We start from the raw sequence: 106,517 nt of genomic DNA, 5'->3' as shown, positions 1-106,517 counted from the left end.
TTTACCTGATGGCTTTCAGTCCACCACATCTACTTGCAGCTCCTGCAAACTCACACTTAGCTTTCCATTTCTTCTTTTCAGTGACCTGGCCATGTTTTATTCTGCTCCCTGCCTCCTGCTTTCCTCTCCCGTGGGTGATGCACATGGCAGCCCACATCTTTGAAGACAGTGAAGCAGAAAGACACAGAATCACAGAATGGTTGGGAACCTCTGGAGGTCATTTAGTCCAGCCCCCCTGCTAATACAGCTTCACCTAGAGTAGGTTGCACAAGGTCGTGTCCAGGTTGTTTTTGAATATTTCCAGAAAAATAGACTTTCAGAGTAGTTCTGCCTGCTCCTCTCTGCATGCATTCTCTGATTCTTGGGAGAGCAGAGTGTCAGTCACTCCAGACCTAGTGTCCCCATCTAGCTAAAGGCAAATTTGCCAAATGGAACCTTCCCTAGATTGACCTTTGGGGAACATCCCTGGGGCTCATGTGCAGGGTGAGATGAGATCTAAGATTCCCAGAAGACACTGACCAGGCAGCTGGTATTCTCAAAATCACTGCAGAGACAAGGACCACAGTTTAGTTCTTCGTGACAGGAGTTCACCTGCCCAGGTGAGGCCATCCCCAGACCTCAGGCCGGGTCTGCAGGGAGCCTTGGAGACAAAAGTCACTATATTAATGAAAAATACTATTGTTACTCGCTCTGGTGCGTAAGCAGAGAAAACACTTGGGGCTGTGGTTGTGAACACTACCACAAATGGTTGCAAAATAAAGTTTCCTCATCTCCTTCCCCAGCTGTGTTTACTCCAGATGGACACTGTTTGTGGAAGCTGGCAGCAGGGGATTAGCTATGCAGAGCTCTGCTTGTGGGGATGGGGAAGGCTGGGTGCTCCTCCAGCCCTGTGCTGTCACAGCCAGGTGACAACGAGCAGCCCTGAAAGCAGGGGCTGCAAGCTGGTGCTGGCACTGCTTAGTGAGTGCAGGACATGCTACAGGCTCAGTGCTCCACAGGGAAATGTCACCAGCCTCCCTTGTCACTCCTCCCCAGCTTTGCCATGAGAGCAGTGATGGAATTTCTGCCCCAAAGCCAAGTAGGCATTGAGAAAACAGAAGTTTTTCAGCTCAAATCCCAAGGTTATTTGGGTATGTGCACTGCAGTGGAGCCTGTGGGAATAGCCCAGGGCTTGGCTGATGTGGAAGGTTCATCACCATGTTCTCTTTTATTACACAGCACCTTTCAGTGATGCCCTGACTGCATCCATGCTGTACAGACAAAGCACATTAGTCACACCTAACAGGCAAAAATATTCTTTACAAAATAGTGACTGGCAGGGGAAAGTAATCACTGGCTGCCAAGTGTGGGGCCAGCACCACTCAGGCTTCCAGGAGGCTGCGGGATGGAGCAGCACTGACCAGGCTTATGGAAAATGAGCAGGAATACACGGGATATGTTTTAAAATAATTTCAAGCTCCCACAGCTTTGAAAGAGCTGAATTTGGAAAACACACCCCTCCCCTCTCTGGGTGTGCATAGATGGTCTGGGCACAAACCAAATGGTCCAGGCAGGGTACAAATTAGCTACTCAGTGTGAAACTGCCTCTGGGCAAGGAGAGCTCTGGCTCACATGGACCATTTCACCTGCATATCATGGGCTTTTTTTATCAGCCACCTGAAAAACATCTATTTTGCCTAGATAATGACTCACAGCATCACATATTTGACGTCTGACTTCTGGTTCAAAGCAATTACAATAATAAATAAATACAATAAATGGCAATCTATTGTATTTAATTACAACAATAAATAAACAATGATGGGAATAGACAGTGCTTTACAAGTATCTTTTGTGGGCAAAGCCCTGCTTGGTGTGTCATATACACTGGGAGGACAGAGGTCAATTAGAGCATTTATTTGAGATTAGAGGAAATTACAAGGTAAAAAAATAGCCTGTTTTTTTTTTTCTGCTGGGAGGAGAGTTGATGGCAAAGGTCAGAAAAGGGCAAATGGAGCTGAATTGGCCCCAACCACTGGGAATGGTGCAGTAAGGGGGTTTTGAAGGGTTTTTCCCTGCTTAGCAAATACACGTGTGCTGCAGACTCAGCTCTTTCCAGGAGTGTCAGCACAGTGCATTCATTGGACACAAGTGTGTTGCAGAGCCTTAGAAACACAGCTTGGGCTGACTTTAATTGACCTGACCCTGATCCACTTTATCCATCTTTACCACTGGCTTAATTGGGTGGTTGCAATAGCTGCTGGGCTGTTGGTATTAAATCTGTGTTTCCTTATGAGAACACCACATCTCTCTGCAGCCAGAAGGCTCAAGAAAAACAAATCTGTCTTTTAATGGCGAATTCCCACTTTGGAAACCAGAGAGGCACAAACAGGGCCCTGTCTGGGCAAGCACAAGGATGCTCTGGGGCCATCCTGGAGGAAAACATCTGCTCCTCTGTACATGTGTCTGGTCCCTGAGGTTAACTGTTTATCTTTTGTATTTTTAGGAAAAATTTCAGGCACCAAAGTAGGGGTAAAACTGATCTTGGAAGTTATTCCAATGCTTATTTCCCAGGAGCTATATTTAAACCTGTTCCCTTTCTCTTGCCCCCAGAAGTTAATACCAGCTGTGTGTCAGGGCTGCTGACACCTGCAAACAGCTATCCAAAAACAATAAAAAGTATGTTTATGCTGGGCTTAGATCTTAAAAAAGGCACTTTTCTATTTTGGTTTGGGTTTTTTTGTTAGTTTGTTGTGTGGGTTTTTTTGGTGGGTTTTTTTTTTTTTGTTGTTGTTGTTTTGGGTTTTTTTGTGTGTTTTGGGTTTTTTTTTGTTTTTTGGGTTTTTTTGGTTGTTTTTGTTTGTTTGTTTATTTTGGTTTGGTTTGGTTTTTTTTACCAGATACCAGTAATCTCACTACAGCAAATTCTAAGTGGCCAATGGAGGAAAATGTGTTTAGACTCATTAATTCTATCAGTATAAATGCCACTGTCTTGTATAAATATGACATATTGCTCTATTGGTCAGCTTTGCCAGATAAGACATTCTCAGCCCAAACATCCATTGCTTCTGCAAAATTTTTGTTTTTGAAACAAAGCCTTAACTTATCTCAGCAATTCCCATTTAATTTCTGCAGCTTCCCTGCAGGGCAGGGAGAACCTCTGTCCCAGGGTGAGCCATCACTGGAGTCACTGGTGGGAACTCAGCTGTGTTCCATTTGGCTCCTGCTGGGGATCATGGGACTCTGTGGTCAATGAGAAGGGCAAAAACCCTTCTGAGGATCCACCCTGCTCCCCAAAGGGATTTCATTTCCCCTCTGCTCTCAAAGGAGCTGGAAGCAGACACAACACTGGCCTCCAAAAGCAGAAGCAGATCCTGCACTACCCCCTGGTTTTGGGCAGATTTTCTCCCAGCTCCCATCAGCAGGGAGTGGGTGCTGGGTTTTTCCTAAGGATTTTCATACAACTGCAGGGCCAAGAGTGTCAGAGAAAACAGAGAGGGCCACCAAGCAGCTCCTTGGAGGGCTGATGACTCCTCAGAGGCACCACTGGGCAGACCCCTCTCTGGGGCTGCTGTCTGGCACTGCTCACAAGGAAACCACAACCCTCACACCCCTAAAACAACAGCAGCCTGAAAACAGTGACAACTTCCACAGTAGAAACACCCTAAGATGCACCCCAGGGAACAGATGGGGCTACCCTGTAAACAGGTTGCATTTTCCCATTTTGGGGCATTTTTGAGCAGCACAGAAATTCACACCCAGCTGATGACATGCCCAGCATGGGCACAGCCCAGGATGCAGCAAGTGGCAGAGCCACGTGGGCTGCTGCAAGCCTGCTGCACTGATCCCCTAACCAGATTAGGGCTGGAGCACAGAGGGCAAATTTGCATCCAGCATCGTGTATTTCAACCTATTCTGAGCATCTCCTGGACAATAAGGCTACCTGAAATGAGCTAGGGGGGAGTTGGACTTCTCCAGATCCCACTGGACAAGTATGCACCCCCCAGGGCTGGTATATAGCACAGCTCTGGAAGTGATCAAGCAGGGAGAAGGCAGAGAAACACAGTCAATGCTTTGGGCTGTGGGAAAGAGCAGTGGTCTAAGTCTGGCAGTGTTTCAGATTTGGAAATGCCTCCAAGGCCCACCCTGGAAGCTGTGGGATGTCTAAAGATAAAGGCAGCCGCACTCTCACACACCTGTTTGGGTGCCAGGTTAGAGGAGCACAGTCCCTGCACTGCAGAGCAGCCTCACCTCAGCAGGGGCACCACCCTGCCCTCTGCTCTACCTGCTTTGTCAGCCTTTGTCACTCCTAAAATCCAGTGTTCAAGTTCAAGAACAAGGCCTTTATTATCACAAATAGAAGCAGGGTTCACCTTGACAGATACTCAGCTCCACCTGGGCTCTTGGGCTCTGGCTGCCCTTGGATTTCTCTTGTGGGTAAAGATAAGGAGCCCTCTCCACCCTGTGGGTAAAGATAAGGAGCCAACTCCACCCTATGGAAAGATGTGGCCCAGTTCCTCTTGTGCCAGCGCTGTCAAGAGGAGCTGAGAGAAACCTGAACCAGCCACAGCAGCTAAGACGAAAACCTCACCAGGATGTGATCTCTGCCAAGGACAGACCAACACCATTTTCTGCCAAGACCAAGGAGATAAGGGGGTGGGTGGCTACAAGGCTTCCCTGGCCAAGTGCACCCACCACCTTCACCACAATAGATGATGCCTCAGGTTCTGCCTCTTTGTTGCTGGGATTTACTGAACCTGCTGCTGCTTGCAAGATTGGAGCCACCTTATTTACGGTGGGATGGTAAGAGGTTCTCCCTCCTGCCTTGGTCAGTGCCCAGAGACCCCATCATGCAGAACAGGGGACCCTTCTGATGCCTGCACACCATGGGACTCCAGCCAAGGTACACACCAGTCCCTCCCTGTCCTGAGCCCAGTTTTCACAAAGAGAAGCCCAGAGATGGAGCAGCACATGAGCCAGGCATGTTCCAGCATATCCCAGTGGGCTCCCACACCACGCTGGGCAGGTCTCAGTGCAGCTTAGTCTGATTTCCATCAATCAGGATGTGGGGACATGTTCCTCTTTTGTTTTCCTTAAAAGAATGAACACATCCTGATCACAGCTGGATGTAGCAGAGCCGTGACTCGGCAACGCAGCTCTGCCACCCTGTTTGCTGAGATTGCCGCCCTCCTTGTATACACCACACACCAACAGAGACAAGATCTGCACCCAGATTCACCCCAGTCTGGCACAACAACCTCCTCCTAAGGGTTTTTAGCATCATCTCAAAAGATTCAGCTCACCTGCAGATCAAAACCTCCACAGGAACAGCACTGCTGTGTCCAAGCTGTGGTTGGAACGTGACTCCAGTGCCCCACTCTGACCTTCCTGCCCACTTCCACAGAGCTGGAAGAGCCCTTCTGGGCCTGGCCCTGAGCACCCTGAGCCCACAGCACAGCCTGTTGCTCTGGGACCTGTTGGGGAGGGGTGGAGGGAAGCGTTCCAGGCCCCATCCAGAACACATTCCCCCCCACACCCCTTCCTGCAGCACTTCTCTCCAGGGAATTCCACCGGGAGCAGGACACCCTGCTCCAGCAAAGGGTCACTGAGCAGGGCAATACAGATGCAGCTCCCAGGCTGAGCACAAGCCCAGCTGTGGCCAGGGAACACATATCTCTATTCAAGTCCACTTTTTGAATGAGGACCAAGAGCCATACGGGCTGACACCTCTGATTTTATCTCTGCAGGGCAGGCCCAGGGCAGCCAAGGCTTTTGCAGTTTTTTACGTATGCAAAGCTCCACAGCCACAAACCCACAGTTCCCCCGAGCTCTTCCCCCCATTATCCAGAGCTGAACGAGGAGCAGGTCTCCATCCTCACAGGCAACTCACAGCTACATCCAGCGAAGGAGCTAGGTCAGATGTCACATCATGTTCCATGGCCGAGTGCTGCCTGGAAGTCGTGGAGTCACGGGCAGAGTGACAGGAATCCCAAAGGAAACCTCTGGCCAGGGTGCTGTCTGCACACCCAGCAGCTGTGACCAGCAGGACAAGCTTCTCTGTCCCCAGAAGAGACTCTGATGCCAGGGGTTTAACAGCACATGTCACACTGTGGAGGGCTGAGCTGTTCTGCAGCCCTCAGGGTAAGCAGGTAATTAGATTATCAGCACATGGCCAGACGCTGCCACCCGGGCCACTGAAGGACAGAGAGGAGCTGAGGACAGCGTTTCTCAGGACTGTGGAGCCACAGGTCAGCACCATGTGTTCCATCCTTACTGGGATGGCATAAAGAAAAAGAAAGGGAAAATGCTTTTGCCAAATCTGACCTTCTTAGAGATAGTTGGGATGGAGCACCAGGAAACAGAAATGATCAGCATAATATTGCCCCCCTCAGACTCTTTCTAATATCACAGCCTCAGCCCAGGCTGCTGCCACAGCAGGAACCCCCAAATCTCCCCAGCTAACAGCCCAGCATATCCCCTGCCCAGGGGAATTTGGGAGCTTCCAGTTGAACCAAATGCCACTTCTCACCTCCCCACAGGGTGCCCAGACACCACCTTCTGGAGTCTGGTTTGTTGGGTTGTGGATTCCCACACACCCCAGGGATCCACAGGATCAGCTTTGTGCTTCCTCATGGATTTCAGCTGAGCTCTCAGCCCTTCATCACACACTCATTTTGGGTGGGACTAGGGGAAGAGGGGTGGGAGCAGGGCTGGTCAGCTGCTGCCAGGATGCAGGAGACACAGCTCACACGTGGGAGGTGCTCTCTGTGGAGTCCCTCAGTACTGGGGAAAGGAGGGCATCTCATCCACACCAGGGATTTAATGCTGGGTTATTCCACAGATACAGGCTCTGACCAAGCCAACCTGCTCAGGCTGTAACACAGCTGTGCCAGAGCTGAAGGGGGTCCCTGATCTTCTCAGCAGCACTCACACACCAGGCCTAAAGAGTCCATCATTGCCCCAGAGCTTCATCTCCAGCCCAGGCCAGGCCAGATCTTTGTGGCTGTACCCAAACCCAGATGTTGGGCCAGAAAAGGGAGCAGCATGGACCCAGAGGTGGCAGCCAGGTCCAACCAAGAGCACAGATAATGAGGCAACATCACAGTGATGGGGCAGGTCCTAGGCCAAGCCAGGAAGTCAGTCTGACCCTCAGGGCTAGGATCAGGTCCAGGAGCAGCAGCAGGTCCAGAACAATGGTGCAGGGATGACACTGAGCCAGGAAAACAGTCAACAGGTGGAAGTCAGGACAAAAAGACCCAAGGCCAAGCACCACTGTGGCTGTACTGGAGCCCAGCATTGCCCCAGCACAGCCAGGAAGAGTCTGAAGCTCTCTTTAAGCTGAGCTTAAATACAGCTCCTGAGCCCATGGGCATGGGACAGGTGAGGCTGGCCAGGGCTACAAGGCCTGTGAGTGTTTTCAGAGCTCTGACATTTGCAGGTCACATCCTGCAAAACAAAGCAAAGCTGTGGGGATTGTCCCCACTCTTCTATCACCCTGACCCTGTAGAGCCCTTCAACTCGGCAGACAGCAGGGTTTGGTTCTGGCATTGGTCCATCCCTGGTACTGCTCCACCCTATCTGTAGGTGGTTTTGGTACAGGAGCTGTTCTGCCCAGATTTAGGATATGAAGAGCAGAAATGTAACTTAAATTGTCCTCCCTGATGCCAACTCAAAGATGCCATCCCAGGATGTCCAGATCACTCATCCTGAAATGCCATTGAGGGTCTGGCTGATCCCAAACTGAGGATCCCAAACTGAGCACTGATATGAGTTGTTGACTCCTCAAACGGGGCTTGCTGAGCACCAGCACAAACATCAACACCAGGAGCTACTGCAGGTAGAGAAAGGCAGGCGAGGGGGAGAAGAAGCAGAGGGAGAAAGGGAATAACCAGTTGTTCCCACATATCTCCCCAGTGCTGGCTCCTGGCAGCACTGGTACTACTGGGCTGTACTGGAGCTCTGCCTGGCACCTGTCATGGCAAAGGTGGCTGCAAGCCCCAGGGCAAACTGGTCACAGCCTCTGCTTCAGCAAGAAATGTTTGAAGATAAACCAGTTTTCACAGTTTTGAGCTGGAATTTTCATGAGCATGAGATATTTCAATTCATATAATCCAGGTCCCTGACCCAATTAATATTCTATAGGATCCCTTGGAGTTCTTGTTTTGTTCAGTTCTTGGCTTCAAGGGCAGGAGAATTGAAAACAGATTATTGGGAATCAAAGAGCTTCAACTTTTAGGCTGCTGACTCTAGTGAGGTTGGCTTTGTTTCCAACCAGGTGTGATGCAAGACTGCCTAGGAAGAGTTTTTCCCCCAGTGGCAGCAGAAAGGATTTGCTTAAAAGCAAGAGGTGAATATCCAGGAGCTCTTCTGGCCCCGCTCACACCTCCAGCACCGCCGGCTCCAGCTGGGTTGAGCCCGTGTGTGTTCCCGGCGACAGGCACGGGGAGCCCGGGACAAGGCGAGAATTCCCGCAGCTCCCGGCGAGCCCAGAACAGCGGCCACGAGAGGGAGGCAGAGCCCGTGCGCTGCGGAAACCGGGGACAGGGGACCGGGGACAGGGGACCGGGGACAGGGGACCGGGGACAGGGGACCGGGGACAAGGGACGGGGAACAAGGGACCGGGGACAAGGGACGGGGAACAAGGGACGGGGAACAAGGGACCGGGGACAAGATACTGGGGATAAGAGACTGGGGACAAGGGACTGGGGACAAGGGACCAGGGACAAGATACTGGGGCTAAGAGACTGGGGATAAGAGACTGGGGACAAGGGACCAGCGACAAGGGACCAGGGACAAGGGACTGGGGATAAGAGACTGGGGACAAGGGACTGGGGACAAGGGACTGGGGACAAGAGACTGGGGACAAGGGACCGGGGACAAGGGACTGGGGACAAGGGACCGGGGACAAGAGACTGGGGACAAGAGACTGGGGATAAGAGACTGGGGACAAGGGACTCGGGATAAGAGACTGGGGACAAGGGACTGGGGGGACAAGGGACCGGGGACAAGAGACTGGGGATAAGGGACTGGGGATAAAGGACTGGGGACAAGGGACCGAGGATAAGGGACCAGGGATAAGGGACCAGGGATATGTGACCAGGAACAAGGGACCGGGGATATGGGACAGGGGATAAGGGACTGGGGATAAGGGGCTGGGGATAAGAGATTGGGGCTGAGGAACTGGGGATGCAGGACTGGGGCTGGGGGGCCTGCACCGCCCGCCCCACCACAGACAGAGCACAGGCCCAGTCCCCTGCCCTCTGCCCTGGGAACCCTCAGTTTGTCTGCTCGACCTGGCCAGGTGAAGAAGCCAAGAACCTGAACACAAAGGTTATGGCTAAATCCTTCCTAAAGGCTGTTTTCTCCTCCTTGGATGCCAAGGCTTTGTGTCATTCCCAGCTCACACGGAAGGTGTGGGGGTAGGTGGGACATATTTCAGGCCAGCATCAGGACCAGGCAGAGTGTGGTAGAGATCCCACCTGTAAATGCAGGGCAATCACCGCACTGTGCATTACAGAGGGACTGTCAGACAGATGCATTAAGCAGGGCAGGAGCTCATGGGGTGGGCTGTCCATCCACCCTGTGCCAATAGCTCTGGCTCAGCCCCTGTTAACACCATGACAGATTGCACCAGGTGGGGTCAGAATCCCAGTCCTACCACAGGCTTGGGGCTCAAATGGGCCCCAAAAGCACAGTCAGGAAACCCCATTGAAGGCCATCATTGTCACACTCTGTGGATGAATGGTCTCTTTGGATACTGCTGACACAACACTGCTGAAAACATGAACACTTGCTGCCAGCAGAGACTGGGCACCGGCAGCTTCAGACATGCCTGGTCAGGAAGGGGCAGCTGAAAAGCTGCAAAAGTGTGTGGACTACCAGGGGCCAGAAATATGCCAGGGCCAGGAAAGCAGCTAGTGGAGGGGAGGGAAACATGGGGAAGCTTCTGGATGTTTTTAAAATCACATCATACCCAGTTCAAGCATAGACTTGACAGTGACATACAAGAGACCTGGCTCCTTGACACAAAAGTGGCCCAGCCAGTGACTCACAATAGTCCAGTGACATTTTAAACACCTGATTTCCAGCTAACTAAGAACAACCCGAGGTCAACCCTGTAAGCTGCCACGTTGTGAAAAAAACATTCCTTGCAAAGGCAGCCTTTGGAGGGATGTTGCACAAGGGGTGGCACCTGGACATAGTGGAGCCGGTCCTCTGGCACTGTCAGTCTGCTCCTGTGGCCAGGACAGTGCCAGCAGCACTCCGGGCCAGTGCTTGGCTGCCTCATGGATTTCCAAGGCAGACCAAAAGCCCAAGGCTGCCCACCCTCCCCATTCACCAGCTCAAGAAAGAAACTGGGGATGGCAGAGGAATGTAAGCCAGGCCAGAGGATTCATTCATCCTCCTGCTCCCGGCTTCGGTGCATTCCAGGCAGTCTTACTACAACGCAGCATTTTGTGTGCTGCAATCCATCCCTACACACGCCCGCCTCTCATCCTCTGCCAGGGCTTACTCTCCCGAGGCACCTCGAGCTGAGTCTGTAATAAATCAGGCAGCAGCCTCCATCCAAGACATGCATTCCCTGGGTCGCTCTGCTGAAAAATGAGTGCTGAGCTTTCCATCTGAACACCTGCAGCCACAAGGCAGCCATGCTGACCTGGGTGCGGTACCACCTCCCAAATTAAAGGCACGTTGCTGTTCAGACACTGTGCAACTGTGGCCAGTTTGCTGTGATCAGGACAGGGATTTGGCTCCCACACCTGATCCTCCAAGTTCTAGGAATCCTGGACTGGCTCAAAGCTGAATTTGAATCCATCTGCCTCTGAATTCAGTGATGACCATTGGTCTGTAATGAGTTGGTGAGAGATTGGCAGCAAAATCCTCCCACTTGAAGGTGGGAATGGGTACATGCAGTGCATGCTGGAGGGATGTGCCACAGGCATCTGGAGAAATATCTCCAGCAGAAGAGGTGGGAGCAGGGAGATTCTGCCCAGGGCTTCTGTGGTAGCACCCTGGCAGATCCAGCCTGGGGCAGGAGCACAGCTCTGTCAGCCATGGGAGGAAGAGCAGCAGCACTGCTCAGAGCCCACTGATCCACTTGAGAATGTTAGGAGAGTGACCAGGGCCAGGGCACAAGGTGCAGCAGGTGGCCACACTGCCCGTGGGAGTGGCCAGTTCTGCAGCAGCGGGGTCAGTGCTGGTCCCACCGCGGCCGGGCAGAGCCTGCAGGGCCAGTGGCTGGAGCTGGGGAGGGCACAGCCTGAGGCTCCCCGCGCTCCACAGAGGAGCATGGCCCCAGCTGGGGAAGATGGAGCCAAGGCCAAACTCATCTGGCTTTGCTTTGCACACTGCTGAGATCTTTCTTGGGTTTATTTTCATGCAGATCCCAAGAATGCAGAGACAGGCAGGAAAGTGAGAGCTGAAAGCAAACAGGAAAAAGGCAGGTTCTCTTCATTTCTATTTTTAGCACTGCAAACAACATTAGTGTCATTATATTTAGGAAAAAAAATATTCAGAGCGTTTCCTGCCTCCATTTTCAATACCTTCAGCTATTTCCTTGCAGATGTTTCCAGGGGACAGGATTCAGAGGCAGGAGGAGCAAGGCTGGGCTCTCACTCTGCAGACAAGTCCAGGGACATGAAATTTGGCTCAAAGCAGGTGCGTGTGGTCCTGCATGGGGACAAGGAGGACAATCAGGCCGTGGAGGATGTGTCCAGGTCCAAGCAGAAGCTGTGTGACAATGCAGGACCTTCGAGCTGCCTCTCTGTGGGCTGTAGCACTTGGGTGTAATGCAGGAGAAGGCACAGCAGCTCTGTAAGGTCTGGGTTACAGAGAGGGGCTGCAGCAGCCACGGCTGGAAGCACAACTCTACTTCACTGCAGGGACCCTGGGCTGAGCAGGGCATCCCTGCACCAAGCTGCTGGTGAAGGGACTGCTCTGCAGGAGAAGTTGCACCATGAGTCTGTGGTGAACTGTGGTGACGGGGTCTGCTTTGCTTGGAATGGCCCCGAGACTGTAAAAGTCCTGGTTCCCCAGCCCACGCAGCCAAAGAAGAGGTCTGGAATGCGTGAAGTCAAGTTTTCAAGGTTTTGTGTTTTTTTTTTTTTTTTCTTATCTAGAACATTCTCTCTCTGACCTGCCAAGGTCCGTCCAGTACAGAAGCCACAGCAGTCTGCCTCAAGCCTCGGGTGGCTCCCACATTATATACTCAAAACTACATGTAGTAGGTTTACAATTTCCTGCCAATATCCATCATTTATGTCAGACAGTGTTTCTCTACCTTAAAACAATAGAAAAGTGTCACCATCACACCAAGACATGGAGGACAAGAAGAAGGAGAAGAAGGCTAGGACACACCCAGATTCCTCCATCTTGTACCCCCGAATCACATTCTAAAAACCCCAAAATTCTACTTTTCTACGCTGTGTCAATTCACCTATTACACTACTCAAACCCTTTTGGATTGTAATTCCTCATGTAGAGTTGGCAGCCTCTCCCACGGGCTAAAATCAAAGCCACAGGTGTTTTTGACTTCTTGCCAAGGTCTCCCAGCCCCCTGCCAGGGTCTCGAGACAGCCAGGGCAGCCAGAGGGATGTCCTGGACTCCGACACGGAGGCAGCAGCAAAGCGAGATCTCAAAGCTGGGGTTGCTGGTGTTGAGCCCCTGCACTTGTCCCTTGTCCACTTGTCCAGGCTGGCTTGGCCTCTCCTGCACGGCTCGGAGGATCTTCCTTTGCTCCGACAGCCCTCGGCCCATTGCCGCGCCCTCGAGGACTGTGGCTTGCCAAGTGTTTGTGTTTGATCCTCCCACAGATGATGCAGAGCAGGATTTCTGGCTGGCAGGCCAGCAGGATGGCTTTGCCTGCGCGGGTGGCAGACCACAGCTCAGCAGGACCACGGAATGTGAGGAAAACCGGGATTTGAATGTGGTCAGCTTCTGGCAGTGGAGAGAAAGGGCAGCCAAATGCCGGGGAAAGGGCTCTCCTCACCCCAACCACGCTGTGCTAAATGTGGTTTGCAGCAAAATCACAGACCAGCATTTCTCCATGTACCCTAGGGAGCTCTCTGCCCCAGGAAGAATATGGAGATAACGTTGGAAAAGCATCATGGACAGCATACACAGCAGGGAAATCACCTCAAAACATTCTCTGCAGCCTGGGCCAGTAGGGAGGGCAGAGGAGCAGCCTGGCTGCCCCCCACACACACTGCTGTCCACATTCCAATTGCTACCTGGTGACAAAGGTTCCAGGCTACATTTTCCTTCCTGGAGCTTGGCTCATGAGAGGAGCTGCCTTGTAAGATGCTCCTCTGGGGCTCTGGCTGACTCCAAACTGGCTGGGAGCAGCTCCTGAGACAAGCCCAGCCATCGCCAGGCTGCCATCGCCAGCCTTGGATAACCAGGTGCAGACAGCCACAGAAGTCAAACACTCTCTTCTCTATTTCTCTCCCCAAAACCCTGCAGCTGGTGGAAACCCACCCCAAAGGGTCTTGATTTGAAAGTACAGGAAGAATGCCTTGCAATTCCCAGTCCAGCCCAGCCCCATCTTCCTGGGGAACAGCAGGACAAAAATTAGATTGTAACAACCATTCTTCCCTTTCCCCCCCATGTCAGAGAAACCACCAGTTCATGGGAGACCCCCATGCCCCAGGGCACCTTTCCCCCAGCCTCAGCTTGCTTTCACAGGGGGATATTCCTACCACCTTCATATGGGCACTGCATCATTGATGGAGACCTGCTGCAGGGCATCTTTGAATCACAGGATGGCTTGAGATGAAAGGGATCTTAAAGACCATCTAGTTCCCAATCACCTGCCATGGCCAGGGACATCTTTCACCAGTCAAAGTTTCTCAAAGCCCCATCTAACCTGGCCATGATGTCCAGGGGTGTTCCAGGCTCCTCCTCCTGATCTGCTCGTGTGGGTGCAGCTCCCTGAGGCACAGCCCTGCCCCTGAGCAGGAAGCACCTCTCCTGTGCAGATTGACAGCAAACCTGGCACAGCTCGGGCTCAGGCAGTAGGAGGTCTGAGAACATTGTCCTCTCCAGCTGTGTCCCCATGGTCCTGCAGGTCTCCACTGCCTCCTCAGTGCCCCCACAGAGCCCCTGCCTGGGCTGTGCTGGGTGCCAGCCCACCAGAACCTCCCCGCACTGTGGGGGAACCATAAGCCTGTAAAAGGCCAATCTCGGCTATTGCTTTGTGGTCAGAGCACAGAAGAAGCCCAGACAAGTAGACTGGTTGCTTTTATTTGGACTCAGGGCCTGGACAAGGCAGTCCCCTCCCTGTTCATTTTTGGGGGATTCTCATTTGAGGGGATTCTCATTTGGGGGCCACCAGTTTGCAATTAGCAAATCACTGCTCTCCCACCTCCCACAGCACCAGGTCACCCTGCCTTGGACAGCCCAAGAGCCAGGGAGAGAACACCCAGCCAAACACCTTTTACAAATCATTCTGCATAGTTCACATTCTCGGCTGGTTTATGAGCATTTTAGCTCCTCATATTGATCAGGGCTGGAGCCGAAGTAATTACATTAATCAGAAATCATTTCCCATGATTTTGAGTCATATTTGAGCTGGTGCCCAGCTCCTCTGCTCTCCCCTCTGCTCTCTGCTCCCTGGTACATACTTTCCAGGCGACATCGCTGCTTCCACAGCCATGGTGAGACCCAGAGATTTGTTTTTCTCGGCTGGATCCCACACACGCCCGGAAGGTTTCAGTCGTGTCTTTGTTGATTTGGCAGGGGAAGGGGACAAGAGGAGGTGGATTATGTGAAGTTCATGCTTGGGAAATGTCCCCAGATGTCTCTGGCATCAGGAGGGGGCATAGGGAAGGGCTGGGGGCCTGGGACTCCTTGGCACATGGAGGCATCACTTGCTTCAGCTTTTCCAGTCTTGCTCAGAAGATGGAGAGCAAGCCCAGCCATTGCTTTGTTCCCTGGGGTGGAATTTGGAAGTGGGACTTACCTGCAAATCCTTTGGCATGGGTCCTGGGGAGAAGCAGCAGGTCCCCTTGCCAGCTGGCTTGGGTGGTGACGAGTCTTTCGGGGTTTTTTAAGTGCTGGGTGTGAAGGGTGAACTGGCAGCTCATCATTCCCTCCCAGCCCAGCTTCCCAAAGTGCCCAAGGTCTGTGCTGAAAGCTCCTGCAGGAGCCAGGCTCCTTCCAATCTCCAGGGACACTGAGGAATGCCCTCCTCACTGCCTTTGGGGAGGTCCCAGCCACGACCAGGGGTTTGCAGAGCATCCACTGGAGATGTGCCAGCTGAAGAGGGCTGCCTTTGCCCAGGTCACTGTCCCCTCCCCAGCACTGCCCTGACCCAGCAGCCTGGATTCACCAGCACCCTGAGAGCTGCTCCTGTTGCTGGTGGCCCAAGAGCAGCACTGGGGATGTGAAGGGCTGTGACATTTGGGAGCAGACACAGCCTGTGTCACCCAAAGCTCCTCCAGCACCACACACTTCCCAGGCACAACAGCAGCTGCCTCATGTGTGCAGCACTTGCACCCTCGAAAGCCTTAGCAGAGTCACAGAAAGCAGGGCTGGGAGGGAGCACAGCATCCCCAAACCCCTCCTAAAGCAGAGCTGGCACAATTACAAGGTGTGTTTGGAGACACCTACAAGCATCACTGCCTGCACGTCGATGGGTGCCTCCATTTGCAGCCTCTTTGATGCTGCAGGGGACATGGCAGCTGTGTGAGAACATGCAGCACCCTCAAGCAAGACAAGAACTGAAGGAAAAACAATGTCTATTTTAGCCTGAAACCATGAGAAAAACAGAGATAGCCAAAAAGAATGAGCAATTAGATCAGGAAACATGAGTGAGCCATCCAGCTCCATGGAAAATACAAAGGGTCTGTCAGTAACCATACAAGGTCAGGATCTGGGGATTATATCTTGTCTGAAAGATAAAACTTATAGTGATATTTTTTAAAAGAAGTTTATGTTTGATGATGTTTGATTCTCAATAAAAAATTAACTCCCAGAGGATCACAATATTGAATATGTGATGATTTCTGACACTGTTTTCCAGATAACAATGGAAAACCTCATCTGGCTGAAGTTTCCAAGCTTTGTTTTACAAAAGTCTTATTCTTTGAGTTATCTGAATGTTTAACTTAGTGGGACAATTATGAATTGCTCTTGTCTGGACTGCAGAAAAAAAAATCTTACAGAAGTATTGCCCAGGGTTTGATCTTTTTCTGTTGTCCCTTCACAACAGCTGGTACAAGGCTGTCCTGTGCTAATGAGAAGCCCCTCAGTCTGAAGGATGGGCTCTCACTATAGTTTTGGCTGAACCAAGCCTTTTATTGGTTGTGATAGTCCATTTGCTCCTCATGTAATCACTCAGCTCCTTCCTCTTGGCAATGTCAGACTTTGAGAGCAGAACCAGCCCCAAGCCCCATTTATCAGTGCTTCTTTTTAGTGAAACCTACCTAAAAATGTCTGGGAAGTGGTGAAGGATGCAGTGCTCCCACCACCAGGCATGGCTCCTGTCTCTCCTTTGGCGGGGGCGATGCCTGGCTGCTGCCTTGCTGGCCTTGCCACCGTGGCTGGGAGCTTGGAGGGGTCAGCTGGTCCCAGATGTAGCCAAGGTTCCTGATGCAGTTGCCTGACCATCAGAAACTGGACGGCAGCCCTGAATTCTTTTCTCACAAGTCACTTGGCCAGGCACCAGATGGTAAATACTTTCAGTCCCTGCATCCCGGGCCTGGGGTGGAAGCAGTGACCTCAAGGTAAAAGACTGCCTGGCCCATCCCTTGTCCCTCAGGGTGGCCGGTCCTCTCAGCCTGGCTCTGCTGTCCAGTTAAGGTGGGAGAACCAGAGGGAATAAAAATGCCCAGACAGGGGTGGAAATAGCCATCACCACCTCTCTCGGCTCTTGCTGTTTGAAACTGGAGCCAGATTCATTCTGGGTAGGAAACAATTCTCCCATGTTGCCAAAAGCAGAGATATTTCAAAATTTCCCAAAGCCATGGTGTTTTCCAGAAGTCTCATGAAAAACATCCAGCAGCCACCCCAAAGTGTCCAAGAGCTGAAGGAGACCTGAGGCATCTCCATTTCAGCTCAGGGCTCTTGGTTTTTCCAAGCTGGATGTATGTCCAGCTTTCCACCAGTGCTGTCCACCCTCCATGGGCAGTTCTGCTCCTCTGCAGTGGGGATTTGAGCCAGGAGTGCCCAGGAGCAAAAGGAGTGTTCTCCCCACTAAGCCATGGAGCTGGGCTCACCCACATTTCCACAGCCAGGACCCAGGACAGCCTCACTGCTCCCTGCCAGAGATGGACATCCAGACCCTGCTCTGACTGCCCCCAGCTCTGGGGAGGGTGCTTAACACATGATGGAGAGTAAAGAAGGGGAGCCTCCAGCAAAGGAAAGGCATGAAGGGAGAATATGCTCAATATCCATCCCAGATGGATGCAATTTCAGCTGAGCAGGGTGTGCAAATGAGAGCTTTTCTGTGTTATTCACGATGGCACGTTAGAACTGCAAACACATGAAAAACTCAGCTCTCTAAAATGTAAATTCACTGGGGCAGTTCCTTCATTTCTATAGAAACAGCAAAGCTTGCCAGCGGCTAACTCAAAGGAGATGTATTCAGATCCCTGTATCAAGTATTTTCTTGCACAACTGACCACAAAAAAAATATTATAACCCCCCAAAAAACCTGACAATAATACCATGGAAACTGTGGAGTGAGACATATGGACTTAATTACTAGCTCTGAAATCACACGTATGGTACAGAACACTTACAGGTTACGTGCTCCAGAGGGGAAGGGCTATAACAGTATTTATAAAATGAACTGCTAATGGGCTGTTCTGGTGCAGCTTTGTACATCAAAACAGTTGCAGGGGCTGAATTCCTGTGCCAGGCTCTGCCTGCAGCCCCTGCAGCGCCAGCACAGTGACCTGGGTGAGGACGTGGGACCCAGAGCTGGGAGAGGGGAAGCTAAAGCCCGTGTCACCCATGGAGAATCCTCTCTGGGAAGGCAGATCATGGGAGACTTTGTGGGTACCCCTCCAGGCAGCTCCACTGGGCACCTCCAAAACCCAGCCAGGTGCCAGTGAGGATTGCCAATGCCATCAGAAGTGTGGGCAGCTTGCCAGGCGTGGGATGCTGGGTTTGGCCCCATCTGACTGCTTGACTTGGGAGTATTGACTTGACTCAGGCTTGACTCGGGCTCTCTGTCACTGCCTGAGCTCTGACAGTTTCCTGGTGATGTCAAACCATCACAGTGCTGTCACCTCACTATATCTAAATCTCAGTGACATCAGGTGTGGGGGGAAGCAAGGTCCCCTCTTGTTCAGAGCTGAGGAAAGAGTAGAGAAAGGAGCTGACCCTGCAGCCAGGACACATCAGGTGACAGGGGTTTAATGTCCAGTTGGCTCCCCTGGGCAGCCCTGAGGCTCAGCCTTTCCCAGGGGTGCCCTGCTGCCCCCTGAGACCTCACACACGGGTCTGTCGGCTGCTCCAAGGGTGCTTCACTGTGGGAAATGAGAGGTTTTTATTTCTGTTACCAGCACTGTCACCCGATTTCTACCTGGGAAATGAACTCATGGCCACTAATCAGGAATCCCGAATAAACACAAGGCTGGAATAATTAATTGAGCTGTCCCCATGTGGCAAGGCTGGATCAGTACTTTGGCTCTCCCAAGCCACTCCCAGGATGTTTGGCTGAGCTGTAGCCAGTGGGAGGGCACTGCCACCAGAGCAGAAAGTGGAACATGAGAGGTGTCTCCAGCCTTAGATGTCAAACCCTCAGGTTTGTGAGCACCCATCAGTCCTGAACCAACCCCCTGCTGGTGAGTTCAAAGCGATGTGCCCTCCTCATGCCTGCCTTGCCACAGGCAGGGCTGCCAGAGCAGATCCCTGCACCTCCAGGCATGGCCTGGGTGATGCACAGAGCTGGGGGCTCCAACATGCAGAGCGGAGGCTCCGGCACTTGCATAAGTGACAGCAGCCTTTGGAAAGTGTCCTGCTATTCCCACAAGCTGCCGTGGCCTCGTTAACAGCCTGACTGCAGCTGATGAAGCACAGCCAAAGCAGAGATTTGGGGTGGTAATGTGAGAGTTCAGTCTGCACGCCTCCCTGCTGGGCTGTGCCCACCCTGCTCCATGCCCTGGCTTCCAGGCTCTGCAAAGCATGGAGCTGAGGTCAGGATTGCTGCTCAGGTGACTGAGAACCTGTTTCACAAAAGCAAAACAGAGGGAAAATAGGCCAGAGGGACAGATGGGGCATCACTCTTTGTTATGTGGTTTTGGTGTTCTGCTTATAGCAGCCAGCACCTCCTGTGTGTTGGCCATCACAGACCTGATATCTAGCAGCAGTTCTCATCATGCCTGAATGATACAGGCAGTTCTGTGCACAGCCACCAGGATCCATCCCTTGGCTAGCACAGGAGCAGTAGTCCTGGCCCCAGAACACATCCTGCAGGCAAGGGGCAGGGGTGCAGGAGAGGAGCCAGGGAGAGCTGCAGGAAATCCTGCATCCTTATGCTCAGGCCTCTCCTTTGAGCTCTGGGCTCACAAATTGTCCTCTCATATCTTGTGATAAGACCTGGGGAATGGGAATATGGGGAAGTGGCTCTGTCTAGTGTAGGTCTTGAAGTGCTTAGGTTTGTCTTTCCTAAGAGCCAGCCTCAGATCCTCAGTCACACGGGACAAGAGAAAAGCTTGCAGAGGGCAGACTTAGAAAGCATTGGGAGGCAATGGCTGAGCACTTGCTTTTCATCACCAAACTTGGATTGATAATTCTCACAATTTATTAAGATGACCATAATACTTCAGGGGCTGAACTTGTGTTTACAGGGCTTGAAATCAGCAGGGTCAGGCTGCAGCCTTCTCTGCATCAGGTACCCAAGACAATGCAACACAATGTGCATCCAACCACCCCATCCCAGCAGCCTACCCAGGTGGCCACGGTCTCTCTCAGGATGGGGATGATGTGGCAGCACCACCACCACAGCAAATCCATTTCCAGCTTCTTTGGGTGACCCCTTTTGCACAGCCTGCCATGCATTGGGTGCAGCATTAAATATAGGGGTGGATGCCCTGTTGCTGCCTGGTCACGGCATTGTCCCACGGCAGCAGCAGGGACAGTCCTGCCAATCCCTTCAAATCCCAGGAGGAAGATACCAGCTCTGCCTGGGCAGACTTTGATCAGTAGGATAGGGCATGAAGCTTCTCTCCCAGGCTAGGAGAAAGGAGCTGGATCACCCCACCAGCCTGGTTCCCCAGCCTCTCTTCCCTGCTTGCCAGGGACAGCACAGCATCCCTTCCCTTCACTCCTTGTCCTGGTGGACAGCATATTCTCACCTTGAGAAGAGTGGAAATGGCAGCTGGAATGTGGGCTGGAAAAAAAAAAAAAAAGAAAGGAAAAAAAAGAAAATCTTGAGGTTTGTCCAAACCTACTCATGTTTATATTGGAGCCTGTGAGTGACATCAGAGCAGGGAGAGTATAAACACCAGCAGGACCTACTCTGGGCTTTAAAACCTGCGAACACTGCCTCCAAACTGCCTGGGGGGTGATGTGCTGAAGTGGCACAGGGGAGAGCAGCATGAGGCTCCAGCTGGAGAAGCAGCTTCTCTTCCTCTCCCTCCTCTGCATTCTCTCCAAGGTAAGGGAGATGGGGCACTGGGGCAGCTTTAGCCGTGCAGCACCCGCTTCTGGCAAAGTGGGGTGCAGGAGGGACTGGGGTGTCACCACGAGCCCGGTGGCTCTCGCCGGCCGGCAGCCAGGCTGTGTTGATGCAGGGGGCAGAGCTGTGCTCGGAGAGGTGTTTGAGATGAAGCGGCAGGGTCCGAGCGTTCCTGGGCCCAAGGCTCGCTGTACGAGCCCCGGGAGCGCACAGGAATGCCAGCAATGCGCCGCTCGCCCGCCCTCCCTGCCGCTCTCCGCGCTGGGCTGCGTTCGGTCCCCGCGAGCCAGCGAGCAGCAGCTGGGCGGTAGCGGCTCCTCCAGGCTCCTCCATCCCCGCCCAGGCTCCCGAGGCAGGGGCCAAGCCACGAGCACCAGCCCTGGCATTCATTACTCAGCTCTCCCCGCTTCTCGGAATGCTCACGCCAAGCCAGTGCCTCCAATTTGGGATTTGGGTTGTTGTAGAGATTTTTTTTTTTTTCTCTTGGACTCTGTGTGAAAATATTTGCCTGTGCAGAGAACAGGAATGTTGAAAAATTTGGGGCATCTCAGCTCCAAGTTCTAATTGTTGCTTGAATCCCCAAGCAGGGATGTCGTGGCAACATCGTGCCTATTTGACTCTTTTCCCAGAGAGTTCAGACCTCTGACAGAAGCCACATTGTCACATAAAGACAAATAAATTACAAGGAGCAGGAGAAATGGATTTATGGCTTGGCTAATCTTTCTAAAACATTGATTTCTAATAACAATCTCCTGAAAGATGAAAAATGCCCTTGGCTGCCTGGGTAAGCTGTAACAGCAATGATTCTTGCCCCAGGTGCTCACGAGTGCCTGGAGAATCACCAAGGACCATCGTGCTGCCAGCCCAAACCTGGCCACCACAGCCAGTCCCTCGGTCACTGCCACATTAATAATGCTGCTCACTGGCAGAACTAGAACAAGATTCAGATTACCAAATCCCATTCCATATTTCAACTCCAGTTATTGGCACTGACACTCCTACAGCCCCATGAAAAGCATCTGAACTGCTGCAAATGGGGAACAGATAGAGCACCAGGAGCTACCCTCTCTGTCTGAGTCATCATGTCAGTCCTGATGCCGCTGGGAGAAACTGAAAGAGAAAGAAAAATGGTATCTAAAACCTACATGGTCTGGCTGAGCCCATCGCTCTCCTGGCAGACTCAGCAGTCACACCAGTACCTGGACCAGGGCAGGGATGAATGTTTTGGTTGCATGTTTGCTGTGCTGCACACGCTGGCCCTGCATCCAGCAGCATGTGCATGGAGCCGAGCAGCAGGGCTGCCAGGGGGCTCACATCACTGTCAGGCCAGCACTGCAAAGGGTTCACTTCCAAACTGCAGAGCCAACTCTCATGGCTTCAGGCTCTATGTGCAATAGTTCTGTCACATGTGACATGATGGGAGCTCAAGGGCTGCCTAAAAGAGCTGTTGGTGCCACAGTGGTTGTGCAAGCAGGATGAGGCAAGGGTATAAACACCCACCTGCCCAGGTGAACTCCCGTGGGCACCTCCCTGGCAGACAATTGGCTGAGCAGGCAAAGGACTGCAATGCACAGCCCTGCCAAAGTGATTACTCAGTCTAGCCACGAGAGAAAACAGCTCCCAGTCCTTGAAAACGTGCCTATCTCCGAGCTCCTTGCCCAGTGGGCCAGGCCAGGTGAGGATGCTGCAGCCAGGGACAAGCAGAGAATGCAGCTGGACCAGTGAGGAATGCACTGAGGTCTGCCTGGCTTCAGACCCCACTGCTGATGCAATGTCCTGTTCCTTGGCATGAATGAGAGCTCTTAAGACTGTAAGGAGTGAGGTGCTGTGCACTCACCACGTGAATTTAGTCCCTGCTGGGCACAGCCTGCTGCCTTGGGGGCAGGCATGGGGGTGGGGTGCTTTACCTCCCTCCCTTCCTCTCTCCCACTGGGCTGACCTCATTAAATAACCACCACTGCCTGGCATGTTCACCTTGTAGCTCCATCCTCCTGTATGTTCAGAGCAGTGGCACATTGAAGTCCCCATCTTTCAGAGTGCTGAGCCTCAGAGCATGCTTGATTCTCCATGGTTTTCCATAGGTGCCCTTCAAAAGGGACAGTAGTTTTCCACAATGCTTTGAGATATTCCCATGGATTTGGAGCCTCCCTCCACCAAAAATCTGTCCCCATGGTTGAGACAAAGTTACCTGGCTGTCCCAGTGGCAAAGCAGCTGTTAGCCAAAAAACACCTGTATGGATTCAGCTTTACCTCCACAGGTTTGTGCCCAGCTGTGCCGGAGACCATGCTACTGCCCCTGGGTGCCACCGCGCTGCCCCCGCGGGTCCCCCCTGGTCCTGGATGGGTGTGGCTGCTGCAAGATCTGTGCTCGGCGCCTGGGAGAGCCCTGCGACTTCCTGCACGTGTGTGACCAGAGCCAGGGCCTCGTCTGTGACTACAGCTCAGCATCTGCAGGGACAGGAGGCATCTGCAACTGTAAGCACAGGGGGGCCCACCTTCCCTGGAGATACCTCCACACTCCAGTCCAGCACACAGCCCAGCTCCAGCCATGACCTCACATGGCTACAGGCATCCCACAGCACCACCAGGGGAGTGGCTCAGGCTAGGAAAGCAGCTTTCCTGAGGATGATGCCTGTAGCTTGGCCGTGGGGCTGTGCCCCATCTCCTGCCAGCTCTTGTGCTGCTTTCTGACTGACAGTTCAGGGTGGTTTCAGTGAGAATGAACAGGGGGGTCCCAGGGATGCTGCAGTCACCCAGCCAAGGCTGGAGCCTGGGGGTCCTGCAGAGAAATCTCAAAGAAACTTTTCCTAGCCTGGAAATCCTGAAGGCAGGGTCAGAGCCACAGGGCAGGGAGGTTCTCACAGCTTGTGAGCTGTTGCTTTGAGAAAACAGAGAGATGAGGAGAGAAGACAGGGAAGGGGAGGAGACTGAGTGATGAACACGCTGCTGCACACCCATGTCTGCCTTGCTCACCACTCGGTCAATTCTGTGTTCCCCCCACTTCAATCCCTTTGTTCGGCCCCGCAGTTACCCCCAGCACTGCCCCCTGCCATCCCGGTCTCTCTGTCCCTCCGTCCCTAACGGGCTCCCTGGCTGTCACTTGCAGTTGAAGATGATGAGGAAGGCTGCGAGGTGAACGGCCGTGTCTATCGAGACGGGGAGGTTTTCCAGCCCAGCTGCAAAATCCAGTGCCATTGCTTGGACGGGGGCTTCAACTGCATCCCGCTCTGCCAGGAGAATGTGCGGCTGCCCACCCCGGACTGCCCCTACCCCCGCCGCGTGGAGATCCCAGGGAAGTGCTGCCCGGAGTGGATCTGTGAAGCCCAGGACCAGCACCTTCCCCGGGATGCCAGGGCAGGTAAGATGCAGGGCAGCTCCAGGGAGGGGCCCACGCAAATCTCTGGGGATGGCCCCTTCACCCCAGGCTGTGAAACATCAGCAGGAGACACCTCACACGTTTCTCTGCCAGGCAGGGCTTTGCCTGCAGCACCACAGGGCAACTGCACAGCACCTGCCTCCAACCACCCCTTCCCCCTCTCCTTCCTTGCAGCCCCCGGGGCAGTGTCCCCACCGCTGCGGTACCCCTGCCCGGAGTGGGGCACGGAGTGGAGCGCCTGCTCGGCCACCTGCGGGCTGGGCTTTGCCACCCGCGTGTCCAACCAGAACCGCTACTGCCGGCTGGAGACCCAGAGGCGGCTCTGCATGGCCAGACCCTGCCCGGCCCTGCCCGCAGCGTTCCCGGCGGTGAGTGAGGGCTGGGTGGAGCTGCTGCCTCTGGGCACACGTTTGACTGACAAAGGGAAGTGCCAGCAACACTTACCTGTGGGCCCCCCATCAGCTCTCCTGAGCCATGAGCTGGCCGTGTCTCAGGGACACATCAACCATCTCCTGAGACTTTGCTTGGAAAACAGCCGATGGCAGGTGCAGACCAGAATTCTGGGGTCTCTGGATGTCTGAATCCAGGAACACTGTGGATCCCACATAGGTGAGCTCAGCCTGCCCCTATGGCCAGAGATGGATTTGCAGCTCCTGCCTGGCTCCCTGGGCACACCCGGGAGGGGCTTCTGCCACTCCTTTATTAGCCTGGCACAACCCTGGTGGGGACACAGTGCTAATCTGCCTTTCTGGTGTGCAGGTGGCACTTTCTGCCCCCTGCACTGCCATGTGACATGCCCCTGCTGCCCAGCTGCAGGGCACACAGCACCACCCCTATCCATCTCCCCACTGATCTCATTCTGCCTTTCCAGAGGGGAAGAGGAGGTCGTTTGTAGCTGTGCCCACCCCGGATTCACCCTGGAGCCAACGCCTCATCCCGGCAAAGAGTCTGGCACAAACCCATGGCCCTGTGGTTACGGTGAAGATGGAGGGTGTTTCCACTGGGAAAACAGAGAAGAAATTATGGACTTTGGCTGCAAAGGAGGCTGGAAACAGAGACCAAGATCCCCGTGTCACCCATCACCTGCCTCCTCTGTACACCCCGCTGCCCCAGACAGGGTTACTGGGCAGCATTCCAAGTTCCTTAGGCTGAATGAAATGGGAAATGGGGAAATCCTGCTCCAAGCATAAACCCACCCAAGAAACCAGGAATTGGTCCTTTCCTGGACCAGTGGGCCTTCTGAAGAGGTGATGCTGCTTCTCCACCACATCACGCAGCTCTGCTTTGCAGGGACTTCAAGAGAGACCATCTCCAGCACCTGGAAGCCAAAATCCCCGGAGGGAACCCTCATGCCCTGGTCCCCCAGGGAGGGAGCAGGTCATCAAGCTGCACCCCACAAGTCACTGCCACACCAGGCTGAGCTGCTCGACCATGCAGGAGCTCAGCCAGCCCATGGTACTCACCCTGCCTTCCCGGGCATGGGCAGGGTCCTCCTGATGGCAGCTCTAACTCACCTTCCCCTCATCCCTCCAGAAGAAACACGAGCCTTCCCGCTCTGCCTGGCCTCCTTCCCTCCAAAGCGCTGGTGGTTTGGCAGGGCTTCGGCAAGCGAGGAGCTCAGACACCGGAGACTCCGCTCGCAGCACCAGACATACCGCCTGCCATCCAAGCACACTCCCCGCGAGCCAGGGCCAAGGGAAAAGCAGCAAAAAGGGAAAACAAATCGCAAAGATGAGTCGGAGCCGTCTCCCGACGGGCTGAAGCTGCTCCAGCCATGCGGGAGTCGGCGCAGGAGAGCTGCTCGGCTGCTCTGGCTGTGCTTTCTCCCAGTAAAAAGTCCTTCTGGGTGATGGAAAATGAAACCCAAATGCCCTCTAACGGCCTCGCACAAATGTGCAGAGGGAACGCGCGTTCCACCGCGGGAAGGCAGCTGGAAGGAGCAGCGGTTTGGGTGACGTGTCCACGTGAGAGATGAACTTTTTAGATGCATATTTCTGGAACTAAAAATAAAGATGTGCTCATCCAGGTGTAGAGTTTGTCTGTGCAGGGCGAGCCCAGCCCTGCTGCTCAGGGCCAGCTCGGTGGGTGCAGGAAAGTCCTGGCACAGGGTGGGGCACCTTGGAGGCACTTCAGTTCAGGCTGCTTAGAGTCAGAGAAGGAAAAAGAAAAAGAATGTGAAACAAAGCACTGAACACATTATTACAATTTATTAATCCTGGGTTAAATCCTTCACTCTTACCCAGCCATAAGCTCTGCTGATGGCACCAGCCCTGGCCATAGCAGCGCCCAGGTCTCCAGTGTTGGGAGGTGCAGGAGAGCAGGGCAGGGCATGGCACTGCCTGCACTGCTGCTGCATCTGCAGCCACATCTGCAGCCTCTTCTCAGCTCCCAAAAATCAATGCCCAAACTCCCCTGTAGCTCATCCCTCCTACTGCCAGCTCACACTTCCTCCAGTTCCCGCGGGCTGGGACTTCCCCAGCATGGTGCAACCACCATCACCAGCTGCGCTCCTGACCAGGGCAGGTCTGGGGGTGAAGGGGCTGCATGGCAGGGAGAGCTCCTCTCTCCAGCCCAAGGAAAAGCCTCCCCTGCAGCAGGGCCAAGGCAACTCACTCATTCCCTCGGGCCCTGCAAGAACTGAAAAGAAAATGAAAGTCAAGCATGCAATTCAGCCACCTCTTGGGGGTAAAAAAAAAAAAAAAAAAAAGAGAGAGAAAGAAAAAAAGAAACCTCACTGCTCTTGCAGTGAAACATTGCCTACAAAGAGAATTATTTACTGCAATCATCTGGTGCTCAGCCTGAATACAAATCATTAATTCTGTTTGATAGGGGGCACATGGTGAATCTCCAGCAGGCAGCAAATCACAGAACAAACATCTTGGGTTGACTTTTTTAGTTCTCTGGTGGCCATGCCAAACAAGTGGTGACCTAAAGCTCATGTAGACTTCAAAACTACCACATTCCTCGACTGACATGGATAAAACACATTATGGGTACTGAAAATCCTGGTTTTAAGCCAGTTCTTGTTCAAGCATGTTGGGACTCAGCCACCAAGGCTGGGTGAGCTGCCAGGGCTGTCACACACTCCCAGATCCTGCCTAGCCACCTCTGGGTGATGGTAAAAATCAGAAGGTCACTTTTTAGGCAGCAACCTGCAATTCTCATCTCAAACAAATGACTCAACACACCTCTGCTATAATTATCTCTTTTTTTCCCCTGCAGAATGTCTCCCTGATTCACTAAGCATCTAAATAATGAATTAATGATTCCAAATAAATCAGAGTTATTTTTCCCTATGAATACAGGGAAATCAACTCTTGCAGTTTGATTGCTAGTCTCACAATATTTCCCTCTAAAGCCCTGCTACCCTGGAAACGTGGTTATTTGAGGCTCTGACGCAGGGTCCTGGCTTTGCCTGCTCATGTGGGGCAACAGAGGAATATTCCACCCCATCCACAGGTAACGTGCAAAGATAAAAATCCCCAGACTGAAAGAAAATTCACTCCTGTCCTCAAGGCACAAGGCTACATCTGCACACAGCCTGGGATCTGCCAACCACACTCCTGAGCCAGTGATGAGCAGCACATCACGGCTCATTTCTGTGCAAGCACACGCAGCTGCTGAAGGAAAACTGTCCTACTGGATGAGTAAACAACATGCATCAGAATTTCTTTTTCAAGCCATTCTCATGATTGATGATTTTTAAATGCAAAGAGTTGGGTGAGAGAGGGCTGGATGAGCCCCTTGTTAAAGTGAAACATTTTCAGAAATGGAGCACAGGAATGCAGTGCTCAACCGAAAAAAAATCAAGTAGATTAAATGGGTTTTTAATTTCTCCTGGAAACATATGTTCAGGTTATGTGTTTGCAGGAGCTGTCTTGGCCCTTGGTTCTCATCCTGACATCAGCACTGCTGTTGCCTGCCAGAGCCAGAAGCCAGAGGGGAGCATCCTCATGCAGGATGTTTGGGCAGAGCTGGCAGTAGCACCTGTACTGTGAGTGAAACCAGGGTCAAAACACACAGGAGTCAGGCACAAGAGAAAAGCTCTGTGATTGTGCCTCCAAGGGGTCCAGGGAACAGGAGATGTGGAGGGCATGGGGCTCCAGCCATTCATGGGCAGTGCTCCCCATGCCCTGCCCTGCTCCTCTCTTCCCATGGCAGGAGGCACCAGCTCCAAGCTTTCATTCTCGGGACAGAGAAAGCTTTGCCTTCATTGCTGAGAGCAGCTCATGATCCTTCCCATGATCACAGAAGCCCTCCCAACCAGCTGCTGTCTCTGCCTCAGTTTCCCCAACGGTTGATACTCTGGGACAAAGGGAACTGCTCCCAGTTTGTTCCTCTCCTCTCGCTGTCTTTCCACACCTCTGTAAAGTTGCTCTGCAAGTACCACCCCAAGCCCAGGCTGCAGGAACAGCTGAAGTGCACAGAGGCAAAGGGGGCAGGAGCAGGGCAGGATGGGGTCACTTCCCTGAGGGGTGCACCCCCATGGACCCCCTCTGCTGCTGTAACTCCAGGGGCACAGACCCACCAGAGCCTCTGCAAACCGCAGAAAAGCCATATCTTCACTACAAGGAAACAGCTTCCACTCTTCATCTTTTCGGCGGCACACCCATAGTGGTGAGATTCTATTACAGAGGCAGGAAATAACGCACAACGTTTCCCACCTCTTATCTGCTCCAGCAACTGCTTTCTGAAGTCAACAAACACACTGGCACTCTCAGCACGCAGCTAACCCCCACCCCAACTGCGTCTTGGGCTTCCCCACCGTGTCCCCGAGCTGCCGTGCCCGAGCGCGGTCCAGCGATGTTCAGCTGCTCCCGAGGAGGGATGGCTGGGCAGGACTCACCCTCCCTCCTCCTCCTCCCCACTGGCTAATGAGATACCAGCCTCCTCCCATTCCCTGCCCGGATTCAATTCCCGGAAAGCAAGCGGACATGGTCTTTCCAGAGCCTAGCCTTTCACCCAAGGTAGTTTTCCTTTGGGAAATGGCTTAACAGGGTAAATCTCTCTCCCTGCTGATTGCTTCTCCGTTAACTTCCGCGCCTGCAAATCCGAGTGACTTCTGGCCCCGTTTATGCGGCAGCAGCTGCTCAGCAATGCAATCGGGCTGCCCTTCCTCGGGGTCTGCTTTGGGGTCGCTGGTTTTGCCTCTTGCCCCAGTATCTGGGTGTTTTAGCTCTTGCCCCAGTATCTGGGTGTTTTAGCTCTTGCCCCAGTATCTGGGTGTTTTAGCTCTTGCCCCAGTATCTGGGTGTTTTAGCTCTTGCCCCGGTATCTGGGTGTCTCCTGCCTCACGGTCGCTGTGACAGGAAAGGAAGGGCACAGCCCATCTCACGTTTTCCCTGCACGGCTCTGCACCGCTCGAAGGAGGAACGGGGAAAGGGTTTCTGTGCTTGGGGAGGGAGATAGAAGTAGGCAGCAGGAGCAGCTGTAGGGAGGGGGCAGCTCTTGAGCAGGGCTCACTCTGCCTGTGCTGGGGGCAGACAGCCTGGAACATCTCTGCCTGCGGGCACTGCCTGCGGCACCGGCGATGGCAGCATGAGCCCCACGGAACCCTGCCAGTGTCCTCCGTACCTCTGCTCCCGGTCTTTCTGAGCGTTGCAGCCAGGGAAAAGGCTGTCAGGAATGGCAGTGAGGGTGGCTCATGGGGTGCAGGCTTCCAGCCCCCGGTGTGGAAAACCGAGAGGTTTCTCCTGACCGCGAGTGGGACAGAAAAGAAACGGGCTGAAAGCTTTGGCTCCCCTCTTCAGGCATCTCTCTGCCGCCACCGTGCCTCCTGCTCCCTCCAGGCACTCCCAGCACCCAAAATAGCCAGGGGGCTGCGTGACCCTGGCACCCGGCTCCGAGTGGGCTGGGGGGAGGCGCCGGGGGAGTGGCGGAAGCCGCTCCGCTGAGGCTGCTGTCGGCACATCCTCCCCGTGTCCCGGGTAAAGCCCGGCACCCCGAAGTCCCGGGCCGGGCTCAGCAGGAGAGGAGAGGTGAGGGGAGCCGCTGCCTGTGCCAGAGGACACGCTGCTGCCGCGGGCACCGGTGCCTCCGAGCTCTGCCACCAGCTGCCACCCTGGCAGGGCTGCCGCAGCGCCCCATGGCTGCGGACGCTCTCTCCACGTGGCCCGGCAATGGCACTCGGGCTCCTTGCCCCGTGGATTCCGCCTTCGCCCAGCGCTTCCTGCCCGCCGTGTACCTGACCGTGATCCCCCTGGGGCTGCTGGGGAACGGGCTGGGGCTGTGGCACCTCTGCACAGGGCCCCGCGAGGGTGCCCGCCAGCCCCTCAGCCTGCTGGTGGGCAACCTGGGGCTGGCTGACCTGCTCTACGTCAGCACACTGCCCTTCCTCGTCAGCTACTACCTTCAAGGCAGGGTGTGGATCTTCGGGCAGCCCTGGTGCCGCCTCACCCGCAGCCTCTTCCACCTCAACCTCTACGCCAGCATCGGCTTCCTCACCTGCATCAGCATCCACCGCTACCTGGGCATCGTGCACCCGCTGCAGGCGCGGGGCAGGTGCCGGGGTGCGGCCTCTTCCGCGTGGCTCAGCGCGACCGTCTGGGTGTGGGTCATTGCGCAGATCGCTCCTGACCTTGCCTTCAGCAAGGCAGATGACAAGAGGACGCAGTGCCATGACACGACAGGACAGGAGCACCTGGATGTTTACTTGCCCTACACCTTTGCTGTCACCGTGACTGGGTTTGTCATCCCGTTCCTCATCATCATCGGGTGCTACTGCCGCGTGGTGTTCGTGCTCTGCAGGAATGACAGCGTGGAGCCCAGCCTCAGGAGGAGAAGCATCGGACTGGTGATCCTCGTCATGGTTCTCTTTTCCATCTGCTTCCTCCCCTACCACATCTTCAGAAACCTCAACTTGTTTTTTCGCTGGCGGCCACAAGAGTACTGCACACAGGCTTCAAAGGACATCTACATTTCCTACCAGGTGACTCGGGGCCTGGCCAGCCTCAACAGTGCCCTCAACCCCCTGCTCTATGTGATTACCAGCAAAGACTGGAGGTCACGAGTGAGGACCATCCGCCAAAGCGCCAGACAGTGTCTGAGGCCACCCTTCTGCAGCAAAACCTCTTGCCAGGCAGCTGAGAAGAGGAGGAATGACATTATTTGTAAGGAAGAGGCTTCTAATGAGCTCTGAGGTACCTGACACCCCTGCTTCTGCCACATCAGCTTGTGCTTGGCCCCTCCATGGGCAGCCCCGCACCCTGACACCTGCTTTGCAGAGATGGTGACAGCAGCATCACGGGCTCTGTGCTCACAAGGGACAGGCAGGACTGTCAGCATCAGAGAAAAAACTGGGACCAGATTTCAAAACCAAAACTACTCAACCCAACCATTTTGCCTACAGCACGCCTGGAGATGGAAGGAGATGATCGCGTTTGCTCCAGTCCAAAGTATTTCCCTCCAGCCTCTCGTGCAGCAGTCTGAGCTGGTGAACATCCCCTTGCTTCCCAGCTCCTCTGTGACTGAGGGATGGGAGGGAATGACACCTTGTCCCTCCACTGCATCCACTCTACTGCACTGTGGGTTTGAGACAGCATTCCCTCTTTTACCTAAAGAGAGGTCCTGCATTGCAGAGCAGCTGAGAGAGCAAATTTTTGCAGTGGAGGAAGAGCTTTGGAAATGGAAATATTAATTTAAAAATCAGCTTTTAAGTACATTACTAAGCTGTGCCAGTTCCTGGTTGACTGAGCTGTTTCAGGATCTGTGGGATCCTCTACTGCCCACCTCCTTTGCAGAAGAAAAAGACATTTTTGGCATTACTCCCTCTCTTTTGGAAGAGCACATATCAGAACTAACAAATGGGCATTTTAAAGTTTTTGGAGGCTATTGGTTGGGGTTTTATTTTAGAAGGTGAATGACTGCAGTAGTCTGAACTCTTGCTTTCAGCAGGAAAATGCCAAGAGAGTTTGTAAATCTTCAGGTGGGTGCTTGCATCTTGCATCCAGCCTTGAGAGGCCATTAGATATGACTTGTAAAATTTAGAAATGCAAATAAAAAGAGAAGCAGCACTGGCATGAAGGCTTGTGAAGGCAGGATGTGATGGCAAGATCTGTAATCACCAGGGCTGACAGATCTCTGCTTTTAAGATGAGCAGAGGCTCCCAAGGGTATTTTCGTTTTTGATCTCAGTGTTACCCACTACAAACAGCTCGAACATTTCGATTCAATAATGTGATTTGCAGCAACAGCAGCTTTTGGAGCCCAGCTGAAGGAAGTGGACTGTGAGTTAAAATCAGCCCTTTCTGGGAAAGCACTGGCCCACAGACGGACGTTGTGCTCTTTTCCTGACATTTATCGCTGTCAGCTGTTCCTCACACAGACCCACCTTAGCTGGGCAGCGGAGGGTGCATGGCTGGCTTTCAGCACAGTTAATATGTCTGCAGTGCAAATAAACACCTCATGCTTTCACTTGTGAAATGTCTGGCTTCTTTTAAAGCTTTATGGGAACCTGGGAGCCAGGTGGCCTGCGGGTTGGAGCAGGGGCCTGCCTGCTCAGGGAGTGGTGATGATCTTCCCAGCACTCTGCAGACAGGGAACTGCTAGGAGACTGCAGGAAGCCAGTGGAGAGTGATCTGTGACAGGCACACACTGAGGAGTCTGCTCAGCACCAGTCAGGGGTCCAGCAGAGCCTGAAATCTCTAGCTCCCACCTCATCCAGAGGAAAATTAAAGCATAAATTCACCAATGAGATCTTCTGTCTTTGTAGTAGGAAGATTGAGACATTAGGATCAGACCTGGTCCCTGCTCCTTGCACACATGCTCCAGATCTGGGCTTCTCCAGAGCTGTAAACTCTTCTCCTTTCCTCAAAAAACACCCACGCCTCTGAAAGCTGTCCAGCTCTTCCATCTTCACACATGGATCCTGTCTAAGATGCTACAGCTCCCCAGAGAACCAGCCTTGGCTCCCACTCTGTGACACCCTGTCACTCACTGCCCGCCTTTGGGCAGGATTGGTTGAAGTAAAGCATCACCACATCTGGGGAGGGAGCACTGCAAACTCTGCAACTCTGCTCTCACCCCCTGCATCCTTGTGCCCAGATGTGTCTGCTTGTCTTCTCCAGTGCCCCCTCCCTTCACTTTTAATAATGATTTAAAGATCTGTGTCTTAAGAAGCATCTCTGAGCCCCAAGGACGGTTGCAGGCATAAATCTGCATGTTTTTCTGTGTTCTGTATCTGTCAAAGCAGCAAAAGCCTGTAAGGATCTGTGTGTTGGGCTGATGTCTGAGATATTTGGGGTGGGATTTTTAAATACTTTTCAGTCTAGAACTTCACAGTCCCCTTGATTCTCTGACAGTGCTGCTTCCCATGTGAACTGGGGGGAATGAGCTCTTTCCCTTTATTAGGTGTGTGTCTAATTAAGGCTCAACCCCTGGCACAAGAGCCTCTTCAGAGCTGGTGATGGGGCAACAAAACCACCCTCCTTCCTCCAGTCTTCCCTCCTCCTTCCCTCCTTCCTGTCCTCACTGCCAGGGAGGTTCCTTCCCTCCCAGAAGCAGCTGCTGCTCTCTGTGGGACATGGAGGTGTGTGGTCACTGCAGGGACCCTGCTCAAAGCGTGTGGGCACAGCTCCCCGCTCAAAACCTCCCTGGGCTCTTTATCCCCTGGAACCAGAGGGTGGGATTGTGCCTGGAGCAACCAGCATGGGCAGCACCCAGCCTGTCCCAGGTCCCACCTGTGGCATGGGAAGAACTTTTGGGAGTGGGTAAACGGGCAGGGAAGGCAGGGAGCTATCATAACGGTTCTTCCCCTTCTCCCAACACTCTGCCAGACATTGGCAGGGCCACACACAAGCATTTGCTGCTGGCAGGAAGGGGCCGGTGTCACTGGAGAAGCTGTGCCATGGTTACCTCCTGAATCATCACCCCTTTTGGGCTCCTGCCTTATGATGAGCTGAACATTCCTCTTTCCTTTCCTTAGCTCTCTGAAGATGTCTAAAAGCAAGTGAGAGGAATCCCACCTGCACTCCCTGCTATTCCCACAGCCTCTCTGGTGCAGCAGCATGGAGCAATGGTCTCGTCTGCAAAATCAAGCTGAAAGCAGATTTTTAACTCCTTTATCAAGATTAGACCCAACCAATAAATCAAACATTGTGGGAATTCTCCTCCTGACACTAATGGGACCAGGATCAAGCCTGGAAATTTGGCAGCATTTCTTGCTTCATTAAATAAACCGCTCTTGGTTGAGGATATGTGGCAAACGCAGTCAAGGTTTGTTATGTTACACAGAACTTTTGAGCTGACAGCCCAGGGAAGCCAGTCAGGCAGAAAAAACAGGCACACGTACAGATGCACAGATGTACAACCACTTTTTTCCTAGAAAATGCAGAACTGGGTTTTTTTTTTTTTGGCATGCAAAACACTCTACAAGAAGAAAATATTGCTATCAGCAGCTTCTAACTGCAAAGAACTCAACTCTGATTAATTCTTTTTTTCATTTTGCACACATTAGATAAAATCTGGCTCTGACTCAGTTCAGGGGTGCTGGTATGGCCAGTGGAGCCCTGATTGCTAAACAAGTGTGGTTTGGCTGCCCTGTGCTGAGAACGTGGGCTCATGCCCTTGTGTCAGAGACTCCCACAGCCCGGGAGAGCAGGAGCTGCTGCACACAGGGGCTGGGGGTGCTGGGGACATCACTGGGGCACTGAGGTGGTGCACGTGTGCCTGTTGGACAAGCAGGCCATGGCCATAACATGAGAACCCCCAGGCCCAGGCGAGGTGTGAAGAGCCTGTGTGAAGCTGGAGGAGAAGCAGCCAGAGCAGGAGGCTCCCGCAGGACTTGGCTCCCCATTACTCCAGGCACCCAGCAGTGGGACTTTGGTGGAGCGTCTTTTACAGCATGGTGGGAGGCTGCAGTGTGCACACAAAAAGGGATGAGTCACTCAGGTCACTAATGAAAGGTCACAGCATCCTCAGATTCTATGAGAGCCATTTATTTCTTCAGCAAAACAATTTCATTGCTAAAGTACCTTTGGCTGCAGTGACAACAGACCTGACAGGTTATCTTATTTACCAAGGATATCGATCAGACTGGGAAGGAATAGTAGATGCAATTATCCAGGTGAACTGGGGAAAATGGTAAATATACCTGCCACTGCGGTGCTGTTGGGGAATATTTTAATAAAAGAGAAGAAGCTGAGTCTTTGTCTCTACTACGTGGAGTGCTTTGGCATCCGAGGGACCAACAGCTTGTGCAGAAGAGAGCAGATCACAGAAATAGAACAACACTTAGCGTGCCTGGGTGAAGCCATCAGTCCAATACTGCTCCTGCAGTGCACGCAGTTATAAATAGGTGATGCCGTGCTGCGCGGGACCTGGGGAGCGTGAGAGCGAGGAGCGCACGGGCAGCTCCGGCCGCGGCGCTGCGCCGCTCCCAGCCCCAGCGCGCATTTGTATGTGCGCTACAGAGCGACTGCGGCTGCACCCTGCGGGCACCGATTTGTCCTGGAGGACTCGCTGAGACCAGGTTTAAAAGAGCTGTGACATTTTTTACGCTGTTCCTTTAAATGTCCCCCCGCAGCAAGAGCTCCTTGCCCCGGATCGCTGCTCGGGGCAGGCGCCAGCACAGGAGCGGGGCAGTGAGAAACCCCCGGGAGATGCTCAGTGCACCACGACCTGTGCTGCCTCCTCAGCATCCTGAGAGGAAGCTATCATTTGAATTTTGCCCAACACCTCCGCTCTGTCATGAACAGGAGACACTCAGATCCAATCTGGCTCCCTGAAGAGCCTTTCATGCCAACGCACAGCCCAGCCAGCGTGAAATTCTTCTGCTTGTTTGGGTTTATGGGCAAAAAGTTTACCCTAAGGAGCATCAGAGAGCTCCCAGGCTTGCCAAAGGCACCACAGCTCCTCCTTGGAGAGGCTGCTTCCGTGCTGTGCTCAGGACATCCAAGGACAGGAGACAGGTTAACTCTGTCCTGTCTGCCTTTGCTCACATGTGGAGGTGCAGAGGTGCACCTCTGTGCTCAGCAGAGGTGGGGAGAACCACCCACCACGGCTTCCAGTCTGCTCTTTACCAGCACAGCCCACCCTGCAGAACCTCCGTGTCTCCAGTCCAGGCAGACAGTCCCATGGCAATGGGAAGCTGCTGGTGCAGAGGAGAGCTCAGCGACAGGTTCACTGGTGGGGGTGCCAAGAGCCAGGCATTCTCACTGAATGACGTGTTACTTGGTTTGGAGGCAAAAACCTCCCTTTGAAAGTGTGTAGTGCTGGCCACACAGTGCCATGATGAGAGTCCAGAGGAGATGGGGACGCAGTTCCTTTGGGATGCAGCTCATCCATGAGCCTGGGGCTATCCAAGACCCCAGCAGGTCTGCACTACCCATCATGAGATGCTGCAGCTTCCTCGGGGCTGTTGGAGGAAAGAAACCTTCTGTGTGCAAAGCTGAAACAACAGGGCCACTATCCCATTGCACTGAGCTGGGATGTGGGAAAAGCTCTGGCAGAGTGCCCCAGGGCAGACAGCAGCAGCACAGGGGGCACAGTGAGGCAGAGGGGCTTCACGAGCTGAAACTTTATTTCCCTTTCCAGTGGGGCAGGTAGAAGCAGAGGGTGGCTCATGGACAAAGCAGCAGACTCAGCCTGGGAGTACAGGACGCATCCTCTCCCAAAGGCGAGGCACAGGGATGAGGGCTGGACTTGCAGCCACACCTGCCAATCCCAGCCTGGGGGAGGTTCCCATTGCCTCCATAAAGCGGGCTGTGGGGGTCCAAGGCTGGACCAGGGGACAAGCAGCTGAGCCAAGAGAACTCAGGGACGTTTTTGCATTTGCAATTCAGAGAGGATCTGTCTTATCTCCCCAGTTAGTCCTTCCAGAGAAAAGTCTGGAGAGAAACAGCTGGAAACATTTGTATATAAACAAGACTTAGTAAAATCTGCGGTTTTAAGGTGGAGGAAGAAACAAGTCCCTAACATGGTGCTTACACTGCAAGAGAAAACAAATATTTCATTTTGTTCTGTTCATTCCCCGCTGGGAACCTGCTGTGCTCTCAGGCATGGGCAGCAGGAGCACTTTCACAGGGCATTTACAGCTCCCTCGGCTGGGAAATCGCTTGTGGCCCCAAACCCAGAGCTGTTCTGGCCAGTGGAGTGTGGGACCAGCCATGGAGCATCGCTAGCAGAGAAAGAAAAATGAATCTTGTAGGAATCAAACCCTGCATTGAAATAAGTCGGTGCCTGGCTGGGAAGCTCAATCAACCTCTCAGCATCGGTTCTTCAGAGAAAAACAGGAAAGGACATCTTGAGTTTTGCTAATAAATGCACTTCTCTCCGGTTGAAGTCATGGGGCAGATTTGTTTTCTAGCGGGTTATTTTTAGCATCGAAAGGAGCCATTTGCTGTAAACTGTCTGCCCGGGAAGCGGAGCTCCGGGGGCCGCAGCCGGGACTGCGGCAGCGCCCGCGCCGCCGGCTCAGCGCCCCGGCTGCCGCCCGGAGCGGGGCTCAGCTGCCCCGCGGGACGGACCCACCTCCGTCCCTGCCTGAAGCACACCCAGGCAGGCACAGGCGCTGCCTCCTGCCCCACCAGCCCGCGGTGGGGAAGGGCGCTGCCATGGGGTGCGGGGGACCCGCTTAGCGCACCCAGCATGCGGGCAGACACCTCTGCGCTGAGGCCACCCAGCGCTCGCCGCACGGCACCCAGCACGGCAGAGCCCATCTCTCCCCCTGGCGTGTCCCACAGCATCCCTGCAGCTGTTCAGGACCTTTCCAATCCCTGCAGAGCCGTGCTACCATGGCGTGGGCTGCCTCCTAGCACAGGGGCAACGCTGTCGCCGGGGAACCCTCCAAAAGAGTCTCACGTATTTGTAGTTCCTTCCCAGATCCTTTGTCCCCCCTCACCCCTGACCTTCCTGGCAGTGCCACAGGCTGTGATGCAGGGAAGTCATTTCTAGCGCCGTGCTGCTGCCGCCCGTGGCGGGGCAGAGGCACGCCCGGGCCCAGGCCCCGCTCTCCCTGTGGCCGTGGCCCTACGCTGACTCTGTGCTGGTGGCCATGGCAGCTCAGTTCCAGACTCACCTCGCCCAGGAGCAGGATCCTTCTCCAGACACACTCCCAAAGCCTCTCTCCTTCATCACAGGGATCCAGGATCTCCTGGCAGTACTGGTCCACTCTGGCACTGGCAGCATCACCACAGAGCCTCCCCGCCCCAAAACCCCATCCAGACTGGTGGACAGCTTTGATTTAACAGATTCTCAGCCAATATTTCCACAGATTTTTAAATAGAGGCATTATGATTTTATCTTATTATTTTATAATTAAAGCTAAGATCCTCAAACAAAATAAATGAACCGACTAAAGCATCCAAGATCAAGAACTTGCTAAAGCAGAGCAGCACCTTTCCCATTTGGTTGTGGTCCAGGTGCTTTATGGCAGGTACTTTGTGCCTGGCCAATGTTCAACTGACAGCCTTCCAAGCATATAAAAAACTTATTAGGCTGAAAATAGAGTTTGTGACCATAAACTCTCAAGAGTACTGTCAGCATTTCCAGCCCAGGTCTGCCTTGTGTACAACCAATGGCAGATCAGGCTGCTGGGGGGAGTGGGGTGGGAGGATGGGGCTGTGTGTCCCCTCATAGAACCCATTTTGGGTGAGAAGGGTAGTTGGGAAAGGATTTCCAATGAGTTCTGGGGTATTAGGAGGTGGCATGATGAGCTGGTACTGGGTAAGGTGGTTGAGGACAGTCACACGTGGAACTGTGTCCACCTGCTCTGGGGTTGGAAACCTGGAAGTCACATCCGTGGGAGACCGTGTGGAGAAAATCTGCATTTCCAACCAGTTTATATCCAATGCTTCATTAGATCCCTTGCTGAACTTCCACATCACAATGCAGAGCAAACTGCCTGCAGCCATCTGAGCTACAAAGAACCCAGGAGGGAGGCAGCAGGAATTCTCAGAGCCCAGGGAAAGCCGTGAGGTTCCTGAGCCTGTGGTAACTCTGAGCATGGCCAAAGGACAGATCCAAGGCAGCTCCAGCATGCAGGAGGAAGTTTTACAAGATAATTTGTGCAGTCATGGGACAGAAGCAAACGCTACATCCAGCCTGATCCAATCAGGGGTGCTGTGTCTGCAGAGGAAGGCGCTGCCATCCTGCAGGCAGAGAGGAGGGATCGCTCCCTGTGCCCAGCTCATGGTGATGCCTGGCTGGGGGCAGCCCAGCAGAGCCTGGAGTCTGCTGTGGCTTAGGGACATCGTCTGGGCAGCTGCAGACGGTTGTTATTCATACCCTGACACCTAATACTTTTTGGAAATTAACTAATCCATTGCTTTAGAAATACCCTGTGGCTTTGCCAGGCTAGCTATACTCTAAGTATTAATGGCATTAAAGCTAGAATAGCTGATGCTTTTACTAAAGCAAACAAAAGCATCAATTTGGTGTTTAAAAATAACCAAAATAAGCAGAGTACATCAGGATGGTCCCCAGGCCCTCAAAGAGATGGAGCACCTTGCAGCTGAAACCAGGGAAGGGGCTGACACCTGGTGGGATTTGGGATTGACTCAAGCAGACCCACACAACTGTTCCCTGTTCAGTACTTTTCGTCTGAGACTGCTAAGCAGCTTTGCTTATTTCAATCCATTAGAACTAGAAAAGCTTTTTAATAAACTCCCTGCCAGCCTGGAATTAGTAGATGTGGGCCAATTAGACACATTAATTAGGCACTGGTTTAAACACAGATGAGGTTTGACTTTGTTTACCAGCCTCAGAGGAAACAGCTTCTCAAAGTTCACCTCCAAAGGATTGGAAAAAAGGCTCGCTCCCAGTCACAAGCACCTCCCCACACAAACACAGCACTTGGACTTGGGCTTTATTTTCAGAGCTTCTGCTTTTTCTTTGCCTCCCCATGCAATAAAAATGAGACATTTAATCTCATAATGCAACTTCTCACTGAAAATCAATGATAAAGTACATTATCTTGCCTGCCCTGAACCCACGGCTCCAGCTTGACCTTCCTCAAGCAGAGTGAAGTCCAGGGAAACACAAAGGTTGAACTCATGGTTTCCCAGCAGGAAAGTGTGAAACTCTCCTGTGTCTCAGGAGAACAGGACAGGATGGCCCTCCACAAAAGCCATCTGACACAGTTTGGTGTCACTCATCCCTGTGATCACTGCAGGCAGGAAAAAGCAGTGTGTGAGCAGTGAGAGGCAGAGCAGGCTGAATCCAGCCTGAATTTTGAAGCCTCCAGTCCCACTCCAAACACAGTCCTGGCTTGTTACTGGAGGGTTCTCATTAGAAGATGGATCCTGCTACCCTTTTTCCTGCTGAGCATTTATTCTACAGGGGCCTCTGACCTGCAAGAGGTCAAAGCAAGCCCCAGAAGTAGAAATCTGTGACATCCCAATCTCTACAACTCCCAGGGCAGCAGGGAATGGCCATGCTGAGGGAAAACCCGTGTCCCAAGACACTGCAAGGTAAAGATTTCCTCTGGGGTCAGGAGGAGACCTTGAAGCTAGCCAAAGTCAGCCCAACCACAAGCCACAAAGAGGACAGGGTTAGCAGAAGAGAGCACTGAGAGGTGCTCATACTGTGGCAGCAGAGATGCTCCTCCTGTCCCCAGTGTCCCCAGGGCCACAGAGGGGGAAATGCCACCCACAGACCCCTCCCTGTGTAGGCAGCACCTTGGGAAAGCCATGCAGTACCATTCTACCTGAGCACTGCTGGCTCTCATCACAAACACAGGTTTGGAAACCGTGCAGGATTTAGTTCATGATCAGCTGAGATTGATGCTGCTCCTAAAGAAACTGGGCAAGCACCTTGTGCCTGTTGTCACCCAGCGGTGGAGAGCATCTCCCAGGGTTTTCCATGCTGCAACCTACAATAGCATGTTGGCCCAACATCTGCACAGAGCAGCTGGCTTTCAATAACAGGATACAGCATCAGCTTAACCCTCCAAATATCACCCAGGGTCCCCAGAATTTGATCTGCAAGGCACTGGAGGCCCCAGAACCCCTCCTAAAAGATGTGTGACAGGCACCCAGAGATGCAATCGTAAGATCTCCTTCCTCTGTAATGGAAACAACAGAATCTCAGTTAGCAGCTCTGGCTCCTGTCTCCAAGGTGGGAAGTCATTGCTGACCAGTGGAAAAAATTACCAGCACCAGGTGAAGTGCATCTTCGTGAGCAGGAGGCCCCCACACATGTCTGAGGCTGGAGGTTTGTCAGCATCCCAGGCCCCGTTAGCAGGGCTGCAAACACACCACGGAGAACACAAACCAGACACATTCCTCCAGCAGAGGCTCTGCCTCATGATTTAGGAGGCTGCAAGCCCTGCGATGTCGAGCAGCACGCCGACAGCTTGTGCTGCTCCTGATGGATGCCGGAGTCTATTTTTTCTCCAATAACAACTTTCACTAATGGTGCTGGCACAGAGGCTCAGCAAGGAGGAGGGAAGTGGCAAGTGGCCAGGGTGAAAAAGAGTTCACAATTACAGTAGGAAAGGCCACTGTGTCCCTTGCACTGGCCATGGGAATGCTGAGGACATGGATGGAAGGGGTTCTAGGAGAGCACTGAGTCACCCCCTCCTTCAGGAGAGCACCCATTGCACCCAGAGCATTTTCAGCAGGCACCCAGACATCTGCTTATCTTATTTTTAAACTCCTCAAGTGACAGGTGCCACAATCTCCCCCAGCAGTCTGTTCCAGTGTTTCACTGTCCTCATGGTTAGAAAGTTTTTCTTATGTCCAGTTCAAACCTTCATTGGTGCAACTAAATCCCAAAGCATCTCCTCCTCTCCAGAGAGAGAAGCAAGATGGATGAACAGGGATGTAAGCCTCGTCGTTTATTTCACTTGGGTGTTTTATTCCCAGCCAAAAGAAGAAGAGTTTACTTTCCTGAAAGAGATGCTATCGCCTGCAACACACAACTCAGAAGTATCTTTCTATTTTTAAAAGTGAAGTATAGGAGTTACATAAAAGCTATGGTAACCAGGAATGAGAAACAGGGTCTTCAATTTGTGGGCTCTGCCTCCTACCACAGCTAATTTCCTGGCTCCTTGGGGCTGACCTGGGCTGTCCACAGCACAGCAGTGCAGAGAGGCTGAGCTCACTGCCCCCCACACCAGCACAGGGTGGACAGGCCCCACATCCCCTGTGCCTGCAGCCTCTCACCAGTGTGCCAAAGAAAGCAGCAGAAACACTGAATCTCTTTTTCTTCCTTTCTGCCCTCTTAAAACAGCACTGGACACAACAGGCCAGACTGTGCCCTGGTAACCAGCTGGGAAAAGGATGACACAGATAATGCAGACAGATAACACAGCTGACACAGATAAACAATACAGGTAACACAGATAACACAGATAGATGACACTGGGGACATAGATAACACAGATAGATAACATATACAACACAGATAACACAGTTAACACAGATAGATAACACAGCACAGATAGATAACACAGATAGATCACACAGATAGATAACACAGATAGATAACACAGGTAACACCGGGAGCAGCGTTCCTCAGTGCCATGGGTGTGAAGCGGCCCAGAGCTGGGCAGAGCAGCAAGAGCCAGGGCTGCCCGTGCAGGGATGATACCACAGGGATGATACCACAGGGATGATACCACAGGGTACTTCGGGACAGCCACACAGCCCCAGAGGGCCCTGCTTTCAGGAGGGAGGACAAGCAAAGAGGGTGTAGGCACGAGAAAGTCCTCCAGCCTGGGACCATCCAGGGGCAACTTCGGGGAACGGGCATGATGTTACTACTGTCAGTGGCACGAGAATGAACCGCGGCCTCGCTAGGGCTCACCTGCAGCCGGGTGCTGCCCAGAGCTGCCAGTCTGGGAGGGCTCGGGGCACACTGGAGCCAGCCTAGGTGTGCGTGCGAGCCGGAGCCCGCAGGAGCCGGTGCCCGGGGCAGGCAGGAGCCGGTGCCCGGAGCCCGCAGGAGCCGGTGCCCGGGGCAGGCAGGAGCCGGTGCCCGGAGCCCGCAGGAGCCGGTGCCCGGAGCCCGCAGGAGCCGGTGCCCGGGGCAGGCAGGAGCCGGTGCCCGGAGCCCGCAGGAGGCGCTGCGCGGTGCCCGGGCTCGGTGCGCGGTGCGCGCTGCGGGGTGAGCCGTGCGCGGAGCGCGGAGCGCGGGCGGTGCGCGGGGGGCGGTGCGCGGTCGCGGGGGTGCGCGGGGGGCGGCGGCGGCGGCGGGGCCATGCGGAGCCCGGGCTGAGCGCGGCGGCCGCCCCTCGCCATGAAGCGGCAGAACCTGCGCACGGCCGCGCTCATCCTCTGCATCTTCTCCTACCTGCTGGTGGGCGCCGCGGTCTTCGATGCGCTGGAGTCGGAGGCGGAGAGCGGCCGCAAGCGGCTGCTGGAGCAGAAGCGCGGGGAGCTGCGGAGGAAGTACCGCTTCTCCGCCGACGATTACCGAGAGCTGGAGCGGCTGGTGCTGCAGGCCGAGCCGCACCGCGCCGGTCGCCAGTGGAAGTTCGCCGGCTCCTTCTACTTCGCCATCACGGTCATCACCACCATCGGTGAGTGCGGGCAGCCCGGCCGGCGCGCCCGGCATCCCTCCATCGCTGCACCTCTGCACCCCGTGTCCCTCCATCCAACCTCCCTACACCCCGTGTTCCTCCATCGCTGGCTCCCATGTCCCTCCATCCCCATGCCCCTGCATCCCATGTCCCTCCATGTCCCTGCGCCACATCCTTCTCCAGCCCCACACCTCCAGTAGCCCTGGGAGCTCCAGGGCAGTCTGGGGGGTGCCCGCGCGGCAGAGGCAGGTGTCACCCTTGCAAGGTTGGGACATCTCTTCACGCTACCCCCGAGTTGACCCTGTGGGACCCCACTGCCCAGTGGTGGGCGAGGCAACCCACGGGCAGGCTGGGGCCACCCTGTGCTGGGGGTGCTGCTGTGGCTGGGGCGGCAAGACACGACATCGTCTCAGGGAGGCAGCAGCTTGCAGAGCTCCTGCGGGAACCTTTGGAGCAGGCAGCTGCCAAAGTTGGCAGCGGTGTGGGAGGGCAGAGGTAGGGGCCGAGTCTGTCCCCTGTGCTGGCTTTAGCCAGTGAGCTGGGTGAAGAGCTGGGCAAGAATTGTTGGCTTCTTTGCTGGCTCAAAACTCCGGGTGTTTGGCTGTGTGAGACCAGCTTCACGGAGTCAAGAGAGCCACAAGCCACTGCCCGCTGCTCTGCCTGCACAGAAACCTGCAGAGACATGGGTGTCAGCTTGGAGGGGAGTGATTGAAATAAACTCCCCTGTAGACCCACTTTTATCCATACTAGAGCCCAGTGCCTTGGTTTGTCCACTTCAATTTTGCAAGAGAATGAAACTAAATTGAATGAGGGTTGCCTTAATTTAGGTGAGATTAGCCACGTGGGAGTTGAGCATTGTTTAATGAATCCACTTTGATTAATTTATGCACCCTTGGCATCCCGTGGGGATAGACAGGGATCCTGTGCTTGTGTCACTGCTTGTGCTGGAATTTCAGTCAGCAGATGTGTTTTGGAGGCAGGAATCCTGAGGCCAAATCCTGCCCTGGCACAGCCAGCAGCCGCCTTCTGTTCTTCAGGACAGGACTTCAGCCTTACCAAAGGGCTTGGGATGGTTGAAATACCTCTGGTAGCTGAAAGCATCATCCCTCAGGACAAGGGTTGGTGGGATCAACTGCACTGTGTTACCAGAGGACAAGAGGTGGAAGAGGGACAGGTATCTTGCAGGCCTTGCCTGGGGTCTCCATGTGCTCCCATGGGATGTGGTGTGGGGTTTGTGCAGCTGGGAACACACAAGTCAGCAAACCACGGTGAGCTCAGGGCATGGTTCAGGTCAGACCCCAGCAGGAGGGAAAGATGAATGGCTTCAGCAAAAATCCCCATCATCACCTGACAGGTTATAGCTTCATTTACATGATTTTCCTGTTGGCTGTGACAAACAATGGCTGTGCTTATCACACAGCCGTGTGATAAATAATTTCAGCCCAGGTGCTGTATTTCTCAAACACTGACATGTTAGATCTCTTTATATTAGGCTGTGCTCCAAATCTCAGTTTTAATGTTATTGTAGCTGTGTTTACTCTTTCTAATTCCCTTTGCCATTTTGAAACCATCAGCTAAACACTCCTTCAACAGTCTCTCAGGGTATAACAATTGTTTTTCCACTTACTGCTCTTGTGTATCATTATCTTTACATCCTCATTGCTGTCATTGTATTATCTTGTAGCCTGGGACCTGCTGATTGCGCTCAATTATTAAGCTTGGATCTGACTGGGAGGTTTTGCCACTGCAGTCTCCTGTCTGCTCTCTATCTCATGAAATGTGGCATACAGGCATTAAATTCATCATTTTTTGTTGTGTGAATCTGTGAACAGAGAGAGCAATTAGAAGCTGGTCCCTTGCTGCCTGCTGGCAGTTCTGAGCACAGCATGGAGAACGATAATGCTGTCCTCAGCCCTATCCCATGCAGGAGTTTCCTGGAGCAAGAGGTGTGCTGAGGAGCCCAGGATAACCATGGTCCTCTGGTCCTTCCATCAGTGGGTGCAGCACCTTCCCCAAGTATTCTGGAAATCCACGGGCAGCAAGGACTGAGGTGAAGCCAAGTCACCACTTAGGACTGTGGGGTAATAAGAGGGGGTTTTCCTCCATGTTCTCCATGCAAAAGTCACGCAAATGACTTCAGAAAGTGAGAATGCAAATAGCTGTTTGTGAAAGGCCTGGCAGCAGCACAGGAAGGAGCTGGCACTGTTCTGTAGGCTCTTTCAGAAGGGAAGGTTCAGGCCCTGGTAGTTTCTTGTAGAAGCAACTTAAAAGAAAGGCTCAGATGCCTTTGGATGCCTTTGGATGCCATTACTCCCCATGCCACGTGACTCCCTTGCACTGATTTTGTTACTCATCCTCTGAGGTCAGGGGCCACCAATTTCTGCTAAGCTGCTGTAATTGAGGTGGGCAAGGAATCGCTGGAGTCCAGAAGATTGCAGTGAATACCTCACCATGCCTCGCAGTGTAATTGTGTGTGTGTCCTCAAGTCACAGCTCTGAAACTTGGGCCAAGGTGGAGAAATTAAATCTCAGAAGGCATTCAAGGAAAACCTTGTAGTCCTGGAGCTCCCTGTCCCCAGGAAAAGGGCTGACAGGGCTGTGGTGGCATAAATGCTCCTTCACCCTGCATCTAAACCAGCACAGCCCCTTCTCCCCAACAGGCCAGTTGTGCTTTAGGTCTGAGACTTAGTGACATTGGAGTAAATCTGGAGTGGGTCTGCAGAAGTCATTCTAGACATAGCTGCTCCTGTGGGGACTGTCCCTATAGCACAGGGTCACTCTGGCTCCTGTCCAACAGCTCATACAGCTGAGACTCAAATGTGCATGTGACACTGAATGGCTTGGGAGGAGGATGAGGTGACAGAGGAGGTGGCAATACCCCTGCAAGGGCAGTTGTGGATGGTCCTGGCTGTGTGTGCTTCCTTCCCACAGGGTGATCTGATGCTGTTGGTCTCAGCATCTTGCAGAGCCTCTGCGCCCCTTCGCTGTGGGGTTCAGGTTACCCTGCACAGTTGGCACTGGCACAACATCCTGGCCTCTGAATTATGCGTGACCTGCAGGAGGCTTGCAGACCCCAGTCCAGCTCTAGGCCTCCTCTTGGCCTCTGTGACACTGGGGGCTATCAGGAGGGTACCTTCTCTCTTTAGAGGTCAAATGAGGTTCTGCCTACATGAATGTGCCATCACCCGAAAGGATGGGCATCACCCCATTAGCATTGCCTACAGATCTGTTATTGAGTTCCATTCTTCCCCCCATTTTTCTACTGCTCCTCTTGGTCATAGGGCAGCCTTGCTGGAAACCCCAGTGAGGACTTGACACCTCCTTTCCTCTTTCCTGTGTCTTTCACAGGTTATGGGCACGCTGCTCCAGGCACAGACGCTGGCAAAGTCTTCTGCATGTTCTACGCCATCCTGGGCATCCCTCTGACGCTGGTCATGTTCCAGAGCCTGGGGGAGCGCATGAACACCGTCGTGCGGCTGCTGCTCAAGAAGATCAAGAAGTGTCTGGGCATGAGGACAACCCACGTCTCCATGGAGAACATGGTCCTGGTGGGTTTTCTGTCCTGCATGGGCACCCTGTGCATTGGCGCCGCAGCCTTCTCTTATTTCGAGGGCTGGACTTTCTTCCATGCCTATTACTACTGCTTCATAACCTTGACCACTATCGGCTTTGGAGACTTTGTGGCTCTGCAGAAGAACGAGGCTTTGCAGAAGAAGCCCCCGTACGTGGCTTTCAGCTTCATGTACATCCTGGTGGGCCTGACCGTCATCGGCGCCTTCCTCAACCTGGTGGTGCTGCGCTTCCTGACCATGAACTCGGAGGACGAGCGGCGCGACGCCGAAGAGCGAGCCTCGCTGAGGAGAGCCCGCAACAACATCCACCTCAAGCCAAAAGAGGACAGCCGCAGCAGCAATGCCATTTTTCTCCCTGTGGAGGACAGGACAAGCCAGATGAACCTGATCCCGCTGGTCCAGGAGGACGCAGAGAGGCAGCGGCGCCAGTCGGCGATTTCGGCGGCCGAGGTGCCGTCCTTCTGCACGTGCCTGTGCTACAGACCCCAGGTGTGTGGCAGCCCGGCGCCCTCCCACCCCGAGACCCTGAGCTGCCACACCAACCCTGTCTATTACAACTCCATTTCCTACAAAATCGACGAGGTGTCCCTGAGCACACGGGGTCAGACCGGCTCTTCCCCGGGGAGCACTTTGTCTTCCAACAGCCCTCGCTGCCGGCAGCACCCCCGGCTGCGGAGGAAATCCATCTAGGAGCGCGTGCCGAGCTGCACTCAGCGCTCCAGTCTTACTATGATGATAAATTAAGAACAGAGATGTCAGGTTCTTCTTACTCACTTCTTCTGTTCCTCTCCCTCCCCCCAGCAGGAGCCTCTAAATCCTGTTGGGAAATAATGATTCCTTTTTTGCAGGCACTGAATGACACCATTTGTTTTTCTTTGCTTTTTCCTCCCAAGTTCAAACATTTGGGACTGGCAAGAGCCCCTTCTCCCACCCCGATGTGAAGCCCAGTGAGCTGTAGGTTTGCTCTCCCACCTCCCTGCTCCCCAGAGGCTGCATTGCTGCCCTCCCACCCTGCTGAGCTTTGGCTGTGGCTGCTGCCAGCACACGACTCTTGCTCCATGGGCTGGGTTGCGTTTGCTGAGAGTGTCAAAAGCAAAGTGTGTGTGAGCAAGCCTTGCAAGGCTGGGGACTACTGAGTTGTCCTCTGGCACCAGGTGCAGGTAAGTCAGTGCCACACAGTAGGTTTGCAGCTGGTGGGTGGGCAGGGAGAGGTGGGCAGGAGGGAATGGGCTGCAGTCCTAAAGCTCAGCACATGGGGACAGCTTCACGGAGGAACTTTATCTCCTGTGAGCAGCCCTCTGGGTCTGAGCTCAAGCTTGTGGCTGGCTTAGTGCTTTTGGAAGCTGGAGGCTCATGCACTCACCCACTTGCCCACCAGCACACCTTGCCTCTTATACCTCCCCACCACGGGTAGGTCCTCCTGGCTGAAATGGCCCCATTCCCAGGGGAAGCTGAACTCCTCCAGTCCAGCCCAGCCCAGCACAGCCCCAGCTCTCCTCTGTGCTGAGCCCAGACTGTACTAAGGGGAGCCCCAGGGAGAGCCTCCTGAACTACAGTCACCTGCAAATGGCTTGGTCCTAAGCAGATTTATTTTTTTTCTTAGCTAAAATCACCCCTTCCTTCCCCACCTTTCCTCCACCTGGTAGCCCAGCAGCTGTGCTGGCTCCTCGCCTCCTCCCCGTCCCTGTGAGCCCATGGGTTTGTGCATGTTTGCTGCTAGGGTTATCTGAGGTGGGGGTGGTCCCAACTCCACGTTCATCCCCATGTGGGATGTGGTACCTGCACAGCCACACCTGGGCAGCTCTTTCCAGCTGGTGACCCCAGCGTGGCCTTTGCCCATCCTGTTTCATTTGCATGAAAGCAGGGTTCTGGCAGAGGTAGGAGCCCTATTGATTTTTTTTCCTCCAATAATGGACATTTTAACCCTCAGTTCTATTTAAAATACCCTCTGAGGGGGGTTTTGTGGAGAAATAGCCCCTTTTCCTGGTGGGGAAGGCATGCAGAGTTGCCAGCATTGCAAAGGTCTCAGGGCAGGCTTTGCTCTCTCCTCCTTTTGTTCTGGATGGCAGCTTAATAAAAGGTGAATCCATCAGGTGGTGGTTGATTATTTGTCAAAGGGATGTGTCCAAGCCCCAAACCCCAGGCTGGCTCCCTGTGGGCACTCAGGCAGAGAGGAGGATGCAGGTGCTGCTGGGCTGCCAGCAGGGGCTGGTTTGTGGCACCTTCCCCTGGGTGCTCCCCAGGCCCTTTGGGGTGTGTGTGACATTCCAGGGCCTGGGAGCTCCAGCAACTGCCTCCTCTGCACCAGCTGGGTGAGCCTTGGTTTAAAGGGAAAGGGGGAGGAGGGGGACAAAGCAAGCTGTGAGTGTGGAAAACAGGCTTAAAAATGAGGATTTCATTGGTTTCTCAGCTCCTCAGCGTGTCACTTCACGCTGATCCCACCAGCTCAGCCCTTTTGTTGCCATGTCCCATCTCCCCCACCCTCCCCAGGGATTTCAGCCCAAGGTTTGGCCGCTGCTGTGCTGCCCTTTGCCATAAGAGCTGAGCAGATGGAAATCCCTCCCTCTTTCCACGTTGAGCCTTTGACATCCTCCCAGTGGCCAAGATGGAGCTGCACCTCTCACCCTCATCCACCACTGTGGAAAGAAGCCGGCCCTTGATTCCTGCTCAAGTCAGACCTGCATGGTATTGCCCTGGTGAAATCCACCTCTGCTGGAGCTGGAAGCAGGAGAAAACCTGAACCCAGAGGCTGAGCCAGCCTTGCACTCTCCCTCTGGATTGAGCACGGCACTGCCCAAGCTCAGTGGCTCCGTGGCTGTGCCACAGAGCCCATGATGCAGCCATGAAAGGCACAGCCCAGCAGAGGCAGCAGGGCTGGCGGTGTGACCTCCACACCCTGGAGGGCAGCGCTGGGCATGAGGTGAGAGCAGCTGCTGCTTCCCTGTGTCCTGAGCTTCCAGGCAGCACTGCTTGGCTGCTCAGTGACAGCCTGAGCCCCACCCTGCTTGGGAAGCTGGTGGTGGCCTGAGGGTGGGAGATGCTGGACTGCCCCCCAACACTCTAGAGAAACCCCCCTCCTCTTCCTTCCATTACTGCTCCCCCAGGGGCTGTAGCTGGGGCAGGTGGGAAGCTGCCCCTTGCTCTCACCCTGATGACCTGCAGAGGGATTTGGAGTAATGACAAACACCTTTTAAGAAATTCTTAGTGAACTATGACTTTGTGATCCCTCATTCCCACAGGAAAAGGACTTGCAGTAGCTCCCCAGAGAACGGTGCCTATTCTCAGCACCACCACCTCCTCCCACAGACCCCTCCAGCAGGATCCCCCAGACATTTCCCACCCAAGGGCTCACAGCTCCAGGTCATCCAGGCAGCAGCTGCACACCCAGTAACACCTGAGGGTCCCCAGGCTCCCCTGCACCCACACTGGATGTTCCCAACAGCCTAGGCCAGGGGTGGTTTTTTTCTGCCAGCGGAGTCTTCACCTCCAGGGTCTCAAAATCACCCTTAAATAGCCAGGGCAGACCATGAAGGGTCATGGAAAGAAAACAGCAGGAGCTTTAGACTGGGGTGGTGAGCAGAGCACAAGTGGGAGCAAGCTTAGCTCTGTGCCTTGAGATGCCCACAGCCCAGAAGTGGCTCAGGGAAATGCAGGTTTGAAGCTGGGGCTGACTGAGGGAGCTGGAGTGACAGCCCTTCCCTGGAGCACTGGACACACCAGGCTGAGCTGCTCTCATTCCCTCTACGCACAAGGACAAGGAAGGGTCCAGCTGAAATCCCAGGTTGAAGATAATGGTGGTGACAACAGAGAGAGCAGAGACACTCATAGAAAACCTCCAACACACCGTAGGAAAAAAAAAAGGTTTTATTATCACCATTATCAACGTTTTCATTAGCTTAACACTGAATTGTAAATCACTTATTCATTACATATTGTCTGAATAAAACCTACAGACAGGAAAAAAGTATAGCAGAATCCTCTCCTGACTACAGACGAGTGGCCAGTGTCCCACCTTCCACCCAAGGCAGCCCAGGCACCTCGCAAGCCACTCGCCACCTGGGCAAGCAGGCTGCCCAGCTCCATTGCCTGTGTTCCCTCTGGCTCCGCAGAGATTACATCTCACCAAATGATGTTAAAAACCTCCAGAAAGTTTTGGAGAGGGTTACAGAGGCCAAAAAGAGCAGATCTCAGCTGCCCCCACTCCTAGGGAAAAGCAAGAGGAGTGTTGTAGTGCGCCAGCAAAGTTACTGTGTGTTGTGGAGCAATTAATGAAGTAAAAAGGTTTAACCTGTGAAAGCAGATTTCCCTACAGTGGCCAGGCCCTGGCAGTGGGGAACAAGGCAGAGCTCCAGCACGGTGGCAGAGTGGGGTAGGGGCAGGGATGGGCTGGGGGTGGCCCCATCCCCGAGCAGAGGCCAGCTCTGCCGCAGCGCCCGGGGCTCCCAGCGGGCAGCGGGGGATGGATGCGTCAGTGCAGAGAGATGCCGTGGGCAGCCTCAGTCCCCTCGGGCTGGAATAAGGCCTCGTGTCCAGAGGGAAGTGGGGACCCATGTAGGGAGCAGAGGGCGCTGGGGGAAGCAAAGGGAAGGTGGAGGAAAGCTCGCTGGGAGCTGCTCTTCTCCCAGCCCAGAGGCAGCTCCGAGTCTTCTCCTGGCTGTCAGGGATGGCACATCCCGCCTGCCTGGGCTGCCCAGCCCCTGCAGAAGACCCCTGGCTCCTTCCAAGGATGGCAAAGGAAGCAGTTTGAACGTGGGACTGCTATGAAACGTTGGCAGGACATGGGCATCCCTGGTGGGTGGCAGGCCATGGCAGTGCTGCGTGAGGGGGTCTCAGGGGAGGCACTGCATCCCCAGGATGCCCTTTCACCGTGCAGGGAGCGGGAGGAAGACAATCCCAGTGTGGTGAGGTTAGGGGAACATGCCTGAAGACTCACCCTCCAAACCTCAATTTCCCTAGCTCCAGAGCCAAAACCAGCTCCAGGTCAAGAAGAAGGAATCACCAAAGAAGAGACCAGTGTGCAGCACTGGGTCAGAAGCAACAGCCCCAAAGAAAAAAACTGCTGAAGGATTTGAAGCTCCAGGCTGGCATTTAGTGGGACCTGGAGTCCCTGTGGGCAGATATCCTAACATTTGGTGCCCAAGCAACCACAAAAACCAGCTCATGAAAAGCTTGTGGGATGGCTTCAGCAAGGTGTGCCTCAATCATTCTCTTGGTTGGTTGGTTCTGCTCCCACCATGGCTCAGTGACTGCAGCTCACAGCTGCCTGGGCACAGTGTGTGCCCACATGGCCTCTCTGCCAGACACAGCCCTTCCCTGCCCCTGCACAGGGCGCTCAGCCCATGTAACATGCCCAGAGGAAATGCCAAGGCTGTCCACGGACCTGGCCAAGCTGGACTGCTTTGGCTGCCATTTTAGCTACTGGAAAGTCACAAAGGGAAAGTCCTTCGGTCATCGCCTCTGTTTGCTGGTGTCCTGGAAAGGGCTGGTGCAAGGTCCTTCCGTTTCAGCCACTAAAGTGCAAAGAACCAAATGCTACAAAGAAACTCTCCCCGGTTCCTCTCCTCCACCAGGATAAAAGCAGCTACCACAGGGAAGGGAGGGCAGAGGTTGCCTATGCTGTGGGAAGAGCTGGAGGTTGCCCAGGGACGAGTGTGATGCTGCTGTCGTGGGTGAGCAGCTGGGGATGGACGTGAGGCTGCCTGGTGACTGGGACGTGGCCACTGAGCAGAGGAGTCTGGCAGTGAGAGCTGAAACCACATTTTGAGAACACCTAATCACTTGCAAACTCCCTGTGGAATTGGCGTGTTCACAAACACACACCTTGGCTGGTGTGCACTGGGGTAAACACAAAAAGCCTTTCACTGATCATCCTCTTTTCTAAATGCTTGGCTCAAATCCGGCAGCTGCAATTTCATTTTAGATGCTCCCTCCAGGTCACAATAGGCCCTGGACTCCTCTACTGAGGGCACTTCGCATTCACACCTCTCTCTGTCTTTTCAAAGCATTTCACAAAAAACAGGAATTCTTCCAGCATTCCTTGGGGCTCCCAGCATCACTGGGACCTGCTGCCTGCACAGCCAGCAGCCTGGCAATCTTGAGAAGAACATGGACACTTGTCCTGTGGGAAATGCTGGGAGGAATCCACAGGCAATGGACTGGGATGCTGTTTTGAAGCTCTTTTATTCTATGCACTGCATCAATGATGGAGCTGACTTAAAATCCAGTATCCTGATCCTGCCACTTTGGAAAAATCAGAGAGCCCAGCACTAGCAAATTTCTGAAGAAAGGCACAGAAAAGCCTGTGCCTGTGTTATACCTTGGTCCCCTGTGAGCCCCTGCAAAGGTGCAACCTCTCTGCCTTGGGTGGAATTTTTTAACAAAATGGACAAATACCATCTATGAAATGGACAAAATAACCCACAGAGCCTTTAAAGAAGAGCAGCCCAATCTGCTGCTCTGAAAAAAACCCCTCCCTTTAGCCTGCCCCAGGTGTCTTGAGGAAAATAGGCAGCTGTCAGGCAGAGCTCAAGTGGCCCCAGAGTGCAAAGGCTTTTTTGCTTTATCAGGGCTACAATGGCAGTGGGAACCATTCTCGTCAAGTTACAAATACTAGATAGCCTAAGAAAAACAGGAGATTGAAACAGTCATGAAGTTTATACTGAAACTATTTTTTACCTCTGTTGTATGAAGTCACCTACAGCTGTTTCTTTGTTCACCTAAGAGAGATCTGATGGTGATGGGCACAGACACTCACAGAGAAGTCTATAGAATGAATATATCTCACAAGGCAACAGCCCAGTCTTTGTTTTTTACAATCAAAGTTAATATGGACCTTTTTCAAAAGTGATGTTGTTCAGATTAAAGACAATTATAAACTGTATCAACAATATGTACTACAGCCTGCAAGTCACAATCTGTGCACACCCAATGGAATATATTATTGCTTGGTAGCCTATTAGACTTTGTTTATAAAAAGATTTTTTTACAGAGTACAGGATTATGACAAAACTAGCTAAGTAGTTCTCATCTTGAAAATACAACATCTATTCTTTCAACAAAGTAGCTGAGAGTTAATGAACAATAACAAATATTTACTAATAATTTTATGGCCAGTTTGAACAGAATTTCTTATAGGACTCTTTTCTGGTGTTTATTTACATATGCCTCTTTTCTTTTGGAAAAAAGTTGATAAAATATAACAAGGAACATAGAAATCAACAGAATGAGTAAACTTCATACCAAGAACATCAAACATTTTTGAAAACACTAAATTATGTTACCTGTTAAAAAACATACATATCATTTTGTCTTTAAAGAAAAATATTTTTCCTGTTTTAAAATATTACCAACAGCATGTAATAAACTAACTTAAAATGAGTTTCATAAAAAAGTTGTCTTGCTGTCTAAACATTACTAAACATGCTTAGGTTGAGATTGTGTTAACTGCCTCAACATCTTAAAAACAGTTCCTTTCCAGGAACTTGTGATATTCATACTCCAGAAGACCTGCAAATTTAGAACAGTACAATGATAAAGGATCTGGTAGCTAGGAACGATAAATATATACTTTCACTCAAAGCAAATAATTCTGCAATGTCCTTTGAAACAATCCATGGCCAAGAAATGCTGGCCCTTACCCTGCCCACAGTGCCTGCAGAGCAAAGGGATGCTCCAGCAGCTCCGGCTGCAGGATGAGGACCCATGGATTGAATTGCAGAGTGAGGCCCTTGGCCATCCCAGCTGTGTCAGGGCGAAGGGAAAGAAACACCAGGAGACTGGGAAAATACCACATTTTTTTTCCTGAACAAATCAGGACCATGGTCATGGCTGCTTTTTGCTCAGAGCACAAAGAGGACAAAGCCACATGCGAGGCTGTTCTCCCTGTGTGCAGGGGTTTCCCACTGGGGAGAGATCATTCTGCTCTCAGTATTAGGATTTCTTTTCCATGATGCAGGTAACATTTAGGGATTGGCTCTCCACGGGTTTTTTTGGCCAGCAATGTCCCCATTACCTTTACAATGTAGCAGTTCATGCACAAGGAACAGAGAATCAACCCTGAGTTGGGCAGGTATTTATCTCTCCTCAGTCTCATCCCTCATATTCATTCATCAACCAAAAATACAGTGACACCTTTTTTTTTCTTTTATTTAAGTCTCCTGCTCTTCCTCTCTCCCTCCCTAACCAACAGCAAGACTCAGGCACAGGAAAAGACTCAGCCAGGAATTGCAAAGGGGACAAAAGTTCAGTTTTCAGCTGCTCATCACTATGGCAAAATGCTGCTTTATACACGACCACACTGGTAATCCCAACTCTCATATCACATCACCTTAGACAGAAACTGGCCAGCCAAACTTGGGGAAAAGTGGGTTAGGCTTTATAAAAATATTCCAAGCCTGAGACTTGTCTTGGATGCTACACTGGGAGTCTTAAATCAATGGACAACTAGCAGAGTTCTTTTTTGACTACAATACACCATGGCCAGTGCAGGAATCATGCATATGAGTGAAGTAAGAATTTAAACTGTAGGGCATCATGCAACTCCCCCGGCCTCACTCCATGGCCCGTGGGCACTTGCAGAAGGGCTCCTGTGAGTCTGCTTTGTGAAGGAAGGTCACCTGCACTTGCCAGTCCATGTGACTGTGCTGTGCTTGGCAGCCAGGGATTGCAGTGATCACTTACTGGGGAGAAACAGGACTTGGAGTGAGTAAAACAAAAGCGAGAAGCACTGGACCACAATCAACCACGTAAAAAATGCAGAAGAAAATCGGACGGAGCAGACTGTGAAACTGCCTCCAAATTACAGAATTGGAGATGTTAACAAAAACAACACAACTAGAACCATAACTTCTTTATTTACCCTGACAGTGACCCTTCCGCATGATTAAAACCAGACGGAAGACAGTCCTTGGTGTTAAGGAGTCCTGTGGTAACTAAATCCATCATCACAGCCTGCAGAGCTTTCAGAGGGGCAGGAAACAGAGACAAGTTGCATCTGCCAGGCACACAGGAACTGAACTTTTCGACAGACAGTTGTTAAACAAAGTTTTCTGGGGAAATATTTTTGGCATATATAGTCTCCTACTCCCCATTAAAAACTGCAAAAATGCTGCATTCATCTTACTGGACACAGGAAACTCAGGATTAGCTTAGCTCCTCCTGGTAGATAATGTCCAAACTAAGTACCAATGCAAAGGTTTCGGCATAACTTAGGACAGAAGCCCTGTTGCCAGGTCTGGCGTGTACCTGGAGCTCTCCATAGTCTTTTTAAAGTCATAGTTATTAAAAGATCCAGTGCTACAAACCACTAAATCTACCTAATCTATTCTAGTTCATACACATATTGTACAATATTGCCTAGTACTCACTACATACCAAGAGGAAAAGATGCCGACTTGAATTACAGTAAATGTGCTTCTTTTTTAAAAATAAAAATAAAAGAGAGAGCGCCACAACATAGTTTGACCAGCATGCAACAAACTTTCTTCAGCTAATATACAGAAATTGTCTAATACATTAGAAAAAATAATTAGTGAGAGGCCAGAGACACATTTGATCAAGGAAATTAAGAGATTTATCTGAAATGTTGAGGCTTTTGCCACTGAAGACTCAAAAAATTAGTCATTCTATGTCCCTTGTCCTCCTTCCCTCTCCTTTATATTATATAATTTTTTACAGATTATTGTAAGGCCTATATAATTTTTGCATCTATCCTGTAATTTATTTCAAAATAATTTAAAATGCCATAGACAAGCTAGGACCAAAAGCAACTGCTTTTACCATCCACTCAACACTCATGCTTTTACTCTAAAAAAGCTGAGGTCCACATGCAGAAATAAATGCTCAGTATTTCTCTATGACAGGCCAAGAATCTGCTCATTCCTACATGGGACATGGGACCTTCACGTTTAAACCACAAACTAAAACATCCCTAAAAGTTTATTCTGGGACAGCAGTCATCAAATCCTCATTTAGGAACTAAGACAAAACCTAGCCAAAACAGAGCTATCAACAGAAAATCTTTGGAGATTCTCTGTGATTCTGGACAATTTAATTGTCTGAAGGATCCAGAGCACTTCCTCCAGCACATGGCTCTGCTGGCAGCAGCTGCCACAGCTCAGCAAATGTGCTTTACTCATTTAATGAACAGAACACACGTGCTGTGACCACTGTATCATCACATTCCTCACTCACTACCTCTCTGTACTTTGGGGATCACATCTCCTCTTGCAGGACACTTGACAATGCCTGTGTAGTACCAAGACTGCCTAAGGCTCCCCTCTCTCCACAGAGGGAAGGTTATGGGCTCTCCAGCACCTTCTTCTCAGATGGCAAACAGGTTTCTTTCTTCTGCACCCCCAGAACCCCTCATTTCCTCTCCCATGGCAGAATAAAACAGTCCTGTTTCAGGTCTGGGAAGGAAGGGCAACATCTCCAGCAGATATGTACCAGTACCAAGGAGATGAAGGAAAAAAGCAGGAGATAGAAGACATCATGACTGAAGGATGCACAGCAACAAGTAAGGGAGTCAGCAAATTGCAGAATGTCTTATCTGACAATACAAAACACCCCAAGCTGCAAGTGTGATGTTCAGCTCCCACTTTCAGTGTTTTGGGGTTTTTTTCTGAGCAAAATTGTGGTTAATTAGCCTGCTAAACTCGAACTCTGTTTAAACTGTCTGCTCTAAGTAGGCGCTACTTGCTCTCCCACCAAGCACGCTTCATCAGCAGTGTTAGACACGTAATGCAGTAAAGACACTTGCTGGTAATTTGGCACAGTTTGAAAACACAGCAACGACAGTGTTACAGCTAACATGACTCAGTGACAGGGAACTGATTCTAAAGAAAGAGTTGCAGGTTTCTTTCTTCTTCTTCCTCTCAGAAAGGAAGACATAAAAAGACCTAATGCTTCCTCTTAAACTTTCCGTTCCTGCTCTTTTTAGGCCAGACGATGACCTTTATGTTTTTCAGGTACTTTCCTGTGAAAGAATTCATATTAGAAATTTCTAACACGCACAGCTAAGAGAAATTAATTCCTTACTCCCCCCAAATTCTTTCAAATGCTGCAACTTTCCAGGGTTAATATTGATCTGAAACAAGGGTCCAAGAATGACAGTGAGAGAAGTGAAACAAGAGGTGTATGTCTAATTTGACAACTAGGACTCATGCCCCATGGCACCTCCTCCTCGGACGGAGAGGGCACAGTGCCCTCCCCCTCGTCTTCTGTCTAAGGTCACTGGGTTATCCTCCTCTTCCAGCTCCACAAGAACTGATTGAACATGCATTGCGCTTGAGGTCAGAGTTCCAGCAAACAAAACCTTGACAGCATGTTTAAAAAACAAAAGCAGTTCCCCCTTCCTTACTCACTAAGACCTGTCACAGCAGGGTCCCACTGTGCTCTCCAGGGAAAGCTGTGAGGACTGACGCAGGAGCGGGCCTGTAGTGGGATCTACCATCGAGGAAGTTGGGAAGAGCTTGTACCAGCCGATTGCTAAAGTTGACAAATCCAGTTCTTCCAGGAGAACCCTGGCGACTCCCATGAAGTGCTTGCGCTCCATGCGTCCATAGTTTCCCCAGACTATCACCTTAGGGACAAGAAGGGGCAGCACAGTTAATCCTCCAACTTTCACACTTCCTTGGGAAGCACAAGTCTGACCAATCCTTCTACTCATCCAACTTTCTGGAGCTTTGCTACAGCCTGAGAAGACCAGAAATATTTACTCTACCAACAGGTGACATGAAGCTCTGCCTGATGATATTACTATTTTATTTTAAGCACACGTTTACAAATCCTAATGTTATCGGATTTTTTCTTCCCCCATGGAACAGAGTGAATGTGCACGTGGCTAAGACCCCATTCTGCTGGGCAGGGGCAGCCCCTGCACAAAGTATCCTCAGGGCTACAGTCCAGGTAAAATCTGGTCCTGGCATATAACAGGCCTTGGACACCAAAAGGTGGCCTGGGGGGGAAGGGCAGGAGGAGCGCCTGATCTGGAAAAATAAACCAACAAAAAAAAAAAGTGGGCAACAACTTGAGCCAAAAGCCAACGGTTTGAGAAGAAGAGCGTGTTTTAACTTCTGCACACGGAGCTCATGCCATGGGGCAGACGGAGATGAGGCATGGCCACTCACCTGGAGGAAGGGCCGGAGCCAGGGACACGACACGAGGGGCACACGTGAGTGACATGCAGGGCAAGCAGCACAGACGGCCGAGAATGGCTCACAGAGGAAGGGCCAATGGGAGAGCTGGCAGAGGAGCAGGGAAAGCTGAGTCACACTTACGACACGATGGAGACCAGTGGGTGGAAGAACAAATGCAGTGAGGATCATGGACTTAGGCATGCTGGAGGTCTGCACGTGGCCAGGTGGCCCTGCGTGGCTCAAGACAAAGGTGACGACTGGCTGCAGAGTGAGCCCGTGCTCTGAAGAGGAGAGGATCAGTAGGATGGGTTATGATAACAATTAGTGATCTCTGGCTAATCCTGACAGCTTCTTTCCCATGGCTCCTAACAACCACAACACTACAGTTTTCTGTAAAATGAGGTAGGAGAGACAATGAATGTCAATCAAAAAACAAAAATTCAAACTCTGGGCCAGCAGGAGATGGAGCAAGCCACTGCACAAAGTGGGTTTGGTGACATGTCCATTAGCAAAAAAGCCAAACTCCTCAATTTATTCTTGGAATAAGTGCCTTTCCTGGCAGCAAGACTGCAGGTAAGGAAACCCATGCAAGGCAAGAGCAGACCAAGCCAGGCCCCATTCCATTTCAGTAATAAATGTGCACTTTTGTTGCATCAGGGGAAAATGCTTCTAATCAAGGTAAATGAGGTAGAAGTCACTGAAGAAAAGGGTCCAGCAGGTTAGCTGGCAATTTAGACACCAGTGGAGGTAAAGAATAGAAACTCATGGATTAATTACATTAGTATTACAAATAGATTTTAGCCAGGCTTTATTGGATGGAAATTATTTTTATATGATTTAACAATGCAAATCACTCTTTACTCTGGAAACATAGGTACAGAGTTGAAAATATGAGTATGGCAGAAAACATATGGCAGTAACAGAAAAGAGGTGGGAAAAGGTAGGATATGCAATTGGATGATGGCAAAGCAGAGTGCCATGAATGTCTATAAACACGGAAGGCAACCCATACTGCAAGATCATTTTAGCACATATAGATACCACCCATCTCCTAACTGGGTGGGAAAAAAAGAATTTTAAAAATGTAAAAATCAATCCTCTCCTGGTAGGCACTCATGGTACCTGGCAGGGTGTCAAATAATCATCAGCTTGGGTACAAAGGAAAAAGGATTCCTTTGTCTTTGTTAAGCTCATATCGAGTGCATTTGGTTCGATGCAAACATTGGCTGTTTCTCATCTGTTATTTAACCAGCATGGCAGGACTTAGTATCTTCCATGAGAGATGGAAGAGAGAGAGGGGCACACCTGAGTCTTGCTCATCTTACCTGTAATACTTTGCCCTGGGGACTCTCAGCAAACAGTAACACCTGATTGTACAAAGGGTCTAATGACTTGCGAGCCACTTTTGTCTTCTTCTTCGCAATGCACACGCCATTCTCTAGCAGGTAAGCTTTGATGTAAGCAGCTGGAAAAAAGAACATGGTCAAATATGAAGAAAATCTTCATGCTCACTTTAGAAAAGACAGTGTGCCATGTCTCAGGTGTTTCTACAGAAGGCAGTCACAGAAGGGAAAAGATTTGCCCAAGCAGCCTTGTTTTCAGTAGCATGCACAGGCTGCTTAGTCCTGCCAAGCAAAAACTCAAATTTTCCCTGTTCACAAGCATTGTGGGAGGCTGGGGCTCAGGGAAGTACTTGAGGAGATCAAAGCATCCTACCTGGCAGTGTTTTGGAGCCGGGTTTTGGTGTCAGTCCTCGAGCCTGAATGATATCCACTTCAAGCTGCCCATTTCGCTCTTGCAAGCCGATTTCCACATCCCCTAAACCAAAATGTCAAAATATATAGAAGATTTTCAAAATAATACATCCTTGGGTTACAAAAATCTTTTAAAAACAATCTTCATGTCCCTCCTGCACAAGCTGTAACAAACTGCATGTACCCAATTTCCTCCTGTATTACTCTGGAGCAGCTCCACAGTGATTCCAGGCCACATTTTCAAAAGCAAACTTGACTGGGAGCCCTCTAAAATGGCTTTGGTGGCTCAGTCTCCTACTCTTTGTGGCAGCAAGCTTCTCATCTCTCTCAAATGGAAGAACCTAGGACTGCAGGCTGCTTTGGAAAATGCAATTATGGTGAACCATAATGATATTCTTACAGAGCCTGACAGGCCTTAGAGAAAGAAAAACCCCACAAGATGCATTTTCAGGATTCTAGCTGCATTTTACTTAGTCTGTGCCTTTCAGAGCTGAGGGAGAAAAGCATAAAGCTGCTGCTCTCCTCCTAATACCACATTTGCTGCAGTCAGCAAAACCTTTCAGCCAAGCTCACTCGATTTAACAGGGAAATGGAGCAGGACAGTGTTTGATCAGCAGATGCTGGACACATTATTAGGTGGCTTGTAGGAGCTGTCTGTTCAAGACTCAGTTAAAGCCACCCAACTCCTTTGTGTTCCTTACCCATCGAGGTGGTGGCCAAGGTCTGACGGCCAACAAACTGTGCAGGGCCCATGCTCCCCAGGAAGTCACTAAACTGCCCAGCAGATGCCAGATGGACTCCACTGAAATTCAAGCTGCAAAAGAAAATTATTTTGGCTAGTGGTTAATCTGCATTTTAAAGCAACTCAGTAACTAAAGAACCAGATATATCTTCTAAATGAATGACACCTACAGAAGCCTGTTTTTGAGCAAAACCCGACGGTTTCCACACAGTTTAGTTAGATGGAATCCATTTAGAATCTCTTTCCTCATCCAAAAAACCCCAGTAATGGCTGCAGTCATCAGCCGATCAATATTTGTTTAGCTATAACTAATTGTCTCTAAGGAAAATCTCTGCTATCTCAGGCTCATATGTGGCCTGTCATCTCTTCAGGTAACAGATTCCTAGAACAGCTTATAGGATTGTTTCTTGGTAGCCATCCCTTCCCAATCCTCATTTATGTGGAGGAAATAATTCCTCTAGAGCAGTAGCTAAAAGTGAGATGAGCAGGGCAAGCATCAATCCCCTTGGGACTCAATTCCTTATTTATTTAACCCACACACTGAACAATACATCTCCTTTTTGATTATAGGGTCCCATTTCCTCCTGCTTGACACCAGAAGCATCCACCCTGTCCACACCCTGTGGTTTTCATATCTGCTTCCATGACTGTAGCCACAAAGAGGATCTGAATATGGGTGGCAAGGCTAATAGGACAACATCCTCAAACACCAGCAGTGTCTCTGCCACAGTCACCACAGCAAAACAAAAGCTGTTGGGAGGACAGAGCCTCCAAATCTCATCACCAGGCACTAAGGCTGGCCCATGGCAAGCTACAGGTGCCGGTCACTGCACTGGGACCTGTGTGTAGCAACACAAAAGAGTCAAACTCTGTGGTACACTGATACAATTCAAGATTTACCCAGTTGTACCCTGATTTACGCAGCTGTTTTGGACGTTGTAGAAGAACTTGCTGCAAATGGTAAGGAGGAGGCTTGAGGCCAGCATTTGACACCTACATTTGTCCCACAGGCATCTGCCAAGCCATGACACAGCTGCTGAGACACGTCAGGAGCTCTGTGCCGGGATACCCACGCTGCCGCGCCGGGTGCTGCTCTCTGCCTGCTGCGTGCCAGAGTCAGGCACAATTACAAACCTCCTCCACTTCTCCAAACTTCCTTGAAGGGGGGCAATTACCCACGGAATGATACAGCCCCCGTTCCCCAAATCCGTTTCTCACAAAGGAGGCTGTGAGGAGGCTGCACGCTGGGTACAGGCAGAGAGGAGCCCTGCCTGCGGGGTGGGCTGGCTCTCACGCAGCTGAGTCAGCCACAAAGACTTGGTGATGCCCCCCTGCTAGCCAGTCACATTTAAAAGACATTAAAAAGAAAAGAAATTCTTTTCCAACCCCATTCAACCAGCAGCGTGTTAATGTCAGGTTGGGATTTCAGCTCTCATTAGCTATTTGCAGACCTGCTCTCAGCCCCATGGGAATATTTATTTATTCTGACAGGGAAGGAGGATGCCAGCACACACACCTCAGCAGCTCACCACACATGGGGACTGAAGAGGACACGTCACTAGCATGGGTTCATAGGGTGGCTTAGCTCCCTGTGACAGGGGCACTGAATTAAATGGCTCAACTTTTCCACAGAATTCTGCACCTCCCCTCTACACTGACCTGGCTCTTTGAGAAATCTGCCTATTGCTGCTGCACAGGGAGAGCTGCTGAGCCATCAGCATGGAAAAACCTGCCCTTGAGCTCTTTACTAATGCCACCTTTGTGAAAAGGGATGAGGGAGTCTCGGCATCCTGGGTGACAGGCTTGGGAGGGGCTCTGTTTGGGTGCATTTTCCTCAGTCCAGTGTTTTTTTCACCCTGCATCCACTGTTTGCATCAACACTCCAGGTGATATTTTGAGAAACAACAGAAACAGCAGCAGTTATTTGGCATTTGCTGCAGAGAAGGTTCAGCATTTTTCTCGGTTTCCTGTGTCACCAACTCCTTAGCAGCACAAGGTACATCCCCAATGTCCAGGGCCACGCTCTGCTCCCTGTGGGCACACAATTCCTGCCCCACCATCCACCCAGCATCTGTCAGCCCCACCGTGGCAGCCATCCCTGGGACCAGGGCAGAGTTGCTGGCCTGGCTCCCCAGGATAAAATGTGCACACAAAGAGAGAGAGCCCCAGGGCTGGAAAATCTGCAGGGATGTGGGATAGGGGAAGCAGAGAAAAGGGAGCCCAGAGCCAGACAGGCTTTATCAGGCTCGTGATTTGCCCATACAAGGAGGGAAGAAGTGAATCCTGATGCACATGAGGACCAGCGAGACTCTGTGACCCTGCTGGCTCAGGCATTTTGGGCTGCACACAGAGAGTCAAAAAAGGATGAAAACTAGTGCCTAGAGAACTCAAAACAGTGCAGGAAAAAGGAGATCTGACAAAGACGTAAGATTCAGCAGGAGATGAATGGACCATCAGCCAGAAGGTAAATGTTTTCTTCATTCTCTTCAACTCATGGAAGACAAATGGGCCAAGCTCGGGTCTCGCTCCTGCCCTGGGGAGTGTGTGACCTGAACCAGCACGTAAATAACAATCTGGCAAGACAACTCACAGCCCTTCAGGGAAATGTTCACTGCTGTGCTCAGAACAGATGCTTGGGCTAATTAGCAAGATGCTGAGGACCAGAACAGAGGAGGGGAAGCCCAGGATTGAGTGAAGCTGAGGGCTATGAGAGTTCACAGCACACCCAGAAGCAGGTCTTGGAGCAATTTCTCTCTAGGAGGAAGTCCAGCTGTGTTACTGCAGAGGACACACAAAGGTGGGAGAAGACCACCTACAGAAACCCTGCAGGACAGCAAAGGAGAGAAACCCCTCTGAATATTCAAAACAATTCAGTAAACCATTTCCTCTTACCTGCCAGGAAGAGAATCACATCAAAGGCTGATGCCAAGTATTCCTCTGCACTACACCTGTGTGGAGAGAAGGCACCTGTGCTCTCACACCAGCCTACCCCTCCTCTGGACTAGCAGGAGGTGTCCCTGCCCATGGCAGCAGGGTTGGAACCAGATGGTATTTAAGCTCTCTTCCAAGCTGTTATGTGATGCTATCTATGAATGCTGATAGCAAAGGCTCTGCCCAGCAGCTGGGGCAGCTCAGGAGAAAGTAAAAGCATCTGCAACAGAGCAGCTGATGCTGCAGCCTGCATCGATGACACAGAGGAAAAAAACAGGAGAGTATGAAGGACAGTGTTAAAAAGCACAAGAACAAGGACTGTTGGGGTAAAGGTGAACCAATGGCAACTGGAAGTGCTTACAGCAAAGGCTGCTGTTATCCTCCATAAATTCAGAAGTCAGAGAGCTCTGGATGACCTTGAAACAATGAATGCTCTGCAGTGCAAACTACAGTGAGAGGGCAGGACACTGCTGCAGGGACACCCAGGCTGGGCCACCAGCACAGACCCTTGCAAGGAGGGCAGTGGAGCTGCTGCTTAAATGAAGCTGCTGATCCCAAGGGGAATGGCAAAGCTCACTTTAAAACACAGGCCAAGGTCAAGACTCCATCAGTCTGGATAACAGCCCTAGTTAATGGGTTTACTAGCACTATAAGAAACTCAGTATTAAATTAGACAGTTAATGTTCCCCACTGTTGTTATATCTGACTGGGAAGGGAAGACATAGGAATTACTTCTATAATAGATTATGCCATTAGCTGGTAGAACTGGCTGCTACATTGCACAGAGGCTGACCTTTTGCAGTCCTGCTTTATTAGACACTAGAAGCAGCAGCTCTGAATCTTGGCTTTGACCAATTCCTGGACATATATTTGGGTATTGCCAATAACCCTGGAATGGAAACAATTTCTGTCTGGAAAAATCATAAGCTATCTCCAAGAAAGCTACTGCTTCTCCCTTGAGGGAAGAGGGAAGGGGAAAATAAACTGGCAGAAATTTAGTATGAATGTGAATTAAAAACAGCAGGAACCATTTAGCAGAATAGACTAAATTTCAGATGCTCAAATTCAGCTTGGTGAGCTGTCTGTCAAACACTCTGAGAGAAGCTGGGATAGTGAGGTGAGGGGGACATGTACAGTGAGATTTTTGGGACAGGCTCTCCCCTTGTTTTTCCTAGTTAAAGCAGGGAGGAAAGGAACTCCACCGTGACTTCTTTTAGCCCTTTAAATGCAGCCTTGATGCTCCAAAGAGCCCTTCCCTGCCACTCTGAAACATGCTGCAGGCTCAGCAGATTTTTCTGCCTGCCCTGTGCAAATATTGAGCTGTTCTGACCTGCCCTTGATCCAGAAACCAGCTCTCCAGCTGAACCACCACACACTGGATGTGCTGGAGACAGGTTCCTGAAGGGATCTGCTGCAGGTGACAGTGGTGTCTCCACCCTGGGTGACAGCCAGCAGGTATTTCACACACTCTGGAGCGATCCTGGAAAGCCCTTCCCCTCCCATTGCCCAACATGTCTGATCTTTAAGGGGAACAATCACTACAACCTGGTTATCACTGATATGAGATGTCTTTTTTTATTGCATCTAAAGAGAAATGCTAAAAATAGCCAGAGGAATAGAGGGAGCGGTTTGCAGCTGACTTGCAAACAGCAGCTGCCAGAGCCAGCAGGGCCCTGTGAAAGGACCATCTCACGCTGCAAAGAGCTGCACACAGGGAAGATTAACAGGTGACACTTGTCAGCCTTTTGTCTAAAGGGCACAAATCCTCCACTGAGCAAAGTCAGTGCAGCCTTTGAACAGCAAAGCGAAATTAATTATCTCTTCTCTGGCCCTTTGCTTTCACTAATCATGATTTACGGGCTCTGCTTTGCCACAGCCAAATGGGAACAATTTTAATGGAGTTAAAGATTATGGGTTTGCTGTGGAATTGCTCCTAAGTTGAATGCAATGCTGTTATTGGCTAGAAGGCAGAGGGAGAGCACAGGGAGGTCAGCGATGCCTCCAGCGTGTCAAGGACAAATGAAGGACATTTTGCTGGAGGAAGCTCAGACCACAGTCTTTAGCTGTAGGCAAGGAGGCAGAGCAGGGACAGCAGAAAGATGACACTGGATGCTATTGATCCCGGGATCTCTGAGCCCACCAACGCAGCAGAAACCTGCACGAACGCTAACCTGGCTGCACAGGCACCAGCTCCCGCCGAGGCTCAGCACAGGCTGCAAACGCCATTCCAGCAGCAAACAGCCATCGCTGTGCCCGCACTGTGCCCGGCCCGGGCGGCAGCGGGGACACACCTAGCGACAGCCAGCGGGGAGCCGGGGACAGCCGCGAGAGGGAGACAGCAGCCCGTGCAGAGCCGGCACCAACACCAGCCCGGCTCTATGGCACAGACGACCGAGCCCACAAACCGCTTCTGTCTTTTTGTGACACGTTTATATGCAGAGTAAGATTGGTGCTGTGTACGGACTGGGGAACGAGAGGCTGGAGAGCAGCGCTGAGGAAAGGGACCTGGGGGTCCTGGCTAATGGCAAGTTGGATATGATCAGCAGTGCCCTGTCAGCCAGGAGGGCCAATCCTGTCCTGGGGGCATCAGACACAGCAATGCCAACAAGGGAGGGGATTGTCCTGCCCTGCTCTGCACTGGTGCAGCCTCACCTCAAATCCTCGGGGCAGTTTTGCCACAATATAAAAAAGACTACAAAAAATTGAGCTATTAGAGTTCAAAGGAGGCCATGAGGATGGTGATGGGACTGGAGGGGAAACCTTATGGGAAACACTGGAGATTACATGGTTTGTTCATTCTGGAGGAGACCGAGAGGAGACTTCATTGGGGTCTTCAGCATCCTCATGAGAGGAAGCAGAGGGGCAGGTACTGATCTCTTCCCTCTCATGACCAGTGACAGGTCCTGAGGAAATGGTATAAAGCTGAGCCAGGGGAGGGTTAGGCTGGATATTAGAAAAGGATTTTCACCCAGAGGTGCTAGGGCACTGGAACAGGCTCCCCAGGGCAGTGGTCACAGCTCTGAGCCTCTCTGAGTTCTAGGAGTGTTTGGCCACCGCTCTCAGGCACAGGGTGGGACTGCTGGGGTGTCCTGTGCAGGGCCAGGAGCTGGACTTGAGGATCCACGTGGGTCCCTTCCAACCCAGCATATTCTACATTCTATGGATCTTAGAAGCTGTGTGCTCAAACTGGTGCTGAAACTGCCCAGACCTTCTTCTTTTAAACACCACATTCCTACTCCTGATTATTTAGGAAATCTGTGCAGCCTCTGAAGACTGTGTTCTTGTGCTGCATGCTGTAGGTCAGGCTGTATGAAAGCTGTCCTCTGTGGAGTAATTTAAGAGTGGCTTAAAGGCTCCTTGCCAGCTGCTTGCTTCTCTGCTCTTTCAGGGTAGCAGCATTTCCTGACCTACTCCTTGCAAAAATCCGTGTCCTTCCCCTCTGTGTGCAAATCATGCAGTCTCTTCCTTCATGGCACAGCAGCTGCTCCTTATACGTGACTGGATGGAGAATCAGCTTTTCAGAGTTTGATTGTAAACTGATCAGGATTTGAATGCTTAGATGGACAAGACTGATTTCAATGCGAAGTGCTATGAAGAAAATGCAGAGCAGCTGTGCTGATCCCTCTCACACAGCGTATGTGGCTCTGCTCAGTCCCTTCCGCACTCCCGCCCGCTGGTGGCTACAGATTAGCATGCAGAATGTGCAAAGGCAGACACATTTAGGGAAAATGTATCATTAATTTCTTTTCCTGTCCGTGCAGAGTTCATCCGACCTCTTTTCTAAATCTATTTTTAAATTGCTTCTGGGACTCTGTATGCCAGGTATCCCATTATGCTGCTGAGAGCGTTTGCAGAATCAGCTTGTCAAAATCTTGTAATACTCACAGGAAATATGGTCAGAATGCATCTCCACAGGCCAGCCAGTCCACACCCAGGTCCCAAGACCAGAGCAGCCTTATTTACACCATCCAGGACAGCTGCTTTTCTAACCTGTTCTTAAAATCCTTCCCTGAGAGTTTATTCCTGTGCATTGTTTTACTTTTTCCTTCCAAATCTTTTTCCAGTTCTTCCTCCTTACACATCAGTCCCAAACATCCTTTGTGAATTATCAAGTTTGAAAAACGGACCACCTCTTCAGTTTCTTTTCCTCTTGATACCATGCTTTTTTGTAAGTCTTGTAAGACTTTGAGATTGCCACACACTTGCTGCTGTGCCAGTGTAGAAGAAATACAGAGCAAGGCATTAATCTCCCTTCACAGCTGGGTGTAACACCCTTTTGTCTAGGAGCTCTCTCAGGAGAAGAGAATTTTGTGACCTCCCCCTTGGACCAAATCCCCATTCCTGTCTCTCTGTTTCACAAGTTGCACACCTTGACTCCCACGAACTCCACTGCTCCACTGCTGTGGGTTCAGTGAGGTTGTGAGGCCAGACAAATTCAACACAGCCACCCCTAGCACACCCAGACAACAGCTATTTTCAGAAGATAACATTTTGTTTTGTTCTTTTCATGGATTCATTCACCATCCACACAAACACCTTTCTGCCATCATCTCAAGTCTCCAGAGGTGATACATTCTTGAAGAGCTGCTCCACTGTGTCTGGTATGTGCATGGGATGTGTCTGGGTCCAGGGTTCAGAAATTATTGTTCTGTTCTTGTAAATAAAAAAGCCTCTTTTTTTTTTATCCTCTCATGGCACAAACTTGCAATTAATAAGCAAGTTGCCTAAACACAGCCATGCAACTCAGTGGTTTGACTTGCACAGCTGAACTAACAGATACACCACACATCTACATCTAACACGCAGATAAATTCTCCAGTTCTATCTTTATAAAACAGGGACAGCAACAGATTCCTTCAGCCAGAAGAAATGGGGAGAGGGAAGTCTCCTCTGAGACTGATAACATATTTGACAGTTATTTTATTTGAGCATTAAAAAAAACCCATCAGAACTCCAACTTCAGGGAGCAGTAATGTTCTGTGTAACAATCACACTCATCCATATTGCATGTTAACGTCTTTTAAATCGCATCTCCCAGGCAGGAGCCAAGCAGAATCTATCAGCTAAGGAGGAAGGCAGAACTTGCCAATGTCCATTACCCCATCTTTCAAATATTTATGGTGTGCACGAGGAATATGCATCCAGCTACACTGTCCAGGGACTGGGCACACAGCCCCTTAACCTGTCAAAGTCCATGTGAATGCTGCAGGAGCCTTCAGGGAAGTCTTTCCGTGAGAATCTATCCCTGCAGGACCCAAACCCACCCTAACCCCACCAACTGCACAGCTCTCCTCTGCCAGGCAAGATCTCCAACTCTGCCTCTCAACAAGCTCTGTTTCTCTCCGGGCCACTCCACTTTCTGTAGCATTTTTAGCACTGTGACGTGCTGTCTTATGTGCTGTAACACATTGTACTCCGCTCGCGTATCCCTTTCCTTCTGCTGTATGAATTCTGCCACTGAAACAGTGCTATAAAAACTATGCACTGAATTCTGTACAAAGACCTCCCCCACTCCCTTCCCCACCTTGCCAGGCTAGCTCCATTTTTAGCTATCACTAGTCATCTCAGATGCACTGAATAAAAAGACAGCTACCTGTCTTCAGTGAGCAATTCTGTCTGTTCCCAAGAGGTTGCTGAAGGTGGGATTCACTGTATTTCCTGCTGGAACTACAGCTCTCAAGGTCACATCCTTTCTGAGCTGTGCTGGTCAAGCTTTGCCTGCACAAAAGGATGTGCTATTGCTGAACAGGCTAAGGAATTTCTTGATATATTACAGAAATAATCTCCATGCCTTTCCTGGTTTCCATCTTAAAAGAGACAGATTTCTTACAGCCTGAACTGATATTAACATGTTTCATTACATTTTTTAAAGGACTCAGATAAAAAGAGGCCTGAAGATAATCTGTTATAAAAGAGTCTAGAAGTCTCCTGGCTTTGGAAGTCAAACAAGAAACATTCAGGGAATAGCTGCAATGTGAATCTCCTGAATGGAGCATTCATTTTGATAATTCTTGAATGTTGATGGATAATTTCTGGTGAAGGGAAGTGAATTTTCACGTGGCCATGTGGTCACAACCCAGGCCAGTATTTTCTCCTGCTTCCTGTTAATTATTGCTCCACAGTGAAGCAGAGAAGGGCAGGCAGCTCCCCCAGCCTAGAGTCCCAGGGTTGGCTCACACCAGCCCAGTGGGAGAGCTGGTACCAGAGACAGAAGGAAGCCAAGAGGCGCGAGCTGCCTGTGCTGGTGGCACTTGTGCCAGGCTGTGTCCTGCTCCTGCCCAGGGCACAGCTCAGGCAGCACTGCCCTCACCAAGGAGAAGAGAGGCTAACAACAAGATGCTTCCTTGCTGGACCTGCACACTCATCTCAGATAATACGAGAACAATCCTCCAAGTCTTTGTTAGTCACCACCTGCTGTGCTTCTCTAAGGTAAAAATCACCTGATCTCTCCAGAACTTAATCATCCCAGCAGTAGCCAGCAAGAACAAAAACACTATGAGTACCACTCACTAGGCACTATGGCAGCCAGCAGGCTTTTGTTCCAGGTCCATTTTTATCTTTCTGCTCCATTTTCAGGAAGAAAAGCGTTTGGCAGGAAGAAGTTACATGCAAGTCCAGAATCTACTGCTTTTTGAATGCTGTACATGGTCTCGTGCAGCTGCAGCAAAACCCAGCCAAAACAAGATGTAGATCGTGCAAGAGCCAGGATGGAGCTGAGATTCTGCTGAATCTCACAGGGCTGTTTGTGAGTTATTCCTATATTCGGAATTGTATCCTTGCAGCAATCCTGGTGTCCTGAGACTACCCCACAGACACTTACTACAGTGGGCAACTGTTTTCCCAAGCAAATCTTTAAGTATAGACATAGAAGAAAATATTCACTGCTGTAGGATTTGTAACCAGTGCTAAGATTGTTCAGGATGAATTATGAATGGAAACATCTGTGTATGTGAAAGCACAACCAACCTGGCTGCAGCAGATCTGTTCTCCAATGACAGGGGAAGAACAGACAACAAGGTTAGAGAGCACGTCACTTCCATACCCTGTTTGAGGGCAGACTGTAGCCATAAAGATCCCCCAAAAAAGTGAAAAAAAGGTGGCAGTGCTACTTGAGATCTGCAGGGACAAAAAAGAGAAAGACCCTGAGGTGAAAGATCACTCAAAAATAGCAGGTAAGTCCTAGAAAGTGTAAGAAAACACAGTCTAAGAGCCAGTCTGTTGTGAAGAACAACTCAGCAGACACAGTGAGGGCTTGACAGATGGTGTCCCATGTCCCCCCTGCAGCACACAACCCAGCCTGGCTCCAGCACCTGGATTCATGAGGCTTGGTGCCCACATGGGGTGGTGAGAGTGTGAGGGAATGAAACCTGGACACGGGAATGCCTAAGAACAGTTTTGCTCAGAGTAAATACCTACTTCTCCTTCTACAATGTCTCACATTGAGTTTTATTACATTAATTTCCTATAGTAGTGCACAACCACTGTCGAATAGAAAATCTGGATAAGAAGGTTGGAGGACTTCTTGTCTGGCAAAAATGTACATGAAGAAGTGTGTTAACAATGTCAGCATCTCCTGGCATGCTGTATGAGCTTTAATTCCAGGAGATGCATCATTTAGCCCAGCTAGTCTCCAGTACACTTCATCTTCAGGTAAAGGGAGTATTCAAAAGAAGGTCTAGCATAACTCAGAGGTATACCCCTGCATAATAAGCCTCTCCAGGAAAAAAAATCTGGATTTTATGCACTCTGGTGTTCACATGAAAGCAGCATTACTCAAAACCATGCACTTCAGAACATTCTTTAACTGTGATACCTTGCACTAGCACAGAGCAGCTGTGGCAGCTGCCACCAGCTCCCTGCAACAAACATGAAAAAGCAGTCAGTGAGCAACACTTTCTAAAAACAGTTTGTATGGCTGAGGGCAGGTATTTAGGCCTCCTGCAGCAAAGTTTCACCAAATCTTTGATCACTTCAGCATGCCACTTTGGAAGTTGTCCTGTTAGTCCTTAAATTGATAAGGATTACAAGAACACATGGAAGTTGAGAGGTTTTGAATCCATCTTTTTCCAGGTGTGGACACCAAAGGGATGCATGGGTGGAAAGAACTGGAACAGCCATTGCCTTGCTGCAGACCAGGGGTTTGACAGTCACTGCTGAAAACTCTCTGACCTGGGAGAATCTGCAGCAGTCACAAACCCAGCTTTTATTAGAAAGAAAATCAACTTGCCACAGCTAACAGAGACGTATGAATCTTCATTCTGCCTCCCTGGGAAGACAGCTACAGCAAACGAGAGAGGTCAAGAGAAATCTGATTTAGGAGAACACATTTCTGTTCCTCAAAGCTATTCCCCAAACAATTCCATTCTTTGCTGCAGGAAAAGAAAGCAGAGAAACTCCCCTCCCACCATGTTTCAAGAGAATTGAGCCCTCTTAGCTCTTTGTACTCTCAGCCCTGTTTGCTTATCACTTGTGGCTCAGACAGATAGCTGCAATTCCCACCGGGTTCCCAGAAGAGATTAATTATCCCACCCAGGAACAAAGCATCCAGGAACCACTTAATCACACTTTTCAGAGAAGAGAAGAAACTACCCCATCCCTGGCTGAGGTGCTGGCAAGGATGATCTGGCAGCATTCAAAGCTGGAATACCAAACGTTAGGCTTGCTCTAATAAAGACAACGGGATTGCAAGACAGGCTTTTCCTTTTTCTGTTGAGCTCATAGCTGCATGTCACCTGCCTTCAGGGTGAGACAGCACTTGTAGGGGTGCAGTGTTTTGTTGGCAGAAATACTCCCCCCTCCACGAAAGCCCAACGAAGCAGCTGATGAACGAAGAAGCAGTGAGAGGACACAGACCATTCAGGGAACTACATCCCTTCCCAGGAGGATAAGCTATGTAAATATAAAAAAGAAAGAATTTTGCTCTGCATGAAAGCAGATTCTTGCTCCTCATTGCCCAGGGAATGAACTTAATCACTAATCCTCTGCATCTAGTAGTGGAGGCAGAACTCCAAGCCACAAGACTGTGCTGGTGTAGCAGGAATATTTCCCTGGAGACAGCAGCTCACAGAAGAGATAAGGTACATCACAGCTTTGGAGTGACAAGATTGCTATCACAGTCTGTGCCTCATTACTATTTTGAACCTTCAGCATAGATCTATGATGCCTTTCCAGGATTAGCCTACTTCTAAAGCTAAAGAAAGTCTCTCTTAATTTACAGCCTGTTACTTATTTAACACGAGAATCACATTAATTGAGAGTGCCTTTGGACTATCTCAGCATTTTAGCTGTAGAGTGTACTTGGAATACCACACAGGACTCGAGAGAGCATACAGAGTGATGCCAAGTGTAGTCCTTGGCTTGAACAGGACACCTTTTAGGTATAGAAACATTTTGGCCTCACACCTAGAAAGCACAAAATCGGATGGTATGTACTGCCTTCTTTAAACACTGTGGGGTTTTTTGATTCCAAGATTCCCATGAACAGTCATCTTAGTAAAATAATTAAATTTCTATATATGGCTTCAAGTAATGGAAATACAAAAACCAGAATTGGAGACAAGTCAGGTCCCAAAGCTCTGGCCTAAATATCCCCTGCTTTGCACTCTCGTATAAAGTCTAAATGCAAGCATGTTGTGACTTCTCTTGGGATCAAAAACCTTTTCTGAAACACATTCTTTTAGGACACTGTAACTCAGATGAAACAAAATAACGTTTGTTACTGAAGTACACACAGGCTCCAAAATGCATATTTTGATATCAGAATTTTGGTATGTTACAATGCACTTTATTACTTTCACCCTTTTCAGCACCTTGAAACTTCTGCCTGCCCCAAAGGGCTATTTTGAAACAGAGGAAATGGACAACTGTTGTGCAACATTAAAAACTACTGGCTTATAATTTACGAGCAGAAATGAGCCTCTGCTATTGACTCTGAATTGCTCATCTAAAGGCAAAGTGGTTAAAAGTAATGGGTATCTGCTTCAGCTCAGAGTAATGAGGACACTAAAAAAAGTATATAAACAGTCAAGTATGTGCCAGCTAGGCAGACAGAGAGATCTGCTCTAATTGGATGGGCAGTACACCTGCAGCACAGGCAAGTCAGGAAAACACATCGTCCATCATGCTGGAGGAAAATTAATAGGTACAGGGACAGTGCAGCCCACGAGTGCAAGGAGGAAAATTAATAGGTACAGAGACAGTGCATCCCCAGCTCCCTTTTGATGACTTACTTTCCCTCTGATCCATAGCTGTTCATGCTGTCCTCGATGGACTCGTGGCTGGCTTGGCGGACGGTCCTGCTGGGCATTTCCACAGCCAGGCCAGTTTCTGTGCTCCTCTGGATGGCTCCTTTCAGTCTCCGACCATCACCATCTAGGAACACAAGGGGAGAAAAGGCAGTCGGCCTCTGTTCCCAGAGCCTTCTGCGCTGACAGAGCCAAGGAGAAGCAGAGGAGGTCTTTTGGAAGACCAGCCTGGAACCTGTCACACGTTTCCCTTACCCAGCCCTGCTTCATCAGCAGCTCCCGAGTCACCTCTGGAACACACTCACTGCGCCACCATGCCAGCAGATACTCGGAGCATGCACACCCTCCCTACCTGCTCCTACCATTTGTACCAATTAATTATCCATTGAGAGGGCAGCCACATCAGCTGGCTACACCCAGAGCTACCCAGTCAGGGAACACAGCAGCAGCAACCACGGGCACAGCTGATGCCTCCAAGCCTCTCCCAAATCCCATGTTGCTGCCTCAGGTTGTGTGGAACAGCACAAAGAGTGGCAGGTCCTGGTGAGCATTGAGTGAGCAGAGGGGAGGAAAAGGCCAGGCAGCACCAGCAGTGCTGTCAAGGCAGGAGCCCTCTCAGACCAGCCACAGGGGAATACTTGGGCACAGCCAAAATGTTCCCTGGTGGCACCAGAAAGGCACCAGCTGTGGAAATCCCTGGAGAGGACTATTCCCCTTGACAGACGCCCTCAGCCACAGCATAGAGGGAATTAAGTAGGTTTTGGTTCCTCCTGGGTGCAGTCTTCAGAGGCTCAGCCCTCTGAAATTAACAGCTGCTATTTTCATCCTCCATCTCAAGCAGTCTGTTTCTCAGAACAAACCATGTTATGTAATGAATATGTAATGAATACCATTACTATTAATTGCTGTAGCTGGTGTTAGGAAGCTCCAGATTTCATCCCACATAGAGCACTCATCCTGAAACACATCTGCTGCAAGTTTTCTGAACAAAGCAAAATTCTCTAAATCTTCTAAAGATGCTCAGTCATTACCCTGGACTCAGGCATCAAACTTCTGACCCACGGTGTTCTCAGAAACCTTCCAACTTTTTTGAGTACCACCTCCAGAGGAGAAATGACCCAGCTATTGAGTCTGGAGAACTCAGGATCGCCAAATATTAAAGAAAGCAAATCTTTCAAAGAATCACAGGATGGTTAAGGTTGGAAGGGATCACAGTGGGTCATCTGATGCATCCTCCCTGCTGGAACAGGGTCACCCTAGAGCACACTCTGCACAGGATTGCGTCAAGACGGTTCTTGAAGATCTCCAGTGAGGGAGACTCCACAACTTTCTGGGCAACCTGTTCCAGTGCACCCACACAGTGAAGAAGCTCTTCCTCATATTCAGGTGGAACTTCTGGTGAATCACTTTCTGAACTACTTTGGAAATATGAGGGTATCTGTAATAACCTGCCTAAAATACACTGTTATTTGTAGCAGGCGGCTTGACCTAAAATACTTTTCTTTAGATCTTGGTGGGAAGAGGGATTTTGGAAAAAAAAAAAAAAAAAAATCTGTAAGATACCAGGAATGCTTCCTATCTCACTTCTCCAATTATATCTACATGGAAATGCAAAGACAAAAATTCTCCTATCAATACAGCTGTAAAGTACCTTTTCCTCTACTATCATGAGGTTTCCAACTGGGTAAATGTGCTGGCCCCAGGGCTCTGTACCAGCTGCTGTCCCCACATATGGTGCAGCCTGTGTGCACATGTCCCTATGAGCTATGGGGATCGAATTTGCACATTCTAGGTTAACATTAACTACAGTTTGTTCTGTTTGTGTGCCTAGAGCAATGCATGAAGCACATTGTATAAATCAGGAAGTTACACAAATGTAAAACATATTTCTCATGTGCTTTCAAAACCCAAACCTTCAGGCAAGAATATCAATATGGGCATCAACAAAAGCGAAGCTTTGTGAAATGGCCATGCTTATTCTCCCAACCAGTGCAGAGCAGCTCCCTTTGATGCACCCTCTTTAGCCTTGTGCAGCTCACTGGAGCCTCTGATGGGGTTTGTAGGTTCCTCTGAGGGCACATCCCACAGCCATGCGGGCAGACTTGATGGTCCATTTAATTTGTCTTGCATTCACCTCCACAAACAATCTCTGAGTCATCCACCCGCACCAGTGCCCATCCTTCCTTCACGTGTGCACTCAGAGCACTCATCCTCCTGCCCTTTGAGGTTACTCCTCACAAGAGCTCTGCTGGCAGCCAGAGTCAACGCATCAAATGACATAAATGTAGGAAACAAATTGAAAATGCCCCATTGTCCAGCCATGCAACATCTGTTTTAAAAAAATCTTTTTCTCCAATCTAATGAGATGTGCCTGGAGACACTCAAAATTAAAAGATTATTCATCCACAGCTGGCAATAAACAAGAGGTTTGGAACAGAGCAAGGGTTTGGAGCAACACAAGGTGCTTGCTCTATTCTATCAACTATCTCCTGATTGAAAGCCAGGGAAAAAAAAGCAGAAGGGCCCAAAGGCAAGGAAAGGCAGCACTGAGGGAGCACCAGGGCACTGTACCAAGATTTAGCTGGCACAGGGCAAGTTCAGCTGTAGAGCACCACATGCACAGCTTTCCACTGCTGGGTGGGTCATTTTCTAGTAGTCCTGATTGCTTTTGCAGATTAAAAAAAAAAAAAATATATATATATATATATATATAAAGGAAAAAATATAAAGGAAAAAAAAAGGTAAAAGTTTAATCAAGAATCTCTGTAAAACAAGACAATGGGAACAAAGGACAGAAATCCTTTGCTCCTCCCTCTTCTTCCAGACAGAGATGCACAGCAATTCCTGCATCTTGCAGATGATCTCTCATTATTCTGGAGAAAGGTTTCTCCAACCTTTCTCCCCCTACAGTCTCTTTTTGCTGTAAGTTTCCTTTAAACAGAAGGGGAATAATTTGTTTTGCCAAAAAGGTAAGCTCCCAAACCACAGTTGCCAGAAGCATGAGTGAAACAGGGTAAGAGATCACCATATGCACTAGATATCAGAATGGAGATACAGATTCCTAAGCTATCCATCCCCATCAGCTGGGAGAGGAGGACAGATCAGGGATAGCACACCTGGAAAGGAAATACATACAGATGACACTGCATTTTTCATCTGTGAGCCAAAAATATTTCACGAGCAACAGTCACCTACCATGAAGCTTCTCTGGTCAGTGTGGAGCATGGCTTAGGGGTTGTGCCTCCTCCCCTTCCTGAAATCTTTGTGCTCGACACCTTTGCCAATCAGAAGGTAAATGATATGCATCTATGTGGGTGTTGCCTGGCAAAATCATTTGTCTTAATTTGTCAGTGGTATCTGAAACAAGTAAGAGCAGTATCGACATTTTCTGCAGCGTCACCAGATTTATTCCCTGCACCTCTTCCAATTAAGCAGCAAACAACAGAGGTTAAGCAGTCAGTCAAGCCTGCAGTGCAACAACACCTCAATAAGAGAGGATTTTAGTTTGGGATGACCTTGGGAAGAAGAAATCTTTTGGTCAAGTATCCAGGATGAAGATACACAGCACCTCGCTGACGCCAACAAGCAGAAGGCCCAGCAGTCACTCTGCCAAGTTCTCAGTGTTGACAGGTGATTTGATTTTGCTCTGTTCAGCCAAACAATTTATGTTTGGCTAAAGAATATCTTCTAAAGCACTATTCACTCTTGGTTTGAAGATATTGAGAGATGAAGAATCTGCCATTTGCCTGCACAGTTTATTTTACTACCTGACATTTAGAGATGTGGCTTAAGTTTGCCTGGTTTCAGCTTTCACACATCAAGTTTTTTTAGTGCCCTTCTCCACCCCAAGAGCTGCTTTGTGTTCTCACCATGCAGACTTTCCTGCAGAGCAGATGAGTTATCTCTCAATCTTATTTTGACAAGTTAAACAGACTGAGAACTCTATGTCTGTCATGCTCTGACATTTTTTTTTCTCCTGGCCTTGAATCTTTATAACAACCTCCCCAGGTTTTAAACGCCCTTTTGAGAACAGAACTGAAGCCTGCATTTTAGTGCAGAAATGCATACAGAGGTAAAAATCAGCTTGTGCTCTCATCTTCACTACTTCTGCTGGCACCTCCCAAGATCATAGTAAGCTCCTGGTCACATCACACCTCTCCTGGAGGCTGTGCAGTCCCTTGCCTGCCCTGCTGGTATGACCTTGCAGACCATTATATTAAAAAAATATGTAAGAAAACTAATTTTATTTGAAAAGAAAGCAAGCAAAACTCCAGACAGCTTTATAGAGGTCTCCCACACTCAATTCTATTTACTCTTTCTAATGTCCACATGAACTGTGAATTAAGGGAGGTTTAAACTCATGCTTGCTCCAAATCAAATGAAAACACTGAGTATCACCAGGCCTTCAAGAGCCTCCTGCCTTTGAAGCTTTTCCTTGACAACTGCTTTTTGATATGTGAAGCAAGGTGTTAATCCACTTACCATGATCACATTTTTAGGGCCATGTTGTTCTAGGACAAAACCCTAACATACTTATCACATTTACCCAGTATCTGTGTCTTCTAAAACTTAGCAAAAAAAGAATTTCTCACAAGACCCATTTTCCCTACATTCTTCTTGATTGATATTAATTATATTCCATCACTTTATTCATTATTAATTAGATCTCATTATCATGTTTCCCCTCATCTTTGAGTGACGTCAGACCACCCAACCAGAAGTTCCTTCCAGACAGCCCAGTAACAAATGAACAGGAGCAAGGTGCCCTGTGCAGAGCACCTTCTGAAGAGCTCCTTTAACTAAACTTTCAGCTGTCAACCAAGAGGCAGCTCTTCTCAAGGTTGGTGCCACTCCTGTGGGAGAGCTGCCACCAAGAACTGGATTTGCTTGAAATTATGGGGTGGAAAAATAAAGAGTAGTGCTGCTCCCTTCTCTCCCCCAAGGAAAGAGTAACCACTTCTCATGTCCTCTTCTACATCACTCCCACATGCAGCTCTTTGAAGCTCTTCCTCTCTGCTTCTGACAGGGCTCTCCATGCTCAGAGGCCAGAAAGTCTTGAAAAATCAATGTGAGTCCTGCAATAACTAATCACAAGGTCATAATTATATAATTACTACTCCTACACAGAACTACTCTATGATAGATGTTTATTGATGGCACTTCTGAAAGACAGAAGTGTCTCTCACTGTTATCCCTACACTGTCTACTCCCTTGTCACTTCCTTTTCCTCCACCCAGGTATTTGTTATAATCTTTCTGTTTTCCACTTTGTTTTTGATTTTCTCCTCCATCGCAGCTTGCCACCATCACAAAAAGAAACCAGCATAATGCATGTGCTACAGACCCTCTTTACTTTAGAATTCATTGGTATTGATTTAGCCCTGAGATTAGGCATTGACTGACTTTCAACTCAATCAGCTCCTAAATTCCCCAACCGCTTCCAAGCACAGAGCACAGTGGCACTCAAAGCACACGGACACACAGCACCAACACGGGCCACCCAAGACACCCAGGGTCTGGCAAAACAGCATAAGTAGCTGTTATCCTTTCCCAAACTTAGCTTGAGGTGCCAGGGGGGAAATCAGGAAGAGAAATCACTCGGATGCTTACTTTCATTTGCTCCTATTGCAAAGCTCTGGAAAATATAACAGTTTGTATTTTCCAAGAAAGTTAGTCCAAGCTTGAGCGAAGAGACTGCATCCTCACTGCTTTTCTTATCCATAGCAGTATGGAACTATTCCCACCCAAACATGCTGTGGGGCATCAACCTGGGCAGCCTCTGCTCCCTGGATTCACGCCTGGGTTCATCAGCACATGAATTGCCTGCATTGCTGCAAAATGCAAACCTGCACTTACGAAGCGTGAAGAACTGACAGCTCCAGCAAGGGACCACAGAAAAACCCATCTGGCAGAGTCAAGGAAGCCTTCAGAGGACATTGTAGATCACTTAGAAAGCAGAGCCAGGACAGGACCCAACTGCCTGCAGAGGAGATTTGCCCAGAGCTATCTCCTTTCAGCTCATGCTGAATCTGCCTGCTCTACCCTTGGCTCAAACACAGGCTCACGAGCCCTTTCATTCTCCACAGCCACTAACTTCACCCTTTGGTTTTGACCCTAAGAGTTTTTCTCTAGCTTTCTTCCACATGAAGATCTGCCCCTGAGAAAAGATGAAGCAATTTGGGGCCGAAAAACAAAGGGAAAACATCAAGCACCCATCTGGATAATATCCTCTGCTGAGGTGAGGGAGGTCCCCAAGTCCAACAACTGGTCTCTGGGATGTCTGTGGGCAAAATGCAGAGGTGGGAATCTCAGCTCAGCTCCCCACCAGACTGCTAAAGCACTGACCATTTCACCTCCTACCTATTTTCAGCTACTCTGAGAAAAGAGTCAGCGCATTAACTTCTCCACTTGAAACTTTGTCACTGCATTGTTGCTCCTGAAGTGTTTAAAAAAAAAATTCTTCTGTTTAGTCAGATGCTGACTCCCTGTGACACATACTTGTGTGAAATGAATCAGTTCTGAGATTAATAAAAATCCCATTGTTCAGCTTCAAAGGAAAAAAAGAGAAGCCTTCCTACCGCCTTGCATGAATACCCAACACCTGTGACAGCCGGGCACACACTGAGCTGTCAGGGTGGGCAGCACAGGCCCCTTTGCAGGGGTATCTCTGTTCACAGCAAGCCCTGATGCTCTCCTAAAGGGCCGCTTGTGCTGAGGAAAAAAAAATATAAATACTGGATTGTCACTTCAGAATGCAGTTTAACGAGATGAACTCAATCTCATCATGCCTGGCAAGCCCTGACATCCTGCCAAGCATTCCCTACATCAACATCCTAATGGAGTGTGAATTATGAGCACCTAAAGAGAGGCAGTTTGTACCGTGCTCCAGAACATGCCAGGCTATCATCACAGCCTGAGTAATCCACCAGAATGACAGAAAATGGCTGGGGATAAGCAGGGGCACTAATCAGGCTGTATGCTTCATTCCCCTTGTCCTAGTTTCAGACACCAACAAAATCACACCCTTTCTTTCCAAATTAAGCACAGAATCTTTATGGGATGGACAAAAAAATTTCAACATGTTTATTCTAATCTGTGGAGGTTTGGAACATTCACAGGGTTACCAAAGTTCAATCAACTCTTCTTGTGAGAGCCAGAAAAATAGTAAAATTAGCAACTATTTGCATTGCTGTTACAGCTACCGACTCCAGCTGAATGCAGACCAGGGCCAGGACACCCTGCCTGCATGGGAAACCTCTGGAGATGCCAATGAGACACCTCCAAATTCCCACTGCAGCACAGTCCCAATACATCCCACTGCTCCTGATCCACAAGGATATTTTAGCTTTCTCTCATCCTAGAGCTCAGACTGGCCTGACCTCACCCACACCAACAGGCAGTGCTGCCCCCCACACCCAGATGTCTGGATGTCAAACCAACTCCCCCCGAACCCAGAGGTTTCTGTTCTTCCCCCTCACCATTAGAACATGACCACAAATCATTCACAAGTTGGTCCACACAGCATTGGAAGGCTTACTTTGCTGACACCCAGTGTAAATACGATCAAAGACCATAATCACCATTAGAAGACAACCAAAAATCATTCACAGGGTTATTTTCAAGACCAGCCTCTGAGACTGCCTTCCCTAGTTTCCCCCACAACCCAGCCCAAACCCCAACTCCTCACACACTTAAAGCAGCATTTTTTCCTCCATGCTGGTCTGAGCTGCAGTTTGGTTTAAATCCAACTGTAGTTAAGCAAGTCTCCACCCCAGTAGATGTTATCACCTCTTGTAGCTTGTCTGGGGCATGGGTAGAGCATCAGTTTTTCTTCCTTTCTTCATGAGCTCCATTTTCATATTTTAAACATATTTTTTCTCCTCCTTTTGAGGTTAAAACCAAATAGTTCTCATGATGCTATTTTAAATTTTGACCTTTTTGATAATTCATCTATTAAAAAAAATTTAATGGCCAAAATTTTCATTTAAAAGTGTCTAAAAGAAAAGTTCTGTAACAAACATGTAGCCAGGAAAATCCTTTGGAGATTTTTTCCTTCCCTGTCAGAAGAGAGAAAGCCAACAGCCAAAAAGGTAAACACATATGTTCCACTCTCAATGACTTTCAAATGGAGTTTTTGACTACCATAAAAATTGTTTTGCTTTTCACTACAAAAACGTTGCTGTACCATAACACTAACAAAAATGTTTGGTTCTTTCAGAGTATTTTGTGGGAACAACTTTGCAGCTAGACCCAGCTCTTCAGAATTCTTTCCATGTCTCTATTTTCTTTGCAGCAGCAGGATCCAAATAGCTTCATCTGATGGATGCAATTGCATTTTTATTTTTATAAGAAAATGGAACACACTGCCCCCTTCTCTTCCCCCAGTCTGCCAGGCTTTGCAGTAGAGTCTGCCTAAATGAAATGTCCATACCCACCCAGAAAATTCACTGCTCTAATATCTGCAGCAACCAAGCAATGAAACCTGAACACTGCCCTGTCTGTAGCCCAGGTCCCCCGGGAAAGACAAGCAGGGAACTGCTGATGCTGCACCAGTTGTCTGGGACACGTCTGGGACAGACATCCCACATCCCAAACCCTTCTTCATCTGCTGCTTTTGTGCTTGGGCAAGGGGTGATGACTTCAAAATGTAATCTTGCTATGATACTTAGAGTCCAATAAACCACAGATACACACACACACAGACACACTCTCACTGCATGGCAATTGGGGGATTTAATCTTTCCACTTCTTGCATTTTGGGTTTTAAGCCTCACCAGGAGTTAAACTCCCCTCTGACATCAGCCCATCTGGGAACCCAAGGGGGACTGCAGTCCAAGTATGTACCAAGTCAAGGAAAATTTAGCTGATGGGCTCAGAGAACAAGTACATTTGGCACAGGCAGTTAATTTAACTGATTTATTTAAACTACTACACTGTAATATTTACTCCCTAGAAAGCTGAGGGAAGTGTCATACATAGAAACATCAACCAGCGGTGCTCTCCATGTTCTCCGCTCCAAACTCTTGGAACTTTGACAGCTATCAAAAGGTGGGTATCAGGAAAACATCAAAGTGGAAAGATGAGTGGCTGGTTAGTGTGCCAGCACCATCTCAGGCCTTCCTTCTTGTTAATTCACAAGGAGAATTAGAGGTTGAGCCAATTTATGTCCCCGTGGCTGGAAGTTGTCCAGCTAACCAATATAAGTTGTGAAGGCCAGGTGAGGTTCTCTACTTAATTACAAGAGAGTTGAACCAGAGCACCCTGATGTCCTAATTCTGCCATCCATCTCACACTATTAATAACTGAGGATGTTGCTTAAGTCCAGGTTCTGAAATATGAATGAGCCTGAGCTGCCGAAAACCTCTTGATTTAGAAAAGGGTCACAAAAATGAGGTGAATTCACAAAAATAAAGCTACTAGAAAGAGCCATTGTAGAGAAAGATGGCATGAGATGAAAGAGCTGCCCTGCCTACACTTCACTTAGCCAAGAAACTTTGCGTGAGGCTGCTGTGCCCTTCTCGAGCCTGCTCTCCAACTGCCCCTACTGGCAGGGCCCAACCTTCTAGCTCTTCACCTGGTAACTTTTGGGAAGCAAACAGGGGCAAAGTAACTTCAGTAGCCTGTTTGCAAGCTGTGCTTTCCTGCTGCAGAAGAGGACTCGGGTCATGAGCCTCCTGAAGCCACTAAAACCTCCCAGAGGTGCTGACACACCTTTCTGTCCCACTGGATGCTCAGCTCCAGCAGTCTGCTTCCATCCACAAAGTGAATTTTAAACTGAGATTATGTATCAGGCCTTTTCTCCCAGGGGCCTAGCTTATGTCTTTCTCTCTACGCAGAGCCATCTTTTCCAGCATTTTGAGTCTGCACATCTTGGACGTCTCCCCCATATTTAGCTGTAACTAGAAAGAGTCTGCCACACAGTAATGATGGGAAGTAAGTCAAGACAGCAGCTTAAGCTTTGAAGAAGTACTTGCCTCCCTCAAAATTACAGCTACTACACAGCAGGTAAAGTTTTGTTTTGACAGACAAAATTCAGAGAAAGCAGCTGACAAGGCCGTACTTATTAATGAGATTTCTTCCCTTTTCTTCTGTCCTACTGATGCTCTTTGAGGAGCGAGCAGCTTTGTCAAGACCACGTGTGTGTGAGCACAGAGAGCAACAGTCTTGGCACAATGCATGAGTCATGCAACCTTTTGTTCACTTGTTATAAATACAATTAAAAACACAGCCCCATTTCCTTAACAGGCACAAAGCCACACAGAACCCTGGAGTCATTCATAAACTAGAATCCTCGTGCAGAACTGTGTTTAGAATAGCATTTGATTTGTGTTTAGCTTGGGTTATAATTACTTCATCATATTTTCCTTAAGGAAATGAATGATCAAATTCACAAGGAGTGAAACTTTAATTATACACACTGCTTAATAACTTGTGTCCATTTGGAAGCAATTATTTGATCCACTACAGAAGCAGAGAGGGGGGAGCCGATGGTCAGAGAAGTTAAACAATTTCAGGCATTGATTTCCTAACTCCAGACTATCTCACCAGATGTTACAACTACCTGTGTCAGGCTTCACCAAAGGTGCTTTCATGGAATACCTGTAGCAAATGCTAGAGGAGCAAGCCAGCATGTTCTTCCCTGTAATTCTACATATTGCTTTGACTCACATGGGGACAGCCTGTGACAGGTCCATGGCTATGGAGTGGCTGCTGTGCCAGGCAAGTACCACAGCCCACCACAGGTGCACTAAAGGGAACCCTTTTCTTCCCAAATGGTACCAAGAAGTGTACAAAACCCTCTGTTTATAGCACACCTGTGGTGCTGAAGGGAGAGCTCAGAGAGTGACTGCATTTCCCAAAAGCCTGCAAATGGATCCACTGCACTCAGTGTTTCTCTCACATAGATCCCTTTCAGGATCAAGGCTCTGGATCAAGTGCCAGGTTCTGCTTGGGTGGAGTGAAAGGAGAGCACCCAGCCCTTCATGATTGCAGTAATTTCACTGCAGATATCTCATGACAGCTGGAAGGGAAGGTCAGGCTTCAATGCCCAGAAGCAGGACAGGAGCCACGGTTCCTTACACTGCTAAGTCATTCACAGTGACTGAGAAATCAAACTGAGTTTGTATCACTGCAAACAGCCCTGCCAATCATACATCACAGATATCTTCAACTGGGGACAAGTCAGGCCGTTACACATGGAAAACACCATCCAATACCAAAAACAGAGGCGCTGGAATTTAACTAGCAGACACCTAAGAAAAAACATTCAAGCAAAATTTTCACAGCCCAAATCCTGAAGAGACACATGCAAGCTCTCATCCGAGTGACACACTCTCCCACAGACGAACATGGCAGACACATAACTGCCTCCTACATCTGCTTGCTGCATGCACAAAAGCAGCACTCAGAAAAACATCCCAGATTATTTGAAGTCCTTTGGGAAATTCAGTTCACCGTTTGTCTATGCAGAGTATTGAGCTTTCAATGGAGGAGAAAAAGCCTTTTGGCCAGAGCTGGAAAATAAACATAATGTGCTCATCTCTGCTGAAAGATACTGCAGAATGTGGGAAACCAACCAAAATATCATGCCTGGATGTAGATTACTGAGGATGGAAGCAAAAAATCATCAGCTTAATACAGATTCATCAATACAGAAGATTAATACACTTTAGGAACAATACCGAAATCTTGTTTTCTCAATTATCAGCAACTAGATGTAGTAAGAACCAGTCCATTGTGAAGAGGCACATCAGTGTTCGATATCGTATTGAACGGAATTTGCATTAATCACACACAGTGAACAACAGCCACACACCAGCACAGCATCCTGAGAAGCAATGCCTGTTTGCAGCACGGCTACCCCATGACATGTACCTGGCAGAAAGTTCACCAAAATCCCAAGAGCTGTGCCAAATATTTCTGAACAAATTTTGTAGAAGGAGCAAGGATGAACAAAATGCTTTAGAGCGCCCTGCTAATCTCTCTCTACTACAAGAGCAGAAAAGAGAACAGATGAAGAAGAAATTGTGATACAGACAGCATCAGCCTTGCAGGCAACACTGACAGTTCAGTGAGATCAAATACGCATTAAAGGGCAGTGTGTGAGTGAAAAAATAGTTTTAATGTAACCACAAAAAAAAAAAGTTTGATAGGAATCTCTTTATAAAATGTGCAGCCCATTAATGCCTAACAGTAATGGAAGGTCAGGAGAGGACACCGTGCTTACGCAGCACCTGCATCACTGTCACTTCCTGCCTTCTGATACCTGCAGGTAACTTTCATGTTTCTGTTCTCAGATTTAACAACTGGGTGGACATAAGGAAGCCTTGGGATTTCTCAAGATGTTACTGGCAAGGTCAGAGAAGTACAATCCCCTTCCATCACTGCCTGTGCTCCCAGTGCTCTGTTTCACTCTGCTGCACAGTAACTGTGCCAGCGACCTGTGCCAGCCACCCACCCCACCAGGCTCCACCCTTCACACTCATTTCAACAGGGAAACAGAAGGAGGTAGGACACACAATTTTGAAAGCGAGCTTGAAGGTGAGACCCTCAGTCCCAACCCATTCACAGCCTCTGATCACAAGCAACAATTACAAATCGAGCTCAGGAGTGAAATAACATCCTTTCCTCCTCCTCCTGCAGAGACAGGAGTTCAGGGCTCTGTTTCCCTGGCAACAAAAAAGAGCATCATAACAGCCTCCTCACCAGCAAATGACATACGAAAACGTGTCATTTTTTTTCTCTCCAGTGTCTTTCATCACCAGGGAATAAGCTTGAATTCAGAACTTTCCACTCAGCAAGAATGGAAATAGATATCTATTACTGCTATTTAAAATGCAGTATCTTTGGAGCCTTTAAGCTTGTCCAGAGGTAAGTAGCAAGTAAGGGATTTTCATTTATTAAGTTAAGCAAAGAAATTCAAAAATCCCTAACCTTGTTGAAGTTCACCTTTTAAGACAAATTATAGAACTTGAAGAGTTTGGGGAAAAAAATGCAGCTCATAAATTTATGAGCTGCATTTTAGATTCTGTTAATATTCACTTTTGAAAAGCATTAGAAATGAAGATTACAAATTTAATAATGCAACACATGGGAGGAATTATCCTCCTCCCCATATAAAAAGGCAATTTGCTCTTGCCTATAAATTGACTTTCTATTACTGTCATTAAACCAGCATAATGTGCTATAATTAGGGTCTGCCCTGCCACAGTTCTGTGGCAACCCACAGCCAAGAACTCATCATGCCAACTTTAGCAGACATCCTCATGAGGCAACAGGGGCAGTGGCACTGCTGGGTATCTCTTCACTGCAGGACTTTGGGGTGCTCACGGACATTTATGAGGTGTCAAAAAGAAATTAGATTACATCAATGAGGAAAAAATTCAAGAGTTGAGAAAGTCCATAAGCCACGAGTCAGTGGAAGCTGGGCCAGCATCCTGAAGGAGCACCTTAAGAAACCTTGCCATCTCCCTGACCTTCTCCAGATTCCTTGACACAAAGATCTCTTACTCCTTCCCTTTTGCCACAACAGAGAAGTGAGATCACAGTCCTTAGACTGCAGTAGTTTCCCATCCATTTCCTAAGCTGCTTCCAGGTTCTCCTCCTCTATAGTTCGTGCAAACTGAGTGCCCTGCAGTCTGTGCAAGCCCTGTCCCACCTGTAGAGTATCTGCCACTCCCCTTCCATGCTCATGTCTAACTCCACATGTGCCTGGACCATCAGGGATGATTTTGCAATACCCACATGAGAACCTACTGAGCAACAAAAGCATTAAAATTCATATTCAGTGGTTTCCTCAAACAGGCAACTACATTTAAACAGTTCAACTGAAAGAGCATTAGAATTGTGCTGGCAGGTATTTACTGTCCCATTTCCCACAGCTCTTTCTCCATCTTTCAGTTACTGATGGGTTGTGACATATTGAAATAACAGAAATCTCAATAACAGAAACCTCTTTGCCATTTCTCAGCACTAGCACCATCCTTTCTTTTACCAGCCACGTACCTAAACAGCTAGATGTTAATTCTGCCATCTGCCTTTTTTTTTTTTTTTAACCATTTTCACTCATACTTTATGCAGCAGGCAGCTGGAAGACTTGCTCACATCTCAGTTACTTCTGGAACAAATCTGAGCACTGAGGGAGTGAGCTGACAGCATCTGCTGATGGTTCTTGCCCTTATCTCATGAATTGTCCTGAGTTTTAAAAGAAAAGCAGCTGGTACTTGTTCAAGATTACCAAAGTAGAACTGGTCAGTGCAGCCCCAGCAGGTGCTCTCTGCCTGTGGAAGCAGGTTGGCAGGCCAGGCCAGCACTGGACCTTCAAGCACCACTGGTCAGCTTTGACAAGTTGTGCCCTTTGCTCCATGACAAGTCAGTTCTTAAGATTGCTGGATGACAGTCAGTCCACTTAAAAACTTCTCATTCACCCAAATATTCATTCAAAGAAGCTTAATGGTTTGGAATGAAGACGAAGGGGACTTGTGATAATCAAGGTGAACCCATTTGCAAGTCTGACACATGCACAGAAAGCACTTTGCAGTCTCCACCAAAGCTGGTTTCGTCTCCCTGCTAAAGCAATTTTTAGGTCAGAACATGTGCAGATGTTTGGAAGTCTGTGCTTTGTCCTTGGCCTGTTTTGGGGAAGGATGTAACATTTTGCTTCTGCTCTAACTGCGCATTTTCATCAGAGAAACCACAAGGCCACGCTTGATTTGAAGTCACTACTGAATTCTATTCCTCTGGATCCATGAATGACTAGTACATCCTCCTTCTATCACATAAGCCATATTCCTGATTGAATTGCCCTCCTGTTGTATCCATTCTCCTTAGAAATTTCCCTTTATGAAGAATGACTTGGCCCTTCTGAACATTACACAATATTTGTGTTTCCCATGTATTTTCTGCTACAGATACGTGACTTTTCCCCGTATTTTACTGTCATATGGAACAGCTTTCCCTTTCAACAGTCACAGCTGCTTAATGAATTCAAAGTGTGACATTTTGTTTTCCACAGTGAGGTGTGTGAGAAGTGTAAACCATGGCTGAGAGATGAACTAGAAAACACAGAGGGCACTGAGCCCTTCCCACCAGCCAGACACAGCACTCTCAACAGCACCCACTGCACCTTGCAAGACTCAGCTGTACTCAATTAATTGACAGACTTCACTAAACAAATCAAAATGTCAGCTTCAGGAAGTTTATACAAGCTTCTGTACACAATACAGTTTCACATGCCCCAAAGAGATCCTCTTGTGCTTGATACTCGATGTGCTATCCCACCTGGACACTTGGATGCTTTGCTCAAACAACAGCTCCAGGATCCAAGGGGATTCAGAGCCTCAAAAGACTTTCCAGAGCACTGCACATATTCCTCTGATGCCACCCACACGGGAGGCTACAAATTGGCACCAGTAGTTGTCAACATTTTGTTTTGATCTTCTGGCAAACAAATCCACCCTCTGAAATGTTTGCAGGATGCTGAGATAAAAGGCAGCAATGAATAAAACCCAAAGAAGTTTGAAGGGTTTATTTTTACCAAGTAATCAATACCTTCTGGCAGTCTTCCTCCAGCTCTAATAATAACAGTGAGGACAGTGACCCTTGGCAGGTTTTGTACGCTGCTCTACAAACATTATCTAATTAACCACCACAACCCACTCGTAGAAAAAAGAAACCATGATCTGAAGTTCTTCTACAACAACAGAGAGACAATGAGTGCTGGGAAGGCCTACTGATAACAAGGTTATAGCTTGGGAGTTCCAGCTCTTGCACATCTGGACTAATCCAGCTGCAGGGAAATGGTGTGGTTTTCACACAGTCTGTGCTTAGCACAACCCTTGTTTTCACCTAGCTGTGAGAAAGCACTAGGACAGTGACCGAGCTAACTCATTAATAAATCAAATGACAATAAAGCAGCTGAAGAGAGATGAATTATTGAAATCAAAGCAACTTAGTGCTCAGAGACAAAATTAAACTCTCTAAGGTGGGAGCTGCTGAACATGGAGCCTGATTTTCCTCAGAACAGCTTTACTGACATGCTGCCAACTGCCAGTCCAGTACACCTGTACCACAGCTCAGAAAGGGATTCAGCATTTCAGTGGGTGGTGATATCTTGGTCCTGATCATCAATATTAAAGATGGAAGAGGAATCTCAGGTCATTAAGTCAACCACAAAAGCATCTCAGGGGATGCTCACCTAAACCAAGTCTAAGAAACAGGTCTAAATCCAGAGTCAGCATATGTGTCAATATAAATCCAGGTCTGGATTCTTTCTAACAGAGTATTTCTCTATTACTTTGGGGCAGCCATTACAGAGTCACAATATTTAGTCAACCTTTTACTTCTACAGTCATTAATCATGCACCATTTAACTACTGGTCTGTCATTAACATTCTTAATCCTTTTCAAATCCTTCTGCTTATTTTCACATCTTTTTTCAGTTCCATTCTATGTGTCTTGCTAATTACACTCCTTAACTGTCATAGGCTGTTTCAACAGACATGTTGAGCCAGACGTGGTTTGATCACTTGCTGTTTTATGTGCCCAATGAATCCTTTGCTATTGAGATATTTAAAATATAAACAGTGTTACTGGAAGATGAACAACTGTACTTAATTATCTGGACAGCCACCTGTAACTCTAGGAAGGAAGGGCAAATGACCATTTAACAATGTATTCAAAACCAAGATTTCCAATCTTGTAAAAAAGAACAATGAAAAAGGAAAAAAAGGGCTTAGGGTTTCCATCTTCTCAAAATACGGAGCTTTGCTTCGTTGGCAGACAGTACTGTTTTCAAAGTACTGTTATTCACAATTTTGCCGTGTCCTGAGCCAATCTTGCCTACCAGTCTTAGAAGATTACATCTCCAGAAGTCAGCACACGACAGCCTAAGAGTCACAGGCCACCAAAAGTAAGGTCACATCCAAATGAGAGATGAATGAGACAGAGGAGATATCACCTGAGTACTTAAAGAAAAGGGAATTATTCATGGCCAAAAGGAAGAGAAGTACTGTGATATATGGGAAAGAAGGAACTGAGGTGGCCAATCATGATGGAACAACTCTCAGAAATACCCACAGCACTGGAAATGTCAGCCCAGCTTTACACATCCACACATTCACTTCCAGTGACAAGCTTGACTACACAACTTGACACAGAGCAAATGTCACCCTGAACATTTCCTCTCTTGAATCTCAGTCTTCATTTCACTTCTACAACCATGTCCTGACTTGTCATGCTGGGGATGCAAAGCTTAAAACCACATGTGTGTAATGAAGAGAAGAGTTTATGAAGAGCCTGGAACTCATTCAACCCAGAGGAGAGATAACAGAGGCTGGAGAGGGCCATTAAATGCCAGCATTGTTAGCTACTAATTCAGTATCTTCAAGGATAGGAAGAACTGAACATTTCCTTCCCTTCCACACCCATCTCCTCCGATATGGCTATCAGCCCACAGCAAGGAAAGTGTGCAAGGCTCAGAGAGGAGCAGAACTCCCTGCACTTTGTACCCCTTGGAGAGTTCTGTCTAGGCATGGTTTGCCACACCCATTGAAGCCAAAATGTGCAGCTGAAACAGGTGAAGGGACAAATACCTTCCAAGACATATCAGCACTACGCAGGAAGGCTGTGCAGCTTCCACGTGCCAAGAAAAATGTCATGGACACCATAATCCCCAAATACACTCACATCATGCAACCCATTAGATCAGCAGCTCCTAATTAATTTAGAGCGTGGATCAGTCCTCAAACACCTTTTGCTATCACTAAGACCTACTGAAAGTGATGAAGAGGAATCATTATGCATAACACCCTCAAGAACTTGCTGTAAACACATTTGGCAGCACCAGGAGGTTCCTTTATGGCATAATCCATTTTTACATATACCTAATATTTTCAGGTTTTCAACTGATTGTCAAGAGTGTTTGTAGAGGCTGTTAATGAATCTCACTGCTAAAAGCAGTTACAATTCTGTAGCTATTAATACAACGTGACATCAGTTATATCAGCTTCCGAGTGAATCACAGTTTGCAATCTTGTAGGTGTTCGATAGCTGTTGTCACATCGAAATAGAACACTGTTAAATATACTCCAAGTCTGTCCTAGTTCTGCAGCTCTTTTCCCCCTTTCTGCACTGCAGCCTTAGTGGACTGGACACCTGCAGGTCTGAAGAAATAAGCAGAGGAATGTCAAGAGGAAAAAGCAGGTTGACTCTTAGACCACTCAGATCCACAAGTTTTAAAATGTTCATTTTGACTGCAATTTCCTCTCAAATTTGATGACTATAAGAGGTTAAAAGAACAGGTCACCAAACCTTTTACGATGTCTAAACCCTCCAATATGTATTTGTATCAAGATGTTAAGCTTTTTTTCTTCTCCTCCTTGTAAACTGAAATAACAGGCTGATAATCTTTCCTGACATAGTAGTTTAGCATTAAAGCAGGCAAAATCCAATTTTCAAACCATTAACTGAGATTAACTGAGTATCAGATCCCAAATGCTGCTTTAATCTGCATAACTGACATTCACAGAACACTCCTGTCTTGGTCAGCTTGTATATAAAAGCAAATTTTTAACAAAACTGGCACAAGCCTGTGAAGTTATTAATATTTTGCTCAGTGAAGCATTTTCAGACCATCATGTTGTCCCTGCTTCAGGATTCAACCCTCTCACCAACATTTTTCATGCAGGTAGTACCCTGTATGGGTAATCTTTGGAAACCAAGCCTTAGAGTTCCAGAGCAAAGACGTTTCAGAAAATATACAGCTTTCTAGATTTCAGGAAATTAAACAAAATTATGGCCTGAAATAAGACTTCCTGATTTTTACAGTCACTCTGTCCAACAAGCTTGCTGCCTTTCTGCAGCAGACAGCTGCAGTGAACAGGCTGTGAAAACAGTCGAATCCACCAAATAAAATGGACTGTGGATAATTTGCCTGGTATTATTCCTAGAGCAACAAGCCAGATTTTGCCTCAACCGACCATGCAATATTTCATAGAGTGTTTTAGTAGGTAAGCCAAGCAGTACTAAGACAGAAATAGAAAAATATTGCAATAGGGCCCACACGATGCCAGGTTTAGAGGCAGTTGGCTTGGATTGGGTCTTGGGAAAAACTGAGTTTAGGACATAGCAGTGTCTCCTGTTCAGGAGCAGTAAAAGTGTTTCTGCAGAGACTGAGCAGCCAGGTCACAGGAACAGACCTACTCCTGTTACTAGGCAGATGCCAGGAATTCAGTGGAAACAGATGAAAAACAAGTTTACAGAACGATTAACTTGGGACTCTGGCACAGCTCAAAGCAGAGCACTGGGCAAGATGGGAGAGCTGAGAATTATTGTTGTGAAACAGTTCAGAAGTGGGTCCAGACAAACAGAAATTATTGAAAAATCAAGTCCTGCTCCTTCCCCTAGCCTCAACAGCTACTTTCTCACACCTCACATTTACCCTCTCAGACCCTTTAGACCAGATGTGAAGATCACTAGCTCTGGGTTCTATCATGTATGATCCCTTTATGCTGTAACACTATATATGTTTTTCACTGTGTGAAAAACAGCTTTGTTGTGTACCCATGTACCTTGAATTGCACATCCACTGCCTGTATACACACTGGGCAGGCAAATCCTTAGTTAAACATCTCTTGTCCTTGCCATTTACAGAATCTTCACATGCACAATAATTAATCCCAGGTCTCTCTCCTGCTCTAATAAAATACCAAGCAGAAGTCAGAAACGTGCACTGGTGTAAGGTCCATAGGCTGCCATACAGGAAACATCTCCACCTTTGTTACTTCTTGCCAAGGCTCTAGCTTATATTGAGAACAGCTTTCTCTATGTCAAGGGAAAAGAGCCAATAAACATGTGTGGAAAAAAAAACCATGATGCTAATTTTGGAATACGTTACCTGGCAGAAATACAGAAATATAGGAAGACAAGGGGAAAATAAACCTTGGGGAATACTGAAAATTCTGGCGGGATACAGAGGTAGCGGCAAAAACTGAAATATTTTTAGGCAAGTCCAAAACATTGATCAAGACATGATGAAACCTCCAGGTAGCCATGGAGGAAACTCCACCCAAAGGTGTGAAGTAGCTGTCCAAAACCAGCCCCAAAGCAAGCCGTGCCTGGGGCAGGTGATGGCTCCTGCCAAGGAAGGGGAGGAGGGAGCAGACCACCGCAGGCTGCTGATGGACATCAGCAACAGGCTTTTCTGGGCTGAAAGGACTGTCCCAAAGCAAGACCAGAGTGTCTTTCCAAATTGAGTCATCTCAGAGCTGCCTGATAAGAGTGGGGGTGCCTCTGATGCCAGGCAGAACGCAGCTACTGCAGCAACTCTCTAATGGAGGGAAAGCTGCTTCCTGAGCGCGGCTGAAAGCAAATCCAGGTGCTTTTGAGCCCAATCATGATCATGAGAGTGTTGCTATGCTAAAAGAAGGAATCATTGCCTTACTTAAGACACCCAAATGCCCAGTGAGAGCATCTCTTCCACCCTCAGCCCCACAACTGAAGAAATCCACATGATCCCGTACCACAGCACTCCTCAAGGCCCCAGATGGAGGGGGAAAGTACATCAACACAGCATGCACTGACACCGCAGTATGAGAACGGGTGTCATGGGATGCTAACGTTGCCATGGAAATGTCCTCATACCACGTAACATTTTGACACTGTCTGTTTGGCGAGCAGCAGCCCCGATGTGGCAGCCTGCAAAGGCAGGAGGAAACGGCTGTTCGAGTTTCGCCACGCTTGTTACCGCAGCCGGCAGCCAATTCAAACTGCCTGGGCATTGGAGTTTGACCAATCTGGCAGCTCCGCTTCCTAAAGTGCACGAGGAAGCCTTTAACAGAAACGGCTCCATAAATCACCCTGATTTAACACGCGCTGTCTGCCAGGCTGAGCGCTGGCCTGCACGCCCGCCCTGCTTTCCACACCAGCGTTCTCAATGCTCCCCCATCCAAGTTCAGCTTCCTCGGACTGCAGGGTCCCAGGGAGGGTCTGCTCCTCTGCTCCGGCTGGCTTTGCACAAGCAGAGCAGCAGCCTCAGCCCCACGCTTGCAGAGCTGTGGGGTGATCTTCTGAACTGCCAAAAGCAGACACAGCCCCAAATCCCATTCACTTTCAACAAATACCAGAGACCAAAACTCATAGGCATTTTTGAAAAAGCCCAACTTTGCACATTTAATACTTAAAACGAGCACTGACTCTTGTAGAAATTATGCTCACGGCAGAACGCTTGTTTTTATCTCAAGGTACATTAGATAATGTGATCTAAGCCTTTCCTCTTTACTTACATTACAACAAAAATCCCGTATCTGGAGGGGATGTACTGTGGACTGTGCGATCCACAAAGGCAGATGTGTGGGGACCAACCCACACAAAAATGCCTGGGTTTTTGGCAAACCTACCAAATTCATCATTGAAATGCAACAGTGGGTTGTGACAGCAATTCCTGCAATTCCTTCTGGTTTGGGGGCACCTGGGGGAAAGCAGAATACTGACAAGCTTCAAAAGTTAGTCTGAAGCACTGTCTACCCTTATTGTGAATTTAATTCAAACTGCTATAAAGGTGGAAGGGCTCTGCAGAAGTGGTGCAGAGCAGTTGCTCTAATCCCACAGGAGAGGTCTCATGGCAGGAGGTGGCAGGGTTTCAGCCAGAGGGACAGCAGCACAACCTGAATGTAAGGGACAGAGAAAGTTACTGGGTCTGAGTAGTCATGGTACTTTCAGGAATTAATCAACTACAGCAGCTGTAAATCCAACAGGCATTAGAAAGGAAAAGCCTTCTCTTTTTTTCTTCTGACAATCTGATTAAAACACAAATATGGATATAAAGCAGCCACCTTACAATCTTGAGTGAAGGTTTCCTAACTTTTTGCTGGAGCTGTGATGACATGCATAAAAAACAAGAAAAGAAAGGTAAATAGTAAAAATAAAATTTAAAAAAAAAAACCCACCTACACAATCCTCCCAGGATGCTGAAAAGTGCTAAACAAGGAGCTGGATTTACAACAGGAAAAAAAAAAATCTTAATCTTCTTAGACATCTTGGCTGCAACACAATTAACATGTTTTTCATCCACGTGGCAGGATACATTCCCTGCTAACTGTAAATATGCATACTGCTGGTGGGCAGCTGGCAGAAGTCCCACACCACTGGGAAACTGTCACCACTGGGAAACTGTCACCACTGGGAAATGTCAGCCTCATCCATATTGCTCAGGGAGCTGAGCGAGGGGCAGCCTGTCCCCACACTCCTGTCCCTTGGTGACACTGCTGCTTCCTTGCTAAGGTGGGTCATTCTGCAAGCCTGAGCCCACCAACAGCTGAGCTGCTGCTCCTCAGAGGATGGTCAGCTCCAGGGAGGAACAGAACCATGTGTTCCTTGGGCAGAGGGACTATAACCTCTTAAATCAGATGTCACCAATGAGAAGCACAGTATGAACCACTATTAGCCTCACTCCAGCTGCTGTGAATGACAGCCTGGCAGTCCCTGGACCCGAGCATCAAAGAATGAAGAGATGAGAAGGTGCCTGACAGATCAGGCCACTCTGAAAACAAAGGTTTTCAAGGATGCTGCATTTCACCCATGGATCCTCAGTTACAGAGCATCTCCTCCCAAATTCATCCACAAACATTGCTGCATTCCTGGAGCCCAGGGGATAAAGCATCTTATTACAGATATTTACCCCACCTCCCAGTCCCACAAATATCCCATAAGCACAGGTCTTGCTAAACAACAGATATTGAATTCAGACCAATACCCATGGGATAAAATAGCTCAACACTCCAAATCAACACAAAGAAAATCACTAAAGGCACACATAAAAACCAGTAATTTCAGAGCACTGAAAAATTTAACATACAAATGCCAGAAAGGGAATGAGTAGCCAACAGCACTCATGCTGGGAATGATCTGGAAAATAGCATGGATCATACCCTGTGTGTTAGCCAGGAGCAAGAGTGTGTATTTACAGGAATACTGCATACAAAGTGTGGGAAACAGATACTCCTCACTGCAAGGGGCCAGACAGCAGCCAGGGCACTGTCCACACTGCTCCTCCTGCACGATCCCACATACAGCAAGAAGGCCAACAGGGCATTTGCAAAACTGCTTTATGCAAAAAAAAAAAAAAAAAAAAACACAAAAAACAAAACAACAACAAAAAGACCAACAAAAACCAAAACACCTGATGAAAACAAAACCATCCATCAGGTTTCTTTGGTCCAAACAGCAAAAGGAGGGAGAGAGATGCCAGGCAGGACTGGCTGTCATTACAGCCATTTCCTGGCTTGGAATTACTGGCACAAGAAGGAACAATTTTGTGATGTGAAGAGCTGCTTTGAAGAGCAGTGATCAATTGCTTCCCATGTTGCTGGGAGCAATGTAATAGCAATCCGCTATTTCTATTCAGATTGGAGCTAAATTTTAGGGTAAACTATCCTTCTGATTAGGAGTAGATTAGTTACCTGGGGAACAGATATAAGTGACCCCTCTACATTTGCAAGAATAAGGACACAGAAAATAGCTTAAGTTCCTCTTAGACATAAAACAGCTTTGAGAAAAATGCATCATTTACCTCTGTACACGGTGTACTCTCCAAATTGTTGAGCACTCAGACATTTTAGACTGGTTTCTGCAAGGCTGTATGAGTGCTCTGTGTTTTGGACAGAGCTGATATAACACCCCGATGGCACGAAGGTGGAACATTATCCATCTCAGTGATTTAACTGTGGCTGATCTGACTAAAAGGTAGGGCTACAGAGCTTGCTGTACCCCTGTGTGGTAAGGCTGTATCAGGGCTACTCAGCCTTTGCAAGTGTGCTGTTTGGCAAAAGCAAAGCCAAAGATGAAACTTAAATGCAGATTTCATGGTAAGCATGGTTTGACAGCAGAGAGTGCCTAATTTGTGTGCCATCAGCAGATGCCTTAAGCAATGGCACAACTGATGGATCATTGTGCTGCAGAATCCCACTCGTGACACGTGTTGCCATACAGTATAGCAACCTGCCAGAAAATAAAACCAAACCCCAAGGGAACATCATCTGGATAGACGGGACATTCAAAATGTGTTGAACACTTCCGCAGAGGAGCAGAAATCCTTATTCAAATATGCTAATGGTGCTTCTCAACAGATGTCTGTGGGAGAGAGGAGGAGACGGCGGGGCTGAGAGTCTTGAGTGAGTCAGGTCTCACTGCCCCACCAAAACCATCAACGACTTGCAGACCATTTCCTAAATTAAATTGTTCACATTTCTAATCTAACTGAAGGCATTCAAATAGAAGCAAATAGCGCTTCAGAAAACAATTGCACAGATAAATTATTCCTCAAAACAACTCCTCCAATCAAACTTAATTCTTCCCTACACAAAGCAGATCCACATGTTCTGTCAAACAGAAATGTTGAAGCGAAGTAGTTACAGCGTTTCACAACTTGTCCTGATGCAAGAATCTGACAGAGCAAAGATAATTTTTTTTGCCTGGAGTACAGAGTGCTTTTGAATTAATAAATGTTGCATTAGAATTAACTGCACATGAAATAGAAGCAGTAAAAAAAAACAGTGTCTCCTAGATAGAACGCTTTCCAGGGACAGATTCTTCTCCTTGGAAACCAGCTGACAGAAGAATAAGAGAAAGATATATCCTTTTCCTGTGGCTGGCAGAGGTCACATAGAACCCACCCTTCAACAACTCCTGCACACACGGCTGGAACTCAGCATCATCCTCTGAATACCTGTAAGTACATCAGGCCACCTTCGAGGGAAGGAGACAATGCCGTGCTCTCCATGGCTGCAAGTGTGTGCTGCAAAAGCTCAGGGGACAGCACAGAGCCACCATCATGGCCCATGACCCCATCCACATCCCTCTCCCCTGTAAGCCCACACCCAGCTGACCACCAAGGAAACTTCTACAGAGCACTCTGCGGCACAGCGGGCTAGCAGCTGCTGCTCTTCCTCCCACCTTACATCAGCGTTTCTAACAATTCCGAACACGGCACAGGTGGATGCTGCTGGCTGGGGCGTGCTGGAGGACTCTGTGGGATGCCCCATAGGACACAGGAGTGGGAAGCAGCTGGTGGCCCGGGAAGGCAGCCTGGCACGCTGCGCTGACCGATGCCACGTCACCCTTCCCCGCGCTCGCCCATCTGTCCCACCCTCCCCATCTGCCAGGTTCTGCCACAGACCACGAGCGCCCTGGGACTGACGCTGACATTTTGCTTTGCCTTTCTACAGGCACAGCATGAACTTGGCCCAGGACCACGGCTCTCACGTGCAGCCACAACACCAAGAGCAACACAAAACAAGGACAAGGTTTCGAATCCCTTGCTCGTTGTGCTGACTCATTCTCAGGGCTCCTGCTCTGCTCCAGTCTCCCACAGCCACTAAAGACAAAACCTGTTGTCTGTACCTGTGGTCCTCTGATCACACGTGCAGCAGCAGCAGGGCCTGAGAGCAGAAAGCTGCCTCCAGTGCACAGGTCAGGTAAGGGACAGCAAGGATTGCTCAGCTCTGCCTGACCAGGTGCACCCACAGTGTAAGAATCAGTCGCTGTACTTAGGATCTGGATTAACTCATAACCAGGTCTAGGATCACCAGCCTCAGCAGGTCTTATCCACAGCCTCTTCTTCCAGGTTGCTGGTCCCTTTCATACACTTTCCTCTGAGGACTGATTTGACAGCAGCTCTTTCAGAACTGTTCTCATTTTTTATTTCAACTTAATTCATTTATGAAATAAACACGCTTACCTAGAGCTAGAATGTGCCAGCAGGGAGAGAGGCATTTCTTACAAGCACTAGGATAACCTACAGCCAAAGATACACTCCTTACTGTGCAAGAAGAGGGAAAAGCCCTGGATTTTGCTGCCTCCTGCACCAACGAAGGGAGCTGGCACCCCTGGGGTAATGCATGGCCAGATGAGCTCTAGGGGCTATCTCTGCAGGGTTACAGGGATAAACTATCCTTTCATTCATAAAAGACAGATTAAAAAAACAGGTAACATTCCAGATGGACAAATAATTTCCCCTGTTCCCTATATGTCTGCCACATGAGCATGGTTACCTACCTTACAAACAACTAACAAAACTGATTAGAGGCTTACAGAACTCCAAAAATTAACTTTGGATAAAGCAAACTCAAAGTAAGCACAAAAAGGACTTAATGCACTCAGGCTATATTAAAAAAAAATGTAAAAATGGACTAGTTAAGTCCTGAATCATAATTTTCTTTTAAACCATATGTACCCCAATACAGTGCTGCAACTGAGAAATATCCATGGCAACATGAAAACACACATAGGGGCTCTCTCTATTTAATAGCTTTGTAACATTTAATGTTTGAAATTATAGAGAAGGTCAATGTTTAAAAATATAAGGAAGTTGAATAGATAAAACCAAAACAAAAGAATATCCTAAACTAACCTGAACGTCCACAGCCCCTCCTAACACTCCAATAGTTTAAATGTTTTTTATCAATCCAATTAATTTGTATTTCATATACAATCAATTGCTTTGAAGAGAAAGTAACACAGTGCCTCTGCCAGTACTTTATAATGTGTGAAATAAGCAGCCTGGGCTGAATTTTATCTCTAATTCAACTCTTTTCTGAATGAGCAGCTGACACAAGGAAGGCTTACTGTCAGTATCTAGGAGACATTTTGACTTTGGAAACCATTTTCTCTCTGCCAGACACTTGGTTCCAGCTGGCTGAGACACGATTTGATTCTCCTGTCTTGCAGCCAGGACAGGGGTCTGCCAAGCTGGACAGTTCCTGTGCTGAGGTCCTGACCAAGGAGGGGACACTTACCAGTCCCTCACAGCTGCTCTGTACGTTCCCCTGCTTCCTGACCAGAGCAGCCCTGCTCTTCACACTTGTGCATGTAAGGAACCTCGTGTAGATGCTCAAGCTGGATCTGGATTCCAGGGTAGCTGCATTTGCAGTGTGACCCACGGCTACAGTTCCACACATCCAACTCTGCATCCCTGTCAGGGCATGCTACAGATGCCTTCTGCCAGTGCAAGCAGGCGTCCTTCCCAAGAAAACCAGGATGCAGGATGAAAGGAGCTGGTGCACTGCAGTGTCTCACCCACCTGGGCCACAGCACAGCTGGAGCACACAGACCCAGACCCAGAGAGAAGTGCTGCTGGGTCCTGCAATTTAGGCACAAGAAAGGAAACCCCATCCCTTCCAGTGGTTTTTAGCATTTCCCTACCTGTCTTTCTTTAGGTGTACTTCTTATCCTTTGTAGTACACGGGGTCCTCGTTAGGAAGCTCCCACCCCTCCAGAGCTGAGCACTGCTTCTGACTTCCCAACTGCCAGTGGGTTCACCACTGCTCCATCAACTGTCCCAGCTACTCAAACCACCTCCTCTCTCCTGCTCAAAGCTTGCTAGTTCTGCATGTGCAGCTCTAAGTCGGCTGTTGGTACCCTCTACAAAATCCTTACTTTCTGTTCTGCTTTAGCCACGTTTCCAAACTTCATGCTCCACACAAGGAGCAAGATGGTTCTTCTCCACACCATTAGTCTTAAGGATGACCTTTATCCTGAACTGGGGAGGGCTGTGCTAAGGCCACCGTCAGCCAAAGAGGGATTTCATACACCCCATTCCCTCAGCTTTCATTATGAGCTGCACCCAGGTGCACCACAAGGCAGGTGATCACCGTCATCACGGATCCTGTTCTTAAGCCACATGCACTTCCCACTTGGCAGTTCAGTCCTCAGCAGTTTGGTTCCTTTTGACATGTTCCCACAGGAATATCAGCATTCCAAACAGCTGATTCCAGCCAAGACCAAACGTATGGCAGATCCTCAGAACAGCTCAGATTTGTGCCAGAAACAGGCATTCTAGAAATGTGTCCACAAAGAGTGCATGACTGACTTTTACCTCTTCTTACTCTACTACTCCATAACTGAAATGTAGGATAGACATTTGCATAAGTTAAACTAACAATTATTCTGATAATAACTGCAGTTTAAAAATCCTTAAACTTCACTGACATTGCTGGGGACCTCAGTGGAGCAAAGACTGGCACTCAGCCAGCAGGAAGGCCAGCAACATTACCATGCTGAGATCAAAAGAGTTATTAACCCCAAGTCCTTGATCTGCTGAGTGCATTTTGGCTATTTCAAAGCCCCACTGCAACTTCCTGGCAAAAAAAAAGCTCCACATTTGCTCAGAGCATCTTCTTTGTAGATGCAGCTGAGGAATGAAAAGGGTATTGGAACCCTGAAATCTACATGTGCCTCTCTGGAGAGACACGTTGACACGATATATCTGAAACTCCATCACCCTCGTGCTCTGGAAGCACTCAAATACGATTCTGTCTCCTGCTCCAAGCCCTGTTGCTTTCCTGCCTCTGCCTCCACTGGCTGCCTGCTTCTGCATATGAAGAGATCATTTGCACCCAGTTCACTGCTCAGAACCCCATCCAGACACATTGCAGGTGTACCAGGCAAAGGAATTGTGGAAGATGAGGAGAGTCTTATGTCCACAAGGTAGACGGCAAAGAAGAACAAAAGAGCCATGGCAGAAAAGGAAATATTGCATAAGTAAAAGTATATTCTGTATTTTTCAAAAGCAGTGTCCTTTTTCCAGACTAAAAGGGTGAAATACTGGAAGCCAGAGGTATTGTTACCACTGCCCAAATGCGGCCACAGCTCTCAGCACATCTGTAAATTTCCTTTTAGGCTCCTTTGATATAACCCGTCCATAGTAACTTAAACATCCCAAGAATTTTTCTATTTGTAGATTTAAGCGATCATTAGGCTGCTTTCCTCTTTCAAAAAACATCACATTTCCTTTAAGCTTGGCCATTTATCAGCTCTTCTCTTTTTCCTGTAGGACAGCTATTCTCTTAAAGATGTGGTTCTCAGCTTCAGACAAAATGGATGATGTGTCCGTTTGAAATAGGATTGTTTACTTTGTCAATGCCCCTGGGATCAATTTCTTTTTTTTTCTGCCTCCTCCTATAGAGAACATCTTGCCAAGTGCAGTATTCATCTCTCTGAATGAGCTATCAAGATCTATTTTATTGACAGAAATCATGCTGCAACCCAAACTGGTCAGAATCTCTCACTATTTCAGAAGTGTGCATGGGTATGAATAATATAGAATCTTATCTGGCACAATTTCAGCATTTCCTCTTATAATTTCTCTTTCATGTAATCTATTTGCTTGAGAAAATTATACACTTGTAGTTTTAACACCAAAAATAGAAAGCAGCACACGTTCCTCCTGGCTGGTTGCTCATACATGTCTGAACACACACAGGCAAGAAATACAGGAGCAACACTGCAACATCCCCATCGCACCGAATCCACCCTGAGCAGCTTCACTAATGAGACAACTCACACAGGCAAGATCTGCTCACAAGCTGCTGGAGATTGAGGTCTTAATTTGAGATTTATTTAATTCAGAGATAAGTACTTGTGTTGTATGAAGAGCAGCTTATTAACATTCATGCATGAACATTCACTAAGTGTGAATAAATACAGTCCAGTGCAAAAGCATTTTTTTGAAGCACTGGAAGAGGAAGCATTCACCTAAACTATCACCTTGCTCAGGGCAGGAGGGGTTGGACACCAGGGAATGAAATGCTGTCCCAGGCATTGTGTTGGGTTCTCATACTTGAGCATGTCTCGCTATCAATCACTCCTGAAGCAACAGCGCTGAGACTTCCCAAAGCTCCCGTTATTATCTTGAATGCTCCTCGGCATTCCAGCCAAATCTGAAGTGCAAATAAATCATCAGCAAAAATTTTAGACAAAAAATTTAAGAACTACATCTGTTGGAGGAGACAATCCTCTGCCTGCCACCCCTGCATGATGCTGATGACAAGTCTAGGTTAATCACACAGATGATGAATTGATTCTTACGTCAACTCCTTTAAAAACAACATTGTTACAGGTGTAGCAGCTGGCGGGCTGATGTATTCCTGCTGGCATCTGCACATCTTGGGATGAGCCACTAGACAAAGGAGCATGCCGGCATTTTGAGCTATGCAACCATGACAGTCATGTTAAAATACGCCTCAGTTACCAACTTTTATTATTTGCCACTCACAAGACTCATGGGTTTGAGTCTCTGGTACAGTGTGCACTGGGAAAAACACCCCTCAATTACCGGGGCACCACCGGGAATGGACAGAGGGCTCTCCGACCGCTCTCCATCCACTCCCGCGCACGCCCTCTCTCCCTACCCACGCAGCGGCTGTGCTGCCCTCTACTCCCAGCACCTTCCCCAGCACCCACCACCCTCCCTCACCCCTTCAACCCAATGCTTTTCCTACTTTTCCCTACCAGTGCCCCTCTTTTTTAAGCTTAGTCTCATTTTATGACAACCGGCGACTGAGGCCAGAAAGGTCTTTCTGATGCCGGCAAAAAAAAAAAAAAAAAAAAAAAAAATCATTGCATCCATTCTGAAAGGCTTTTGTTTTGGGATTTACTCTGCCCTCATTTAAACGGAATCCCATTATTCCGCTCTCCACAAGCAGCATGGTGTACGGTGTTGACAGCCCCAGGGAACAATCAGCCCGAGAGTTGATGGTGTATAAATCAGAGTGGACACACCATCCGGCAGAATGGACGCCTTCTCCCTGAGCGCTGCCCTTCATTCACACAGAGGAGGATGGAGCGTGAGCCGCTCTATTTGCAAGTAAGCCGTGTTTCCTATCGATTAGCAGCCGGAGCGTGTTTCACCGCTGGAACACGCTCCCAGTTTTAACCTCCACAGGCACACGCATCGCTTCGCCAGCGGTCCCCAGCACCCCTCGCACACCCGCCGGGATGAAGCCCCGGCCCCCAAACCCCCGGCGCTGACACGCTGCACAGCCCGCCTCGCCTGCCCACACCGCCCACGGCGGACGGACACGCAACCCCGGCATCCACCGCCCCCCGGTGCCCCCCGGCCCCCCGTACCCGCGTCCTCCTCGTCGAAGCTGTTCATGCAGGGGAAGTAGATGGCCAGGGCCTCGAAGGAGGCGGAGAGGCTGAGGCGGCTCTGCGAGCGCTCCATGAAGAGCCCGGGTCCGGGGGCGCCGCCGGGGGTCTCGCCCGCGGCCGCGGGCGGCTTGGCGAGCTTGGCCGCCCCATTCTTCACTCGGAGCACGGCCCGCGGCGTCTTGGCGGCGGCGGGGCCGCGCTGAGGCGGCGGGGAGAGGAGAGGAGAGGCGAGGCGGGCGAGGCAGGCGGGAGCGCGGAGCGGCGCGGAGCGGAGCGCAGCCACCTGCTGCCGCCCGGCCCTGCGCGCCGCCCGCCCCCGCCCCGCCGCGGCGCCGCCAATCGCGGCCCGGGGGCGGGACGGCCCCGCCGGCGGCCGCGCTCCCCCCGCCCGAGGCGGCCCCGGCTCCGCTGCGCCCTCCGAGCCCGGCCCCCGGCAGCCCCCGTTGTGTTCTCGCCTTCCCCGGGCCGGGAAAGATCCTTCGCATGCCGAGCACAGGGATAACGCAGGTGTAGGTTTGCCTGTGGATTGATCTGAGGAAGTGAAATTGACAGAGGAGGGGATGCAGGAGGAAGAGCGTGGTCCTGGCTTTGATCTCACGGAGTGCAGCGGCAGGAAACAACCTTGAAGCTTGCAGGAGTAGAACCTTGACGCTTCCTTCCGAAAGAGAGGGGATATAAGTGACACCGGTGTGAATGGAGGAGCAGCCCGGCTCGCAGCCTTCTCCCACGTACCTCTAGACACACACAAAAAAAAAACCTTCTCAAAATACAAAAG

The 106,517-nt window shown here is 49.5% G+C and overlaps 4 protein-coding genes across 5 annotated transcripts; 3 read left to right on the top strand and 1 right to left on the bottom strand.

The window, feature by feature from the left end:
* Nucleotides 1-20,464: 20,464 nt before the first annotated feature.
* On the top strand, nucleotides 20,465-25,367 carry CCN5 (cellular communication network factor 5). Of its 2 annotated transcripts, XM_053958597.1 has the most exons (5): nucleotides 20,465-20,585; nucleotides 22,865-23,081; nucleotides 23,713-23,964; nucleotides 24,157-24,350; nucleotides 24,854-24,950. In XM_053958597.1, exons 1-5 carry the CDS (start codon nucleotides 20,526-20,528, stop codon nucleotides 24,875-24,877), a joined length of 747 nt encoding a protein of 248 aa, XP_053814572.1. In that variant the 5' UTR covers nucleotides 20,465-20,525; the 3' UTR covers nucleotides 24,878-24,950. The 2 variants fall into 2 exon arrangements, with proteins under 2 accessions (XP_053814572.1, XP_053814571.1); XM_053958596.1 differs by lacking the exon at nucleotides 24,157-24,350 and having other exon boundaries at nucleotides 24,854-25,367.
* A 4,499-nt stretch (nucleotides 25,368-29,866) lies between these two features.
* LOC128796708 (P2Y purinoceptor 1-like) lies at nucleotides 29,867-32,373 on the top strand. Its single transcript, XM_053958608.1, has one exon. It carries the CDS (start codon nucleotides 30,068-30,070, stop codon nucleotides 31,118-31,120), a length of 1,053 nt encoding a protein of 350 aa, XP_053814583.1. The 5' UTR covers nucleotides 29,867-30,067; the 3' UTR covers nucleotides 31,121-32,373.
* Nucleotides 32,374-43,148: 10,775 nt separating this feature from the next.
* KCNK15 (potassium two pore domain channel subfamily K member 15) lies at nucleotides 43,149-49,101 on the top strand. Its single transcript, XM_053958572.1, has 2 exons — nucleotides 43,149-43,440; nucleotides 46,788-49,101. Exons 1-2 carry the CDS (start codon nucleotides 43,158-43,160, stop codon nucleotides 47,699-47,701), a joined length of 1,197 nt encoding a protein of 398 aa, XP_053814547.1. The 5' UTR covers nucleotides 43,149-43,157; the 3' UTR covers nucleotides 47,702-49,101.
* A 9,272-nt stretch (nucleotides 49,102-58,373) lies between these two features.
* RIMS4 (regulating synaptic membrane exocytosis 4) lies at nucleotides 58,374-105,963 on the bottom strand. Its single transcript, XM_053958648.1, has 6 exons — nucleotides 105,719-105,963; nucleotides 74,805-74,946; nucleotides 61,604-61,716; nucleotides 60,865-60,966; nucleotides 60,474-60,613; nucleotides 58,374-58,592 (listed from the first exon to the last, which is right to left on the bottom strand). The coding sequence occupies exons 1-6, from the start codon at nucleotides 105,813-105,815 to the stop codon at nucleotides 58,374-58,376; spliced, it is 813 nt and encodes a 270-aa protein (XP_053814623.1). The 5' UTR covers nucleotides 105,816-105,963.
* Between the last annotated feature and the right edge of the window lie 554 nt (nucleotides 105,964-106,517).

This window comes from Vidua chalybeata, chromosome 17 (assembly GCF_026979565.1).
Source record: "Vidua chalybeata isolate OUT-0048 chromosome 17, bVidCha1 merged haplotype, whole genome shotgun sequence".
NCBI classification, from domain to species: domain Eukaryota; kingdom Metazoa; phylum Chordata; class Aves; order Passeriformes; family Viduidae; genus Vidua; species Vidua chalybeata.
This window is presented reverse-complemented; position numbering and strand designations above follow the sequence as displayed.

Bases quoted from the DNA above. Each gene is read 5' to 3' on its own strand.
- CCN5 (XM_053958596.1), top strand. From the start codon at position 20,526: ATGAGGCTCCAGCTGGAGAAGCAGCTTCTCTTCCTCTCCCTCCTCTGC. The intron at 20,586-22,864 runs GTAAGGGAGATG...TTACCTCCACAG, and splicing joins TCCTCTGCATTCTCTCCAAG to GTTTGTGCCCAGCTGTGCCG. The intron at 23,965-24,853 runs GTAAGATGCAGG...CTGCCTTTCCAG, and splicing joins TCCCCGGGATGCCAGGGCAG to AGGGGAAGAGGAGGTCGTTT.
- LOC128796708 (XM_053958608.1), top strand. From the start codon at position 30,068: ATGGCTGCGGACGCTCTCTCCACGTGGCCCGGCAATGGCACTCGGGCT.
- KCNK15 (XM_053958572.1), top strand. From the start codon at position 43,158: ATGAAGCGGCAGAACCTGCGCACGGCCGCGCTCATCCTCTGCATCTTC. The intron at 43,441-46,787 runs GTGAGTGCGGGC...TGTCTTTCACAG, and splicing joins CACGGTCATCACCACCATCG to GTTATGGGCACGCTGCTCCA.
- RIMS4 (XM_053958648.1), bottom strand. From the start codon at position 105,815: ATGGAGCGCTCGCAGAGCCGCCTCAGCCTCTCCGCCTCCTTCGAGGCC. The intron at 74,947-105,718 runs GTACGGGGGGCC...TTGTGTTCCTAG, and splicing joins CTTCGACGAGGAGGACGCGG to ATGGTGATGGTCGGAGACTG. The intron at 60,967-61,603 runs GTAAGGAACACA...ATTTTGGTTTAG, and splicing joins CTTGGCCACCACCTCGATGG to GGGATGTGGAAATCGGCTTG.